Source organism: Aythya ferina (genome assembly GCF_964211825.1).
Source record: "Aythya ferina genome assembly, chromosome: 2".
In the NCBI taxonomy this organism is placed as follows: domain Eukaryota; kingdom Metazoa; phylum Chordata; class Aves; order Anseriformes; family Anatidae; genus Aythya; species Aythya ferina.
This window is the reverse complement of record NC_140297.1, coordinates 96,572,686-96,716,864: the sequence shown is the minus strand read 5'-3', so window position 1 is coordinate 96,716,864 and position 144,179 is coordinate 96,572,686. Positions and strand designations below refer to the sequence as shown.

The window sequence follows — 144,179 nt, the reverse complement described above, 5'->3', positions numbered from 1 at the left end:
ATCTAGTCTACTGGGCAGGTAAAACGTTTGGATTATCAGGCCATGGGGCCGGCACTGGTCTTGTGTTGTGAAGCTAGTACCTTGCTATGGTTGGAGCAAATGCCCCAAAAAGCCCTTTCCATAGACACAACTGGATCCATCTTGCCTTACACACAATATTTTACTGCACTTCTTGCTGGAGGGCTGCACCAAAACTGCCCCCAAGGAGTCAGAAAGCTCCTCCTAGCACCCAGCCTGAACACATTCAAGACCAGTTCATAACCATGTGTCCTTGTGCCATACAGTGCTGCAGTTTGGGCATTTCTCTGTCCCTTGCCTTATACCTGTAAAAGGGGTACAGGCAGCAACCACAGCCACTCTCGACTTGCCAAGCCTACCAGCAAGCTCCTTAGTCTCCCCCTGTAACTCAGACAGCTCGATACAGCTTGAATTCAGCTTTCTTCCCCACAGCTGACATGAAACATGTAAAATCTTTTCACAAAGTATTGCCGGTCTTTGCAGTGGATGAAGTCTCTCCCCAGATAACCATTTTTCATACAGGCAATTTGCTTTTTATACGACCAGATCACACTGATGGTTTGGGGTCACACTGTGAGTGACTAATACAGGCAACTCCTTCTCTTTGTCTGTCATTTACAGTCCATAATAAAAATGCTTTTTATAAATGTCTAAATGCATGACCTTATCTTTTCCATTATTGAATTTCGTCTCATTTCTGTTATTCCAGTTCTCAAGATTATGTAGTCATCTCTGTAAGATGTTCTGAACCTCCTTTGTATTGACAGTCCTGCCCAGCTCTTTGTGACCAGAGCGCACCAGCTTTCACGCTAATGAAAACACATGCACATATAAACTATGGGTCCCAGAACAAACTTTAAGAAACAGCAGGACTAACTTCTCCCACTTTACATGTTCCCTTCCAGGGCAGTCATTTGCAGCGAGTTCCCAACTGAATTTGCAGCGTCGTTTCAGTTCCCTAGTTCTTTCAGCTTAACTAGGCAATCCCTATGCGGCATCACATGAAAGCTTTTAGCAAGTCCAGACAGATTGTAAGTAAACCTAATGGGGTTTGGGGTTGCTTTTATTTTTTATTTTTTTTTCCTGGCTCCTGGAATAAAAGACATGCCTTTTTTTTTTTTTTTTTTTTTTTTTCTTTTTTTTTCTTTTTAAGCTAGAAAAGCCATGTCTCAGTGTCTGAGTTGTGCTATCTGTCTGCAGGCACCTCTAGCTAGTCTTAAGTGAGTGATACAGTCATGCTTGATTGGCAAATTCACACTGTGCCAGCTGGGTACTCATTCTTATCCTGTTCTCTGATATATATTAAAAAAGAAAAAAAAAAAAGAAAAAAGAAAAAAAAAAAAGAAACACTTTCCTGCCAGCCAAAGAAGCAAAAGAACTCTAGAAGAGTTTGAACAAGCTGCTCCTGCAATACAAATTGTTACAGGCTGAGGCAATGCCACACTGAAGAAGTGACAGATCTGATATCTATCTCTTTGAGATCATGCTAAATCCTGTCACATTTGGTACCTTCCATCTTTGGCAAGTGAATACGACTTTATTGCAATTATACAGTAATTTCACTTCTGCTCACCTCCAACTGTGAAAGTAGGAAGCTCCACAGATTGTCTAAAATTGTCATCCTCTGCAAGCTCTTGAACACAAACAGCAGTTTTTCAGCCTGCTGCTGGTGCACATACCATTTCTGCTCTCCCTTATTTTCCTCCAGTAATTGTAAGAAGGAAGATGCGCAACCAAAGGGAACCAGGGAATATGCAAGAGCAGGGAGAAGCTGCCAGACTGGCAAGGGAGATTTCATTTGCCAGAGATCTGGAAAAAAAAAATAATATATATATATATATATATATATATATAAAATTGTGAAAGCACTGTTTTATTTCATCTTAGATTACAAAACGGAGAACAGAGATCTCTAATTTAGTGAAATCATTAAACGGTTGTCTGGAGCCCCATGTACCCATATGCACGAGGTGTTAGAAATATATATTATTTTTTTTTTCCTAGAGAAGACATTAAAAATGTTAACAGAATGCAAACTGGAACAGTGTTCACAGCAGTCTCAGCAGGGCTGAGGCTGGTAGGGCCCTCTGGAGGCCGACTGGTCCCAGACCTGCTCCAGCAGGGACACTCAGAGCAGGCTGCCCAGGGCTAAGTCCAGATGGCTTCTGGAGACCTCCAAGGAGGAGACCCCACAGCCTCTCTGGGCAGCCTGTGCCAGTGCTCTGTCACCAACACAGGGAGAAAGTGTTTCCTGATGTTCAGTCTGCACCTTCTGTGTTTCAGTTTCTGTCCCTTGCCTCTGGTCCTGAACCAAAGACCTTGCTGTCCAACCAAATCTAGAGTCAGCCTCAACAAAAGCCTTAGAACCTCTCCTACAAACTATTTAATTTTTGTTCTTTTCATCAAAAATACTCAGTTTGTCCAATAGTTGAACTCATTTCTCTGTCCCCATTTTTTTCTGCTTCTCCTCACTGCCCCAAATCTCATCTGCCACCGAAATCTGCCACCTTCATCATTTACAACTTGAAAAATACAAATAAGGATCTTCAGAATATGATCCTACTGTATTCTGATAATATAAAATGAGTACACAATCAAAACAGTCAATAAAGGACCAGGTGGTAATGGTTATGTCATTTAGTTCCATATGTAGTTAATTAGCTATTAAATTTCGTATTTAATTGATTCACATTAAAATTATTTTTCAGCACAGCAGACTTTCTTCTGTGTTATTCCCACACACTTCAGCTCCCCAGTGCATAACCCAGGATTTAGGGCATGTCCAACTCTCGGTGCAGAAGCTTGATGAAGCAATTCAACACCTCGCAAAGCCACCCCCATAAACTGATCACGGCTCTGGGACAAGCAACACTGGCAGCGGGAAAGCAGCCACTTTGTGGCTCCCACAGCACCCTAATTTCCTTTCCCAACTCTCAAAGCTGCCCCAATGACTTTTTGAGGCAGCAACATATTCAGGGCAGTTTTTCAAATGTTTGCCTACATCTTCTTTCTTCCTTGATTTTCTGCTTTTCACTTTTCCATTCACTGTGGTGCTGTATCTGTTTCTCTTCTTGCAGTTGTTTTGCCATTCCTTTCCCAGAAAATCTTTCTTCAGCTGAAGGACTTGACCAAAAAAACATTTGGCTCAACAAGATGATTTTTAAGAACCAGGATAGAGATACACTTATCCTCATGTCTTGATAATCTTAGCTCATCTCCCCACTAATATAATAAATCCCTGTCCCCACTCTAGCTTGCTGGACCATACGTGTTCTTGAATTTGGTGTCACAACATCCACAGGAATCAAGAAATTAAGTCCACTGAGTCCATTTTGGAACTGAGAAAATGGAGGCATGAAAGGTTTGTTTGTTTGTTTGTTTGTTTGTATTTCAGTGATAGGACACATGGGAAACAAATGATACTGTAGCCATTTCAGAGCAAAACACTTCTCTTTTAAAACACAGTTTCAAATGCATGCTTCCTCCTTGCTTTTCAATTTCAGTTCCTTCCAACACTAAAACCTGTCTTGACTTTTATTCTGAGTGGTGGCAGAACAGTGGTGGAAGCTGCAAAAGGTTCTCAGGGCACAAGTATGTTTACCTGTTAGATTTGTCCATCTTGCATTGCCATTGCTTATGCATTCTTGGTTCTTACTAATTTATTCCAAACATTTTTTTCTCCTTCTTTTGTTTCTATAGTAAAATATGAGCTGTCATTTAGTGACTTCACATATTCAGGTCTTTTAATCTTTCCTCCTTAATCAATTCTTCAGCACATTAATCATTTTGTTACCGTTTTCTCATTTTCTTCTCATTTGTTGACATCTTTCTCTTACTAAGAAATACCGTCAGCCTCTAACGGCTGATCAGTAGAAGGGATTTCCAGATGTTGACAAATATTTTTGTCTCTTATTGATTGGACTGTTTCAATTCTTTGTTAACACTGGACACCAGTGAATTATATCTAGACTGCAGCTAATTCACAACGTAGTAACCTGTGTGCTCCAAGGGGTACCAGGAAGGTCACACATTATTCAGTTCTGCAGTTCTTTCACTAGCTCCATAAAAGAAAGCAGATTTTAAATTTTTCTTTTAGTTTTTGGCATCCTCAAAGGCAAAAATATAGTATATTTCACCGAACCTGAGCTGTATGGCCCCAACAGATTTCTGTCTTCTGAATCAGATGGGTATTTAGTTTAAGTATAATCTTCAGTTAATGACTACTAGGGATCTTGCCAATTATGCCCCTTGCTTTGAGAATACCCTTCACATTGCTATCTGCAATTCTTAATCAAAACATAAAAGCAGATTAAAGAATGACATGCTTTATGCCGCATTTAATTGTCCCCACTGACTGGTTTTAGTAGTACATTATATAGTAAAATATTCTCAAACATTTTTGTCAAGGGGCTCTGTAATTTCAATTTTATTTTGTTTTAATTTTTGTTACAGAAGCACACAAGTGAATGCAGCACACTGCTTGTCAGCCCACTAAAGACATACAGAAAGGGAATATTACCTCCCTGTGCTGTGACAGTGCGTAATTCAGAATTGCATAAGCTTTTCTTTATTGCTATATTGCATTACATTTCCCAGCCTAATTTTCTCCGGCCTTCTGCTCTTCTTGCACTCTAGTTTTGCATAACTTTTCAAAGTTTATTAACTATTTCCGTGGTGCTGCAAGTTGATTTCTATCATTATCCAGCTAGCTAGCCTTCTCAAGCATAGCCAGATGCGTTCGTATCAATGGCTATATTTCTTATGCTTGTATTATCACCAAACTGTCCAACCTTCATTTTCCTAGCTATTTTAATGATGTTTTACACAAAAGAGACAGATTACATTGTTCTTGCTCCACATTATACGTAATGCTTATAAGCACAAAAAGCAATTACATTATCTTTATGTTAATATGAAACTATACACTTAGAAAAAAAAATAACTGCCAAGGACAATGAGAAACAGAAAAGTTGTGTATTTTTTTAACATGCCCAGTGATTGCAGCATATAAAATAAGAATTAGGCAAGTTACCAACTCTAACTTAATGCATTCTCAGGTTAATGAGAGATTAGGGTCTGGAATAATGACATTCTTAAATGATAACATACTCTTATCTTGTTTCTCCACAAAAACTCACAAAGAACTTCCGAATCTCGTGGAAGCCCAGTGTGTGTCCATTAACATAGTAATATGCTTTTTCCAGTGGAGCACATCACTAAGTATTTGCAAGCCATGACTTATAAATGGAGGTTTATTGGATTTCCAGAACCTCGTGAAATCTCCTTTGGTGGATAATAAAGGCAAATGAATAAATTTCCATAGGAACTTGTCTAATATGATTACATTTGTATCCAGAAATATGAGACTATTAGGGACTTAAACTGGTCAGAGCATTGTTTCTCCTGCTCTATGCATTTCTGTCTGTCTGCTGGAAGTTTTCAAGATAAAAACAAGGCCCGTGGGGGGAAACATCATGCCATCTGATGAGAGGCAGCTGGTGCACCTTGGTGAGGGCACACCTGGAAAAACGGTGCTTTTGGCAGATGCCTAATGGAGGTGTTGTAGTGAATTAGGAAGATTTAACAATGGCTTGCCTGTTCAAAAAAAATAAAATAAATTAATAATAATAATAAAAGCTAGCTGAACCAAGCATTTCCTACCATTTGATTATGCAATGGTAATAAAAGTCTGAATTCAGCTTCAATCTTTTTGACAAAGTGATTTAATAAGTAGTCCCTTAATATCGATGGTGAAATTTCTGCTTGGCAAGATAGGAGATGAATATAGCTTTTTGCAGGTAGCACCGATCTCTTGACTTGCTGCAATCACATGATTTGATTGCATGCAACCATGCCTCCTGCCCCAGTTCCCCCTCGAGAAATTTTACTTCTTTTCCACTAGAAAGATATATTGCCCAAATTTCCTCAAAGATCACCTGCTTCTGACAGATTAAAAGTATGTTCTGCTTAAAGATTGAGTTCCTTTTGCAGGATACTCCCCAGGCAGTGGGGCCAGGTTTTGGTGGTGGGGCTCTGCAAACCAGGCTTCCCTGGCCACTAGCAGGCTGCAGAGCTTTCCTCCTCTTTTTGCCTGCTCTGCCACCCTCTGTGGGAACAGGCTTTGAGTCTTGGGGGCCCCCATTGCCTCCTAACATTTCACAATATCTCAAACACTTGCCTGGAGTGGGGGGGCCCACATCCTCCTTTTCAGAGGCATATGGCTGATGGAAACACATTAAACCTGCAGCGTTTGCGTATGCTCTTGAAGCAGCACCCTCTATATTTAATAGTCAGGGTTCCTTTGTAGATAATACAGGCAGCAGTAGGATGCATATTCAGTGAGTTTTGGAGGATAGTATCAATTACAGGCAATTTTCCCATTTGGAACTTTCCCCTGTATCACAAATGCTTCTGAAGTTGCAAGGTTCAAAGTACTTCTCCCTGCCCTGGGATATGGGTTTTGTGTTGGGAAGTGGCACTAATTGCTTTTGAGTGGAGAACAGGCTAAATTGGCTGATACATATCAATCAATATAAAAGCACTGACTAAAACTGTTAAGTGAGATGCACTACATCTCACATAGTGGGAAATGCAGATACTATATGATTATTGTGCAGTCCTAAGAGATGCAATTAAATGTTATTTTAATTGTATTATTTCTCCTGTCCCTGAGAGACCTGATTTTGTGGATACCAACATAAGTCATAGTTAATTTTCAGAGTATCATTAATCCCTTTGTTCTTCATCAGGTCATGGATGCTATTGATGCTTCTGAGGATGAAATGGGTATTTCTTCACAAGACCCTGAACTTGCTATGCTCCTTGCTTTTACAAAGGGAGAAATGGATTTGCATCAGAGTCTCAAAAACTGCAGATTGTGCTAAAACAACATATTCTACCAAAGCGCTTTCTATGCCTAGCTAGTAGCATAATATGTAGTGGACTTATTGTTGACACAGCTCTGGATATTTATATTCTTTCTGGAATAGCACAACGTGATTTTGAATGTCATGTGGAGACTGACAATGGGATTGCTACTGAAGGAAAGAGAACTGCTTCTGGACTGTGTTATGAATTTCAATTCTGCACAAAATGAACTTTCATATGAAGACTGAGGGAAAGCGAGAAAATCATTGCTGTAGTTAGGTTAAATTTTATGGAGCATTTTTAATCTCTCATTGATTAGTGACCGGTATCATTGAGATAACTAATTTTTAAAAGAACACTTGTATGAATCTGCAGTAATGATGATAAGATGTAATCCACTTTCAAGGCTCTATTATTGGGATGAGAAATGTTTTTGTTTATTCAGCATTATGCTTTAAATTGAGCTAGAGGTTATATCACACTTTTTAAATTCTATTTTTATCTCTCTTGTGGTGTTTGAAATGTGCAACATCTGTATTACTTACATACATTACTTTGAAATAAATTTTAGTGTGCAGGAAAATATGTTTTTCAGATAGATGTATTGGTTCCAGTATCCCAGATATGCATCTGGCTTGCACCGGCTGTGGGCAAGGAAGCTAATGCTTGAAAGTTTGCACAGAAGTGCCTTCATCCTCCTATACACACAGTCTTTTTTAGCAAGAGTCAGTTCCTGGGAATAAGTAGTGGAAGGGCTGTCCAAGTCTCTTTATGCTGTTCCTCTGGCATAGCTGCGATTGGGATGAGCTCAGAGCCACGTATGGTCACTGTAACCAAGGAGAAAATGCTTTAGTTGTTCTTATGCTAAGAAACAAGGTGCTTTTAATTTGACCTCCAGTGTGCATATGCACTCGTTTATAGCCTCCTCATACATGAGGCTTCCACCCCACCAGGATGTCCTCCCTTTTTTTCATCCCAGTTTGCACATCCTCTTCCAGGATAAGACCCATATGTTGAGGCCGTGCTGCTCCAAATGCTCGCAAATGTGAAGAGAATAGGCTTGCTACCCAGAGAACCAAAAAGAACAAATCAATGCATGTGTCTCAGAGGTGGATTCAGTGTTCCTTTCCTCTCACTGTGCACCACCAGGTGGGATGAAAACCCAACTTCTATTTGCCTTCTGGGAACCTGCAGTACTCAGAGGTGTCAAAGCTGGATCCTCCACTGCCTTTCTTAAAACCCCCTCTGCAAGGCAGATGGTGGGCTAGGAAGGAAGAGGAAACTTCATCTGCCACACAGGCCTTAATTTTTGGCGTCGGGCAGAGTTTGAAAGCTCCTTGATGGGTGGCTTGACAGACCTCCCCGCGTTGCTGAGATGCCGGCCACAGCAAGGCTGGCACAGCAAGATGCACTGCAGCTGGCGCTTGCCGGAGCCGCCGGTTCTGACAAATAAGGAGATAAATGGATTTGTCACGTCCCTGATTTATTTCAGTTTAAGATTGAAATGAAAGACACTGAACTGTGAGGAACTTTGTAGTCATAGTGATGATGAACAGTGCAAGTGCACGTGAGCATGTATTACTGTATATTTTGGTTATTTGCTGACTGATTCCTGTTGGTGATAAGCACTCTTGTAAAATATTGCTGTCTTGCTGGCAGGTCTTTTCCACATTATTTTATTTTTCTACATTTTTCTGAGTTTCAGAATCTGACCCTGACAAACAGTAATGTGGACTTAGCATTACGTTTCTCAAAAAGATGATACAACTCCCTACTTGAAAAAATCTCTTTTTCCCTTAAGTATTTAGAAGCTGAGTTGAAAAACAGCTTACAGATACCTGTGATACATAACCAACAGTCTTATCTAATTCTATCATATGCACTGGGACACCTGAGAAGAAAACAATGCAGTTGATTTGCTTCCATTGTTCTAAAGATTACTGTGAGAGAAATACGAAAAGGCTTTCACTGATTTGTGCTGTCTGGAATGAATGATGTGCAAGATATCTTCACAAGAAAGGATTAGAACTGAGATAAATTATTAATAAATTAATTTTTAATTTTGGTTCCAAAAGTTCTTATTTTTATGACTAGACAAATCTACATAAATTACTAATGTTGAAAAGGCATTTTTCCATTAGGGGAGAGAAATAAAATAGAGCACTACAATAGCACAATGTTGCTATTTCTAATGTCTTATTAACAATTTGAGCTACCTGACTAATGAGATACAGAGAGAGCATTGTTAGGGAATAGATAATCTTTCTTATATTACAAAAATGTAATTAGACAAAGGAAATTTAATATGAAATTAAGTGAAGGGTAATATGAAGATATAAAAATAGATGCTTGTTATTTGTAGACTCTAAGATGTATTTAAAATTTGTTAACTTGTAAGCTGCAAAAGGCTAGTATCATCTAGAAAATAAACTGATGCATTTAGAGATACCATGCTACCCCCATCAATGTCGTAGCTAGATCCAAACCAGAGAGGGTTTTAAGAAAGGCAGTGGCAGATCTGCCTTTGACAGCTCTGGGTACTAACTACTGCCTGAATAGGCAACCACTCTATACATTGTGCATACTAATACACAGACTGCTTCAGAAAAGCTGATCATAGAAGAGTAGGCACAAGAAAATGTAGAGGAGAATGACATCTGGGAGTTTAGTTAAGTCCTCAGGCTAGAACTATGTTTGGCAATATTTTATTAACGCTTCCAAAAGCTCAGAAACCCAGTGGACCTTCATGCTCCAAAGAGCTTGGTGCCCTGAAGTTTCCAGATCTGGGCTCGGTGGAAAACCTGTCCAGCTACTTTGATGTCTAAACGTTGATGGCTTGCTGAACTCTTCTGAAAAATCCAGTGCTTAGAGTCTGTTTCATTTATCATCTATTTAAAATAAAAGTTGTGACAAAGACTGTTCTAACTAGAAGAGAATTGCAACTTCTATTACAGCACCTTCCCACCACCTTTCAATTGTTCCTAACTCTGGTATATTAATTTATTCTGGGTAGTAATGTTCCAATTATGCTTTCAGCACAGCAGCATTTCTTTTGAAGTGAATCAGCAAGCTCTGTTGTATTATTTTTAAACTCTGCATGGTAAGGGAAGAAGTGGTGAGACCTGTATTTAAGATAACCAGAATTTTCCATTATAAAATGTCTTGCAGCAGTTTTTTAAAGAACTGTTGTTTCTCCATGATTTACAGTCTGGTGCCTTGAAACAAAAAGCCAGGTTCCTTTTTTTGGACTTCATAAAAATCAGAAAAGGGCAAGTTACTAACATCCAGGCCCTGGCATTTTCCATGTATTTGTTTTGTCCAATCTGAAACACTAGCAAAAACCCTTAAAATGCCAAAAAAACTACCCTTATGCAGCTTCAAAAGGAATCAAATTCCAGTGTTCAGGGACCCCTCTGTAATGTGAATGGTCATTAAGGATGACTGGGAAAAGCACTCCGGGACTGCACTCCCAATTCAAACTGAAGCAATAACATAGATGCACTCAAAAGAGCAAACGGCTGTGTTTTCTGTGTCTGAAAGGCATTCTTTCTCTCCAGGGAGCTTTGCTGTGCTTTCCTCCACGGGGAGCTGTTCTTCCAAGAGGAAGATGATGAAAATGCAGTGCTGGGTAAAGAACTATGGCAGCAGAATGTTGCTGCTATTCCCTAGTTGAACCAAAGAGCCCAGGAGCTGTGGAGGAAAAGAAGAGAACTGAAGAGAAGAGCTACTGGTGCTTACAAGGCAATGTTACATCACCGAGGATACCAGTCTGAACATTTGCTTTATTTATTGAGCATTTATTAGTAACACAGTGCATGAACCCACAGGAAGCAAATGGCATTGCTGCTGAGCTTTGCTTCATTTTTGAGGAAATAATAGGAAAGGGACAGAACACTGCTATGAGTTTACAAAGCACTGTTAAGCCACACACCCTTATTAACCATCTTATCATTTAGAATTGAGTAGCACAATCTTATTGATTTATCATCTAAAAAGATGTTTTATTAGGCCTGATCACCGTGTTTCTGTTAAAATCAAAGTCCAGTTGATGGAAGTGTCCAGTAGTTGGCAGCGGTAGCCAAATCTTTCTATGAATTTGAACCAACAATTCCAACATCTCTGAGCTTGAGCTCTGGCCTAAAAGAAGTCACGCAGACTCAATCCTGACAGAAAGTGAATTACTTTTGCTGCTAATTATGAAAAAGCCTATGTGTTTTATTTACAAGTAGATTACAGAAACATTAGTAGATAAGTTCTCAAAAGATTTGCTTGTACAGGGTCTTGACGACAGCAAAACAGCCACACACACTCAATATAAAAACATATTTTTCCATTTGCCTGCATAATTTCTTCTTGGATTACTGGTTCCTGTCCTTAATTGTTCCTCTCTCTGCATTTTAACTTTTTCAGTTGCCCTTGTTGGGCTCAGACGCTAGCATCTATCCTTTATTTACCTTATCTTCACACTTTTCAAAAGGAGGGAGACAGAGAACCACAGTCTTTCATTTCAGCACTTGAAAAATGATGGAAAACCATTTCAGGCAAAAATTGATGGCTTGTTTTTGTCACTTTTGGGGTGTTTTGCCTTTTCAGGGTTTCTGAAGAACATTGCCTGCAATAGCCATTATAGTGTAGCAGCTCTCCCTTCATGATGGCAGTATCATATTTGAGCCAGGTTTTTCTCTGCCTAATTTTTCAGGTAGTACAGTACCACACAGACACAAAAAAAATCTATTCTCAGTTTTGACAAAACACCTATAGGATGACAAAGCCCTGCTGATGTATGGAGCAATCCATCTTTTTTCCCCACGTATTGACTTTTTTTCGAACATGTGTAAAACTATTACATAAATGTAAACATTTATCTTCTACCAGCTTCACTCAAAGCTTTTGAGGTGTGACTTTTCTCTGCAGTTCTAAATTGAACTAGAATTGTATATAGGTGTTGTATATGTTATTTAACACCTATTTAAAGATAATTTATCTTGAGTTTTGTTTATCAGTTTCAGATAACTTTGAAGTTTGCTTATCAATCGTTGGATACCTGAACTATAATTGCTGAGTAAAAATAGAGCATGACCAAAACATTTGAAATTCCAGTGTGTGGGTGCAGGTGCCCAGGTGCTGTGGGGCTGCTCTAGGAGGTGAGGTCAAGGCTGCCTCACCTGGCTCCAAACAGCTCCTGTGGCCCCACCACTGGGCATGGCTGGGCCACACAACCAAGATAGCAATGTCACCATGGGGGAAAAAAAAGCAAAACGCTGCCTGGCAGCCATGAAAAAGGGTGAGAAACAGCCCTACAAGACACCAACCTGAGAGAAGAACAAGGGGAAATGTGCTGCAGGCACCAGGGCAGAGGTTCCTCTGTAGCTGCTGTAGGACACCATGGTGGAGCAGATACACAGACTGCAGCCCATGGAGGACCCCATTGACAGTGCAGGTCGTTATTTCCCCCAGGAACTGGAGCCCATGGAGAGCCCATGCTGGAGCAGGTATATCCTGATGGACTGTGGCCTTAGCTCGCACTGGGGTGGGGGAAAAGTACAAGGAGCATGACTTCAATGAGTTGAAGTTGGATGTTGCCTTGAGCATCCAACTTGGTGCCTTGAGCATTGACTGGAAATACAGGCACTCTATAATCAAGATCTGATAGCTGCAGAACATCTGATGTATTTAATTGTGAAATAAATAATGTTTTGTAGTTTACCAACTGAGGCTCAATCAAATGGTTTAGTGTTTGCTATTGATGACAGTATTAACAAAGGCTAAATAAACATTTTAAAAAATCTTAGAAAACCTAGGGGAAGAAAAGCTTGCCAAAGCTTTTGGTGGGATCAGTCACTCTCTAGACAAAATGAACTTTAGGCAGGCTATTTCCATTCATCTATGACACAAGAGCTCAATTGTGGTTGACAAGCTGTTTGTGACTTTGTGAAAAATTCAAGAGCAATTCCTATGCCAGGACTGCATGGATGTGACTGGCAGCTGGCTGAGCTGGAGCAGGGGTTGCTCGATAAATGCTCAACAGCATGAGGAAGCAAGCTGTCAAGCACCAACCACCTCCACCATCCAGCTGCACACCCAGCCCACCCCTATTTCTCAACTGATCAGTAGGACCCCAGGGAAGCCACTGATTGTCTTCTCTTTGTGAACTACATGTGGCTTTTCCACATCTCATGGTTCCCCAGGTAAGCAGGATGCAGCCTTCAGTTGCTGCCCTGGTTCCAACGCCTCATAAGACTCAGACTCTGATTTTGTTTACCACGTGCACAAAATGTGTTTGCATTTGTTTGCTTACTCTGTACTTGACAGTGTTGCAGCTATGCTGGAAATCCAACTTTTATGTTGGTTGGATACTTATGAATCTTCAATGCTGAGTGTGAAAAATTACAGTGCTTATGCATGAGTCATCATCAGTTTTACCACTTTAGATCAAAGAAAGCAAAACCATCTGGATTTTGTGTCTTATGTGACTTTCAAAATTATAATAAATCTGCAGTCAGTTCATGCATATACTTTAAGAAAGTTATATAGGCTTCTGAGGGCTTTAGGTCAAATAAGGTAAGATTTTCTATAGCTATTTCCATCCTCATCTTTCAGAAATTGATATTTGCGTATAATTCTACTTAGATTGGTATACCTTTTTCACTATATATGGAATGTCAATCATCTCTGCTTTCAGTGCAGGTAAACAGTTATGAATTTTTCTGAGGACTGACACATAAGACATTGTACAAACAATCTCTTGTCTAAAACAAGCCATTTATTCTGAAAGTATGGATATATATAGTACTTTCTGTGAACTGAGACATAACACTGCAAAAGTATTCCATATTCAGGAAGATAATAAAGTAGTCATAGCCACATTCAAGCAGTACATTATTGTGCAGCTACTGCTTACAGACTAAGATGCCATCCATCTTACTAAACAAGAATGCAGTCCAAAAGCAGCAAAAGGTATGAAACGATTATTGATATCTGAGGCTAAGTTTTGTATGTAGCCAGTTGTTCAACAGTAACAGAGGCCATTTCACATACTTCCTAAATGAAATCCTGTTAAGCAGGCAAGAACTAATGAAAAATATGAAAAATATCCAATTTCTATTGTTGAAATAAAAGTGATCAGCATCAATAGTTGGTGCCAGAATATAATGCTAGCAAGAATTGTTCTCTAATGGATTTCGCTCTTAAGAGAACTTTCATAAACATTTTTGGATTTTTTTTTTCTTTTTAGTTATGAAATTCAGAATTTAAATGCAGGAAATTTTATCACATAGGTGCGTAAGTTGTTACTGACTGCCATTTCAGCTGCATATGTCAAAAATCTAGTTTCTCAAGGCTCAGATGGTAATTAGCACCAGAGTTACATTTAGTGTACAGCTACACTGGTAATTTGGATCGATCCTGCAAACTGTTTCACACACTGTTAAGCTATTTCTTTTCCATGTCACTCCTTAGTGGTAATCCACATCATTCTTCTGGCTGTTGGACCAGAAAATTGTTTTCATTTCTGTGAATTGCTCTAGTTTCTCCTTTCAACCCCATCCTTGGTAATTGTCAAAAGAGAGGAAGTGGGGTGCTAAGATCAAGTGTGGTACCTGATTTTACCACTCATGTGATGCGTGATAATTTGGTTTGACAACAAAGCAAGCTGTGTGCACACATAAAGAAATCTTATCCTGGTAACTGCCCAGGGATACAATACCACCCCACAGTAAATGTGATACACTTCACTAAGAGATAAACCACCTCCTGTTTTCTGTGAGGTAATAGTGTGAACATGTGTCATTGTCACTGAGCTGTTGTTGCCTGATAGTTTCTTATTGTTGCCTGATAATTTCTTACTGTTGTCTGATAATTTCTTGTCCTTCAGTAAGTCATTTCTGAGTTTGTAATCTCCCTTCCTAAGTGCTGTAGCTTGTGTAGCAATTGCATCCATCCTGCCTCCAGCACTTCTGCATGAGTCAGTGGGGCAGAAGGCTTGAGAGGTGAAGAAAACAGGGTTAGTGGTACATGGAAAGAAGGTGGAAGGGATAAAGAAATAGGAGTTTGGGGTTGGTGGGGTAAGACAGAGGGTGTGGAAAATGGAAGAGGAGGCTAAGAAGGCAGGGGTATTCAGTAGAGAGAAATAAAGTGTACTTGAGGATTGGAAATGTTGAAGTGGTTGCATACAGTTGGAAAATAGGTTATGGAGGTTGGACAGCTGAGGGGCTTCCAATAGCCAGAGGGATTGGAAAGAGATATGAGAGCCTCAGATTTGGGATCAGAGCAGATGGTGTTGTCAAACACCTACGTAGGGGACTAGACAGCTGGACATAATAGTAACTCAAAATTAGTCTAGTGATCTCCACACACAGTGCTTTCAAAAAACAGATCCCACAACTCCAGACAAAAATGGAGCAAGGTGGATCTGTCATGGTAGCTGGACTTGCTATCTGATGCAGTGTAGTTGTGCCGCCCTGCTGTGAATTGCTCTGAGATGGGACTTTCTTGCTCCCATATATCTGTCCTTCTTGCTGTTTAACTTTTCATAGAACAGTCTGTTTTGCATAGACTATGTTTTATGCATATTGCATAGAACAGTCTATACATAGATGTCTACCGGGCCTAAGAGATTGTTCTCTTTGTGGAGAAATGGCTTACATGCTGTCAGCTAGAGAAGGGAACGTGACTCTGGCCTTCCAGCTCTCTTCTGCATACTATAAAATTTGTGGTGTTCTCTGAGGTTTTGAATAAAAGAGGATGAACAGCATCTTCCTTTTATAGCACTTTGAAGTAAAAGGGTGTTCTACACCTTTGCGTGGGGGATTTTTTGTGTGTGTGTGTACATAGAAAGGGCTTAGGCACTTTAAAAAGGTTTAAATGTATGTTTCAGACCAATGGATAAAATTCTACAGTCCAGAGTTAGGTGGTTAAATGCTAAGGTTGGTGATATTTAGGAGAATGCCATGTTTTGTATTAGCTGGAGGAAGTGACTCTCTGTAAGAGTGCAGGTTTTTGAGTGTCCTGGTCTCACATACCCATATCTCCTGAAGGAAAGAAAATACCATATGTGGAAGTGAGGATCTTGCAAATTTTTATATCTGGGAATGAAGTGTCTTTTTGTCTGGGACTGAATTACGTAATGAACATCAGCTAGTTCAATGGGTGGATGCTTAAGTCTTAAACTGAAGACACGTGATATGTGGATGTGATATGTGGATAAGGACACATCCTTATGATAGACATTGAGTTCTGGCCTCAGGTGTGTTCCAGAATGGACTGCCTCTTCTGCAGACGATGTTCCTTTTTAGCCTCCTTAACTGCAGTTGTATGAAAAATAGCACCAATATTTCAGATTTATGGATATGGTAATGGCAAATAGGAAATATCAGATCCTTTTCTTTAGTAATGAAAAAGAATACTGTTTTATTTATTTTGCAGGAGTTTTGTTTGTTTGTTCTTACCTTAACTTACATGCAAATCCATGGTCTTATGTAGTAATGTAGACTTCAGTCTGAGACCTAACACCAAATGTCTCATTTAGGATATGAAAAAAAAAAAATTAATCTAATTTCTAAGAAGAAGTCAATTAAATAGCACATTTATTTCTATGACTTTATGACTTGTAGCCCTTCTTTGAGCTTTCTTTTGTCTTTAAAAGTAACGCCAGACCTTGGTATATTTCCTCCCCAAGGATATTGTATATGAAGATTTAAAAGTGCCTTGTCTTGCACTTCATTTCAGTTAATATGACAATAAATGTAATAATCTTTTCTGGAGGCAACGGGATGGTGCTTTGTACAGTGGTGAGAAAATTCTGAGAGCATTGCTGAGCTCTCATTTGCCAGTAGTTTCACACAACTCTAATTTCTCTGAAACTTAAGTGCACAGTGTAGCAGTAGAATAAATCTAACGTAGGCAAGCAAGAAAACACAATGTTTTTTTCTCTAATGACACTATTAATCATTACACGGTCTGTGTTACATTGACAACTGCAGCATAAAGCTCATTTCTTGAAGAAACTTTTCGGTATTCCAGCTATCTCTTAGCACAAGCTAACATGTTCTTAGAGATTTTTTCTTGATAAGTCTGGTATTCTTGCAGGCTGCATGTTTTAAATTGGGGCCAAAGATTATCTTTGGCTCAAATGACACAGCATGCTTTGTCTCCAGATGACTCTTCCCTCTCCTCTCCAGCCCCCAAAATAAAGTGGCTTTGTCTGCACCAACTTAGGAGGAATGTTTCTTTTGGTAGTTTAGTTTCTTTTGCTTCAAGCTATTGCATTATACAGCAAGGAACCTGGGTTGAACACACATGACCCTCTTCATCTGCTGTCCATTCATACTCCAAAAATGTCAGCAGCAAGAAATCATGTAGGAACTTGAACCATTATATTACCCATTATATTTTCCATCACACTCTGTATATTGCCCAATACCTGAGCTTGGGCCCAAGTGTGTTTTCTAAGATCTGCATAGCAGTGAAGTATGGACTCAAATGCTAGCTATGTCTCAGGCTTAAGTATGTCCTTATGAAGATACGTGAGGACACTGAAGAGGAATTCATCTGAATGTCCTCATAGATTGCGAGAATTGTTTGGTTCATAGGTCCTTCAGTAGTAGCTGAGATCTAACTGCTTTTTACTCTCTCAGTAGTAAGTAACACAGGGTTGCATCCAGGTCTGGGTAAACCCAAACTGATGTTTCCACAGCAGTTGGCATTTTGGTTATCATGGGGTTGCTGCAACCACTTCTGAGAGGTCCTTTCAACCAAGCATTAATTAGAAAAGCTATTAGGGACAAGAGTAGCATAAGCATTCCCTTACGTCTGCACTAACTGATCCCAAGCATCCTGAAGTCACTGAAAATCTTTTTATTGATTTTCAGTGAACTTTGGATTAGACCTTGGGTATTGCTGTGTTACAGCAGACAGTAAGGATGTTACGTTCTTGTGATGTTCTCGTATTATTCATGAAGTATTGTAGACATGGTGTATTAGTAATGGATACTGTACTACACTTTCCTCCCGACCAAATGACATATATGACAAACATTGAATGTGATTCATCCTGCTTTTCCTCATTTCTGTAATATTTCTATTTCATAATAACAAAAATGTAATTCCCATTCAAAACCTGCTGGACTTTCTGACTCAATGACATTTATCAGTAACAGTGTTTGTGTTGGCTGCAATATATCATTTATCAATTTTAAATATTCTACTTTCACATTTTGCATTCTGTTTTGTTATTTTCTTAGTGTTTACCAAGTCTGCTTACTTTACAATATTCAATATATAGACCTTGCATGATTTTCCTTTTTTTAAAAAACAAAACAAAACAAAACAAAACAAAACTCTTATTATATATAGATTCTCGCCTCTCCCACATATAGGCTTTTGATTTTCATCACTACTGACAAACTTGTCAAGAAAAATAATCAAATATGAACCAAGGATTCAGGCTGCAGTTATGCTGTAGCAATAAAGCAAATCATGCTTTACATACATTTTTGTAGGTAGAGTCATGCCCACTGTTTATCCTGTAATGCCAAAGGGCTTTTGATCTGCTTAACCATTATCAGGCTTGACATTACATATGTACCACATGGTTATGGCAGAGCACTGCTATATGTTACTGCCATAGTAAGGGAGAACACAGATTACTGTTGAAAAAGCAGGTATGCTATGACCCCTAATATCCTGATGCTTAGTTTGCTCACCAGCTCCACTAAAGGAGCTGCTTCCGTTCCACTACCTCAACTGGGAATACCTCAAATTCTGTCTTTCCTATGCTTCTGCTCTCAGTGGAAGAGAGAAAAAAATGCAATTGACTTTTCCTGTTGCCTCTGCTGTTGCTCTTAGAGGGAAATGTCTGTACAAAGTGATGCAAGAGAAAGTGTGTAGGAAAGAAGACAGAATACATGTAAGGTTTAAGATGAGTTCATCTTTGGCTTAAACCTTTAACATCTTCTCCACTTCTGTTCTTTGAAAACAAGCTGCAGATGACTCCATGAAGAGTCCATTCCTGCACTGAACTTTTTCATCACTCTCTGTTCAGCTCTTCGGTGTGTGTGATATCCTTGAAGAAAAGAGGGCTAAAATGGGCAGATGTAGAAGACTGGATGCTGGGCATGTGAGTGATGGGAGAGAAGCAGATGGACAAAGGAGAGAGAAGACTAAAATACAACCACTGTTTCCTGTAATCATTGCCAAAAGCTCCAGAAGCAGTGGAGGAAGACTGCTTGGTTGTGAAACATGGAAGTGACAAGAAATTAATTTGCAAAAGGAAATCATCTGTTTCAAAACTTCATGAATATACAATTCATAGTTACTCAATGATGCATTAAATCCTTCCAGAATCTCAAATGCATCTATGTTCCAACTTCTGATAACAGAAAATGTGAGGTAGGAAACAACATACCCAACACAACCATCTCCTAACCCTGTGAACAATGCCAGAACAAGTCAAAAGCAGGAACTATCCTTTTTGCTTTTCTGTTAAACAGGGTGTGAGGAATGGAACATGTTTTGTCCCAGCTTTCCTTCATCTCAGGCACAGCTGAGGTGCTGCTCACAACTCAAAAGCTCAGACACTGACTATACTTGACTGTACTCAGATACTGAGGCTGCTCCCAATAAATCAAACTGTATTTCTAGAAGTTACCACTGTTAATATTGTCTTTAAAAAGTTTATTAAAACATCACCCTCATTAATTTCTTAGTGAACGCCCCTGGACATTTTCTAATAGAACATATATCTTCTTCTTCAGGAACTTATCTCTGACCCAGTATACAGTGAGGGGCAGTTACTATACCTCAGTTTTCTTCTGCCCTAAAAGTATTGTGCTCCACTTTACTTGAACTTTGCTTTACTTTACTTTTCTTACTTGCTTCATTCTGATACATTTTGATATATTTTTAAATGTGTGTTTTCAAAGAATAGAAATAACAGCTATATAATTCATATATTTTCAAGCTACATTTGTTTAGTCATCTTTCAGGGTCTACCTATTATTTCAGCAAGTCTGTGAATAAAAACTAAATTCCTCAAATTCCATTGTAGCTATTATATTGCATAAAATATTACAGAATAGCAGGCTCATTTCTGTAAAATGACTTAATTCAAGTTGTTGATTTTTTTTTCAGTTCACAGTGTTTTTTACAGAGCTGTGTTTGGAGGGTACAATTAGATACATAAATTTCCTTTTCTGTGCTACAAGAAGCTGAGATTATTCAATTTTTGCTCAACTACTTGAAATGCAAAACTCTCTTCAGTGAATACTCAGGAATTAGCTGGCACTTTCGTTGCACCCTCCCTGCATCTGCCATTCCTCACTTCAGATAATCTGTCAGAACAGACGGGGTAAAATCAGCTGTTCTTCAGCAACACCATTTTTTCCTGCTTAGAAACAGAGAATGTGGATATCTTCAAAGAATATAATGAACATGCAACTATTTTTTTTCTCAGTAATTGTGAGCCATGTATTTAAGTCAAATGCTTACCCATTATAACAGCAGCCCATTGACAGGTGCTAAAGGGCAGTATATTATCTTATGCATGGATAATTGTGTTTAACAATATTAATGGCTAAGCAATAATTAATATGAAGATTGGCATAATGTATACATTTTTAGCAATGCCAATCTTTAATCTGTCAGGAAAAGGAAAGAAAAATTTAAACTATAGCACTGGACTGTTTCCCTGAGGAAGCCATAAATTACTCCAGAAGGGAAATCAAGGAGACTTGGCTTCCATTGGGTCATGGAAAGAAATCAAACCACTTCACCCAGAGAAGGAAACACCATGTTCTGCAACATATTTCTTCTGTGGAGACAGAGAGGACAGAGACCAGTTACAAATGATCCCTGGTCAAGCTTCCAGGTGTGTTGGGAAAACTTTCTGCTTAACCATGTCAGTCTGTCTTAAGCTGACAGGTTTATTAGGCTCATAACTAGAGAAAACAAAAATGCTAATATACAAAGATAGTGAAAATTTCTGTTTTTCTGTTTCAGATTTTTTTTCTTCAGTAAAGGATAAAAAAATCTACCATATTCTTATCTGAAAAGACACTTGTCAATTTTCAGAAGTATAATGGGCTTGTTCACTTGCACATTGTGGATTATTTAACTGCTGTTTTGTTCTACATGGGCATATATATACATATTATACATAAATGTCTGTGCTATTTATATGGGCAGCATTCCAAGTGTAGCTGGAGAAGTTTTCTACAGAACAAAAAAGGGAACAAAGATTAGTCTGAGATTTCTTTGAAATAAAAGAAAGAAGGACATTAGGGCACTGAATATTCCAAATGTCTGGGTGAAAGTGTTATTTTTGTAGCAACTGTCCAAACACCTTATTAATGATATGTGCTAGGAGGTTTTTTAAATATTACTATGACTTAAATTTTTCAATGTCCTACTCTTTCAAACATATTACAACTGTGTGTAATATGACCTCCTAGTAATAACTACTGTTGTGATTGCTTTTCAAGCAGTGTTTGTGAAACTATGGTTACATTTCTGCCATTTTAACTTCCAAATTTTTGTGATATCAGTTCCAGAAAGCTGATAGAAAATATCCTTTTTATGGATATTTATGTACTGAATGCCCAACCTTATGCTAAATTGTCAGTGATTTGGTGAATAATTGTGATTAACATATCAACATTTTCAAATAAAGTGATGGCAATTTGTGAATTTATGTTTAAATTTATTGTACTTTGTTCAGCAGTCACTGATATAAGACAAGAACAAATTTCATACAGTCCTTGCAGAAAATTCAGTTGTAGTCATATTATATTAAATACAATTTAGAAAAAAAAGAAAAAAAGATTTTAAAGAAAACCTTTTAATGTTAAGGTACTCTACAGTAAATAATGAAAAATATGTCAGAACATCAAAAATATTCAGTGGTATACTCACAGGGAAAAAGAGAAAAAGAGAGATTATAATGTGTTTTAAATACAATTTTATATAGATATTTCCAATACCTGGCCAAATGGCTGGTATAGCTAAGATGCAGGACACTAAAAACAAAACAAAACACTATTTCTACTTTCATTTAATACCTCTCTTAGCCCAGATAAATACTTGAAGCTTTTAGACACATCATTTTAGGTTGCAACTGGACAATAATATGAAATGTGTCATTTAGTTTGTATTTCATTTGGTCATGCACTTCATCTATAAAAGAATAATCATTTTGACTATTGCTAAACAGGAATAGTCTAATAATGCTTTGCTTCTTTCCCAAGTATTTCAGCAAAAAGCTTTACTTTTTAAGGTATGGAATTACAAACATTGAGTTTATGGCTGAATCCAGTGTATTTGATGAGTTTACATGACCCATTATTGCTTTTTCGTGTCCTGAAAAATGTGGTGCTTTAGAACAAAGTGATCCACATTGCAATGAAAAAGAAATGCATACCTCAGACAAGTATTATTATTGAACAGCATCTGCTATCAGGACGATACAATGAATTTATAAATAATGCATGAAATCACCTCATTTGAACAATTTCCAGATCTCTCGTGGTGTCAGAGTCCAACAGTCTGACCAAGTTCCTTCAGATATTCTATACAAGGAGAGTTTAATGCTTTTGATTTAAAAGAGTGAGACAGCAAGATGCTGAAATCAAAAGACAAGCATAATACAGTAATTGCAATACTCAGTTAAACCACATTTCAGATGGCTTGACCATTGCCAGTCTCTGTGTGCTCTGCTGTCATGATGTTGGGAAGGAAATACGTGGCCAGCAGCCAGCTCAAGCCTCTTGCTCTCTTCACAGCTTACTTGGTTGGCTGCTCGCTTTTGATCCTCTGTCTTGGGCAGACATTAGCATACAGACATTACCCCTGTGCTGGTCTGGCTGGCTCAGGAAGAGATTTGCTCCTTTTTGATCATCTCAGGGATGGCCATTTACACACGCAGATGATCCACCCAACTGATACAACTGTGTCTCTAAACCAAAGGCCAACTTCTGTTCACCCTTGTGTTCAGAGAAGAGTAATTTTCTTTACAACATCTGTGGCCACTTGCTACATTCTTCCCTGAGCTTCATGAACACATCATCTGGGCCCATTTCCTCTGAGCCTTTGTCCACTTAGGGGGTATGTTGACTGGTCAATTAATTCAATATTTCATTCATTTGCATGGTTCAGCCACATGTGGGCAGCATCTGTTCTTCATGATCATTGCACATTTGAACAGTAGCTATCATCTTCCTAAATCTGCCTATCTTGACTGATAGACATCAGATTGTATAACTATTAATGTAATCCTGCTGTAACGTATTAAATCATGGCATGGTGTATTTTCTACAAAGATCTTATAAAGAAGCCACTCCCTACAAAATTATCCCTGCATTTCCCTTATTAACTACTAGTTCTTTAAAATAATGAATTATTCTGATCAGTCTTCATCATCCAAAAGTAGTTGTTTTGTGCCTATTAGCTGATCTAAAGCTAAATTATAGTACTACTAGCTAGTCTGCAATGGACTAAAATATCAGGAGTGTAACCCTAAACAGTCACTGAGAAATGCAGGCAAAATGGTACCACATAACAGAAGGTATAATGTTTTTAGTTTTTGTTTTGTTTTGTTTTGTTTTTTAACAATGAACCTCCTGTCAAAACCAAGTCCGCTGTAAGATAAAGCATGTGAGATTTATTGCCACAGGTTTGGAGATGCATCCCTTTTTGCTGTTCTCAGAGCTCTGTGAGGGTATCCAAAACCTGAAGACTATGTTGAGTTTAGGTTGGTGAGTTCACTGCTCACATGTTCTTTCCTGGCTTTGGGTGCGTAGGCTTGTGCTTTAGTTGTAAATTCTATAACCAAAAGCCTTCTAGCATTTGCTTAGATCCTTAAATTAGAACCTGCCAGTTCCCAAGCAGCTCCCCCAAAATCTCATCCAAAATACAAGCCCTCAAGGTGATGTGTTATTTAATTATGAGACAGCGTTAGATTTAGCACATGATACACCAAAGATCTTAAACATGACTTTGAAAAAAACATTGTTCTTAAAAGATAAACTACAAAAAAGTAGAGCTCATTTTCAATGCCATACATATCTCAAGCATTATCTAGACTCATACTTTGAGCTTGACTGGCGATTTCCGTGTTCCAGAAGGATGAGATTCTTCTGCTATCTTATCAAACTCTCTGCTGCTTCCCTCGCTTTGAGCTAGTAAAAATAGTCCCCTAAATAAAGCACCTCTAATCCTTTGAAGTGTTCAATGGCCTTTGTCATGAGACCTCTTGACCCTTCCTTACGGGTCATGGTAAACATTCTTCTTAAGCTATGACTCTGAACTCTACTACAAATGAAACAGTTTGACCATAATATGATATCTAAGACATATGAAATTGGTAGGATATTTTTTTCAGAGATGGTTTCTGTTTGTTTTTGTTTTGCTTTTTAAGCTCAGAGTCTCTGTCTTATACAATGGGCTCCGTGCAACTTGTAGCTTAGAGAGGAGTAGCATCAAGAGCACAAAGCAAGCAATAAACTGCAGACATTTAGGTGGAAGGCACAGGGCACAGAATGTCCTAGAAGTGATTGGTAAAGTTATTCTTTGGAGATTTGGTTATAAGAAGCACTTTCTAGCATAGAAGATTATATGAAATTGTTAGAAGTACTAGACTAAATGTACAAATACAAAAAGCATAGAAAGAATATTCATGAAGTTGAAACCAAGTAAAGCAAAACAGGGGCAAATAATAAAATCTCAATAGAAGAATGGTAGCATTTGTAATAATAAAAATAATAACAATAAATCTCATTTCACTAGACAACATCATTCCCGGCTCCAGGCATCAGGTGTGAAAAATCTATGCTAAAAAAAAAAAATCTATATCTAAGTATTAAAAGATCATCCTTTGTAGTCAACTTGATATAAGTGTTAAATGTCTCTGAATATTGAAAGAAATGTGGTAAGCACAAATAATGTAAAATGTAGGAAAAAAAGCACATTAGATTAACGACTTCAATGATTTTAAGTGTGAGGCTTTGGGAGAGCATGTGGTCCCCAGCCATTAGCTCAAGGGCTCACCTGTGCCCTGCAAGCCTTAGAAAGCAATCCAACATGCCAAACTGCATCATTTCTACAGAGATGGTAATTTATGTCAGGTTTTCTGGGAAATTTCACTCTGATTTCCACACAAACACCTGATCACATTAGTCTATATTTTTCTCTCCTCTGTCTCCTCAGTACCAGTGGGGTTTGCCCATTCAGGATGTCTACCTGACAAGGGAAGATAGTTGGAGAGAAAAAAAAAAAAAAATCTGTCTCAGAAAAGAGAAAGGTCCTTAACCTTTTTTTTTTTTTTTTTTTTTTTTTTTTTTTGTCCTTAGCAATTCCATGCAATGTCAATAAAATCTTCATTACTTTCTTACTTCCTTCTCAAAGTCCTGTACATTTCCATGAAACATTCACAGAAATGGCTGTTCTCCTCTGCCACTATGGCATGTCATAAACCCAAGACCAAAGCTGTACAAGATCCAGAAACAGGGCAATAACTGTTCCATAAATAGTCCACTAAGGCCTATGGATTCTGCACTGAAGATGTCTTCCATACTTAATGGCAGTACAGCCTCTAAGTAAAAACAAACAAACAAACAAACTACTTCTGATTTGTATCCTTGCAAAGCCAGTGATACAGGTGCTGTGACTGGGTTGATTCTTGTAAGTGGATACAGGACAGAAAAAAAGAGAGCCCCCCAAAAGAGCTTTTTTAGGGTTCTCTGTTTATACATGTCCCTCAACTTGAACCTACTTGTCTGGGGCAGGTTTCAAAGTTTGTTTGTATTCTTGCTGAATCTACGTTATAGCAGATATGCTGCAAACACAAAGAAGCATGCCTGCTTCAAAGAGTTTACACTCTAGTCTTTAGAAAATTTAATAACCCTCATAAACTCAAAGGAAGTTTAAATCAAATAGACTGCTGTGAAAATAATGTAGGACATCACTCTTTCTAAATAACAGACAGAAATGCACCTCATCTTTGCCCTTAAAGCATTCTCCATGAGTGTATCTTGCTGGTTCCTATACTGATCACAGCAGGTGAAGGGCATTCTGCCTCAGCCCTTCTCTCTGACCTGGGATAATCTTGCCTGAAATGTTTAGTTAAAGAAAATTGATGCATAGGTATTTTCTTCTAATTAATATTAATTAATTAATCAATTAATATTATTAATAAATTAATTTGAGATGTTAGTGCTGTTTTTTCCCTTTAATTAACAATGTATAATGCAACTTTAACTGCAAGTTAATTACATTATAAAGGCAGAAGGTATTTTCTGAAGGCTTTTGAAGGTTTTTTTTCTCTTGCTCTTGGGGAATTAATCCCATTAGTATTAATAGATTATCTGCTTAAATTCCTCATATATTATTATGAGAACTGAGCTCAAAGTTTAACTATTCTAAAAAATGTAATACTTGTAAATTAAACATGTTCTACTAGATCTTAGAGCCATTAAAAAGAAAAGACATGGATGGAATTTCAATGTGATTTTGGCTAAACATGTTAGAAAAACTGCTGCATTGATGAAGATGATCAAACTGAAAATAATTAGTGTGACATTCACAGGAAAGATTTTGACATTGACAGAGGACACCTCTTTCCTGCCCAAAAAGAAAGGTGTGAAAGCATTCCCATTCCCATTGTCATTCCTACACTTCTCAAGAGAAAAAGTTGACTCTTCTCCCCTTGTCTGCAACAAGAGACTTCTTTTCTCCTTGGTGTTTAGGTTTAGCTAGCCATCTGCACAGCATTCTCTTAAAGAACAGGCTTCAGAGAAGTGGATTTTGGTGCTGGCAACTCTATAGACATGAATGATGCAATCCACATTTCAAAACTGCTGGTTCAGGCTATCATCCAGTTCCAGCAGATAAATTTCTTTGGTTATACATAGGCCGTAGTTATAATTAGCCTATGGATTAGCAATCCATAGGCTAATTATAACTACGCAAAAGGTGAATTAGCAATTCACCTTTACAGAAAAGAGAAAAAAAAGGAAAAGAAGAGAGGGAGAAAAAGTCCTCTTCCCAGATCTTCATATTCTGATAGGTCCATCTAAATTTCAAAAACAGATAGAGAAAAACAGATCCCAAAATTCATTTTTTCCTAACTAGTCCTAAACCTAGACATCTATAACATGCCACAAGCAGGTCATATGAAAATCCATTATATCCCCTCAGAGGAGAAATCTTAGAATAACCACCAGAGGCAAAAGACTGGCAACAGACTGATCAGAGTTGCAAATGCCATGTTTCCTTTAAGTGTACCATGTGCAACTGGCTGTTTTTAATGTAGTATTATGTGTATTCGAATTGCCAAGTTTAAACACAAAGGTCGAGTTGTAGAAGCAGAGAAGTGGAGAAATAATATTTAAATTTTCTTGGACAACCACTGTGAAGTAAGCCTACGTCAGACTCCCTAGCTGAGATCAACTAATCTCAAGAGGAAACAGGTTGACCTGATCACACTCTCACCTTGACTACTGGAACTAGAATATCCTGATGCATTTTATTGAGGATATCAATGCAAATGAGTGGTTCATACAAGAGGTACTGAAAAGCACTTCCCATGGAAGAAGCTGAAAGAGCTCCATTATTTGTGTATGCAAAGGGAAAAGTATTTTTACAGAGGCAGTTATCCAGATAAACAAGATTTCCTTCAATTTCTCTAGACACATTTGAACACAACAATTGCAACAAATATGAAATTGTATTTGATGGAACAGTAGGCTCTGAGAGAGGTTCAGAAATAAGGACAGATCTTTTTCCACTGAGTCAGGATTCCCTCTAAATTCCTGATTCCACTTCTGAGGACCTTCTCTGAAAAATAATTCTGGAAGGTGAAGCAAGAGATCTCTGATGATGCTATGCCTACTGAGCTCCTCAGTAAAACTGAATCACTATGGGCTAGGTGGAAAGTATCCTCCATAGGAGAAGGAGGAGGCCAGCAAAGAGACATGTGGACAACTATGACTTTCTATATCCTTGCAGAGTTTCAGTCTCCTTATAAAATGGGAGTTCTTAATGATGTCAACCTTCCCCACATTTACTGGGTGGAGAAACCCATCCTGGGTATTTTTCAACAGAGTACTCAGACTAACTGATCTCTTGTGAATCTATAAGTGTGACACACACAAACAGATTGTGGTAATGTCAGGATGTCAAGTACTGTTGAACAGACAGCTCATTCAGAGTAGTCTGCGTGTTGTGTTTTCTGAGAGTCATTCTGAATAATGCTAGCTTCTGGATGCCTAGGGTAGACCCTAAGGAGATTTTACCTTTCTCTCTGTAATTTTTTTGAGACCACTGGGGAGACCCCACAAGGCAGTTTACAAATTTTCCTGTTACCTATGACTGCTTTGGAAATGCTGCCACAGACATCTAGGCAGACTGCTGGCTAAAATGGCTTTGAACAACTCACAGTTTGGTGATGTGCATTTTACTGATAAACTTCTTAAGCTAATTCAACTTTTTCAGCTTAGAATGTTTCTAATTTAACACCTACATGACTATCCTATGAGCAATAAGATGAAAAATGCTACATAGATGGAATTTATAAACTAAGGTATTACAGTAATTCCCATCAATAAATAGTGGAAAAAAACTTTACTGGGTGTATTCAAAGCTATAATGAAGGAAAAAGGCAAAGGATTACTTTTGTAGACATAAAGAGTTGATCCATTTACAATTTTTGTATAATTTGATTTATATATATTTCCTTGTTTTATCTTACATATTGTAGAAGATTTTTTATACTTATTATTCTGCCTGTGTCTGTACGTAATCAAGGCCATAACTATCCACAAGGGGTCTCTAAATAATTAGGGTGAATAGTTAAAGCTTCAGTGAATCCAATACAATTGAAACCTAGAGTAACTGATCTGCAATTTGATTGCTTTAAAAACGATACAATGTGTATATGAATGAGGTAGTTTACCAGATGAATCAATATATTCTAAATTATAGTAGCATAAAATTAAAATCTTGACTCTAAATATAATGCTGATGATTTATATATAGTTGTGATGGAAAGACAAAATGAGGAGCTAACTAAAATGTCAGTTGGGTACACTAATACAGATGATACTACAATCATAGTAAATATGCAGACATTTTATCTGGTCAGGGCAAAGACCAGAACAAAAGAAATTCTAGGAACATGAATGCAGTTTAAGATTATTGTCCTCATTTTAAATATCAGACGTATATCATCTGAGATTCAAAGGGTAAAACATGGAAAAAAACTATGATAGGCTAAAAAAAGCAAAAACAAAAACAGCAATGAAAACAATCAAGTGGACTTGATTTTAATTAAATACCAGCAGAAAAAAATAATGCAGTTTCTGTTCATTTGTGAGTGACACATACTCAGGTAATATTTCTGGATTCTATAATTATCTTGTTGAGCAAAATCCAGCCAAAAAAAAAAATAAATTAAATAAATATATGCTTGGATAAAGTGTCAGTGGCAATGATGGATTCAAGTGAGAAAAGTGGAAACTGACTTATGCACATTACTGAGCTGCATGAAAGAATTACTAAATTAACACCAGCTTTTACTTGGCTTTTCTGAATACTTCTTGGTATTTCTATTACAATAGCCTATTTATCACTTGCTTTCCCCACACTGCTTGTAAACTCTTATTTCTGCAGTTATCTGTGTTCCCAAGCTACATTCTCGTTTACTATTAAGGTTATTTGAAGATATCACTTCTTCTCTTTAATCTTTGAAAAAAACCTTCACCAGATCATCTCCATTCCTCAACAGGGATTCATAATCCCCTTGCCTTATTGAAATGAGATAAAGCGAAGGCAGACAATATTGATTTTCTAGATATTTGGATATTGAACGAAGTACAGAACCAGGTTCACAGGAGAACTAATGCTTCATTTTTTTTATTTAGAAGCTTTATTTCCTAAACAACCAAGGAGATTACAGTGTTAAACGAGAGGCAGGTATGTAAACACCCATGAGCATTGAGGACTATAAAGAATGTAGGTTATAAAATCTGGGCCACCTCCTCAGATCTGGGACTTTTACTGATTTTGCCCGTTTAATGCTGAAATGAATTACTCTAACTTTTGTCTTAAGAGTGTTTTGTGTACAATTAAGGTATAATTATGTCCTGTCTCTATTGTCACTTTACAAAAGCAATATGACTATGTAATCTGCTTCAGTGCCTATCTTTTCACCTTCCCAATCCAGGTTTAAGGAAAGCAGCATGTTTCTAAACACTTAGCATTTTCGTACTGAAAAGCACTACCAAACTTTTATCTTGTATTGACTAAAAGCAATGTTCCTATTTCATTCCTTGCCTGTCCCCTTTATTTACCAGAACCTCAAATACATGTGCAGTTTCCTTTCCAGTTTAACCTTTTGAGAATGTCGAAAGAGAGAATAATTTCTATTTCTCCTTGAGATATATTTCAGAAACTAGCTTTTGAAAACAGTTCACTGAAGCAACTAGTTCTTATGTTTCAGAGAGAAATAACACATCTTTTTCTGTCATCTAGGAAGTTCAGACTTCAGTGCTCTGAGGGCTCCCTTGGTCTCTTATTTTTCTAGCTTCAGTCAAAGCTAAACAGAGACAGTCAATCAAATCCCGGCTTAAGTTTTACAATAAAGGCAAAAATAAAAGATGAAAGGTCCCGAGTACTTCAAGTTCTGGATCCTGAGGCAACAAAAACACTGGGAAAATGTCAACTGGATTTTGAATGTAGTGAATGAGATAAAGTTAAGCACATTATAGTGAACAATGAATATCAAGAGACATTTCCAAATAACAAAATCTATGAAAATGTGTGTTTTCTTCTGGGCAGAAAGGAGAAGTTTTAACATTTTAATTAAACCTTGACTGAAGTAGGTAGAACGATCTCTGTAGATGCATAAGGATAATGCCACTTCCTCATTCTTCTATGTGAATTAATTTCTGTACTTCAAGAGTGTTTTTTAAAATACGAATACATACAGCCTGTAAAACCCATACATGAAAAAGTGTCAGGGAAAATAATATTAAGTCAATTATGGGTTTATATTTTTCTGGCTGTTATCTCTATCAAAACTACTGCAAAATCTGTGCTGATAAATGGTGGTAAATGAGTGGTAAAGATAAATTGATGATTATTTAAGTAAAATTGCTAAAAGTAAACTTAATCTTTGTAACATCATATAAAATTATTCAAGAAGATGAAGTGGGTAAAGAACAAGCTTTCAAAAAATGTCCAAGGAAATTCTGATTTTTGTATTTTAATATAGCTTTTAACAGCATCTGTTGTATAACCGTGAGAAAGGTAATAAAAATTAAGAATTACTAGCAATGAAAGTTGCTCTTCTATACAAAAAAACAGTTAGCACTGAGTTTCTGGAGAAGCATGAACATGTCACAGAATAGGATATCTGAAGACCTACTACTATCTCCCAAATAATTACAAAATGGCAAAGAGATGTATTGTTTCACCTAAGCTCATAAAATTTTTTGAAACTCAAACCCTAAAGAGGTAGGAAAAGGTTTATGTGGACTTTCAGATGCACTTCAGTGTGTTATATGCATCTCTTACATTGAAATCTACAAATTGTGTCCATAGTGAAAAATGACTTAGTGCACCTCTCTGAATCTTTCTGTTTCTAAATGTAACTGGTAATTTGTCCCTTATTAATTTTGCAGGCCAGAGCACATACTTACAAATGAGAATTATAATATTCAATTAAATAAAATTGAAACTGATTTGGTAACCTTAGATAGGACACTCCAGGGAAGAAAAACGTGTTAAACATATCAGACAATAAAGCAACAGTACAGAGACAAAACAACCCAGATGAAGAAACATCACAAGATATGTCTTTTCAGATGTCCCACTATAAATAACAAAATAATCAAAGAAAGGATTTCTCAATGAGCGATTTTTTCATCACAAGTTTAGAATTTTTATAATAGTCAACAGAAAACTATTTTTAGCTCGTATGTATTAGTTTCCAAGAATTTGCATGTCTTCCTCAATGATGAATCTACTTAAGTACGGCTTTAGACTAATTTAAAATTACTTTGGTTTGAAAATAGTGTGTTTATTTAGATATGAACGGTATTCTAAATATGCAGTAGGTATCATAAACAATATAATCTGAAACAAAAGATTTATTTATCTGTTCATGTTTCAGATAACTTCTTGTAATCATTTGCAGTTCTTTAGTGTACTTGCTACTTCTGGGACTCAAAACACTACACAAATTTAGCTTACATTTCAAATGATCTTAATCATGTTTTTAATACTCTTATCTCACAGAACTACATTTACTGCATTTATTGTGTTTATTTCTGTGTTATATTATTTCACAGGTGTTGGGTTAGTAACTAGCAGCTAGACATTTGATTGCTGTCCTATCACTGCCCTAGTACTAATGCTTTCTTTCCAAGTGTTCCATGAATCACTGATTTAACATAAAATATATGTAAAGCAGAACATGCATTGTGAGGTAAAACACCACAACAAATGTCCAGAGGATTTGTTAGGTAAAAAAAGTGTTTTCCTGAAGAATACCATGCCTTCCTCATGACAGTTGCCTATGGGCATGCCGAAAACAGGCAGTGGGGTCTGCCTACAAATCATCTCATCTCTTGTTGCAAGTCTGGGCTGATGTATTCACATCAGTCACATTTACAGAACTCCCCTGCCTACTTCATGCCAGTGAGTTTCAGTTATTTCTCAGTGATCCTCTCCATTATATGGATACGATATAAGAAGCTCTACAGCTTCTTGACACCTTCATGACAATTATGAAAATCAAATCCTGACATTCAGGAAATCCACTCTGTATTCAAGTTATTGTTATTGTGATTTTATTGACCAAAATTTTGTCATGCTATCAGACAGAAATTACTCATTGTGATGCATGGACTGACTAGCATAGCTTGGATTTGTCTAAATGTCAGATTGATTTATAACAGCCTGCTATCTCTTTAATCTTTTTTTTTTTTTTTTTTTTTTTTTTTTTTTTTTTTCCAGAACTTTTCCTGTCAGAAACTTTCCTATCAGTATCATCTTTCTGTTAGAAGTATTGATATTAGTGTAACATACATTGGGAAATTTGAAGAGGTTTTTGACAGGAGGTTTAGGATAGGAGATTAAATTGTTATTTGTTCCAATGGAGTTCTACAATTAGGTATTACAGAATCAGAGAATCAGAGAATGGCTCAGGTTGGAAAGGACCTTAAAGACCATCCAGTTCCAACCCCCCTGCCATGGGCACGGACACCTCCCAGCAGACCAGGTTGCCCAAAGCCCCATCGAGCCTGGCCTTGAGCACCTCCAGGGATGGGGCATCCACAGCTGCTCTGGGCAGCCTGTTCCAGTGTCTCACCACTCTCAGAGTGAAGAAATTCCCCCTAACATCTCATCTAAATTTGCCCTATTTACTTTAAAGCCGTTATTCTTTGTCCTATCACTACCGCCCTGACAACAAGACCCTTGTCAGCTTTCCTGTAGGCCCCCCTTAAGTACTGGAAGGCAGCTATGTATTTGTGCTTGGGATTGCCCCAGCCCAGATTCACAGACCTTGCACTTGGCCTTCTTGAACCTCACAAGGTTCACAGGGGCCCACCTGTCAAACTTGTCCAGGTCCCTCTAGATGGCATCCCTTCCCTCCAGTGTGTCAACCACACCACACAGTTGTTATATTCACAGGTACAAAGAGCCCTCCCTACATTATTTTTTTTCCCTTTATAAAGTCTTGTTTATGTATGACAAGCCTTGTTTTAATGGGCTAAACAAGGAAGAATCTTTAAGAATGCTTTCTTAGTATAAATTCATGGGTGACTTGTATATCCACCCTTTTCAGCCTGTGCATATCCTTTGTGAAGAAGCACTGAACAACATACAGTACATGGAGAAAATTATGATTCCTGACAGTTTACAATTCTGTCAATGACGTAGATTTTCTTCATAACGGCAGTAAAGGCACCTATCTAACCCAAAGACTGTCTTCTGCCAACCTTCCAAAATATGTAGCTAGTCATGAAGAACCTGGAGATAATAACCATTTTCTTTATTTCAGAAAGCAGTAATACTGGGTTAGAGGCTGCAATTCCTTCTATCAGAATGCCTATATAGTAATGAAGTAATTATGTCAGACAAACACTTTTCAAGACATATTCTTGCAAATTTTGAATATATGGTTCTAAATCTATCTTGAAGATTGGAAACATTCTGATTCACTTCCCCTCCACCACCACCCAAAGAAAAGAAAAGAAAGAGAAGAGAAGAGAAGAGAAGAGAAGAGAAGAGAAGAGAAGAGAAGAGAAGAGAAGAGAAGAGAAGAGAAGAGAAGAGAAGAGAAGAGAAGAGAAAAGAAAAGAAAAGAAAAGAAAAGAAAAGAAAAGAAAAGAAAAGAAAAGAAAAGAAAAGAAAAGAAAAGAAAAGAAAAGAAAAACTTTTTTTTTTTTTTCCTGACATAAAGTTCCCATTCACATCAGTTTACCAGAACATTTAATTTTAGCAAAATTTTCCACAGGAAATATTTCTCACAGACAAAACAAAAAACTAACAATAACAACAATGGATAGGTTTCAAATTAAACAGTAAATGGTGCCATGAGACACCAAAACTGCAATTTATATAAAAATATATGGAAAGAAAATGACAAAAGAATCGAGAATCACAGATTTGCATCAACACATACTGTATGACAGCAAAACTGTCTTGGTAGCAAACACCTCCTTTTTAGAGAACGCAGTCTGAAGTGTTATAAACATCAGACCTTCTAGATGGTAATGTCCAAAATAATATATTTGCCTGAGTACCAAAGGAAATTATGTCTTTAGGAGAAAGAATTGCTTGCTGTATTTTGTTTGTTTGTTTTTCTATGATAGTAGAGAAGAAACTTTCAGTTAAAATAACTATTTCAGAATTCTTTAAGGACACCACAGATCTTTTGGAAGATTTAAAGAAAGCTAAATTTTAGACATTAATAATGGAAAGATACTAAGGTTTCTGCAAGAAAACAGTATCCAAAATATTAAGGTTTCACAGCAGGTTTTTTTTCTTCTCTTTGGTAGGCAATATGTATCTATTTTTCTTATTTGCAAGCATATCTTCAGGTCTGAAGAATTCATTATCCTTTTACCATTTTTGAAGTTTTCAAACAAAGCAACTTTTTAAAGCTGCTCTTCTGTTTTTGCCTTTGATTACTTTTTATCTATCTTCAAGGAAGATGGTAGACTTGATAAACTCTCTGCTTCTCAGTTCATAACTATAAGCTTTTGCCTCGTTAAAATGTTTGTATACATGTTCTCATAAGCATTCATTTAATTCAAAATTATTACTTTTTTTTCCACCAGAGCCCCTAAATATAAAAATATTGGGTCCAGAAACTCTAAAATTTAGTTTTTGAAAATAATGCTGAAAACATTGTGTGGATAGACAAAAGGAATACAGAGAGCTTAAACTACTGTATTCTAAAAATAAAAAGACCTTGCCAGTAATGAATACTAACAGTATATACTGAATGATATGGCCACTTTGCAGCTGCATTCTCAGCTGCTCGTAATTAGAATGAACAGTACATATACATGTAGTGCAATAATTATTGAGAATCTGTCCCTGAATTGTGCCTCAGCTTCAAATGAACAATATCCTATGTGGATTCAGCTGTAGCACATGCATCCAACCACAAAGCTATCATCAGAGAAAAAAAGGTGAAATGTAGTATGTTAAAGTGTGAATTACTTCATGATTTGCAATGTTTACAGTAAAATTTGGGAAGCTAAGGTATTACCTAAATAGCACTGTATTCTAAATTTGGTTTTCTTTATTCCATTGGCAAGAGTCTTCTGCCTGCCTCTTCCACTTGTAACACCGTTGTATGTCACTTCACTTTAGTAAGTACAAGAAAGACTGATGTCCACAGCTGCTGGTATGCAGGTAGGCAACCAAAGAACTGAGTTAACTAAGTAGCTACCATGGAGAAAAAAAAAAAAAAAAAAGAAAAAAAAAAAAAAAAAAAGAAGAAAAGAAAAGTGCACCTATTTACAAAAGGCTTGGTCAAAAACCTGCTGGACAAAGCTGTGTAGTGCCCAGGGATGCTGTCAGACTTCAGTAGCCAGGTTAATATCAGTTTATCCACCTAATTCTTTGATGTGTGTTCTGAGTTAATGGTCTGATTCATCTCTATGGCTACTTTGCCAACATAGCATTAGTGCTACTTCACAAGCAACAAGCTGTTGGCTAGTTTTGTGAAATTGTTACAATCACCCTTCCCTACCACTCAATTTGATTCTTGGCTAAGGCACAAGATGAATTTCAGTTGCTAGAAAGCACAAAATCAAACACTGGGGCTTCCATTATTTTGGTGCTGCAGCAGATTTCCAGTAACATGTACTTTATGGTTAACCCCTCTCTTGCAGCTGGTAGTAAGGTATGACCTGTAATCAAGAGGGTACAGTCAACTTAAATCATACCTTTACATCTTCAACAAATTATTCGAAGCCTTTCAGGAACACATTTTATATGTATGTAAATTTATGTATGTATTTATATATGCTTATACTTGTGTACATGTGCTTACTTATTCCAGTTTCAGCTCCTCAAAAAACTACCTGCAAATAATTAAGTGGTTCTAACATGCCTTTTGGTACCTCTCTTCTCGCCTGCCCAAAGGAAAGAAGGCAGTTGCATGTACACTGGAATATTTTAAGTATTTTTAAGTATGTAAAGCCTGTTCTTTCCTTTTCTCCTCCCAAAGAGAAAAAAATGGCAGTTGCATATGCAAGGAGCATTTTTGTTGTGTTCAGGCATGTTAACTGCATTAAAAAAACTCAGGTGAAGAAATGCCTTTCTTAAGGAACAGAAAGTAGTTAGAAAAGATCAGCATATGCAGGTCATGAGACAAAGTTATAAGAGAAGCATTTTCAGGAAATCATACAGCAACCATTACCTTAAATGCAGTGTTAGATTCTTCTGCCCTTTGTTTCTTTCTATAGGATCCTCCTCTGGCTTAGGACTATAGCACTAGCAATTGTGGAGGTTTTATCACGAGCCCAGAAATACATGACAAAGTGTGAAATACAGTCCAGAAATACCCAGTGTTCAGCTTTTTGAGTTATTTGAAAAAGTCTATTTTGAGTTTCTGGGACCACGGTTGTAAAAGAAACCGAAAACAGAGATGGTTGTATCTCTGACATTAGAAGATAACTTTTATTATTATTTTCTTCTTAAAAGACTATAGACTTTCAGCCATACAGACTTGCTTTCAGCATTTGGCTCGTTGTTTTTTAATACTTACAATTAGTGAATTAGTGATCCTTGGCCTTCTCTTTTCTTTGCTCATTTCGGAAATAATAAGGTGCATGTGGATCAAATTTTCTTTCTTTTTTTTTTTTTTTTTTTTCCTCATTTTTTTTTCCACTGCAACTGCAAGAGCTAGAAATGTATTTTAAAGACACAAACACTGAAATTCTCTTTCAAAGACATGATTAAATAAACTGTACTTTAGGGCTTTAAAATAACCTTTAGAAAGCAAAATTAAATATGGAGTCATGAATACACAACGGGTATTTATTAAGTCCCCTCTACCAAATACATTTCATGAAAATTCTTACATCTCTCCACTCTCCTCTTTATGATCTAATCTGAAACTGCTCAGGAGACAGAGCACAGAGAATACCTGAAGGCTTTTCTGAATCCACAAAATTTGAGTTAGTGGTGTGAGACACAAGATGATGAAAAAATACCTTTATCCTTTTCCCACAGCTATATTTTTAGTTAAAACACTATCCCTGGAGGACAGGACTTCTCTCACTTCAGTTTTCACAGGACTTCTCTCACTTCGGGTTTCACTTTTTGTTCTGTCCTTTCACCAGCTTGCAATAATGAGTCAAAGTTAATCCTTGGGCACTGGGTCAATGGCTTCAAGTAGAACTTTAAGGATATATGCCCGTGGAAAGCCAGACTTACTAGAGCTTTGCTACACTGTGTTAGCACATTGTCCTCAAGTCAGGACATTTTCCTGGGGTTGGTCGGAGCAGACGGTATAGGCAATAGTTTTATGCACCTGTAGATCTCTGAACCTGGGGGACTGGAGGTGCCACCTTTTCTCAGGGCACTGCTTACAAAAGGAGCTGCTTATCAGCAAGAGGCTCAGAGACTACAACTGACTGGTGTAACCTCTACATCATTTTTTCTTCCCTGTTAAAAATATTCCGGTGACCCTCTGAGGAAAATAAACTCTTCTAAGTTTTGGAGGGTGGGGAAGAGATGTGGCAATCAGGTCAATGATCTTTGGGTAGTTGGACCAGATGATCTTGGAGGCTTTTTCCAACCTTATTGATTCTACAATTCTATGTAATGCTCATTTTCTGGATACTCTTGTGTAACCTGACTTACAGATATGCTGAGAACCTGTCATGGGACCATTTAGCATAAATGCAAGTTTTATTTTCTAACAAGCAATCGGAAATCATAGTCTGATATATATATATATATATATATATATATATATATATATATATAAGCAACAACAAAACACAAACTGGGTGCCTGAACTTGACTATTACACATTTCATTTATTTACTTATTTATTCTGATTGCTATCCATGCAGCAACTGCAACAGTTCTCAGTGGAGCAATGCCACACAGGAAAAATAAATAAATAAATAAATAAATTTGACCCGAAATACATATATAATAGGAGAGTTCTTTTGCTGTGTTCTTTTGTTCTTTTTTACTCATGCGCTCTACTTCCAGTTCTGTTTCTCTCTTTTACTTCTGTACAGACATCTTGACAGCATAAATGGTTGGGTAAACAGCATTTGTTATCCGTATGGAGAGTTTAGCATTTTTTGGATGCAAAAGCATTAATGTGTTCTTAGTAACTTTGTGCCGATTGGCCTAAATTTGTGAGTGGCAACTTCCAGTTTTACTGTAGCAATTGGGTTACTCTGGACTTTTGCAAAGTAGTTTGCTCTCTGAGTAAAGAAAGGAAGCCAGATTACTGTCATACAAGCAGAAAGTTCAAAACTGAATAAGGTGAGGAATAAGAGAATTTCTACATTTCTACAGTTAGAATCAGAAAATTTTCTGGTGTCCAGAATAGAGGAAAGCATTGAACTTGTGATTGACATCAGAATGAGAAGTGAAAGACTGAAGAGAATCCAGATGACTAAGCCCAGGAAAATGACAACATGTTAAGCAATTCACCAGCACTCATTTTCACGGGGTTAGAGAACAATCATTCAGTTTACTAAAGGACAGATTGCTGTTTCTTCTGGAAGGGACTGTTAAGAACTAAAACCACAAGCGACAGCTGAAAGAAAAGAAAGAACTACAGAATTTGACAGTTATGACATTAAAAGTACCTGTGTACTCATGTGCCTGAGGCAAATAATATTGCACCTTAAAAGGTTAAGTTAGAAGAGCAAGTTTTAGCTATAGCTCTCAGGCCTTCAGATCACCTGAAACAAGTCAGAATGGAAAAAAATCGGTGCAGCCCAGCACTTAGTGTGCTGTCAGTGCCCAATAGCAGATATGCTACCTAGTGAGCTGTGGTTTTGTTGTCACTGTCTGGCAGCGAGATCATTTGTTTTAATGACCTTCTGCCATCATGTGAAAGCAATAGCTCTTTTGATTGGGCATGCGGTAAAATTAAAGGCTAATTGGTATTCCACTGACAATATACAGTAGGTACCTCATTGTGCTGCTGACAAGATCTGATTGATGCTGCCTCTAGAACATACAGGTTTAAAGGAAATTAGTTTGATAGGAAAAAAATTGCAGTGCCAAATTTTCAAGTTATCTACTAGTGTTCCATTTCACAAGAGATATTATACCATCCAAATTTAATACATACCAGGCAGAAGAAACCACAATGACAATAATCCTAAACGTTATTGTGGCATCTGTCATAGGCTGTATGAGGTTATCACATATTTGAAACAAGTGTACCTGAACACAGCAATAGTTTAACAAGAGTGAAGACTTCTGAGCGCCAATTTATCAAAACAGGCAAGTCCTGAGGCCAACAACAGGTCCCCTACCCACATATGCTTTTTTCCTACTAGTAATGTTACAGGAGTTCCTGAACATTAGCGCTGGGCTGACAGACATCTAGAAACCTTGCATATGCCAAGTAGTTCTATGTTGTATTTGCAGTAGCGTAGTGTATCTGTAGTGTTAGAAGTGGTATATACAGCTTTAGAGTTCATCTAATTAAGCACAATTAATATAACACAGTTAGGACACTGTCTATCCTGCAGAACACAAACAGGTAGTTGGGGCATGCCTCCACACCTACCTTACATATGCACTCCTGTTTCATTCCAGAAAGCTCCAGAGAGAAACGTGGCAACTGTTTTAATGCACAGAATACATGGTAAACACTTGTTTCTGTGATCCAGCCCTCATGTCAGAACAAGTTTGCTTTGAGTATTAGTCATAAGAGCTTAATTCATTAAAATTTAAACTTACATTATTAATTAACGACAGCATTTTAAAATGCAGAATTTGTCAAAGGGAAAGGTGGTCAGCCATAAATCCAATACTATCTTCAGCACAAATGGAAGAACCACAACAGAGGTCACCCTGGTGCAACATCCCTTTCACAGGACCCTGCACCTAAAACTGGAAAGAATATGCTCCTGTCACAAACTTCATTCTTCACTGTGAATTTTCTCACCGTGGGTGAATCTCGTGTTATTAGCTCAGGTAAAGAAGTGAAGGCAATGGGTGTCATAAAGCCCAACACTATCCCAGCAAGATTTGCAGCCCCCATCCATGCCAACTGGGCCAGGCTATTTGAGATTCAGGTTTCTGTTTACACAATCAAGTGAGCAAAGCGTAGGAAAAAAAAAAAAACTTTTTTTTTTTTTTTCTCATTACCTGATGAAAGAATTGCTGCCTCCATGTCTTTTAGGCACATATAAAAAGTACATGTTCTGTGATGCAGAATTTCTTTGGCAGCTTTCAGAAGTAAATAAAAGCTTTAGGCTCCAGATGATAAACTATACTCAGACACTTTAACTAGTATAGTCCTAAGGCACAAAGGAATAGACTCTCCATCCTGGAATACCTTGTAATTATGTTGTAGATTCCCCTGTGAAGATATATAATAACTTATGCTACTTAAAAGCATGACATGCATGAATAAATGCTCTTATTCTCTATAAATGCTCTTATTCTCTTGATTCAGCATCTTCCAGTCAATAGCATTTACAATAATTTATAAAATTATTGCACATCGTTGTATGCTATATAGCAAGTCTTTACATATACAATATATATAAAAGTGAATATTCTACATTTCTGGATAGATCTTTCTGAAGTCTTTATTTTTTTCCTTATTCATTTCCTCCATATTCTTTTCTGATATACTTTTCTGGTGCTTATACTCTTTTCCTTCTTGAAAAAAACAGCCTCTCTTTCTAGATCTGCTACCACCAGAATGCCCAAACAACAATAATTACTGGGGCTTACTGAATCTTGTTGGCCAGTAAAGGTGAGGCTGCCACTTTCCTGGGTCCAGCGAGTAGCAAGGCTGAGCGTATATTGTCAGTAGGTGCACAGTACACGTGGCTGGCCATGCAGATCAACCCAGACAGAAAACACAGCACTCACAATCACAAACAGCACCAACAGCCGCATCCTGTCTGGCTGATTAGGATGAAAGCCTGTTAGCAGGAACATATACATCTATACAACACAGATCCTTCCAGCTGCTGCTCCCATGGACTCAATCTATCCAGTAAGCTGGACTCTGGCTCCTCTGGTCCCTCCAGTTGCTGGCACTTGGATGTGTAAGCCCCCAGGGCCACAGCCCCACACCAGCTGCTGGTTCTCAGACCCTTTAAGCATGTGTGCACACACCCTGTGAATCTCTCTGGTAACTGGCCTTAGGTGGTCTCTCTAGTCTTGAATCCCATGTCTTCTAGTTGCCTCATGTACAAACACATGCAGACAGGTTCTCTTAGAGCCCTGATCCCATGGGTCATTCTAGATGCCTTGGACCTCTTGGTTCCTTCCATAGCCAACACTCAGTGTGCTCTGGTCTCTCTAGTATCTAGGCCAGACTGATGTCTATTCCAGTAGTTGGCTCCCAAGCCTCATATCCTACTGTCCTGCTAGTAGAGCTTGATGTTAATTAACAATTGCACATGCTGACGTACACATCAACACAGTATTCATGTACTCCAGTCTCTCCAGTTGCTTCAGACACAAGGGCACCTACAGCCTTTGTCCCTGTTTCCAGTTGCTGGCCTGTAAATCTCTCCCTCCTGTCATTTCAGCTGTTGGCATCACAGAAGCATGGGCCCCTGTGACTCATGGTCCCCTCTTCAGCCACTGAGACTTAGATGCCCATGCACAAAGAACAGAGAGACCCTTACCCAAGAAAATAATTAGAAATGAAGTTTAGTAAGAAGACAGGACAGGCTGCAGTGATCACATACAGGGCGTGAAAAGTGCACTGAACGGCAGCCTTGCAACTGTCTCCTTTTGTTCCTTTTCCCCCATCTTTTCACATTTGTTACTCCTTACATCACCTTGATCTTCCTTTTCCCCAGCTTTCCTCATCCTTCCTCTAAACATTTCATAATAAGCCTTGCATAATCTCAAGTTCCTTTTCCCCTGCATTCCATAACGATTCCAATGTCCCTGACAGCGTGACCCAAAGCCCCACTAACTCATCTGCTGAGTTTCATACCTGGACAAGGGGTTGATCCTCCTCCTTTTATAGACCCAGGTCCAGGTCAGGGTGTTTTCCCTGACTAGGTGACTAGAGTTTCACCACCTGTCACTGCTCCTCTCTGTTCACGGAGAGGAGTCTCTAATCACATAACTCGTCACATACACCTTACACTACAGTGCTTTTTGGTTAGTGTCATATTATCAAGTAAAATTTAACAATTTAGAATTTTCTATCTCTCTCTCTGCCTGTTGGTGTTACTTTAGTACAGCAAATCATTTGCATTTTTCCTGTGACTGACTCACACAAAAATTTGGGCTTTTCTGCTGTGAAATCCAGGAGTTTTCATCTGGATTCTAGATACATCATAAGCATTGAAGAACACAGAAGCAAAACTACTGAAAACAAGAATTGCTCCAAACCCAAACTGTGAACTTCTTGGTTTATAAATACCTGGTGATCACATGCTCAAATCACTACGTGCTTTTCCCATGACTTCAATAGCTGATGGATCAAGCTAAAGGTAAAAGATGTTCTGTGGTAAAAAATAGCATAACTTCAACATTTTATTTCCATTCTTTAATATTTTAATCATTTCAAGGCTTACCCTTTCAAAGTGATCCGTAAACAGGTCTAAAATGAAATGCAGTGACTGTAACCAAAGATTTGCAAGAAAATGGTAGAAGTCAAAGCCCTACCCTGGCAGTTAGTTCTTCCCCAGGCTTTTGTACATCTACGCACAACACAAAATGATTTAATGCTCTTGCTGTGCAACATCCAAATAATTGTTTCTTTTGTTAAAATCTCACTTTTTATGAGAGGAAAAAGGAAAAGAATTTGTTGGAATGAGAATGAGCCATTACAGAGAGACAGGAGCACAGCAGAAGGTCCTTGCAATTCTTACATACGGAAACCACTTGTGTGCTGCTTGTTTCCGTCTCTACTGAAGGACGTATGCTTATTTATGTTTTATTATTGCTGTGCACATATGTTAATAAAAATCACCAAAACTCAACTTGCAGGTTGCTGAACATTTGCAGCCATATGGCAGCCATAACTAGTAATACCATTTTTTTCCAGATATAATTCTAAGTGTTTTGAAAAACAACACAGATCACACATGAATAAAACTAAGGATAATGCTACATTAAAATGTACCTTTGGGACTTAACAGGTCTGTAGTTTAAAATAGTATGTTTTGTAACTTTCAGAGTTTTCATTTCTTTTATACATTTAATATTTCTATTTGCATAGCTGTTCTCGTTGAAAGATTAAGAGGCAAGGAAGCTGTAATATATTTTCTTAGAGAAACAGCATCATTCACAGAAGCACTTCCCTGCCCACTTACTTATCATCACCTCCATTACGTGTGTAAAACTGGGCTCGTAAAACACATTTCTGATGAAGCCTTGCAATAGCTAGAAATGGCAAGAAAGAAAGAGATGTGGCTTCCAGCCAGCTCACACGGAACTGGTCTTCAGTGCTAAAATGTCATCTTTTTATTTATTATTTTATTAAAAATACATCAGCTAGGGAAAAAAAAAAAAAGTATAAACAATCCTTTTAAAAATCTTATTTGCAGTAAAACTTGAGATCAGATCTGTTTCACCATATCTGAACTAATTTCAGTAAGTTTACCTCATGGCAAATTTAAAACTGCCAAGTTTTAAAGCATTTGCCCTGACGCACACTTGGCAGAGCAATCAAGAGATTTTGGGTGACATTAGTGTCAACAGTGCAGCAGGTGATATTATTTCATAAACCTATCCACTCTAAATTCAGACTGGCTGGGAAACCAGTTGCAATATTTGCTAGACTGGCTGGGAACAAAACTCAGGGGGGCAGTGCAGTGCAACCCTGGGGGGCTGAGGATTTAGGTCCCCTGATTCACTACAGGTCCATGGAGCATTCATTAGCACTTCCTTGGATCCATCTCACACATTCCTGCCCCCACTTAACACACCCTGTTAGTGCCTCTCACTACAACTAATTAGTTTGTTACACTGTCTCTGAGTCGATTAACATTTTTGCTCATATTGACTTTGAAACTCCCAACTGTGTGAAGTTAAACCTAAGTTAAGAGACTAAAGACCAGGTGAGGCCTGACAAGTCCCAAGGTCTAATATGGCCAGTGTAGTTTGTGTAACTCAAGGCCTGTTGTATAAAACCACCATATGCTATCACAATTATAGGCAGTTAATGACTGTCCCAACTTTGTCCAGAACAACATTTTAGGTCTCTGACTACTACAGCTTAATTATAAAGGACATAATTATTCATGGAAGGTAAGGTTGCTTTAAGCCTGCTGCACTGTCAGTTAGTGGCCCTAGTGCTTTCGAGAGTAAATCGTTGCTCCTTTCACGTGCTCCACAGCAATTACTGTACACATCCATCAGATCCCTCCTCATTCGCCTCTTTTCCAAGCTGAAAAGGCCATCACCTCCTGAAAGCCTTTCTGAACAGAGCAACAAACAAAAATCGCAGTGAGGATGGGCCCTGCAAGTGCCATTACGCCGTCCTGGAAAGAGGCCTGGAGCTGAAGGCTGCGGTTAAGGTGCAGCTACAAGATGGATCCAGACAGCAGCTGAGCCGCCTCCTGCCTCACTCTCTGCTCTCTACATAACGCTGCCTGTTTGCCCATGCTTTGTATAGTCATTGAACTATCCACTAGGGACACCAGGACCCCTGTTTTATGTGGTCACAGCACTGATTTACAGAGCTACATGTATGTGTGGTCCAGAGCTCACGGCTGGGCAGGTATTCAGAGCAAGGCACTGGGTAACAGAAAGAGCAAAGACAACTGCAGCACTTTAATTTTACCATGAGGCAAACTTACTGAGATTAGTTCAGGTATGGTAAAACAGGTCTGCCCTCAAGTTTTACTGCAAATAAGTTTTTTTAAAAGGATTGTATTTACTAGCTTATTTATTTGTTTATTTAGGGCCTAGCCAATGTGTATTCACTACTCAAATGAAAGGAATAATAAAAAAGAAAAAGATAGCATTTTAGCACTGAAGATCAGTTCTCTGTAACCTAAACTCTGACACTTAAATCTGTAAATGACCTTGACGGGATGTGAGAAGAGAGGGCAGATTTGACACAATAAAACTGCAGGAGACAGCAGATAAATTCAAGGGGCTAGAAAAACAGTCTCTGCCATTTGGCATCTGTATTAGGAAGTACTAAAATTAAATATATATATATATAACAATCAAAAGCCTAACATTAGCAGCTTAGGCATAAATGTTGTGTTACTGAAACATAATAAAGGCACCTGGTCAACAGTATTCATGCAAAATGAATTAGCATTTAAGAAAAAAAAATGCACAGCCCTCCTGCATTTTACATCCTCATGCTCATCCTCTAGGGGAAAAGAAATGAATAAGGTTGAGGGACACAGCATTTTCTCAATGCTTCAAAAGCTAGTACGTGGAATAAATCCATAAATGGCTATCTATTGCTCTCTGTTTCCTGAACTGTTCAAAAACCCCTATCTCTGTCCTGTCCTCCAGTCATCCGACCCCCTGAACAAACAGGTTTAATTCAGCTGGAGACTTGGCAGTGTTGTGTACAAAGAAGCTCTGTGACCTCTGCATCATCTCTCTACAGGTATCTTAAAGGAGGCTGTAGCGAGGTGGGGGTTGGTCTATTCTCCCACGTGCCTGGCAATGGGATGAGGGGGAATGGGCTAAAGTTGCGCCAGGAGAGGTTGAAGTTGGATATCAGGAAAAACTTTACCGAAAGGGTTGTTAGGCATTGGAATGGGCTGCCCAGGGAAGTGGTTGAGTCACCATCCCTGGAGGTCTTCAAAAGACGTTTAGATGTAGAGCTTAGGGATATGGTTTAGTGGAGGACTTGTTAGTGCTAGGTCAGAGGTTGGACTAGGTGATCTTGGAGGTCTCTTCCAACCTAGTCGATTCTGTGATTCTGTGATCTCCTGGCAAGCAAGGTGGCTCTGCTTGTAGCAGCAGGCAACAGGAGGAGACCAAGGACTGAGCACGGAGCAGATGTCAGGTTCGAGGAGCTGGCAGCTAATGAGTAGCAATGGGGAAAGCCATATTCTGGGACAGGATCCTGCGGCGCCTTCATGCTCCAACAAGCCTAAGACCTTGGCACGGGTCACAGGGGAGAGGCCGAATTCCAGAGCCAGCAAGGGTGCGTGAGCAGTGTGGGGTAGCAGCAACATGAAGTGGCATGGCAGCAGCAGGCAAAATGCTGGGAGCCGTGAAAGGAGGAATAGGGAGTATATAATGGAGCCTGGGCTGGGGTCTGTGAAAGGATGAGAAACACCACGAAGTTAAAAAAAGATAGTATTTTTAAATAGTATATTTATTTAGTTTATAAATAATAGTTTATATTTATTTATAAATAGTATATTTATTTAGCTTTCAGCGACCTCTAAGCCATCTCGCCCCTCCCTGCTTTCCCTCAGCCCACCCCCGCCCTCGCAGCACCGCTCGCAGCACCGCCCACAGCACCGCCCACAGCGCCGGCCCCCGCGCCAAATCCCGCCCCAGGGCCCCGCCGCGGAGGCGCCGCGACTTTTCTCGCGCGGCTCCTTCCGCCCCGCCGCGCGTCCCCATTGGCTGCCGCGCACCGGAAGAGGAGGGGGGAAAGGGTTGGGGGGAGCGCTTGGAGCGCGTGCGTGCGCTGAGGGGAGACGGGCGGCCGGGCTCGGCGGCGGCCCAACGGCCGTAACGGCTCCAACGGTCGGAGCGGCCCCAACGGTTTTAACGGCCCTCACGGCGGCCGCAGCAGCCTGCTTCTCCTCAGCTTCCTCCGGTGGTGGCCGGGCTGCCGGGTAGGCATGTGCTCGACGTGCGGCGGGGGCGGCCGGGGCGCTATGGGGGGGGGCCGAGGCGTGGCGTGGCTGGGTCTGTGCTACCCCCTTTATTTGGGGCTTTGGGGGCTGAATTTATAACAGGTATTCCTTGGTAATACGTGCCCGAAGATTGAAATTAATGATAAGGCTTATTTCAAGCATGAGAAGAGGCTAACGTAGAGCTCAAGTGGCGCAGCTGCGAGGATGCTTATCAGCGTTATGTCGTGCGTTAGGAAACTGAGTCAGGCCAAGGGAAACAACGGTAAGGCCACGCCTGGGCGAGAGCTTCAGGCCGGTGACTGTGCTGTGGTATGCAGCTTCATCCTGCGTTGCCTGAGGCTGCACATCTGGGAAAAATGCTGTGTGCGTAAGAAATCTAATTGGCTTTTCTCATACTGTGTAGATAGCTTGAGCAGGGCATTTTCAGCTAACTGTGGGAATACATTGCAGAGGAAGATCACTGTTTGCACAGTTTAAAAATAGTAAAACTTTTATTATTTTTTTCTTTTTCCCAGAGTCTTTAATTCCTAATAGGAAATTGGAATGGAGATTACAGTATCAGTCACATTCCTTGTGTTGTTTTCCATACTATTGTGTGAAAGTTATCATCATGGAGTGGAGACGGGCACAGTTGTGCAGACATTGGAGAGAACTTTTCCGGAAAAGGCAGCCAGCGTTAACGTTGACTTGGCAGGACTAATACAGAAACTTCACCTTCAAGAACTTTTTCGTCGTTATGGTGAAAACAACTCTCTGACGATTGAAGGATTTAGAAAACTGCTCCAGAACATAGGCATAGATAAGATGAAAAGGGTTAAAATAGACCATGATCACGACCACGATCATCATCTTCATCATAACCACGCCTCACCGAGTAAAAACTCGGAGAAGACTGTTTGTCCAAACCACGAATCTGATGCTGGCAAAGACTCCCGGAACAGTCACTCGAAAGAACCTCATAAAGCAGAGAACGCAGATCATCAGCAGAACTTGGTACGCAGCAAGAACGCTGTTAATGAAATAGTGGCGTCTATCAACACCACCCCCACAGATGGCAACCCCGAGCTGCAGAGTCTGGATCCTGGAGAAGGCAAGTCGGTTGCTCGGTTAGGTCTGACTAGCTCTAACGCCATTAACATCACAGATGGCAGCAATACCAGTTGGCTTGCTAACAGCAAAGCAAATGAATCTCTTGCTTCTCCGAAGGAATCAGAAAGAGGAAGTTACCTGTATTCTAAACTTAAAAACCAAAATACCCAAGAGGTGAGACTGACTCTTTTGTGTTCTGGGAATCCAGGTCCCCTGGCAGTATTATTATGGCTTTATTTGCTGGTTGCTTTATGCTTAGCTTGGTCCAAGCTTTGTAGTTTAACAGCGTTTGTAGCAAAATGCATGCAAGCAGCTTTCCTTAAATCTTAGCCCTTTGCTTTGGAGGAATGTTATGGTCATACGCCCTGGAAAATATCTATGCTATCTTGTTAATATTTTTTTTCTTTAAAGGCAATATATATTTATATTAACAATACACTTCTTTTTATATACTGACATGTTCTTAAATATATGCTAAAAATGAAGAACAAAGAACTCATTCTTAGGTAAGTATGTAAAAAGTTACTGATGCTCCACAGTAAAACTCCACTTTCTTCATGTAAAAACAGCAAGGAAAGATCAGAAGTTCGAGGTACTTTGAAAATGAATGGTACCTTTTCTTTTTTTTTCCCAAAATGAATTTCTTGCTTTGTAAGTGCAGCCAAACAGTCATGCAACTATATGGTGGTTGTTCAGCTTGTTTTTAGAGCTTGTCTTTTTCTACTTGTGGGCAGGAAATGAGTAATATACTCCCCCGAGTTAAAAATAAGTGAGGGTTGATGGAATTTTAGACTAACCATATTACCTATTTGCTTCTCATTTTAGATACGTGTAAATCAACATTAAATTCTTAGTACAATGTAGTGAATGGAATGGTAAACTCTGTTAAATCTTACTGACTTCTTCTTGGTTCAGCTTGTTTTTTCTGCCATAAGGTCAGAATCTGTATTGTTTTCCAAGTAACGTGGTGAAAGATGGAAAAAAAAATACAACTAAAATAGTGTTATTCTTATGAGAGCTGCCTCACAGGCATAAGATAATCCCATGGTAGGCAGGGTGGAATTGTAGGGAATTAACAGGTACACACATTCTCTTTTTTTCCACTTATCTTCACTTTTTTTTTTTTTAAGATTGCGTCTAAGGACCAACTATAAAATCATAATAAGAAAAAATATTGCTGCAAAATAATATCTATTACTTTAAGATAGTAAAAATGAGTGCTGATAAAGCCTATAATTTTGCTGTAGACAGTTCTGTTACACAATCGTATCTTTCTCCATGAAAGGTTTTTAAAACTAAGTGTCTCTCTGGAGTCTTAATGGATGCAGTCGTCCTAGATAATTCCGAGTGGGTATGTGCAGCGTGTGATTTGTGGGTGCTGGTTACGAGTTACTCTGCTTTCTGCACAACCAGCCCAGGAGTGCTGTGGGGGGAGTCAGGGAGGCTACTGAACCCCGTGTGACTGTAGGTCATGTAGTGGAGGATGTGTGGGGTAGAACATGTTCTGTCTGAGACTTCCCATAGTACAGACCCATACAACAAGGTCTTTAACCTTGTTGCTACTTTCTTGCATGGCCTCCATAACAGACTCAAAACTGTTAGGCTTTTTTCTAACCTCAAAACAAAGCATCTGGCACCCACCTTTGAGCTGAGACCATGTACTGATTGTGCGTCATCTATCAGTGCTACCCAGCCAGCCTCTGGGCCCAAAGAGGGGATAAAGGTATGGTTCTTACAGAATTGGCTCGCTCCCGGTTTTTAGTTACTGTTGTTACACCGGTTTTCATGCAGCATCAATGTATTAATTTAAATTAAAATGGGATGTGCCATCATTTCAAGTATTTTGGCTCTGCTTCACCTTTAACAAATGTGTCTTTCCACAGTGCTCCAGTGCATCCAAGCTGATGCAGTCCCATGGCATAGGCACTCAAGCTCTGTTGACTGCTACGGAATTTAGCTATCTTTGTCCAGCTCTTATTAATCAGATCGATGGCAAGTGCTGCATAGTCCATGCAAGTAGTGAAAAAACTGAAACTCCTCCAAAAGGTTACTCGTTGCAAATAGGTAGGTTCCCTTTTTTAATATGGAGTAAAAGCCTACTGGAAACTCGTTTATGTTCGTTATACGTTTCAGAAACATATTTTAGAGTTGAAAGAAGCCTGTGATTTTCTTCTGGCACTTCTCCTTACCATGTGTACGCAGAAATGTTTGTGGCCTACCATTTGTTAGCATCTAATTAACCGGATGATCAGGAGTATTTGACAACAGGAATGTTAAGCAAACAAGATCTCACACAGCAGTTGTTTATTCTAATTGCTTTTTCTCTTTTTTTTTTGTTTACCAGCTTGGATTGGTGGCTTCATATCCATCTCTGTCATCAGTTTCCTTTCCTTATTGGGTGTTATATTGGTACCTCTGATGAATCGTGTGTTTTTCAAATTTCTTCTAAGTTTCCTTGTGGCATTGGCTGTGGGGACTTTAAGTGGAGATGCCTTCTTACATCTCCTTCCGCATGTAAGTATTAATTATCATTCTGTTAATTATCCCAAAACAGAAACACTGACAGCTGCCAGTACCTATTAGTGGTAGTTTTGAGATATATTAATACCTACATGGTGGATAATTTCTCAACCTTGTAGGGTAGATTATTTGATAGAAATAATTTTGCTTCTACTAATAAGCACCTATCTGGAGTTGTTTGTACTACACCTCTCAGTCTCTGTGTAAGAACTTCACACTGTGTTCCCTCAATCTATTTCCTGTTTTCAGTCATGTGTGCTGCCAAATCACTCAGAGTTCCTTGCACCAGGAACTTCGGGTAAATATTTTTTTAGTCTCTTACTGCAGTGCCACATCTCATCCTAAAGCTGAAAAACAGCACCATACCAGGAAGAAGATTAACTCTCCCAGCCAAAACCACAACAAATGTGGAATAGAAAATCTTCTATTTTCTATTACCAGTCACTTGTGTTGATTGCTTATCCATTGTAATGTTTTTGTCAGAATCAAGCATTTCTGAAGTCCTAGGAAAATATTACTCAATAGGCTTTGAATTGAACTACTGTTACATTATCTAGACAAAGAAATTGGAATATGATTGAAAAATTTCTGCATTTCTTGAAACTCTTAAAAGTATTTATGGATCCAGCATTCAGGTAAGATGCACTAAACCACAGATACTATGCTGGTTTCAGTGCCTTGTCCTTAGGGTTTTTCCTTTTCCTTTCAGTTAGTCTTGAACTCGTCATGTGAGGTCATTGCAAATCTAAACATGTGTGTGAATTTGTGTGCATCTGTGGATTATATCCAAAAGTTTTTTCAAGAATGCAAGTTTTTTTGTTTTTTTTTTTTTGCTTGAAAGAGGAAAATTGCTGTTAAGTGCTTTGTAGAAAAAAAGTGTTTGATGTCAGGTAGCTGTCTTAGGTGGGAAAGTAATTGTTGTTCTGGCTTTGATTACTACTTTAAAATGCGGTTTCCTTGCTAGCATCAAGGGTATTTGTAGGGGCAATCGTGTGTCTTGTATTCAGCAGTACACAATTAACTTCAGCGAGGGAATGCATACCAGTCCTCAGTGTTTTTCTATCAACAATTTGTCCTTGTAATTGCTTGAGTTTGTATCCAGAGCGTTTATGCTATTACAAGTGCTAAGTCTGGACTCTAGATTTTTTGAGGAAAAGAATGTGAAGAAAGCTTTGTATGTTTCTCTTGTTATCAATTCTTGTGAATATAACGACTTTGCCTGTTTGGTTCTCCCCTTAGTCTCATGGAAACCACCACCATCACCACGAAAAGCCTCCCCTTGAACAAAACAAAGATCCTCTGTTCAAACATCTTGTTTTTCAAAGTACAGAGGAGAGTGCTTACCTGGATTCTACGTGGAAGGGCCTTACAGCACTTGGCGGCTTGTATTTCATGTTTCTAGTGGAGCATTTGATCACTTTAATAAAGCAGTTCAAAGACAAGAAGAAAAAGGTATAACTACTGTTTTGAGGTTGTATTGTATTGCATGAGGATTTTTGAACACATTTCCATGAAAACATAAGTATCATGTATATTCTGTTGGTAGGATTTGCTAGCAATTGCTGACTTGGTTAGTGCTTTAATTTATATTAGCAACATCTACGCTTACAAACTAGGCGGTAACTCTTTTTTGTGGTCATCTTCAGGAAAACCTCAGAGCTGTTTAGTTAGCCAGACAGGTAGCGCAGGGTTGATGTGGTGATTTTTTTTTTTTTTTTAATAGGCAAACACCTGATTACAGCCTTAATTTTAAGATATTTAAGGTCATTGCTTATTAGTGACTTCTTTCTGACCTCTCCAGGAGATTATGCAACTGATTTTTTTTGTTGTTGTTTTAAATCTTGTGCTGAGTGAAGTAAGATGACCTCTTGTAGCTATTGCAGTACTGCTGAGGGGGCACTTCCCCAAAACAGGTGAGGATGGCAGTCACTCCTTAGACAAGTAAGCATCTGACTGCTGCAGAAGGTGACCTCGTTAGATAGTATTCAGTTTGAAAATACCAGCTCCCAAGTTCCTCTTCTTTCCCTTCTGTCCCCACGAAGAGGAGAGCAATACAGCCTATGCGTTATGATGCTGTGTTTTCTGTGGAAGGTGTAAATAATTGATTTAGGTGAGTTGTAAACATTGGTTCAGCAGACTTGGTGCTGTGTGCTCTTTGAATTGGGTAAGAGCAGGTTGTGTTGGTGTGGTTGATGCTGGAGGAAGCTAAATTCACTGAGTGACAGGATCACTTTCCCAATCTATTAAGTGTATTCATCAAGAGGTGACTTGAGTTCCAAGCAAAGCAAGTATTTTCTGTGTCCTTATCTCTTAGCCACTGAGAATGGATTTTCTGTTAGGCTAATTGTGCCTTTCCAGATACTGAGTCACTGATCATAAATTTTTGTGATGCTGGCACTAGTGAGCGATTATTTTATTTGACTTTCTTTCAATACATTAGGAAAAAGCATCACACTGACGTTACACTGGAAAAGAACTAGTGGAGTAGCTCTTGGTCAGCATTTGCTGCATTTTACTTACCAAATGACCCCCTCTTTGTAGTCCTTTCACAGAAGTACATGGTATTTATGCAAGTTCATTTTCCCCCCCCCTCTTTTGGAGCCTGAGGAACTTCTGTCTCTTTATTGTACTTAGGGGTTTCTAATGTTCCTCTTCTGCATTCTTCATATGGCTTCCATGTTGTCCTCTTTCTGTGCAGGCTGCATAAATGTTGTGAATATTATGTTGCTCATGTATATCCTGAAAAATAAGTAAAATATTCATAACTACAGTATTTTCTTTTGGAATAAGAAAAAAAATGAAGATGATGGAGAAAGTAAGAAGTTTTCAGCGAATGAAGAAAAGTTAGATACAGATGATCGTAAGTCTCAGTAATATTATTGAACAGTTGTTGTTGTGCAAAAGCACAGCAGCACAGTTAAACAAAAATACAACCAACTGATTGATGGCAGCTTATAGGTTTGATTCTTACTGTAGGTTGGATCACTGCCTACTTAAATTCTCTCTGAAACAAACCCGAATGTGCGCTGATCTATAGAGTAGTAGCTTTGTTTACTACTTCCCTTTAAAAAGGATTGATTGGAAGTGGTGGATTCAGTTTAGAAATAAATGTGTTAATTCTGGATTGACCAGTAGAAGTAATTTTGAGAAGCTCTTCTGGCTATGCCTTTTGCATATGTAGCCATACCTAATGGCTTCTGTGCTTTTTGTATCTTCTTGCATCTGTTAGATGCCATTTACATAAATCTAAATAATAGACCATATGTATCTTAAATCCAGACTTGAGTATTTATTTATTTTTAAGGTCAATAATCTAAAATCCAAAGTGTAGAAGCATTTGGACTGCAAATACTCAGGTGTCCTCAGTACTGTGTTGTGAGCAAAGCCACACCTAACTAGATACTTGTTAGCTCTTGTAGCTAAGAGAGGCTTCCAGTTTTTTCAGAAAATAGTTGTCAGCCGTGCAGGGAAAAAAAAACGCATTTGTTCATTTAACAGAAGGGAAAGAACTTAAGAAGTTTGGAGTTTGTCACTTAAAATCACTAACGTTATTGTGCTCTTAATGTTTTTGTGAGGGCACTTCAGTCTGTGATTATTTTTGAGTATATTTTTCAGGTGTTCAAGTTAAAGAACTTGTGTATAATAAATTACTTCCAAATGAAACACAGGAAGTTTGCCAAAATTATCTGTAATGTAGTCCTGCTCTTTTGCATTCCTACTCTGTAGCCCTAAGATGAATAAATGGCATGTGCATGTCAGGCTTTTCCCTTCAGAAGCAGCTGAACTAACAGCCTTTGTGCTGTGAAATTGAGATGCAGAGCCTTATGCTCTTGTACTTACATTGTAGTGAGTTTTAGATGAAAAGCTTTCTTTTTTTTTTTTTTGATTCTTTTTTCTTTTAAGAAAGCATTTGTGGCCATATTGTATGGGGCTGCTTTAGTGTTAGGGGACAAAATAAAATGTTTTTATTGTTTTGGAATAACAGGAATTTTCCCAGAAATATGATTGAAGAAAAATAGCTTGTGGAGGCATTTGGTCCAAGGAGCTGGGTTATCAACCTCAACTTCCAGACTCGCTAGTTGTTTCTTTAGTTTCTTTACTGTATTGTTTATTCAGCTTATTTGTTGTATCTTTGCTTCCTGAGTGACTCTAAAAATATATAATATTATACTCTGGGTTTTTGTAACAGGGTCTGAGGGCTATCTAGGGACAGACTCACAAGATCCATCGCCCTTCATTTCTCAGCAGCCAGCCGTGCAAGAAGAAGAAGAAGTCATGATAGCTCACTCTCATCAAGAGGAGGTTGACAATGAATATGTGTCCAGGGGCTGTAGAAACAAATGTCATTCTCACTTACACGATACTCTGGGACAGACGGATCATCTCAGCCACCACCACCACGATTACCACCACATCCTGCATCATCATCATCACCAGAACCATCATCCCCACAGTCACAGCCAGCGCTACTCGCGGGAGGAGCTGAAGGATGCTGGAATAGCAACTCTGGCCTGGATGGTGATCATGGGAGACGGACTGCACAACTTCAGTGATGGCCTAGCAATTGGTAAGTATTGGTGTAAACGCCACAGCTTTGTCATCTGTGATTATAGCAAGGTTTTGCTGTCGTTTATCTTTTTGTTAGGAATATAACCAATTAGTTGTTCAAAAACCCACACTGCTAAACTTCTATCTTACAGCGTCTCTAAATGAGTGATAAGGTCTCCAGTTTAACAACCTGCAGGCAGTGACGAGTAGAGCAGAATTTTTGTGCTCACAGATGCATTTCTTTAGGAAATCTGTAAATTTTGCTCTAATTCCTACTTCTAGGATAAAAGTAGGACAAAAAGGAACAGATTGAAGGTTTGTGTTTTGGACTTTAGGATTTGATGTCAGAGCTGGGGGTCACCTTTCTAGAAGGACAGCTAGATGGTGAAAGTAAGTTGTAAAATGAAGTTAAATCAGTGATCCTTAATTTTTCTGCTAGTCTTTCATGATCTTGACTTCAGTAATTAAGACTAATCTCTGGTTTTATCGCTATTGGCTTCATTTCCAGCTTGTTTAGCATACTGGGGGCAGTTCAGCGGTAACAGTCTGTAAATTTTCTTGTACAAACAAGTTCAATCTTGTTTGCGGAGGAAGCTCTATAGTAACTATTTTCTCACAGCAGTCTTTGCAGTTGTTCAGGTTCAGTCAATTCAAAGAATAATGTGAAAAGAGACCTTCTGATTTAATCTCTTTTTTATGAAAGTAGAAGTGTGGAATGTAAATTTCCTAGCAGATCAGTACTGAAAATGTGGTAGAAGGAGGATTTGCATACAAATTACATGCAGAATCAATTATCTGTTAGCATTAGGGAGATTTGGGAAGGAGCTGTGATTTGATAGTTATGAAAGGAAAAATATGAGAGGTTAATAAAAGCTTATTGAGCAAGTGAGAGTAATAGCTTTTAGAAGTCCTGCTGTGTGGCTTGTTCAGACTAATGGAAACGTGGCTTTCCGTCAGTTCTAGGTATGCTTGAAAATGTTATGGAAAACAGTGGTGCTGTGGAAATGCCAATACTACTTGTATTATATTTATACATATTTAAATGAAGGCGTGAATGTTTCTGTGAAGATAGGGGTAGCCAGAATAACCCTTCACTTCAGTTTGTCTATTTCTTGAGATTGCTATTGATAACCTCCATCAGATAAACTCCCTCAAAACTGTTGTGGTAAGTATGTAGGAATTAGATTTAAATGCTTATATTTCTATTACAGAGTGCAATGGTTGCATCTGACTAACCTGTATAAAAAGATCTGTGATCTGAACTTCCTGTAGCTTCAACTAAATAACTAAAATGCAGTAAACTGTTTCCATACTAATCTTATCTATATCTTTTATTTCTTGGGGGGGGGAGAAGTGATGTCTTAAGCATATTTTAGAATATCATAGCACTATCAAGTCAACTTGAGAGAGCATGCTGTAAATTGTGTATGTTAATGTTGTCTTCAGTTTGAGTATTAACATTTTAAGAGCTATTTTGAGCAGTCAAAAATAAAAACAGACATTCCTGTTCATATTTAAGGTCCTGCTTTAGTGAATCTGGACGGTATTCAGCCATATCAGCCACCTAGGAACTCTGTGACACTGTCAGATTTTGTTTGGCTTGCCTTCATGGTCCCAAAATCAGACTTACTTTCTGTGATTTAGCTGGATTCTTGTGTTTTCCCTTTTATTCTAATAAGCTCTAAGACTGAAAAAACATTGTATAAAGGCAACAATTTAGAAGAACTGGTAGATTATTGAGGATGCGGGCATGGGAGAAGGTAATTACCTTCTGCATTCCTTTCCTTATCTAGTCTCTTCAGGAACTGAAGCCCAATTTAATGCTGTTGAGTTCTCCTGTCTTAGGAGATAACTGCAGCTGTTTTCTCTCAGAAATCTGACTCAAAAACTCTAAAGCGATGTTTGGAAGAAAACAGACTGCCTAGGAAAGATTGATAGCGTTCACTAATAACTGCTCTTGCTAGTCAAGTAGCATTAACTCGTCGCTTACATATTAATTGCTGTGTGGACTGCTATGACAAAGTGTTCTGGAGTGCAGTGTGAAATACTCCTGTTGAGGTCTTAAATCAAAATACCTTTAGTCTTGCATGCTGTACCTCCCTGAATTGCACTTGGTAACTAGAACCATAGAAATGGATGTTTCCTAGAGGTCATCTGCTCAAACCTTCTGCACCACAAAGTGGGTTCTCTTATCCTGGGAACAGCCTCCCCAATGTGAGGAGTGCCATGTGAGTCTTTTCCAGGCCCTGGGGACTTTGATAGCTGTGACTTTGTCAGCACCTTCGGGTGAATCTTATCCCATGCATCTGAGTGCTTCTGTTTTTTCTAAATAATCTCTACACTGTTGCTGCTTTGCCTTGGGCTGTCCCTTTCTTTCTGGAATGGTGCTGGTACCTGCTGGCAGATAGTCCTAATTTTACTGCTTCCCTTCCCAGCTTTCTTCTCTATCCTCAGCTCAGTTACCACGTGCTCACTGGAGTGCAAACTGACCATTTTGTTCTATTTTCCATCAAGTCCTCATGTTCTTGGTGTTACTCTGATCTTGATCAAGGCACTGTCAATACGCACAAAGAATTGCATTCATACTCAGTTTTGTACTGGAGCTCTGTACAGCCAAGAAAACCCTTTCATGTAAACCCTTTCAGGCAAAAAAATAAGAGGGATAGTGATTGCATTCTGTCCTCAGGCAGTCTGTACTTGTTTGTGGCGGGGCAGATGTGCTTCGGTGGTGTCTCCACACCATCACTGAGGTGCAGTGGACTTCCCTGTGCAATAGCTCTCATCAGCAGGCCTGCCTCTGTCATCTGCCTCGCATGTGAGGGAGTTGCCTAACACTAAAATTAATTCTCTTTATGATGCTAGCCCTAATCAGATCATATGAAGTGTTGGGTGAATATTCTGGGCTGGGCAGAACTCACTTCTGTAACTGCTGCCAAGATCACAACCATGTTCTTCAGATCAGCTGCTGCACATGGAGGTGGGAGAGTTCCTCCTGTTGCAAGGCTGCTTTCAAATTTTACTTACCTGGGAGTTCACGTTGGCTTCCTGGTCCTGTGCTCCTTTGGTCCTACCTTCCTCTTCACCCTGAGGAGGCTTGGGCTCTTCCCTCTGTAGAATCTCTTCTGAAGACCTTCTCCATCTCCTCCTCATTAAACCAGGTCCAGAGATGCCTGCATATGCATGGCCTCATGTGTCATTGAACTTGCCTCTTTTTTCGTGCCTGACTTGGAAAAGCAGTTGAGATGAAATCTTCCCTTCATACCTTTTGAAAACCAGTGTCCTTTCTAATAGTATCTGTGTATGTTGCTTTTTTTTTTTTTTGTGAGTTGTGTTGTTGAACAGTATTGGGCTTAGTTCAGAAATTAGATGGTGAAACTTGGTTTGCTGCAGAGGATTAGAGGATTTTATCTTGCTTTGGATTGACATGCCTGAATCTTAAACAAAAACTGTTCAGTGACACTTTAAATGCCTGAGGAAGCATAACAAAATTTGAGTGAGATTAATCATATGTCCTGATCTAATACGAGCATATGCACCAATGCTTCAGCTCTTGATGACTGAATGTGAAGTAATGCCTTTCCTTTTTTCCTTTTCATAGGAGCAGCCTTTACTGAAGGGTTATCAAGTGGTTTAAGCACTTCTGTGGCTGTATTTTGCCATGAATTACCTCATGAACTAGGTAAGACCCAAATAATTTGCTATGCTGCAGCTACCTAGGTACTTATAAGTGCACTCTGGAGAATTAAAGGTTATTTTATTATGTAGCACAGTAAAATCTCTTAATTAGAAAGCTGCAGCCATATCAGACTGTCTATTCAATAATACCATTCACATATTTAAAAGAACATTTTGTTTATGAACCAATTTTCCTTTTAAAACCCCAAACACCTCTGCTACTAATTTTAAAACTCGTTGTCTTTTGCAGTTATTTGTGACTTGTTCCGTGTGGTTCATCTCCAGTTCTTATTCTTCGTAACCTAGATTCAGGAGAAAGCATGTCAGAATTTGTTTAGTCACATCTCTGCCTAATTTTCTTGTGTTTGTGCTGTTGAAATGAAGGTCACAATTAGTCAGACTCCTTTGTGCATAGCATGTGCTACTTTTCCTGTTAAGTCTCACAAAGAATTGCAGTAGCTCTAAATTAAGCTTGGCACTATTTAGAAATCTTTCCTGGAAATGCTTTCTCTTTGAAGCTCGAGTGATTTAAATTCATGATGGTAATTTTTTAAAGGAATGCATGTGTTGTAAGTTCAGTATCGTGCCCTTTTGCAGTGAAGCTCCTGAGAACAGGACTTGGCTGTTTGATTGAACTCAGAATGATTTTCTTTCCAGTTGTTGAAGCGTTTTGAGCATGTAACTGCTATGTCTTTCTCGCAGCCGTGGTCACATCTGGTATACAGGATGAGGAAGACAGTTTGCTTACACTTTTTTAAGGTTTAATCTGCTAGAAAGTGCACTGTTCAATTTCATTTAGCAGAGCTTGTAAAGCAGTGTGTGTATATATGAAAGCATTTATTAAACAATTAGATGTACTTGGCTGTCTGTACAATCATGTTGTACAGAAATAAATTACTTTCTCTAGAGAATGTACCTGGTTTTACAACACGAGGGGAATTGAGCCTTGTTCATCTCAATATAAATTCTGTGGAAGTCGTGGAACTTGTATTAACTACATGTACTAAATGTCATTAGTACAAGTAGACAAGATAAATTCATGTTACAAGTCCGACACTTTGGATTCAAGTGTCCTGTTTACCTTCAAGCGAGAAAAATCTGAAGTTTAAATCATGCTTTTTTTTTTTTTTAACCAATACAGAAAACTTGATGCAAATATTTTCTTTAACAGAGAACATGAAATGGCATAGGAACACTAAGACAAAATGGACTAAAGTTAACTAGGGAAGAAATTGGATTGTTCTGTTGTTAGTGCTAAGCAACACTGATAAGATTATACCAGTTCATCTTAATTGTATCCTCTCGTGGGATAAGCTGTTGTAACAAATTTCTCAACTCGACTTTGAAGACTGCTTTTATTTAAACTGGAGAGAAGTTTATGTTTTCCTGTAGGAATCAATTTTATGTCCGAATAATAAGCTTCTACTACCTTACTCTTTGTTTAAATATGTTATACTGATCTTAAAACAGATTTCTACTCTGAATAATGGAAAAAAAAAATTGGTAGTCTACCATTCTTTCAATTAAAATTAAGACATTATGATTGCTTATAGAAATTAATGGTGACCTTCTAAATTTAAGCAAGCTAGACTTAAAGTACAAAGAAAAGTTACAGGTTAATAAATGAATTCATCTTGGTACCATTGTTCTATGCAGTTAGGCAGGAATACCTGGTTAGAAACTGACTTGGAGTGTTCATACATGTCAAGGACTACAATGTGTTGGTTTAAATGTGAGCTACACTGGAAGCTGCTTTGTCCAAAAATCAGGAAACTTTAAGACTGTCAACTTACCACAGCAGTGTTGTTCATGTATGCTTTTTAATTTTTTGTCCCACCGTTTTCTAATTTTGTGAAGAAAACCATAAGGCAGATAACAGCGTAAAAATTGCCTAGTAATCTTTAAGAAAGAACAGAGATCGTGAATACTGCAGGAGTTACCTGAGGGTGTAAACACCTGCTTTGTTTCTCCCTGCTGTAGGAGATTTTGCCGTGCTTCTGAAGGCTGGTATGACTGTCAAGCAAGCCGTGCTTTACAACGCACTGTCAGCAATGTTGGCCTATCTTGGAATGGCAACCGGGATCCTTATCGGTCATTACGCCGACAACGTTTCCATGTGGATATTTGCACTTACTGCTGGCTTGTTCATGTACGTGGCTCTTGTGGATATGGTAAGTGGCTATTTTTTATGCAATGTAGTTCAAAAATTAATGCCAATTGTATTTTGATCATAAATTCTTCCACCTTTTCTCCCTTGATATGTTTTGGTACCCAAAAGCATGGAGGAGTGTTCAGTTAAATGTCCAGGTGCAAGATTACTTTTAGGTTACTGTTGGTGCAGAGATTGTTTCAGCCTTGGTTTTTAAATCAGATGCTTAACAGCAGAAGTAGAATAAAACACTTGCTCTGGCAGTGGCTACTGTGGCAACTTGCAGTTTTAGGGGCTCTCTGCACCACCAAATGTGCTTCAGCTTTTGCAGCAAATCGTTAGTGCTTCTTGTGGTGAAGCCCAAATTGTGTTAAAATCCACACTGTACCTCAGAGATATGACAAAGTACTTAGTGGGTGTTTGTGGAAGTTTAACCATCGTCTTATAATGAAATTCTTGGTGTGGCTTGATTAGATCAATTGGTAAATAAGCCAGCCATTTACTCGGAGTATAATTAAGACATCAGCATAATTATCATGCAAACAGTAATTATACCATTACAGACTCTGTCTCTAGCTTATGTGAAAGTAGCCTGATAATGTTATTCACCTTGAGTGACACCTAACTCAAGGAGTAGTGTGAATGCAGTGTACTTTAAAGGTGTTTAACCCTTTCTTGTTTGTTTAGGTGCCCGAAATGCTTCACAACGATGCTAGTGACCATGGATGTAGCCGCTGGGGATACTTCCTCTTACAGAACGCTGGGATTCTGCTGGGTTTTGGGATCATGTTGCTTATCTCTGTGTTTGAGCATAAAATTGTATTCAGCATAAACCTGTAACCTTTGCTGCTGGGAACAGAGCTTGGCGTTACGTTGAAAAACAACAGGTAGCTGTTTTTCTATTCCGTAACGGAGGGGTACGCATGATAGAAGCTAGGTATTTTTATTGGTGTATGTATGGCGTCACTTTTCCACCCCCATGCAAACCTTTTTCCCTCCTGTAGAAATGCAACTGGTTTTCACTCCAAATTTAGTTCTGCATACGGTACTATGGGGAGGCATACTTAAGAAGTCATCGTGGAAGTGCCAAATCTATGAACGCATTATCACCTGTGGTGGTGGTAGGGATCTAGTCCTTTTTTTCTTGAGTTTATTTACTGTAAGTAATTATGTGTAATGTTGGTGTTTTGTTTTTTTTACTTTGGTATTTTTTACATTTATTTCTTTGTACTAATAAAACAAATGTCAGTGGTTCGTATTTTAGCACAATCAAAACCTGTGAGTAGAAAGCACCACGAGCAGTGTAATACAAAGGCTGGCAGTGGGCAGCGTGTGCTTATATTGGTAGAAACTAGTCTCTTCTGCGTCCACCTGGTTTACACAGTGTGGCAGATGAGTCCACTCCATCCTTTTCGCAATGGTTCTGCTTTTGGATTCTGTGTTTCCTATTGCAGCTGCTTTCTACTCTAAGCAATTTCATGAGAAATCCTGTTGCAGTTGTTTGCAACAAGTATGTTTTACCTGCTTCATCCCTTCTGATGTGTGTTACTCTTCCCTGATTACTCAAATCAGGAAGAACAGTACAGCTATTATGTTGTAAAAGCATAGCTGTGTCTATAATACACTTGAATTCCATTAAAAAGACTTAAAGCAGTGCTTTATCACATTTACGCTGCCTGGAGCGGCAAAGTTGTATTACAGTGTTTGATATCAAGGGGAGTAACGTTACAGGCTGGGACAAACAGCCATTTATTATGACAGCTTTCCTAAGTCTTGATTTATTTTGGGAAATGAGCTAGTCAGCTTTCCCACTCAGCTCTCGTTCTCTGATAACTCACAATAAACCTGTGCTTGCTCAACAGTTACATTCTTTGCAATAACTACATTTGAAAGATCTAAAAAGCAAAAATTCTTTGATAGCATGTGTAGGGAAACAGCATATTAAGAATAATAACCAGTGTAGATATAACTATGTAGTTTGAGCTTACTGTCCTATGGTCTTAATATTTTAACAGCCCTCAAAGTAAGCAGGAAGGAAAGATGAAAAAGACAACTGTCCCAAAAAAGAACAAGACATACCCAACAACCACAGTCCTGCATCTGCAGGAAATGAGAACATTAAATTGTCGTGTGTCTCAACTTCTATGTAAGAATAAGAAGAACATTAGAACTTTTTTTCTGATTCAACTTGACCGCTCCTTCAAATCATCATCTGAATAGGAATCTTGAACAAAGAGGAACCTATTTGATCATACCGTGTCTGACAAGTCCAAACAGCCCAGCATATGTTGGCCTGTCATAGAGTAGCATTGGCTTTCATTTTATCACATCAGAAGTAGATGTTTGGGAGGAGTTGAAAGATTTTTGTTTTAACTAGTTGAGAAACGGGGCCCGCAGGAGTTTCTGCAGGCAGTAGACTATTAGCTTTTCTTCCTCCGTAAGTCTTTACTCTGGTTAACAAGACAAATTCATTTAAACTTCTTTCCACAGTGATGAAATACTGTTTTATCAGTGTTCTCTGAGCAAGCTGAAATAATCAGCATAAATCTGTTAAGGTTTTAATGCCAGTGTCAGAGCTCATATTAAGAATTTACATAAGAATAGATTTTTTTCTGAGTTCTCTCTGGTGAATTGTTACCAATTCTTCTTAATATAGAATAAGCAGTGTCTTGAACTTCATTTCTGTGCTTTCTTTAAAGGTCAAATTATATCAGTCTCTCCACAATAGTAGAAAATTATGGAAGGAAAAAAAAAGTGTGCTCCAGTAAAACATCTATGGCATCTAAACTGTGAGCAAGAAAAAAGGAGCAAATAAAGCTTACTTCGGTCCTGCAAGAGATTATGTCTTAAGGCTGGGAGATGTCTGCTGGCAGCTCCCTTGGAGTGGAGTAGAAGCCAGCAGAGCTCCTTGTCGTTCTTTAGGCTGCCTGACCTCAGCCTCAAAGGAAACTCACCCCTTGCATCCTCCTGTATGTAGGACTTGGGTAATGCATTTGAGACGGGGTTTGTCTTGTTTCCTTTTGAGTCAGCAGGTAGAGAAAGGCAGCCTTTCTTCAGCTTTTTCTCAAGCTGAGGCATCTTGAGGGGAGTGCTCAGGTGTGGTGGGGGTCTTACCAATTCCCCCAAGTATTCATGTGCATGAACCTGTTTTTTTTTTTTTTTTTTTTGTGTTTTGTTTTTTTAGTTTGGTCAGCAGTTGTTTGGAGAGCATAGACTTGTCTTTTAGAGCTCTCCATTGCATCTCTGACAAGAATGCTAACAAAATACAGGTACATTCTTTCCTTTCATCAAGTGCTCTGCATTTTGTTTTTCTTTTCCACTGTTTTCTATTCTACGCTTTTGTGTTCTGGTTAGGCCTCTGTACTTTCCTCAGAAGCACACCTCTAAAGAAACAGCAGAAGCAGTCTGCCAGAAGGAATGCTGCAGCTCGTGGTGCAGAGGAGTCATGCCACGGTACAATAGCCATCTGCTATGTCTTTGTAGCATCTCCTTGGTCTGCTGCTCTGTGCTACCTCTGTCTTTTATAGCAGTCCTATTCCAGTGTTTCTAGGATTGAATTAGGAGTAACAATCTAAATTTTAGGCTTTGTTGTAGCTGAATCCTAAAGGCCAGCTGCTGGTCTTCTTTCCTCCAGTACCCCTAGTGCATCAGTGCCATCAGCTCTGGCTCATGGAGAGCTGCTCAGTTTCTGGCATGTGCATATTGCTGCTTTCTTCTTCAGAAAAACAAATGTATGAGTCTAAAACAACACTCCTATGCACCTCCTCATGCCTAAACTGAAGCTTTTCATACCTTGACTAGTGTTTGCTCCTCTAGTGCCCTTCTGTCTACAGTCCCAGTCATGGGACAGAGGTCTCAGAGCATGGAAGCTTTTTCTCCTCTGGAAGTTTTTCTGGTCTTTATTGCAGCTAGACATGTCCCATTTGGAGCTGCTTCCCGGGAGTTCTTGGCTGGCTTGCAATGTAATAAATTAACATTAAAATACCTGCATATCAAATATGCTGCTGATGTAGCAACATGAAAGGTAAACTCCCCTGTGGACCGCGGGGAAAGAAGAGCCAGGTAAGCTGGCCACGGGCATTTCGGACTGGATCACTGCTCCAGTACTTTTGTCTTTGGTGTGATGTTGAGCAAACCAAGGGCTGAAACAGGTTTGTGCCAGCGAGATAATAAGAAGTGGCTTAGATTTCTGTCATCAGCCTCTAGTGGAAGCAGACCTTCTACTTCTTAACTGTACTGGCACTGAAATTTCTCACCGTTTGGCAAATGAATGGGGCTGAGCCTCTAAGAGCATTTTGTTGTTACACATGTATGTTTCTGCAACACCTGATCAATGGTAGCACCTTTCTGTCTGTCCCCTTGTGTGCTGCCCATGGTACGGACCTTAATTTTGTGTGCAGCCAGAGCGCCTGTGCTAGGCTGGCACATACAGAATCAGCAAATAAGGATGGATTCAGAGTGATTTTCTTTGTAATGTATTTATTCTTCTCATGTTTTTGGCCTGGGTTTGTATATAAGAGCTATCACGTGCAGTTGCTATGTGCAGGGAGAGTTAAAATCAGCCCGTGGCAGTGCTTGTCCAGTGCAAGGCTGGGGGGCTCAGAGCCATGTTGCAGGTCTTACAGGGACACAAGGATTTATTTAAAATAAATTCAAGGCTAAAATGCGGGAGTGGCTCTCCTGCTGCCTGAAGGTAGGGTCATGTGTAGTTAAAACTCCTGTGAAAAGCTGGCTCGCTCTGCTTGCCACAGGGGGGCGGCTGAAAAGCTGTTTCCATGAAGTGTATTTTTACTTAAAGTACGGTTTTAGTGCATATGATGGTCATTACACACTCTATTGTATCGCTGTGTGCTAAAAAAAGAATAAACCACTGAACGAAGTGCTGTTTTCTCAGTTTTTTTCACAGAGAACGGCGTGGGTTGGAAGGGAGCTTAAAGATCATCTATTTCCACCCCCCTGCCGTGGGCAGGGACACCTCCCACTAGATCAGGCTGCCCAAAGCCCCATCCAGCCTGGCCTTCAGCACCTCCAGGGCTGGGGCTCCCCAAGCCGCTCCGTGCCGGGACCTCGCCCCCTCCTCCCGCTGCGGGCTTTGTGGCAGCGGGGCGGGGCCGCCCCACGCCTGCGCCCGGCGGGCGGCGAGATGGCGGCGGGGCGGGAGGGCGGCGGCGGGGCGGCGCGGTACTTCACCCGCTGGTACAAGCCAGGTGCGCGGGGACGGAGGGAGGGAAGGAAGGGGCCGGGGCAGCGGGCCCGCCGCCTCACCCCCTCTTTGTGGCCTCTTGCAGACGTGAAGGGGCGGCCGTGCGAGGACTTCTGCGTGCTGCAGCACTCCAACAGGCGAGTGGCGCCGGGCTCCGGGCTCCCCCTCAGCAGCAGCAGCAGCAGGCGGCTGTGGGAGCTCGGCTTTCTGGGTGTGGGTGCTCGGTAAAACATCCTCTTGGCCCTTATAATGGCAAACCGTGGCTCGGTTTGGTGCCTCTTAGCATCGCAACAGCCCTTTCTGAATTGCGCTGCGAGGTCTCAGCGCTAATGGCGAGGTGCCAGCTCGCACATCCTCCTCCTCCTCCTCCTCCTCTTCGCAGGAAGCCGCCAGGGTCAAGAGGAAGCGGCGTTTCTGGTTCCTCTGCGCTGCTGCGGAGCTTCCCGGGACCGCCGTGCCCCTGTTCACCGGGATCCGGCTCCCCCTTGTGGGAGCTGCTCGCCCGGACCCTGCGGAGCTCCGGCGCTGCAGCTGTGGGCTTCGTGCATTAAGAGCGGCCCTAAAATAGGGGGGGAGTTAGGGCTCAGCTCTGCAGCTGGGTTTGTCTTAAGCGCCCCAGTTTTGTGACAAGAAATTCTCTGCCTTTAGAAAAAGCCACGAGGCGAGCAGCAGGTTTAGCTAAAGCCCAGCTCACAGGTGGACCACTGATAGCCCCTAGCTTCACCTTTGGCTATTCCCAGAACTGTTGCCTTCTGCTACATTATCGTCCTTCAAAAGCAAACCGAGCTTTACTTCAGCTTCTTGAAGTGTCTACTTCAACAGTCCCCATAGAAGTGAATCAAGTGTGTTCGCGTGGGGTGCAACGCTGGATAAAAGCTCTGGTTCTGTGTAATTACCAAGTTTTCTGGTTTTTGATGACAGCCTAGTGGCTCATAATGAAGCATCTTCTCTGTGGGTTGCTTTAGGTCAGAGTTCAGTTCTCATTCAGTTTGGTACAGCTCACTTCAGGTAAGATGCCCTGAAGAAAGCTTGTTCAATGTGGTCCAGTAGCTGACATTTTTCTGAGTAGGAAACTAAATCTGTCTTATCCACAGGCAATAATTACTGTAAGTTCGTCATCATTAGCCCAGGTAAATAGCTTTGTACGTTACCTTGAGCAACCCCCATGCTGTTGTTGGGTCCACTGGGTGCCTGCTCAGTGACCCAACTGCAGTAAGCTGAACTATCACCTGAACTTCCGCTACTAAACTACAGCAAGAACTAAACTTCTACTATATACCGTGGAAGATCAAGTATCCAGCAGCGAAAGTCTTGCTAGTATTTCCGACTAGAAGCTCAAGTGAAGTCCCAGTCTTGGTTTTAAATCCCACCAATACTGGCAGAGAAAGTTTTGAAGCTTGCTTTGAGTACATAAGGGCATGGCTTTTCACAACTACAGCATAATAATTATAACTCTTCTTGCAGAATCTGTGTCATCACCTTGGCAGAAGCCCACCCTCTTCTTCAAAATGGAAAAACAATTAAAAGTATTAATTACCAAATCAGCCCCAACTGTAGCAGACTTCAGAATAAGGTCTCTGGGAAGTCAAAAAGGGTAGGTCTTTTTGATTTGGTTATCTTTCATTTTAGTCTCTCAAACTGCCTGAAACTTTCTGTCTTTTCTAGAATTGAAATTTAAATAAAACACAAAGGTAACTTGCTAAGCCCCTCCCTAGTTAAATAATTATGATGAGAGAGAGAGAGCATCCTGACCAGGGTCATACAGTTTTGGTGGTTTCCAGTGTTGCTCAAACCAATGTTAATAGTCTATTAAGTCATTTTGTTTAGGTATATAGAGGGACTTAAACATCCCTTAATAGATTAAAAAAAAAAAAAGTTTTCACCAAAATGCCAAGCCATTTGGAAACTACTGTTTTTGTCAAATACACCTAGACAGCAGATGGCCTAGTTCAGTTTTTCCTGGTGGGTTTTCAAATGTGTAGTTAAAACTGCTTATGCTAAAGTTAACTGAGCTATATTTTTCTCCTCTTTTTGCTTATTCTAATTTCTTTAAACTACAAATCTGTTATTCCACAAGAACCAGTTATAAGTAAACTTGTAAGCTTTTACAAGCTTCTATTTGTGCACACAGTTGTCATCTCTTCAGTAGGAAATCATAAATACATAACTTGCAATGACCTGTAACTATCCCACTTCCTTGCTTTGTTCTGAGCAAGTTACAAACTTGTTACGTTGCTGATGGTATCTTAGAAGGCCTGTGTAATTAAGTGTGTATTATATAAATGTATACATTATTTTTCTCTTTTCAAATGCAGGGAGCTCAGTTTTTAACAGAACTTGCCCCACTGTGCAGGATATCCTCAACAGATGGAGAAGAGTACACCATTTATAGGTAAGGATGTTTTCCTCTGCCCCCCAGCCTGACATACCATGCACGTTTACTGAATCTACTGAATTTACTGAAAACTACTTTTACAGTTGTATACGAGGGCGACTGATAGAAGTAAATGAAAACATTCTTAGCAATCCAGCTATTTTGCAAGAAAAGGTAAGAACCTTTCTTACTTCTTATTTTCTAACCTTTATTTTACTACTAACTTCATTCTTGCTTTTTAGCCATCAACTGAGGGATACATTGCAGTGGTTCTACCCAAATTTGAGGAGAGCAAGAGCATAACTCAGGGACTTCTGACGCAGGAGGAATACGAGGAAGTTTTGTTGAAACGTCATAATAATTCTGCATGAAGTTAATTATACAGGCATCATCTGTACTTGATATTTAATAAGTTTCTTGGACACTGTAACTTTCATAGGATTAAAAGGCCTGTGTGTCTGTTTTTAAACATGGAACTTAAAACACTGGTTTCACACAAAAATAAAACAGTCCGTTTTGTATATGAAAATTTTCTTTTTTTCCCCTCAATTCTAGTACTACAACAAGCTTTTAAATAAGCACAGATTGATATTTTGGAGAATATTTGTGTTCCACAGGCTTCTTTACTTCTGCTTAGTGCAAGCATAATACAGAAGAATCACGTAATTTAGTTGTCATGTAATTTAGCTAAGCTGATACAACATGGAGTTTGACAAAGGTGAACTGAAAATAAAATGCAACAGGAGCCTGTATACAAAGAGCAGATGCACTTGAAAACAAGTATTTCACACCAGGTTATGCGGTCCTAGCGTTCTAAAGTCAAATAATGCCCTTTCTACAGAAGTTTGTCATAATCGGTATCTATTTACTTCAATTTTAAATGCTATAAAGTCTACATAATACTTCAGTGGTTCCACATGCAATTCAAATTCTGCTCAGTAAGTTTTAATCAAAAAGGAAGCAACAACAGCTATCTACAAATAAAGATAGTAAAAGAAGAAGGTACTGAGACAGGGGTACTAATGAGTTAGAAGTATACTTTGGGAAAAATGAATCATGCCAACAAAATTAAGATCATTGTTGAGCTATTGCAGGAGTGTTTTTTCCTAGGGCTATACTTCATTACAGGTACAACTCAAAACTAAGGTAACATTTCAGTGCTTTAGGCCACAGCCTTTCAGACTATATTCCTGATTGGGCTTTACAAATTCATAGACTGAAGCAGGCCAGAGATGAGCTTACAGACTTCAGCAGTAGTGTTACATACATGTATAGCATATTGAGCACAAGGTTCTTTACGTGAACTGTCTATTAGCAGCATCTTTGGGTTGGAACATCCATTAAGACATTCAGAAGCATTAACTACAAAACCAGTATTGATAGCGAGCGTAGGAAATTCATTCACATTATAAAAATATATAACGATTACACTAGTTGGTGCTGTAATTGTTAGGGACATCTATTAGATGTGACAAAGGTCAACGGTTTTAATTCAGATTAACCTGGTTTGACTTTCCACAAATGAAAGCAAAATTGAAACTTCAGCAAGTGTTATTTTCTGATGGAGTTCCTGCATTTCTAAGTGCTATAATTACTTGCTCTCTAAAAACGTCATGTTTGTTACATGATTTTCCAAAGATTTGATGCCAAATGTCTCAGCTCTCCTTTCTGGAGCATGTGCATTTGTGCCGGTTCTTATTCTGTCTTCTCTCCATGGTGGAGCAGGTTTAAGATAGCCGTTTCCTGCTTTATTCTGTATAAAAAGAAGATTTATTTTTAAAAACATGAACGAACAAAAAGCAAACAAGAAAAAACTAAAATACTGCAGATGAATCAAGTACCTTTCTCATTAATTTGCTGCAAAGTGGAAGAAGTTGACATAACAGAGTCATCACGTTCCTTGTTTTCTGAATGCATGCATCAACCTAAACAAGGTAAGTACAGTAGAATAAGACCAATGATTACTTTTTTCAGGCAACTATTTAGTACATATGATGATAATCTATTTTGAGCTTGAAGGGATAACATTTGTCCTTTGTAAATATCTCTTCTAATCAGAAAGTTTTGCCTAGCCATTTTGAATTTTTCTACTGCTCATAAAGCAACAGCATCCCTTCTGTTAAAGGGAGACTTGGGCTGGGAAACAAGAGAATGATACACAGCTCAGGAGAAGGAACTAAAAATAATACAGTATTAGAGAGCAAAATTTCACAATTTTATTTATTTTTTTTGGTCAACGTCCTGTCAGCAAGATTTAGAAAGCAGCGTGACATGTAAGCCTTACCTTGACCATGATACGAGTTACACTAAAGGTCAACTAAATCTTGAAGCATTTGAATTTAAACTTTATGAGTAACGCTCAGCACAGCTCACAAGTTTGGGCTGTTCAGAAACATAGCCTTTCAGCACTATGGAGCTATAAAGAGACTGGAGTTCCTGATTAGTTTAGCTAGTGAGTGTAAAACAAACCAACCAGTAGATCTCAGGTGCTGACTTCGTTTTTGGTTAGCTTGCATGGTCCAGCCCCTTTCAGAACTCAGCTGTCCCTCCCACGAAATTGAAACATCTCCTACATGGCTAATTTGAAACAAACACCCAGCTGCACAGAAAAACAGATCCCACTGCTGCTCCTTAACAAGCCTGACCTCTAATCACTACTCAGATTTGTAGATTTACTTATGGTAGCAATGCAGAAATTTTTATGGCAGCTATGTATAAGTTTACATATATATATAAAAAAAAAAAAAAAAAAAAGAGTAATAGCAGAAAAAACTGGGCAGTCTAGAACAGGCTCTCTACCTTCTGAGAAGCAAGCGTGTACTTCATGAGTAGAGTCTTTGGGTTTTGGAATTTATGTTTATGTAAAACATCCATAACACGAGAATAACAATAATTATTAGTGGTGGTAATACAAATTGCCTTTGTTAATGCTTTGTGCACTTCTTAGTGAGCTACACTTAACTATAATTCATATAAATAAAGTTATGTGGCTTACAGTAAGATAAATACCATCTCATATTATTCAGCTGAGAATTCTCGGTTTCACCATGATAAAATTCCAGAACCTCTATTTATGTAGTGGGTAAAAGAGAGAGATGTGGACAAGTTCCTTGAAAATTGTTCTCAGCAGTAAAAAGCAGTGTAGTGGAAGTCTGTGGACAACTTTCCTTTTTTATTTTTTTGTGTAAACTTTTTACTAAATGAAATCCAAAGTGAAATCCAGATCTTTTACTGAGTGAAATGCAAAACCCAAATGGTAGTTTCACTATTTTTAACAATAACAAAGAAAAAACTGTTTTATTATATTGATTCTTATACTCTATAAGTTGGTAAGTTACTGGTAACGAAACCATTCCATAGAACATTAATATTAATGATAAATCTGGGCCAGTTAGACAAAATTTGGGTATCCATGCTCCCTTTAGAAAATAGTCACATAAGCCTGGGAGTACTGTTCAAACTATCCACCTGCAGGCTTCCATATATGCTGGATGCCAATGTATCATATTTTGCCTTCTTTCAAACTCTCGGTGTGAGGTCAGGATAAACTTCACTGAAGCCCTGCTCTACTAGCGGGTGAAAAAAAGAGTCCATAAAGCAGTTGCCCCTGTTCTGAAAAACATCCTTTCCTAACACAGGATACTGCAGTAAATGGCTTCGGTTACAGTGACCAGTGAGACAGTAAACAAAATATTTTCATCAAGAGGAACAGTTCTTACTGTTCTTCCTCTTTACTTTGCACATCAGCTTCTCAAACCATGCTAAGTGCAAAATAGTTCACTTCAAGTTGAAGTAAATTCCTCTTCTACATAAGGAACAGCAACAAGGATATACTGCATTGCAGAAAAATGCTTCTGCAATGTAAAATTTTGTACTTGTTAATTTTTACGGACCTGTCAGTTGAAGAAACTCAGTTATCATTAACTGTTTCATGTTTTATCAGGAGCATAAATTACTAAGATACTGTATTTCAAAACAAGTTAAGTTCTCAGAAATGTATATAATTTTTACTTTACCTTTGTAAATATGGCACTTTTACCCTGAACAGAAGCTTTTGCTGTTATTTGGAGCTGCTTGCACATAGGGATCAGTTTTTCAGCTTCCAGCAGAAGCAAAGGTTTGTCGTCATCATGTATCTGAAGTATGTTTTAAGAAGACAAAACCACTCTGTGTTAGACTCCAATATTAAGTTAATGGAGAAGACAAAACAACCAGCCTTTAAGTTCTATCACTAAAATCATAATCTGAAGGGCTTTTCAGTTGTCATACGTCACCTGATCAGAAAAGGCTTGAAAAGCTGAAGCAAGCTTCATGCCTTCTGTTGCAAAAATCTGAAAGTGTAAAAAAAACATGTTAAAAAAAAAAAAAGTGAAGCAAATGAACCACCAGTCTTTTTCCCTTTTGTTTTAATAAATAGTGTACTCTAAAAGGGTAACAAGTTTGAAGTGATTTCTGAAGTAAAAACCTACACTAACACATTGCCATTCTCCCACATAAGCAAAGTTTTAAAAGTTTTTCCCTTTACATATGGAAAACATTTTTTGAATTGGAGCAGCTCACAAAAATTTTGTATTTAGATGATACCCTGCCATATTTGCTTACTGTCCTAACACAGGAAACTGGTCTCCTGTTAAACATCCATACCTTGGAAACATCACACTACACTCCCTCATTTGGTCCCTTGTCTTTTTGTTTGTATCATTCATATTTTTGCATCTTCTTCCTTTCCCAATACTGCTGCTCAGATTAGGATGAGTATCTGTTAGCACTGTCAGGGACTAAACTAAGTAACACAATGAAGAATACTATTGCACTGAAGGCCACTATTTCCCATTCCTAACTGGAATCTCAATTAAGTCATGTCTTAGATAAGGTCCCACCAGAACACTGGAATGTTAGCTTTCAGAAAGTGCCAGAGTTATGCTGTTGCATACAGCATAAGTTGTACAGTTGCCAGTCAATTTTTGATACTCTGTACTCATGTATAAGGAATCAAAGAGTTAAAGTTGCATTTTGTTCTTCATTCAGATTCCCTAACTCCCAGTTCATTATAAATGTATTACCTCTGCTTGATGAAATAAATCTTGAGTGGTTTTCAGAAGTCCTTCTCCTCTGTGGAAACAATGAAAACAGAATATATGCCATGTATAGACTACAGAATATTTTGCTGGCTGCCTGTACAATTTATATTCTCTGTCTATCACACAAACACACCAGGTGTGGGGGAAATGGGGACACATCTGTAATACCACAAGGCAGGATGTGATCCCTAAATCTTTGTCGGATGGTTTGTACTCGTCCTCTTGATACATCTCTTAATGCCTACTCTCTTAACATGCTCCACGTAACTATTATAAATAAATAAATACTTGGCATCATAAATGTAACAAAGCATCTCTGCCTAGGTATTTAAAAAGCAAGTCAGAGCTCTTTTATTAATAGAAACCTGCACGCCGCAGTAGCAATATATTTTCAGTAGCTAGTGTTCTAAATTTTTCCTTCCATTTTATTTGAAAAGAAGTGTACACTGATACACTCTTTGAAGTGTAGACTCTAGAATGGAGTCTTATTTATCGGCTAGAAAAGAGGTGGTGTGCTCCCCTCCCCCTGTGCCAGTAACTAAGCCTCTGTTCTTTTCTAGAGTGAAGTATTTCTGCGAAACACAGAAGGACCTGAAAATTACAAGAATGAAAAAGGGCATGCTAAAATCTTATCAAACACAGAATATATTTAACTACTGAAAGTAGAAAATCTACCAGTAAAGATAGTGAAGTACTAATACACAGTGTCTCCTAGCTAAGAAAAGGGACTAAGTTGTATTTGAATGGTAACAGCATGACGCTTAAAAATGAACACACGAGGGCGCAGAATGAATAGCGGGCCACAGGCAATTAAGCCATAAAGCTAGGTAACAACCAAGGAGCTTTTGCAAAGAGAAAAAAAAATCAGTTACTGCTAAAATGTTTCACCTATCTATTAAAGCACTCTATCCCAGAACGTCTTAGGTCTTCCACTTACGTAAGCATTAACACCACTGAACTGTAAAATTCCACTCTTTTGGAAGATGCTTCACAGAACTTATTACAGGAGCCCCATTTCACAGTATTATATAAATACTTCAGTGACTGGGGCACTGTTGGGAAATTAGACAGAAGTTGTTCAGTCCTCATCAGCTGAGCAAGGACAGAAATCTGGGTCTCTGGCATACTGAATATTATTGGACTACTAGGTGAGATTAACCTCTAATTTTTCATCAAAAAATCCTAAATTATTCAAAGAGGCTGACATTGTGCAGGCAATTTTAAAAATTCCCTTCAGTATAGCAAAGATCAGTAAGGATAGAAATTAAAGCTGCTTTCCAACTGTCCCCTGATACTTATACTCTGAAATTAAATTTGTCTTTTTTCTTATAAATGCTTCTAATTCTTTTCAGCCCATTGAAATGTACTGCATGCAGCATAATTACCTGGTAAATAAATACATGGAATAAGCCATACTTGACATGCCTTGCCCATGTTGTACAATCTCATTCTCCTGATCCTCCCATTTCTCTGTCTCAGAGTCCACTTCAGATGTGAGCAGGTGCAGTTCTAATCCAAGTTTTGCAATTTTTGCTTGTTCCTATAAAGGGCGACAATATTCATAACATATGAGAATACATTCTTTAGACATGATGATTTTTTTTTTTTTTAACATTTTTTAAAAATGATGGTGTCTTACCTCAGTATCTAGTTTGACTGGCTTTAGTGCTTTCAGATTTGCATTATGCTTCTGTTTCAAACAAAAAAAAATATTTTTAAATAAAAAGAATTGGTAGTATTTTTTACAAACAAATCAAAAAGAGATGGGTATGTATACTCAGACTGTGCAGGAAAGTTCCAGCAGTTCAGACAACCTTCTCAACAGAAGCTGGGAATCTGTTCCAATTTGACTGTTTTTCTGAAATGGCAAGTGCAGACAGGGTCTGTGCCTGCAGACACGGTAACATTTCAAGGAGAAGACCTTGAAATGTCTGAGACCACAGTTCTCAGACTCATGTCGCTTCTCTACTTCCTTGCACCATACCATCTTTTCCCCTTATCCTCAAAATCCCGAGTAATAGGTACTGCTAAATAGTCATAATCCAGTACAACTGTGCTGATTTTCCCTACAAATGTAACACTGCTGTGACAGTGACTTGGTACTAGCTGAACCAACTTCCAAGCTGATCTAGGGTACCAGCACGTAAATGCTGGCATGACAACATGGCTGATCATTCTGTGTCAGTTTGCTGAAGCAGATGGATACAAATATTGAAATTCTGAACTTTTTTTTCTTCCCTTCTCCTATTTAAGCCACAAACTATCTAAAATATGTTTAACTGCAAGCCAAATATTGGCTCAAATTAAACAATAATTAGTGGTACTGATGTGAGTGGAATACTTGATAAGATGAGCTTGCAAACTTGCACACTGTACAGATGTACGCAGTAATACATGATTTGTTGCAAATTAATTTGCATGTAGAAGAGCAGTAGTTTCAGGCTTTAACTTCACGTGCTAATAATATCTGTCACTGTGCAAAGAGAGCAGAAACTAAAAAATAAGGGAGCAAGAGTCCACACTGAGAAACTGCACTGGAGTGCAGGGAAATGAAAAGAACAAAGTTGGTGTTGTAGCTTGGAGAGGTAAATGTCAGCCACTAGAGGAGGTTGGATGACAAAGAGTGCAGGATTGAGAACCTTGCCTGAGGAACTAAAAAGAGCTGCTATTAATTACTGGGAATACTCAGGCAAATTAAGCTAAGGAATCCCTGCTGGAGGGTGAAGAGCAGGAGCACTACTCATTATGAATAGCATCATAAATAAGCTCCAGGTGTGGTCTCCATCTCTGACGTGAGGAATCTGAGTAAAAATAAAACACTACTGTTAACTTCCTACTGCAATTCGCTGCTCTGAGTTTAGCTGTCATGTCATTTCTCTTTCCCATCCCCAAGTTTTTAAACATTTTGAATCTTATCAATGTCTACCCAGACTACACACTGTAATTCTGCCAATGTATTAGAGATAGGACAAGCTGATCTCACAGCAAAAGATTTAGAAAAAAAAAAAGTATGAATTGATGCTCCTTGTCATTTAAGTTTTACTACACTGTGTATATTGCCTTAAAACTAATATTTCTTGAACAGCAGTCTTAAAAGAAGAAACAAATACAAAGCCAAACTAGATTCCTATTTACGTACAAACTTTGGGCTACAAGATACGGCAAAAATTTAAGCTGCTGAGTGAAAGGTATTCAAGAAAACCAGCACGTATTTCTCTATCCACAAATAACTAAAGAAACCTCAAAATGTTTGTCAACTTTGTAGTTTTCTCCACACTCACACTATTTGAATAAAAAAATTGGTAAAAAAATAAGTAAAATAAAATCACATGAGCAGTTACCACTCAACTTTTAAACCATGATTTGACATCTAATGCTACAGAGGAAAACATAGCTGTGCATTAAGCACACATATGAATTGTCACCACTGCTCTGTCCTCAGCTAGGACACCTAGGATGCCATTCATACCAACAAGCAGCTCTGTTGCAATTAAAGGAACAAAAAGGTAAACTAATTAGATCTACAGGAACAGTGTGGTTTTGTGGAAGGAACAGCTTTGGCATTAGCCATGGACAGCAGACCAGCTCCCCCAAACCTATGCAACCTGCAAAATTCAAAAGACAAAATTCCAGAAGAGAGCAAAGGAGAACTGTTTAAATCTTGGGAAGAAAAATAAAAATAAAAATCAGTATTTTTAAAACACATTGGTTTGTATGCCTTAAAATGTTTAGTCAGATGTTGGCTGAAGCTCAGAAGCTATGTAGCTTAGTCAAACCAGAACAAACTGACAGGGACAAAAACCCTACCAGATCACCAACCCAGTCTGTTTTCCAGTGCCAGTCTTTTATGCCACAGCTGTGAAATTCACCTGTGGCAAGTGGGCTCTGCTCCTGTGCTTGGCATAAGTCTTGCTGAGGCTTGTGAGTGACAGCAGGCCTCAATGTGATCAGTCCTTGAACTGGGCAGGTTGGTAGCAGTGGGGCCCCAGGCAGAGCCCATCCCCATGAAATCTCTCGTGGGCAGTAATGAAGGAACCTCAGCTTGACTACAAATCTGTCACTTTATCTAATAAATACTGAGCCTCATGTCTTTCTTCTCCATAACCAAAGGAGAGGTCATCTTGACACAATTCCTCTTATCTATGGAGTGTGGTGAAGCCTGACTTCTTGCCTCACCCCTTTAATGCCTGTTTATATGATTGAGGCCTTGGATTGTCAGGGCTCCCTCTGATTGCACTGGGGCCCTGCGGTGTGACTAACAGACAGGGACACGACTAAGCATTAAGAGGAGGGGGGCTGCACAACCTGATTCCTATATAAATTGTCTGATCTGAATTCTGGAAAATTACTGACCAAATGACAGTGGCCTCGCAATCCTACAAATAGTGATCCCAAACAAGAACTCTTAGAGATCTCCAGGGTCCATAGCAGGCTGCACCCTCAGTGTCCCCCAGCGCTGGGATGCCTCTCAGGGTACCCTGAGGAGAAGTGCGCCTCAGGGCTGACTCCTCAAGGAACAAACTCATCCACGGATAAATGCTGACAAGGGAGAAGGGCGAGTAATTCACTCTAGGGAGGTTATTTTGAAAGCACACAACTGGATTTAGAAACACCGCTCCCCCTCAGGACCCTGCAAGTAAGCCTCGAGTGAATCTTGCCATTCACAAATCTTTAACTATGCCACTGTTCCTATTGTAGCAAATTTCTTTAGATCATTATTAATTGACTAATATGTAGATAGCGATCAAGTGCTAATAAAAATCACATAATATAACTTTATCTGCTCTAAAAGTATATAACAAATCCTTAATCGTTGCTACATTACAGTTGCATAAATCTAACTCCACGACATCACCCATGCTCACCCAGCCTACAATTATATTCTATTTAAATTGCAGGTTGGATTTAAAATGGATGACCTTTTCTCTTACCCCTTTTTCATTAAGGGTCAGAAGTATAATACTGTGTTTCAAGTCAAAGAATTGCACAACAGAAGACATGGGGACTATTTCACACTTAAATTCCTCAACATTACAGGTTAAGGAGAGAAAGCAAGGAGAGAAAGAAACAACCCAGAACTTACTGTACACCTTCTGAGATTGTTCTTCCCCTTCCTCATCCCAGTGGAAAAAATTTGTATGTAACAAGCAAGTTAAATGACTTATTACAAGGTTTAGGTGGTTTCCTAATGTAGAAATGCTCTTAGAAACAAAGTAATTAATATCAGTTAGTCAGCTAAGAGTATCAATTACCTCACAGCTAAGTGTGGACATTTGGTGTCACTACATTATAAATTGTTAAGATCAAATAGGGAAATGAGAACCCATTACTTGAAGAGCCTAGGATATGCCTAAGCATGTCCAATTCCTCAAAATAGGCCAACTCAGAAATCAACACCAAAAAAAGTCAGAGTACCAAGACTTATTTTACAGTACATTGAGTGTATTCTTACTATTTTAATAGTGACCAGGCATTTAGTATTACACAGCATAAGAGTCAAGTATGTCGTACAAAATGTCACATTAAAAAAACAGGAATTAAAGGTCACCTACAACTTTAGTTATTAAAACATACTCAAAACTAGGGTAACTAGTCATGTAATATGTTTATTATTCAGTTAGTAAATGTACAAAGTTTGGTATTTTACTGACAGTCATCCAGTCAAGATGCATGTTAGAGCTTAGTGATATGGTTTAGTGGAGGACTTGTTAGTGTTAGGTCAGAGGTTGGACTAGGTGATCTTGGAGGTCTCTTCCAAAATAGGTGATTCTGTGTTACTAAGACATTGCCATATCCTCATTAAATGCAATACAGAAAGAAGTCAATTAGTTAACAGAATGTATAACATATATAAAACAGTCCCAAGAGCAACTTACCCCTGGTCTGGGCAGTGACAGGTAGACACGCTTCTCTCCTAGGAAGAACACACATTTACACCAAAATTTGTATGCAGATCTTAATAATCAGACCACATGCCTTACTTTGTCCTTCCTCAAGTTGCATTACTACATATAAAAGTGAATTACTTACCTGTAATTTGAATATTGAAGAGGAACAGCACTCTATCTTGTGTTTTCAGAAAGAGACAAGCTAAGAACTTCTGTTTAGATTGTAGCTCTCAGTAACTGGCACTTAAGTATCTGAACAGCTTTACTCCTTAAGATTTCTAGTCCCCAGCATGCATTCCCAAGTAAGAAACTCTCTCTGGTGACTAGTAGCTATCCACTACATGCACTTGTGTTGTTGCCAAATACAGAACATACTGTGGTAGTTACATGTAAGGCTTTTCTTGGCCTTGGATGGTATAAAATTTGAAGTAGGCAAAGTCAATAGTGAGAGAGATATAAGAAAGCTGTGGAGTTTCTGCTGATTTTTTTTTTTAAGTAACAATAATAAAACCCCTATGTTGTAGTGTACTATATGTATCCCATGCGCTCTATATTTTATGAAGTATTATGTATCATTTTACACACTTACTGAATTGAATTATTTCTTATATCCCCAGGATTCTCAGTTATTCCAAGTCCAAGCAAAATAAATTGAGGGGAAAAAAAAAAAATCTTTTCAGGTATTAACTGAAAGTGGTTAAGAAGAATTTATTGGCAGGTGGAAACAAAGCCAGGACTAATAGCCTACTATTAGAGCTCCAGTTACCAGACAATCTAAATATCAATAAAGACTCACATTTATTACAACAGATTCAGGAGAGGAAAGTCTGCTAAATAAAAACGAGTAAATAAATAAAATCCTCAGAGTTAGTGAAAAATACATGCATCCTGAAGAAACAAAGGACTGAGATAATGAATATCGGTAACATGTTTGCCTGGAGATAATGCACTGGACAAACAATGAGCAACAGTAAAACAGGAATAAAATGTTATTTCAGCCTCTTGTATCAACTCCTAAAGAAATTCCAGTTAGAATGCTCAGAGGACGACCCTGTTACGCATTTATGATTTTTTTGAAAGGATGCTCTTTATCTCCTGACACCATAGAAAGATCATGAGCTCCACGTTTAGGCAACGGACTTTTAAAAAATAAATTGCAGCAAATTGACAAGTATCCCACAACCCACTTGATAAGTATGGGAAATTGAACTCTTCCATGATCACCTCTCAGTTTTACAAAAGGGTGAGCTATCAGGGCATAAGTTGCCTATTTGTCTAAGAATGCAGTTATTTAGATATTAGTTGCCTACACATACATACAAGCACACCAGATTTCTGAGTAAAGACTGACAAAAATTATGTGAACCACTTTACCACATCCCCTGTGTCAAAACATCAGCTAAACAGGATGCAAGAAATCATGTAAGAAGTACCAAGAACAAAAGCTAAATGCTATAGCATAAAAAAATCTCCTTAACGCTATGTAAAAACATGCGCCCTGTTAAAATGAAAGAGTTCAAAAGCCCAGAAAGCTTTGACACAGATGGAAAAGAAATACATACTGAGAAGACAAATGCAAAAGAGGTGAGCGTTCAGAATTATGTCAACTGCACTGGAAGAAGTGGTAAACAGATATAATAATAATCAAAAAAATGCTTTTGCTTGTCTACCAATTCCCATTATTTGGCTTTGGAAGGCTGAATTACTTACCATATTCAGAAAGAGGAAGGATCTGCCTATTTCTTGGAATGTTAATTAAAACCCACCCCCACTCTGAGTGGACCCACAGATATCATTCCTTTTAGAAGCACAGATCTACTCAAGCCAGAGATAATCCTCCTTCATCAGAAAAATCAGAAAATACATCTACAACAGTACAAGCACAAAATTTATGTTTGATTTCATAAGCAGAATACATGTTTTTTTCAGGTGTTTAATTTTCATATTTTGGAAGTTGGATCTAGGCTAAAATACTAAATGGCTTTCTGCTGTATTATGATCTTCCTTTCACTTATTCCAGTCTGCCTTTGTTTTCCCTAATGGGCTCATCCACCTCCACTGGATGAGCCGAATCACTCGTTTTTTGTGATCCTCCCTGTAGAGGTGCCCATCACTCAGGCTGCCCTTAGCTCAGATAAGGTAAGGCCAACGCTATGCAGAACGGGTCTCCTCACTGATTATATGAAGTTTTAGGATTAGCAAAGTAGGTCCAGCTCTACCTTACTCGACAGTTCCACACAGCACAAAGAGATTTTCAAAATGTACTTGAAAGTGCAGCGCTCCTCCCTCCCTACCCCTCAAAACGTGCCCGCTTCTATTTAGGCATTTTTGGTGTGATTCCATGTCAACTGAATGAAAACATGGCTTCATTTCCAACCTAAACTTTGGTCTCAATCCATATGAATTCTGAACCTTGTTATCAGAAATACCTAGCTTTCAGGTATGAAAGAAACACCGGATAAGGAGTTACGCAATTGCTTGATAAAAAACAAAAGTTTAAACAATGAGAACATCCCGTAATCATAAAAATGCTTATTTTATTAGATGTGTCCAGCACATTTAGTCACCATTCAGTTTCTTGCCTCTTATGCGGTATTCTGTACTCTCTTACAGAGCCAAACATTTACATTAGTGGTACAAAAATACAAGTTTTTAAACGGAGGAGAAAAAAATATATTTATACACCTTCTTACTGTAGTTCTATCTTTTGTTAACACACAATCACAATTCTACTAGGAATAAAGCACTTGTTACATTGTAGTGTAAAATAAAGGTACTTTTTTACCAACCTCAACATTAAGACAAGTAGCATGAGTTACAAGAAGAGTAAGTCAAATCTTATAAAATATTGTGAAACTCCATTGTGTTTGGAGCAAGAATGGCATTCACAAAACTTCTATAATCTCTTAGCAAACAAATATTTTAGTCTAATTTATTAATTGGGTTATCTGTAGTGTTTTCTCGAAGAAAAAAATGTTGAAAGTGGTGAGGTAACTTTAGGGTATTTTTTGAAAGCAAAGAGGTGAGAGTAATTTGGGTGGGATTTTTGTTTCTTTCAAGAGTCACCCTGAAGTCCAACAACAGAAAACAAGCAAAGAAAAAAAAAATGGGCACAACACGGAGGAAAATTTTGTAGAAAACCAGTGGATATAGAAGACCAAAATTAATTCCAGGGAGATAACTGATAGTTCATATAAAACCATCCAGATTCACTGAGAGAAATCCCTTACTAGGCTGGGCCATGCAACAAGCAAAATGGAGACAAGATTTCTTAAACATCTTTTTGGCAATACAAGACACAATGCACCTAAGGAAATGTAAAGTATAGAAGATATGCTCATTATCTTACCAAAGGTAGTATCAGAACACTTTATACTGAAGGAAAGACTGGGGAAACAAGAAACACAAACTGACACAGACTCATCTGCCTAACCAACCAGAAAAAAACGTCTTTGCTGCACTCAGGCCCACATAACCCTATACACTTTTCCATGCTCAGCAACCTACCCATCCTCTTCTTTTTCCTTCAAGCAACAATGTTAGGGAAGCTTTGTGAAATGATGCTTTAACAAAATTGGAAAACATCCATTTAAGGAAAATGCCTGTTATCTGCTGACAACATGCACAAGAGAAGAGAAAGTTATTAACTAAAGGAGATGCTGGTAATATGCCATAACGCTTCAAGAACTATTTGTTTTGAGAGCCAAGTGTATGCTTTGCTGTGGCTGCATGGTTCTTGTCTTAATATCTTTAACTACATTAATATTTATACAAATAGACACACACACATACAGATATGGAAAAGTTATCACTTAACTCTGCTAGACCATTGCAAGAATATGAAAAAAAATAAAATCAACTGAAAATCAGCTCTGCAAATTTCAAATTTATTGCCATACATCAATATTAGAGTAATACTGTGTTTCTAATTGTATTATGTAAAATGTAATGCTATGTTTAGAGAAAGTTAATACGTCCTTGGCTCTCAAAACAAAAGAAAAAAAGACACTGAAGGTTAAAAGGCCCACAAATAGGATCTCTGATCTAATAGATTGCTACACATCTTTATATAGCATTCCAGACTAAGGTGGAAGAACAAGTAAGATAACAATCACATATTTCTCACATTCCTAATAATGTGTGCTACCCACAATTATTGTAAACCCACTCAGAATTTCACTGTATGTTTTCCTTTTACAAATCTTCAGGCAGAGACACACATTCATCTAACAACCAGCAGCAACAATTTAAGCTATCGCTGTCCTGTGGTTGCTTGTTTACTGCCCTCACAACAAAATTGGCAGAAAAGAAGTACTTGCATGAAAACTCAATCAAGTAAGGAAAATTAAACTCCCAAAATAAGCTCTAATAATGAAAAAATAGTCTCATGTTAACAGCAAGATGAAGGACTTTATCATTGATAAAGTGTCATCTAACCTGAATAAAGAGTTACTTTTTTCTGTATCTTAGGTACAAAAAGTTGAAGTCCCTGTATCTGTCCCTAAATCTGAACTTTTTAACCTGAGCAATATTCTTAGAAATACAAGACATTCAGTATTATTATATATTACATTCTATCTGTATGCAATTATACTTTAAAGACTGAAACACACAGCCGCAAGAAGTATAACATCAGGCTACAATAAACACATAATTTGAAAAAAACAACACTGAATAAAAACAAAAAATAAAATATTTTTTTTTGTTTTGTTTTTAAAGTAAACACAGATCTGTCTGGTAAAATTCCAGCGTTCTCGTCTACATGTTGTACAAATACCAATAAACTTACCAACCAAAGAAAATATCCCAAGATTGTGCAGATCCATCAGAGATTCCATCCAGGAGAAAGGACAGCAGTTTAAAAATCAAACAACTACATTCACTACATTATGAAGTAAATACAATGCAAGAATGCAAGCTGACATTACAGAATATATTTGTATATATATTATCCAGAATATAGGAAATGAATTAAACATGCCACACAATCAAGTTATATCTTGATTGTCATGAATTATCATGTCCTATTCAAATCAAAAGGTAGGATGAAAGCCTTAAATCACTAATATTTGGGCACCACTGGCAAAGAGTGGTGTCGAATACTTCTGAGTACTTTGAAAATTTCCATTCAATTTTGCTGAAAGTAATCACCATGCAGGAAGTTAAACATTCTTAATATTACACAAACAAGGCCTTTAAATTTCCAGCTATGTTTTTCCTTGAAAAACATACCCTAATTCAACATCTTTACAAAGTGAAGAAGATATTTGCGTATTACCACCCGGATTTCACATTGCTGTATGGGATATGGGACAGTGTATTGTGCTCTTGTCTTAAGAAAGCAGTATTTCTTAAATCACAGCTAAAATTCTTAGACTACATTTGTTTTAGAAACTTAATTTTTCTATTTGTACATAGCATTCTTACCTCTTCTTCCTTCAAACACGTCATTGATTTCTCTCAACAGCATAGACATGTCACTCAGCTGAGACTCCCAGGCCTCACAGAACACCTCCAGATTTTCTTTTGCAATCTTGCTAGATGGATGCAATGCCAATGTTTCTACAGCAGAAATTATCTGGACAGAGAACAAAATATTTGCTATTGTAAGATGTCCTGGTAAATAGTGTTGCACATGAATTCACAAATGCCTCCACAGGCAAACCACAAAATTTAAACCATTACTATTTTATGTTTATAGTATATTCATCTGACACTTGCAGGTTTGATTATCTTCCTTGTGCATTATTTTAGCCAACACCCAACACTGAACTGTAACTCTTTCTCGGAGCTGCTTTGAACAGTTCAATGTGAGGTTTCCAAAGAACTCATGCAAGTAAGTTTTATTTATGTCCAGTTGAAGTGGCTAGATAAAAGCTAAGCATACCTGTGGGCCAGTGACCTGAAAGGTATCTTCTGCATGTATGCACGTAATCTCAAGGGGCTCTGTTCCAGAAACATGCCTCAACAAGCGACACATCTAAATATATACATATATATATATTAAAGAGAAAAGAATGATAAAAATATGGTTTCATTAGTAATGAGAAAAGGCACACACATACACAAAATTACTGACAGTCCTGTCAGAAACTTACTGGGGACTGCACAACTTGGTGTTTCTCAGGGAGTATTTACAATAAAGAAAAAAATTCCTGGCTTGAAAGGTGTAGAAGAATCACCAGGAGAAATAAAATTATTAAAAAAAAAAAAAAATCATTCCAACAACAACAATTTCACACATAAATATACCTATGACTTAATAAATCTGAAAGTAATCAGACATCTACAGAACCTGGAGAAATTTTGTAGCATAAAAGACATCAGAACAGGCTTATTCAGCAATCATCAGCCATGTGGAAAACTTAGGCTTTCATCATCCAGAGGACTGAATTATCTTTGAGCAAAACAATGCCATTTTCACATAGGGAAGAAGTATTGTTTACTTCCACAGTAAGCAAAAGGTAGGCACCCATGTTTTTGTAGTAAGATTAAAAGTGAACTTTGGGCTGAAGATGAACACTGAAGGTTTCAGATTGGAAAATTCAGAATTTATAAGACACAGATAACACACTAAACTACACCTTGTCCATTACCAGAAAGCATTTAAGGCCTAGCTACAAATACTCTTTTACCTCACAATAATGCCTGGAAAAAAAAAATCAGTGTCTCCCTAAAAGAGGAACATTAATTAGTCACAGAAAAAAGGGACATTAAAACTGAAATTATAAACATCCAGAGTTGATTTGTTAGTCCCTGAAGTTCGAGCACGTTGCTTCTGCATAGTCACAATACTGGGATGAATTCTCAAGCTTCATATTAAATCAGAATTTTTTAGAAATTGAGTACTAGATATCACACAGGTATAGCTACCAGTGTCACCACATTCCAGATCAAAATGATACATATCTTTTTGTATCTCCTGCTGGTGCAGTTACTTCTGCTCCACCTTAAGACCATAGTATATTACAGAATTTGTAGAAGTGAAGCAAAACCACGTATGCACACTCTTATTTTATTTTTAAACAGTTGGAATTATGCAAAAGGTTTTCTGGCTTACTATAGAGAAAGATAAGGGAATTGGGAAGTTCAATTTAAATAGATACCACAATTTGCATTCTGACAAATTCACACTAAAATTGCATAAATGCTAGAATTCCAGAAACAGTCCTAAATATTCCTGGTATAAGAAGCTCAAGTCTTCCTCAGTCCATCTACTTCAGTGCTCCAACACTATCTTAGCAAGCCTTGCTCTCAAACCACTTGCTTCTTCATGCAACTCACTACATCTACTTAACACCACACATCACAAATATGGTAGGCAGAAAGGCAATCTTTCTGACCTTTGAAAGGAACAACGACAAAAAAATAGGTCTTACTCTCCTGTTCACATGTATGAGTAATGAAATACAAAACTTTGGATGCAATAATATCTGCAGTATGTAAACATTGTTGTTCACAAAGAATAAAAGATTTTCTGTGATCCTCTAACTGACCAAAAAAAAAATCAAAAAAATCTTCAAAACAGTGAAATTCATTGGATTGAGAAACTTAACCTTAGGTTCTCAGCATTCTTAAAATAAGTCTTTGGGTTCAGCTGTTGCTGGATTCCCACTGTTTGAAGAAAAGGCTATAATCTCTACTTGGATCTAGAAGCCTACATTTTCATGAATACTTTAGCCCCAAAACATGCATACAGATAACACCAAGTCAAACAATGAATTTAAGTGCAGACCCAGGAGAATTGGTAAGACCGTACAATGTACACCCCATTTACAACAGCCATATGCCACAATTATACACCTGGCTCAGACCATACCAAGAACACCACAAAATTCAACAGTATGCTAGGAAAATAATAATAATAAACAACAATGAAAAGAAAACAGACCATAGCCTTCCTAAAAAAATAGATTAAGACAAATCCAGCCACACATTTGCTATGTGCCTTATAAAATCAAAGCAACCATGAACTCACCTCGACAAGTTGTTCTTTCTGCTCTGATAGCTTGCAAGTATATTCTGCTACAGCTTCGAGATTTCCTTCTACTCCTGTGATTTTTAATGCTTTGAGAACCATATGATCTGTATGGTATTTTAGAAGATCTGCCGCCAGAGATGTTGCTGCACCGTGGACCTTGAATAGCATTAAAAAAAGGAGAGATAAACCTTGGAAGGAAATAAATGCACCCAGTATCAAACTGAATCAACTTAATAATCAAGTGATTTTTTCAAGAAGCAAAAAATTTACTGCTATGAAAGCTCATAGACAGCCTGGGGCTTTAATTCTTCAGTTATTATTCAAAGTACAAAGATATATAATCCACTACTCTCAAAAATAACCCAACCAAACATGAAGAGAAACAAAAGAGCAGCTGGGTAGAGTCAGGACATGAGATTATAACACAGCTGCTTTCTGATGATGTTACAGCTGGAAAAAAAACAGGTGCCTAAATTCACAGGGCACCAAGTTCAGCATAAGCATGGCACAGTGACCAATCTACTTCTCATGAAGAACACACATTAACAGAACAAAGCTGCAACATCTGAATCTATAATGCATTAGAAATTAAATTTCCAACAATGAATTGCCAGAGATGCAAAGAAAAGCTTGAAAATAATCAATTGGCTTGTGACACAGCTTTAGAAAAGTAAAAACCTCCTTTTCTGCAAGGAGCTTGAGGCCAGAGATAGATCTTTGAGCAGTCTCAAAAATTCTCACCCTACATTCCCAACAAGTAAGGAAAAGATCCCCTTTGAAATGCATCCTTAAATCCGAACACTTTCAGACTCATGGATCTGCTCAAAATGTGTTGTTAAGGACTCTGCTTGGCAAGAGCTATCAGCAACAGCTGCTGCTGGTTCTAGTGACTAGTCATACTGGCTTTACCTATGCCCTGTAACCAGCCCCATCTTAAAAACATGAGTAAAACAAACACAGCATCCTGTTTTAGAAATAGCAGAGCATTCTTGTGATTGTTGAGTCTTGTAATATTCACTTTACTGGATTGAATTGAATATACAACACACTTGGCTGTTCAATAAGGTTATTTTTCAAGTTCTTATGAATTCAAAGACCTTGATAATGTGATGCCGGTGAGCCTTGGCTGTGGAAAGAATAGGATGTTTTCTAGAATATGTATTTTTTCTCCTTGGAGTCTACCTGTTTTCCTCCCTTCCCCTATGTAGTACTATGCAGCATCATAGAATCATTTAGGTTGGAAAAGACCTCTAAGAAAATCTAGTCCAACCCTTAACATAGCACTGTCATTAAACCATATCCCTAAGCTCTATGTCTACAAGTTTTTTGAATATCTCCAGGAATGGTGACTCAGCTTCTTCCCTGGGCAGTCCATTCCAATGCTTTACAACCCTTTCAGTGGAGGAATTTCTCCTAATATATAACCTAAACCTGCCCTGACACGACTTAAGGCCATTTCTTCTTGTCTTACCACTTGGTGCTTCAGAGAAGAGACCAATCCCCACCTTGCTATAGCCTCCTTTAAGGTAATTGTAGTGTGTGACAGGTCTCCCCTGAGTACTTCCTATGCAGTCCAAAATTAAGAGGTTATGTTTGATTCTCTCCTTTCCTTTTTTTTTTTTTTTTTTTTTTTTTTTTTTTAATTTAATGCAAGAAACCCGGATTGTTTCCTTAAAACCTTCTACTACTTTTTAACAGGAAGAAATAATGCTATGACAATGTATTATGAACTGTTTATATGGTGTTGCTTACATGTCATTAAAAATTAGCACAAACTGCTAATCTCTGATACGAAGTGAGCTCTGAAGAAAGGATATCTGCAACTTATAATGCTGAAGTAGGAGCTAGCAATTCTCATTTATATATAGACTACACTGTGATTACCTTTTCATTAGAGATTCTTTTCATCATGATCTAAAAAAGAAATTTTCAGAGCATTAAGCAGGAAAATGATCTCAGGGAAGGAATGTACCTCTAGTTTCTTTCATAAAGTGACAAGAGGTGGGGAAATGCTATTATAACAAAGTTGTATTGTGTTCTCAGCAACCCAGGCTATTAGAACGTTTAAATTAGTGTCACAGTATTTAATTTCATCAATAGAGAGCCTGTTTACTGACTGATACATGGTGGCACCAGAAGTCAAAGACTGGCAGGACAGTCCTCAACCAAACACTCTGGCTACTCTGGGATCAGATACAAATCCAATCACTGCACATAATACTCTAAATTTTTTTCTACTGATTAGCATTAATCTTGCACATTTTAAAAAGCTCTCACTAAGAAAGCTTTTGTACTTTACAGGTCACAAAATCAAGGCATACAAAACTAAGGGTTGTTAGTTTAAAAATTCAAACCCACTCAGATTGTTCCACAATTTCTAGAATAGCTTCATACACTTTTACTTGCATAATGTGGGACTAAATCACAGGGCATAGGTAACCCACTATTTTATATTTTATGCCACCTCTTAGCTAGTTTACAGAGGTAATTTTCTTTTATTGGCATCTGAAAAAGTTCTTTAACATAAGTGTAATGAGTATGTACTATTTGTTGCATGGTGTTTTCACAAATAGAAGTCTGTGGGCAAGACAGTATGGTAAGAACTACATTTATGGAGCTAAAAAAAATCCACAATATTTGTAATTTCTTCTACATACTACATGCCAGCTGCTTTAGCTTTATGATCTCTTTAATTACATAGTTTCATACTATTTTGACTAGGAATCCTTTCTTCTCATTCAGTACACAGGAACGATGTCACCCAGAAAGGACAGTCTTACAGGGGAATGTCACTCTGGAAATGCTCTGCTACTGATTTACTACATAACAATGACCAAAGCAAAAAATAATTAGTCAAAGAGCACAGATTATGTATACTCCATTTCCTGGGGGCCCAACACACTGCCTAGCAGCAAAAGTGCAAGGAGCTTAACAGTACCTGAAATAGATTTGAAACACTGTTCAAATCTTCAGGACAGCTGCAGGAATTATTATAATCCACAGGTTCAAATTTCTCATTTTGCCTCTATTAAAAAATACACAGCATGATTTTTAAGCAGCCATAGTTAGCATGTGAGAGGTAACGAAACCAGCTGAAAGCGGTTTGTTAGCCAAGTATTTCCATTTAAAGCAGCTCGGAACACAGTCTGAGCAAGTTCGCTGAGTCTCTCTAACATCATTGTACTGCTCTGTAGGCTTGTATATAAACCTTTCTTATCCTTAATGTTCATTTTGCCATCTGTTTAATGGAATAATAGTAGGGAGGACTTTAAAAAGATATTTGAATGCTTTTCAAATATTTCAGAAGCTGCCAACAGCCGGTAATTCTTTATTTGGCTCAAATCTGTGGAACAGACAAGGCACCAATGCTATCCATAAAGAGAAAGGGAGGGAGGGGTAAGGTGGGACCCTGATCAATAAGTGCAATCCATCCCACGTGCCAAATGAGGCAGCTATCTCATATTGTATGTAAAGATTGGTATCATTTGGCACGCTTGCATTTAGGAAAAGAATGATTACAACGAGCACATACACAGCTGCCAACTATCCAGAAAAATACCTCACTATAATGCATAGTCATAATATACTTCTGCTTTAGAAGTCAATAAAGGAGGTCATATACAACTAATATGTTATTTATTTAAGAATATACCATATATGTGTACTTTGCAGGCATACACAAGCAAAATTTAGCCGTTACATTCAAAGTAACAATTACACACATGGTACTTACTACCAAGCACCTTTTTATTTGATTCTTGTCAGAGCCAGCAAACCAACAGATTTCTAATCAGTTATAAGAAATTAAATAGAAGGTGATTGCATATTAGCTCGCTTATGTAATTCTGATTTGGCTATTCTTATCTATAAATAGATACTAGTGTTTTCGGATCCAGGATCCTATTTTACAGCTTTGTATCTGAAAAGTAAAAAATGCAAGGCTTTCTTCAGTTTTTGTTTGTTTAAACTGGACTTACCTCTCTTTTAAGTTCATTCATGCACTGGCATGTTTTTAAAATGGCTACTTCCAAGTCTTCCATAAGATCCTTGGTCTTCTGGTTTTGCTACAAGCCAAAGAAAGCAAGTAGACAATAAATTATGTGCACATACACACACACAAAAAAAAAAAAAAAAAAACCCACACAGTAAATACCACCTTCACATATTACTTCAAGTTTCTTTAGAAGACAGTTATTTAGTTCTAGATGTAATGTTTTCATTTGCATATACTGTGTAGATTTTACTTGAAGAATTCCTTTATAGAGATATTTATCACTGATTCAAATCTAAAATTAATAGTGATGAAAGCTAATTGACTGTTTTGGTTCAAAAGAAATTTTATTTCTGAATCTCACTGACCTCTTTTCAGCAAAGCATTTCATTAAAATTTAAAGCTTCCCAAAACCTACTTTAGGATGTTTATACAGAAAAGTAACATTATTTTTTTTTCCTATTTAATATCAACAAACACCTTTCACAAATAAAGTGTGACCTAAAAAGTTATATTAAATATATATTGAATTTAAAAAAGGCAGCATCCTTGTAAGACTTTAGATCATTGTCTAATTTAAAAAACTATGGTAGCTACATTTTGTTGAGTTAGCTTCAAGACAGAGCTCCAACTTCTGCAAAAAAATACCCATCTGTGAACAAAACAAATGTCAAAACACATACAATGGGAAAAGTAGCAGTGAGTTTGCATCCACATCCATAAGATATTGGAAACAATTATCCAAGGTGGGGACCTTCAACAAGGCCACAGCTGCAAAAGCGCTAACCCCTCAGAGTATAATTTACATAAACACAGACACAAAATGTCTCAATTATTTTAAAGGAAAAAAAAAAAAATCCTCCAAACTAGTATCATCATTTCCTCAGGTATTCTTATCTGTTCCAAGTCTCAAAGCTACCTGCCCCTCAAATATAACACAGTTTTACAGAAATTACTTAAAGAAAAGTAACATCACAAAATCATTTAACACAAGGATCATAATATTTTATATTCACTACAGTGTCCTTTTTTATTCTTTTATGTATTAATTTAGTTTAGTTTCTTTCTTGTGCAACTTTTTTTTTTTTTTTTTCAATAAACACGTCTGAAAGAATTTTCCAGTTCAAATAAGCTTACGGGAAAACCTAAACCAGGACACTACCTTCCAATTTTACAAGCTCAAACATAAACAGCAAGGATTTCAGAAACACTTAACTTTCAGTCAATAGCATTAGATTCTCTGGTGTGTCCCAGCTAGTTTGCATTCACACAGAAGAATACAAACAAGCAGGCCAGTGATGCCAGTCTATAATTTAAAATTGATCTACATTACAAAACACTTCTGTTTTAAAATCCTGAAGACTCACAGTTACTCTGCCTGCTGAAAGGAAGTACGATGAGTGAAAATGGAGATAAGAGCTCTGCATATCCCCCAGTTCATGTATCCCAAGGCATGAAAGTATTTTGATTATCAACAATTCCATGTGAATTCCATTAAGTCCCTCAGAAAATGTTCCCCCTCTGACAAAGCTGCTGAGCTAAAAATGAAAAGCCGCTTCAGTGAGCTGATACTGTTTTAACTGCAGAGTCCTCATTCATAGCTAGGCTGGATTATTAATTAATGTAAATATTTAATGCATAAGCACACATGCACACTCAAATATTTTCACGGATCATATATATGCATAGTTTTGTACTAGGCTCTCATTTCTATCACCTGAAATGTAGCATGTAAATCATCTAGAGGTGATGAGTTTCCACCAGTAATACAGCTTAGAACTACCCAAGCTAAACGGTTTTAGTTTCTTATTGTAATCTATGCAATAAGCATTCTAGATGTGTCTTCTTTTTAATAACAACATTCTGTATTATCAATAAGATTTATATGCTCTTCAAACTGCACTACTGCATTAAGAACAGCTGATGACTACATCTGATTCAAAGAGGAGAAAAGGAAGAAAAATGCCTTCGCAGAAGTAATACATTCAGTATTAAATGTATCCTATACTAGTACACATCTGCCATATTTCAGACTATTAAGATTTTGTGTTACACATTTCCTTAGGAACAAGATTGAAAGGAAGTCAGTACCAGGAACAGAAACTGCATTTTCCGTCTCTGCTTTTCCTCGCCCTTTTGCATGTATTTTCTACTGTCTTCAAGGAACAACGTATGACAAACGACAGAGAGAAGCCTAACGTGCTTCTTCTCTAAAAAGCAAAATTACCATCACTGAACCTTTTTGAAAAGGATGAACAAAAATACTGTGTAGTCATAGCATCTTTTCTCTCTCATCACCCTTTCTCTCCACAGGGAAAAATAAACAAACAAATAAATAAATAAATAAAGTCAAGTTTTAGAATATTTCACTTTTCAATAGTTTAAATATTTCCAATATTCTGTTGAAGAACAGAAATATAAATGGTGGTCACTGCCATGGGATTAAGACAATTGAAGTCTCTGAAGAACCTCATCAAAAGACCTAGTTGTTTAAGACTGTGAATTGACATTTCTATTAGCCTTCTTGTTTCCACTTACAGCTTCATGAAAATTAGGCTATCATCAGGGTAGCCTAATTTAGGTGTTAATGAATCAGTAAAGCAATATCACTGGGACAGAGGGAAGACAGTATTGAACTTGCAGAAACATAGAACCTGACTTCCTTGATTAGCTAACTTACTCTGAGGGATGCAATCAATAATCTCTTCCTAAACCAGAGGAAGCATGGCATTAAAAAGTTCTTTCAAAAGTAGAGGTGAAAAGATTTACTTTGCTAAAAAGCTCTTACAGCTTGCATCCATACTGAAACCAGCTGCTCTAGTTCCATTTTAGCCTGCTTAGACAGCTCCAGAATGTGTTCTCTGTGCTCATGACTGGTATAGGCAGAATCCGTGAAGTCCTCCGTATGTTCCAGGATAACCTCCAGCATTGTTGAAAGGTTCTCTTTTGAGAGAAAATAAAGATTCTCACGAAGACCTTCCACCTTATTCTGAAAAAAAGAAAAGAAAAGAGAATTTATGTGGTTATACTGTTGTGATGGAAAGCAGATGCATCAATTTACATTTTATTTTTCTCCTCAGTGCTTTTTAGTATTCACATATTTTCAATATAATCCAATAACTGTGTTGTATCAGACCTCCAGTTTAGGGTGGGTATTTTGTTTGTTTGTTTGTTTTTAAACAAAATTCCCAAACACTCATCAGATCTAACAGCATTGTTGTCCTGCAGTCAATATGATGCTTTTCAGTTCAGTAAGTTTTAAAAATTAGTTGTGTGTTCTGTTTGTTTAATCTTTAGAAGATTTTCTACATGCATATCATCAGTTTTGAGTATTTTTCTAAATATTTACATATAGTATATTGAATACTTTGAGGGTACTTCTCAAAAATTCCAACCAAATTCTGAAGAGGGGAGGGGAAAAAATAATCAAAGTGCTTTATAGACCCTGAAGAAATAAGACACAGTTGTTTGTTAACTCTTCTTAACTGAATATGAAATTTAGATAAGCCTTTATCAGAAAAAATACACAGAGCTACAAGATACAACTTCAATTCATAACATTTCCTTTGAATGATAGTATGCTCTTCTAAATATTTGGATGAGTATCCGTGGGCATAGTTTTCAAAGTATTACCAATTATGGAGAAAAGATTCTTCAACAACAACAATTTTAATGAAGTTCTGATATCCTGATACTTAGGTTTATTCAACATTAAAAGCATCACCTCAAAACAAACAAACAAACAACAACAACAACAAAAATTTGAATTCTGAATGTATTCTAACCCAGGAGGAAATGGCAAATATCAAAAGGTATATTTTGGCCACATCAGTGAACTTATCATCACCTTTTGTCAGGTTCTTACATTTTGAGACATTTATTTAAGTTACGTTGCTAAAAAGATGTAACTCCGCCACTTGTAACTGAAGAAAATAAAATTAAAAAAAAATCAAGATTCTAGTTTTGGGTTAATTTTTAAGCTGTATAAAACAATACTTTTTCTATTCTTACCTTGAATTCTTTGATGCCAGAATATATACTGATGGGTGCCATTTCATTTTCTCCATTTGGTCTAGAGTCAGTTACAATTTCTATTACCTGTTCCAAAGCAAGTCTCATCCGATGAAAAACACCATCTTTGTTTATACGAGCAGATTCACAGTCTGGATGCCTAAGACAAGTCTTTTAAAAAAAGCAAAGTTAATGATTTCTGCTAAAACAAGTCTAAAGAATGTGTTAGAATACAACAAATTCTTTCTGTTAAAGTGCTATTGTGTTAAGCAGAATTCATAGAATTATTCAGAATATAAAGATATTCTTTTACATGTTTTTTACTCTTATACTTTTGAGTATGAAGTTTAAAGTATACCTGAGAAAGAACAGTCAGCTCTCCTGCCAGATGCGATACTCAGTGATTTATCTAAACTTTGTGAGACTGTGAATACTCACTCACCTTTGAAGCAGTTAGGAGCATCATGGTGCACTTCTCAAGAACAGCCCTAGAGGCTGCCATTCTAGCCTTTTTCTTCTCATCCTTCAAATCCTAAACACCAAAAGAAAAATGATTTGTATATTGCATATTTTGTTTACTGGTTATGAGACTGGAAAATAGAAACTCTCTTGAAGATGGACGTGTTGTGAAGAAGCGTCTTTATGACGTCTGACGACAGCTATTTTGAGCCTAGTTTATGATCTAGAACTTGCCTTTTAGACGGATTTTAATTTATGCATTTATTCTTGGTTCTTTTCAGTTCAGATTTCAAAGAAGAAAGATTGCAGAGATAGAGAATACTACATAAACTGTCACTAATTTCTTTATCCTTATCATAGAGCATTATTTATAAAACAGGAAAGGAAGCAATAAAAAAAAAAGACTAAAAATATTGTCTGAAATGGAAGAGAGGGAAAGACAGAGACAGAAAACACCATATTTTTGTTATAATGAGAGAAGGAAATAGAAAATGTATCTTTTATCTGCTTGAATATTATATTTACCATAAACCAATCAATAAAAATGTTTAAAAATTTAACAGGCTTAAAAAACAATTGCTGTATAGAAAGTACTGAGTAAAAGAACTTTCCAAGAACTCTCCTGGGAGAGGGATATAGCAGCAAAACTAAAATATACCTCCAGAAAGGTTCAGAAAAGGGAAAAAATTAGAGTCCAAACTGGTTTGAGGATGGGAGGGAGATAAAGAGGACAAAATTTAGTTCCTCAACATGTTAGAGGGCCTAACAAGAGGAAGAACTTGCGAAGCTTAGGATCTTTCCAACAGCAAAGATGGCCAACTGTTTTTTGAGTGTTAATAAATGGGCATCTGAATGCAACTTTCAATGAAACCATGCCTAGTTCTTTCCTATGCCAGCTACCCATGTGTTGTATAATACTTTTTATAAGCTGATTACATTTTTTCTTAGAACTAGCAACTTTTTAGATCTCCTTTCTACTAGGAAGTCTAAGCTCCTCATCACAACAAAGTTTAGAAAACTTAATTCCTAACCTAAGTGCATTCATTTGCTGTTTATAATTCTGTTTCTACAAAAAATAATGATTTGCATTTTACATTAAGACTCTTATTAATCATCTCAAAATACATAATGTAGAATGGGCAAAGTTGTTACTAGCTGAAAAGGGACCAGTCTACAGAATGGAATCAATCCTAGATTTACTCTAAATTAACAACAACAAAACTTTTTTCTTTGTTTGTTTTTTAAAGCTAATTTCAGAAATTCTAGCATTACATGCTGATAAATCTGACCAGACTCAAGAATTTCTGGCATACTAACTATAATTATATTAAATAAAAATACCTTGAGGGATGTTTCCTACCAGTAAAACTAACAGCACCACACAGCAGCCTACACACTGTAAAGTGAGCATATCAAGCATATTCAACAGCATTTAAAAAAAAAATAAAAAAATATAAGCAGATGCTTTAATATAATGTAAAGATTTCAGTTCTTCTGTTTTCAAAGCCTCTTATTATGTGCAAACATCAATTGTTTCTGTCAAGTAACAGCAGACAGATTCTTTACCACAGTAACAAGCCAGAAATGCTAGAGCCAAGGACAACAAATGAAGCTAAAGCACATCTCAGATGACATGCATCTAGGCTTCTGGAAGATAGACACAGCAAACACCCCAGGCTAAGCTTTAAAACCAAAGGAGGTACTTTGGGTGGGGCAAGGAGAAAAATTTGGGTTTCAGAGACAGAACATCAGCATTGTTTTGCTTTTTCATAGTTAGTAATCACAGAAGAACATGAATCTTCTAGTGAAGCAGGTGAAAAGTGATATTCATAACATTTCTCATACATTTTTATTAATACTTACATTTTGCCGGTCTCCAGTTAAATGGGCAAACTCAACCATTTCATTTCCAAACTGGCTGAATATTTGTACAAATTCTTGAAAGCTACTGACTTTTTCTAGCTGTTCCATTGTTGCAAGAACCTGAAAGACAAGGGAAAAATACTGCGGATTATCAAGATACTAAACAAAAAAACATTAGTACTAAATTAGGAATTTTATTATTTATTTCTAAATTGTGCTACTTAAAATGTACATATTTTGTTACAATTGAAGTATTAATAACCCAAAAGCTGGAAATCAAAGCCTAAATTAATAATCACGCTTCAGTCAAATGAGTCACTTATTCTGAACCCTCAAAAACATTTTCTTCAATCTTCCCAATATCAAGAGAAACATTATTACAGGGTTCAGTTTCCATATTTAGCAAAAATGCTATTGTCATGTTAAATGTTAAAGTGAGGATGTAGAAAATAATGTGGGGAAAGGAGAAAACATACAAGTTAAGATCCAACTTTCTTTTCCAAGAATGGAAAAAAACAAACAAACAAACAAACAAACAAAAAAACGAGTAACTATGCTTAATCATTTTTGGTTTAAGCAAATAGAGTACTTTATGAGAATGGTCTTGATTGCAAGAAACCTCTGTTGCAGTTACCCTAGAGCAAGTGTTTCTGTCATGACAAATCTCATCAAGTTAAAATTTCAGTGAGAGCACACACATTTCTATTACAGCTAGTGATTCTGGATATTCCAGCATAACTGGCATTCTAAGGAACTACTTACAGAAACAGTATAAACAACCCTAAATCATCTAAAGTTTATTCATTAAGCTTCTAAAATGCAAAGTATCTGTGGTGTCTCCATTTTTTTTTTTTTAATTTTAAGCTTTCAACATGAAACACACAGACACTAATTAAAATGTACATTTTTAAAATTCAAGGTTAAAATATATATAGAAAAGACTAAGTTTCTATTAATACCTAATTTAGAACTTAGTGTTACACAGCTACTGCTGCACTATGAATGTCACTTTTCAGACTGCCGTTTTAGGCTGACATCACTTCAGGGCACGTCCATATTTTGGTTCAGTCTGCACAGGATAGCAACACCCCCGCTATCTGTCAGTTCCCTATTCATTGTTCTGGTCTCCTAACCAGACAACAGTAAGTGGAGCAAGATGTAAACCTACTAAGTATGATAGAGAATGAAACAAATTTTGAAAGGTAAGAAAGATGTGGGCATGGACTTAGGAAACGTACAAAATCTAAAAATACAGGGGTGCTGAGGATACAGAGGCAGGAACAGAATCATTAGGATCATCAAACAGAGATTACTTTTCTGCAGTAGATCACAAATCCAGGAGATCTCAATCACTTCATCAGTCTATGAAGTTGGATAACCTACCACTATGGCCTTTTTCTATCTTTCACCCTTGGTTGAGTCACTACTCTTGATTCATATGTGGAAGATGATCATTACAATGAAAATGAAACTATTCGTAAAGAGGCTGCAAGAAAAGTGGCACTAAAAGTTTAACATTGGGCATTCGGTCTCTAAGATGAAAATACAGGTGAGATGTTCTGAAAAAGTAACATGATCCATAAAGTCAGCATCTTTTACACTTGATATAAATGATGATCTCACTTCTGCCTTTCTATCCTCTATGCCATATTATACTACACTGTCCCTGAGTATGCACTGCTCAAGTCCCTGCCTACATCATCCCTCTATCACAGTATTTCTTAAAGGGAGAACTGCTTTGCCATCCATCATACCACTACCTGACACACTTTTCAGTGTACTCTCGCAGAGTGTGCCTATATTAGACACTATCATTTGCTTGACTTGGTCCTAGATACATGAATTGCTTTACAGGTTCCATAAACAGAAGCAGACATTCTCAAACACATGTAATATGTGTAGAAAGGAGAATGCAGTGAAATCCAAAAGGCCACAAAGACTACAACAATCACAGTAAGACACACTTTGGAATATAAGACTTCATTTTATATATTGTAATACTTTCCAAATTAAAATCCATTTCTGTACCTATGGTTATTGCACTTGTAACACCATAATACTCAGACATTAATTGTCTGAATGGCTGCAAACAAAGAAGAAAAGCTCAAGAAAGGCAGCAGAAGTTGTCAAATGCACCACTCTGGTTTCTGCTGCAAGAGTAGACCATTTTTTTGAAATAAATATGATGAAACTAATGCCACCTTCCCCAACCACTGGGAGAAGAAAAGAGCACTAAGACAGCAAATCAGTGTTGTTAAGCCTCTGAGCCAGATTGAAGCAGGTAATACATGCAACATGGTTTCTAAATCTTGGGACTCAGTTAAGTGCCTTGAATCTAAAAGCTGCTTAATAAAGAACAGCCTGTCTGGAAAGCAAACTGGGAGAAAATAAGAGAGATATGAAGCATGAGGAGTCAAAAGAAGAAAGAGAGGCTCTGGATTACAAATTGAAAACTAATGGAAGAAAAAAAAAAAAAAAAAGCTGCCTTCTGAAGCTCTAATTTTTCAAACTTTTTTTTTTTTCTATTTTTATCTTAGTACATTTTGAGGGGGGAGGGAGATATTCTGCAGTCAAGACAGTGCAGTACTTGAAATAGATTACACTTGAAGTTAAATGGTCTTCATGCACTATTTAAATCAACTAAGTTTCAAGCCATAAGCTAAACTGCACAAAAACCTTTTAATCTGTAAGGCTCACTGCACTAGCACATACTTTCATCAGCATTCCTCACAGCTTTTTGCCTTAGATACATGCTGAATGGTCTCCTTGTCTTGTTCCTGACAGTAGAAAGATCCTGTCTTTTAGTGGCTTTTATTGGCCTTTATACTACAGCCACTCTTCCCACCTCACAAAAAACTTACACATTTCTTCTCCAGCATGCTAAGTCAATAGTGCAATATGGATCATATAAAATGTAACAAGTCACTGAAAATTTTATTCCTCTTGACTTTATAGTCATTCCATTTCAGATATTTGGTAGGTGGAAATAATGTAAGACATTCATTTTTACCTCTTTATTTTGTACCTCTCCTAGAGATAACAACGAAAATACCACTTCATGTAGCACCACTCTTTTGCATTGGCTGCTGGTATCAGGTAAATAAAACAAAAAAGAAGCTCCAAATACCTTGTTTCTGGAAGTTATTATTTGCTTAATAACAATTCTGTCTGCTAACACCAGCACTTTTGTGACTGAAGAAAGCAACAGCCTTGCAGCTTTTACCACTCCTGTTTTGTCTGTAAAGATTGTTATGTGGCTATCAGATTCCGGATGATCCAAGCTTGCTACATCCGTAAGTTGTGCAATTGTTTCACCTATAAGGAAAAATATAAACAGTTACCATTTCATACTAAGAAAAAAGACCCTGGGGTATATAACTTTTACTTTTGAGGTATTTCAGAGCAATCCACAACTACTCTTTACTTCATTTCACTTCCTTTGGCTGACTGTTGGTGGCACCCTCTCCAAATTTAAATTTAGATGATTCAGTACTGTCTCTTACATCCATCTGTAAGCAACACTAATTTTCTTGCAGGAGTCTATTGATATTTAAGTGGAAGGTATTTCTCCAATTTTAATAGCAAAAATCAAATCAATATCAACTCTTGCAGCACCATCACACTGAAGGAGTAGGATGCAGCAAGTAAATAAATATATATTCCCCTCCATCTTCCAAATTCCAGCTAGTATTCCCATAATTTACGGATTTCATATTCCCATGGAAGTTTTCTGGCATTAGGTATAAAGAGATTCCAAAAAATAATATCCTAATTTATAGGACTGCAGCATGACAGTGAGGCTACTGCACTTTTTATATAAAAGACTATCAAACACTACATTGTCAGAAACAAAAGAGAAAAACAACAATGAAGCACTGATTTTTGGTCCATGAACATCTTTTAGTCAACTAGTATTTAATATAGTAACAGTTAAATAGGGCTATTTGACAACTTTTATTTTTAATGTGGTTAGGAAGTTCACGGTCCAGTGCACTCAATGAATCTTCTTCTTGTCTGAGAAAAATCACAGGACCCTGACCTGTTAAATAATAGATAGTCCTAGATAATAGTCCAATACAGGAAAGGCACAGAGCAGTTTCCTTATTCCACAACTGCAGAAGGACTGCTGAGAGACCAAACACAAGCAAGCTCTGAAATAAGGCATACTTTTTATTAGTGCCCAAGACAAAATGACCAAACCACAGCTAACCTGCAGATCATCCTTGAAGATCATGTCTAGGACATTTGATTGAGTCCCCTAGGATGCATTTCCAAAACCACAACTGAGATAATTCACCTAATCATACGTGATAATCACTTCAAAAATCTGATAAAGCCAGGGCTCTCATATGAAGAACCTGAGGGTGCATTATTAATCTGGAAATGACACATACAAACTCCACGGAACAAGGAAGGCCTGACAGTCCTTCAAAACACAGCTCCACGATTTATACCATTTACGCATAGTTTTTCATAAGTGTCAGGTGATAGGACAAGGAACAATGGACAAGGAATAAAAGGCTTTAACAAATTTAAGAGTGCTCAAACACTGTAAGAGGTGTACAAGTGAAACTGTAGTGTCTCCATTCTTGAAGATACACATCCGTACCAACCTAAGTTATTTTGCGATTCTACGTATCCATTTTAAATCGCTGCTTGTCAGACTTTTTAGTTTATTCCTTCTCTGTACTAAAAGACAAGACAAAAGTAGGAGAGAGCTGTCGCTCCCATTTTACTCCATTTCTTCCTTTAGGGCTATGTAGTCAACTGGCAGAGAATACTGAAAATGTTATGACACTAACTCATTCCTGACATGTGTTTTTTCTTTTAAATTAACCAGTCTTTCCTTAGTTTGGGAAAAAAAATATCACAGATGGGCATCTAAAAATGTGGTTCTTTGAGTTACATTCCACTACTCTACTGTCACTGTAAACACTGACACAGTGCAAGAAAAATGTTAGGCAAAATCTGCTACATGACCCTTTGCAGTGTTTGATGATTCTTTTCCGAGTCAATCAAATTACAAGGTTTATTGCAAGGAAATAGTCATAACAAGTCTGAAACACTTTGGATCACTGATTATACCCTTCACAAGAGTCAGATACTACATCTGTCATCCTTCAAAGCCTCTGCAGGGTGTGCAATTGATCTGAAGACTCACTACTTTCCTCAGCAATTCAGACTCTGAACGTTCTAAATCTTTTAGGCTTGAGATCTATTTTCTATGGCTAACAAAGCTTCCCTTTAATTTTTGAAGCCTCATATAATTTATTGGCTTACAAGGAAGTATAAACAGCTCCACAACATCCTGTCCTAATCACTGAGGACTTTCTGCTGCCCATGCCATATGAACATGGGATGTCAACGTTTCAAAATCCAGCACACAGACATGAAAAATGTGTGCTTTAGCTGCACACGAATCTGCATTACATAAATTTTGTTTCTATTACAGTAAAAATGTTCAGAAGTCCAGAGCTAAGCTATTACTTCACAAGTGACATCACAAACTTCACACTGTTGCTACGCCTTAACGCTTCATTAATGTACATATAATTTGACAACATAGAACATTTTCTTAAGTGATGGAAAGCTCATTCAGGTCAAATTCTTAATTTTTTTTGCTTCCTTTATGTGCATGTGCAACTAGAAACACAGGAAACTTGGAGACCAGTATGATCTCAGTCAACAAGAAGCAGTTATGACTTACAGTGAGAATCCCCTAAAGGCTTCTTCTCCCACTTTTCCCTTCATTTTACCCTCACAAAAATAAAACAAAAGAATTTCACACCTTCCCCACAGAACTCAATAACTGAGGCAAACTACAGCTTCCCATGAGAAGAGCTGATGCATGGTTGGCTGAATTTGTTGTGGGAACTCCACTCCATATAAAGCTTATGCTTGTCATGCATACTGTAATGTGAAAATCCAATATTTAACGGTGACATCTCCAGTGTTGAAGAATGGTTGACACAAAAGCAGAACAATAAGCTGTCAGTTTGGGCTTTTCAAACTAGTCACATTAGCTGACATCTCTCAGGGACGAACAATGTTTCCATGCTGATTCTTTTCTACAATTCAATGTCCTTGGATATAATTCGCCAGGAGATTTTATTGGCTTGCTTGGGAACACCAGAGCTGTTCAAAATGGCACTTGGGCGACTGTGTTCTGAGACTGAATTCGGAGGACAGCTATCCTTAAAAATGTCTCTGCACAAATGGCTCTCTTGCCTTGTCCAACACTTAGCCGTCCACAGAGATAATACAAACACAAAAACAAATAACAAAACAAATAATGGCATCAAACACATATGATATACGGAATTTTCCATGCAAGTCTTCAGTTAGATGTGAAATACATGTACATAGGTCTGAGAGAATAACTGACCCGTGCCAAGGTAAATCTAAGGCTTGACAGAAAAGTAAACAACCTATATCCTCCCTCTTCTATATTGAGGAAATAAAACTTAGAACGTAGAGGAAGTATAACCATTTGGTGAGAGAAAATAGGGCAGCCAGACTATTTTTAGATTCTGAGCTCCTCCTGGATACACTGATGGAGAGCAGGAGGAGAAGCACTTGGCCACAAAAACACTGCCAAGTCAAGAAACAGAGATTCACACTACACTGGTCTTTTAGTAGCTGAGATTATCAATGGGAGCTTTTGGCTTGTCAGCATTTTACTTGGATCTCTGGAGAGAAAAGGAATGCTTTACATAACAAATGGAATGTTTTCAAATTAGGACATTTCTGTTTGCAGCCAAGCTTAGTGGAGCAGCCATGAATCTTCAGTCTGAAGTTTATCTAGAAGAGTTTTTCAAGTAACAAAAACAGTCCTTCATCACCAGTGTGCTTTGTTGCTACTCATTGATGAGGAGTTTTCAGAGGATTTCTTACATTACCATGCCTAATCTGTAAACTTTTTTTTTTTTCTTTTAAGCACAAAACTGGTATTAACTGCACACGCTGAGTGGAGTGTACTAAACATGCATCCCCAAAGTTTGAGGCCAGCACAGGATTTAACAACAAATACACCAGTTAGGACACCAATAGGCAAGTTTCTCAAGGCTTCTGCAGTTACTAAAAAGGTAACAAACAAAATAATAAATAAACAAAAATAAATCACACAAACACCCACAAGTCCACTAACAGATCAATTACAGTAATCCTTGTCTAAGAGTGGAGAATGGCTCCTTCCTGCAGACAAGGCATTAGTGTTGAAGGAAGGGTCATTTATTTGCCATCACATCTGGAAACTCAAGACAGACTTAATGCTTCCTGTGGCTTCAGGGAGACAATCTGTCATGCCAGGAGGTACTTCTGCCTGCTTAAAAGGAAGAACTTCAAGCAGAACTTCCCATTATCTGAAAGTATTTGAAAGAAAACAAACAAACCCCACACCCAAATACCACAAACAACAAAAGGAGCATTATTCAAGATCTGATCTTTTTGAGAGCTGCACTGCAGTTGTAAGAATATTCATTTATGAATAGTCACTAAAACATCATTCAAGGGACATATCCGGGAAGGTGGTTTCTAACATGACACTGACATTCTCTTACAGGATCAGAGGATGCAACCTACTGTTTGCCTAGAGAGGGCCTTCTGAAGGGAGAAGGGTGACAAAGTCAACTCAATCAATTTTACATACTTCAAATTCAATCCATACACCCAGCAAGTCTGCAACAAAAACTGAATCCAGCAAAAAGACAAGCATGGTATGATTTTCATTTTACTGAGGGAAGTCATAGGATGACTGATGTGAGTCATCTTATTGACTCTTGATGAAATATGGGTTGACACTGACCTTCATTCACACATTCAGATTTAAAATGAAGTGATCTCAAATTACTTTATATACTCCACTGTTTTAGCTTGAGAGCAACTCTACGCTTATTTTCTCAACATTCTGCTCTTTGTCTCTAGTAACACCTTACTATAAACAGCAGTCAGGTAATTCCTTGCGGCAAAAGATCAAAGCCAACACACAACTCCATCCACTGGATAAATAAAATGACACAGTGGCTCATAAAATGACAGCATTTTAAGCAAGCAACAAAAATGAGTGACAGATCAGGCCTTGAATGAACCAGAGAGGTTTAAACAATTAAATAACACATTAAAGATCTTACATTATTCCTGGCACTAAAAATGCTGTGCCAAAACTGGCACATGCACAAAAGGTTACAAATTTCATGAGTAACTACATACCTGCTCTCCTTGCCTCGATGCAAGCAACACTCATTTCTTCTTTCAATTCATGGTTTTCGTTGGCTATAGCTTCACCCACTGTAACAAATCTTCCAACTGCCAGGTTAACTGCTTGGCCCACTCGCTGAATTGCTTGCAGAGTCTTGTCTGAACGCTTTGGTTTATCTTTATGATTAATAAGAGTAGTTATCTGTGAACAAGTAAGAGTTAACTTTTAGAACTGTATACAAAATGAGTTTTTGATATTATAGACAAGTTTTGAGCTGTTACTGAACTCAGTAACATACAACTTAGCATACTAATAAAATAAGTGTGGGGTCATGAGTTATCATTTAACTTCTTAGAGAAGAAAAAAAAAAGGAACATAAGTTTGCTCATCTGCTGTGATCTCAGCTTATCTCTGATCTGAAATGAATTGATTTTTTTTTTTCCTCCTACTCACAATATTAAAATAAACTGCCCTAGGTCTCAACAGGCTTTCACATTAAGGACAGACTAGAAGTTGAGGAGTCCAGCTGTAGGCATATCAACACTGTTTGGGGTTTACTAGTATTGGAAATCCTATAAAGTATTTATGCTGCCAGGTGACTAAACACACTCGTCTACTAGGATTTAGGATCTTTGGCTTCTTTAACTGAAATAAGCCTTTCTAAAAGATGTTTTATCCAATTCAATAAGGCAGGCTTTAAGAAAGAACAAGCAGTAACACAGTCTTTACACAAAAAGAAAGACCATTTACCTTTTAGAAACCATCTGAAGCATCCTGTTCTGGCCTATCAAAAAATCCTAAACTCCTAAACCAGAATAAAAGCCATTATTGTTGCCAAAAAAGTTAGTCCTGCTTATCCTTGCCTCATCCCTTCCCCTCCCTTCCCCCCATTTTTGCAATGAATTTATTTGATGTGGGTTAAAATTGAGCTGTGGAGAAGGTGATGTTTATTAGTTTAGTTTTATTCATAATCTGTTGCCCATAATCAGTATTTGGCAGCAAAAGAGAAAATATACAGACTAGAGGTGCTTCTTTCAGTAGCAGTGCAGATTAAAATGCACTGTAGTACTAGCCACATCCTTAGAAGCTTAAAGAAGTCTACTAAGAGAATCACAGAATTATATGAATTAAGTGCTTAAACACCTCGGCTGTATCAGCTTGATCACAGATGTCTGTTCCTCAGAAAAATATGAATCACGATTCATTCATACATTCTCCTAGAAGCTGTATCCGTAATGCTCACATCACATCCAAGGAAAGAGCAGGAAGCAGCGTAAGAACTGTTCTGCTTTGTAATTTAATCAATGCCCAAGGCTTCTGTGTTCTCCTTTCTCCATCTTGTTCCCAAGCCAGGAGCTCCAAAGGAATGCCACTTTCTACAGTTCATACAACAAATTTGTCCCTATATTAGACCCACACCACAGTTCACCAACCTCCATTCCCAAAGCCCAAAAACCCTTGATGTCTCTCCAGCATAAAGACCAGTTTAGGATGAAAACAGTCCTATTAAAGAGTATATCCAAGCATATACGTCAACACTTCCAAGTTCTTTCTAGAGATGGAATGATATTCCCCAAATGGATACCACTCCCAATTACCATCACTTCCGTGGAAATTCAGATGCATGTCAAACAGATGTTAAAAACGCCTGCAATGTGCAGCTCTCCAAATTCCAGCATTGTAGATGCTTTGGGTACCCCAAATACCTGAAGCTAACCTAAGAAGCCCAACTGGCTAACTCCTGACTAGCCATGGACAGTAAATGTCGTAAGAGCATCAGCCCAAATGCTGCAGAAAACCAATTTGACAGAGGGGCACAACTTTCTTTCCTCAACTGATATTAAAGCAAACAGGAACCCAATGTTATGCAAACAAAGGACTAATACAAACCCGTTGAGTTACTGACTTTTCAAAAGTATATAGAATAACAAATAGAATATAAGTTGGATGCACATCCTGGCTATGAGTTTGCCTCCCACAGCATTTTATAATAGCAGAAGTTTAAACACGTTCAGTGCAACCCTGAAAAAATGCATACAGAACTAACACTGCAGAATGAAAGGAATCCCACGGTCTGTTGCAAATCATCGAGGGCATTTTAATCCCATATGTTACTGTAAAGGTACACAAATGACAAAAATCGCTAAGATGTCAGTTACGTTAAGTTGCTTTCATGAAGTGCTACAAAACATTTTTAGAAACACATTCATCTGAGACATGGGTGAACTTCACGATTCTACCACTTCAGCACTCTCTTTATAGGGGTCTTCAGGATTGCACGATTTCAGAAAGAGACACCTCCTATTCCCCACCACGTAAGGTGAAGCAAGCAGCAGCAACTGTTTTGGCAGGTGCCACCGCCAGTGTCATCTAGTCTGTAAACCCACTGAAGGAGTTTCTAAATGCAGATTAAGTTTAGGTTGGACACCTATGGTTACACATGGCAGATGATGCTTTGCAAATATTTCCTGGAATAATGAAGTCCCAACTGGGTAATATAATTTCTTTGGGACTAGCTGCATTAGGGCCACTAGAGGAACTATTTCAACATTAGAAAAGAAGGAAGCTAGTTGACCAACAGAAGCTGGTCAAGAAGTTTGAAACGTACCAAGACATAAACAGCTTCACACCTATTCAAGTGTGATCAACATTATAACATTAGATGTGGCACATGCAGCCTGTGCTGATACAGTAAACTTTGTGTAGGATGCTTTTGATTAAAATATATATATATATATATATAAAGTAGCAAGCAGCTCCTGAAATAGGAGTAGGTAATTCCTAATAAAAGAACAAGGTAGAGAAATGCATGAAATACAGATCAGCTAAGGGAATAAAGGCTCTTTTGTTCTAGAATCCCATGGGAATGGTGTCAAGCTGAGGCAGGGGAGGTTCAGGCTGGACATCAGGAAAAGCTTCTTCACCGAGAGGGTTGTCGCACACTGGAACAGGCTCCCCATGGGCATAGTCATGGCACCAAGCCTGTCGGAGTTTAAAAGTCTTTGGACTGTGCTCTCAGTCATATGGTCTGAATTTTTGGGTAGACCCATGTGGTCCCAGGAGCTGAACTCAATGATCGTTATGGGTCCCTTCCAACTCGGGATATTCTATGATTCTATGACTCTAGTGTTTACGGATGTTTTAGATTATAAAAAATTACTTTTTCCCTCTATAGGGCTGTGACTCACAGCCTATCCAGTGGCAATCAGGCCAGAACCATTACTGCTGTGTTTCTTGCTTGTTTTTTTATTTTTAAATAAAATCCCCTATGACTCCAAGAACATTATCTAAGCTCTGCTTTAAGCTTAAGACCTCCCAGATATTTAACTTGCTGTATACGGACCACGCATCACGCAGTCACTAACACTTGTGGTGTTTGGGCAGGAGTTAAGAACTGAAGAGATTACCTGCAAGCCTCTTTGAACAACAGCAATACACTGCATGTTGTTTACCTAATAATTCACCAGTCAGGTGCTAGAAAGGAAGCAGTCCTTTTGATAATACTTATATTCTGTTGAATAAGGACTCATAATTTATCCATGGCATGCTTGGATGAGACTTAGATGATCAGCTGAAGGATTGTGCTTTCTCAAAAAATTGTCTTTTACAATCTTCAGTCACTCGTTATGAGCAGCCCCCGGAAAACTGTCTTTTCCCACAACTTTATTGAAACTAACATACAGTCATAATAGATCAAGATGTACTTGATATTTAAGGAAACAAGTTCAACGGTGGCACTTTTCAAGCAGCTGTTTTCAAAGCTTTTGGAGAGCCTTCAGATAGTGATATTTAAGTTGTTCTATGCCTCATGCACAGGAAGCATCATGACAGCATGCTTAGCTAAAAATATTCTGATGTCTATTTATTATCAGTGTAATTAAGTCTTGCATGACAGAATAAAGTGATACTTCAGAGATTGGGTTTCAGGAAGTATTTATAGGCTACTATATATAACACCAGCGGAAATGTAGCTATTTCACAGCCACTCCCACAAACAGAAGTTAAATTGGGAAATCAAGTTGGAAGGTACCCTACACACCTCCTTACACACAGTGTACGTAGGATGATTTAGACTTGCGTGAGTAATATTTGTTATTGCCTCACACTAATCAGTTTTCCTGCTGGAGCAAATATTTAAGGTGTTTTCTCTATGCAGTTGAGATCAGCTATTACCCCCTAGCATCCTTAGGATAACAGCTCCTCTTACATTTTGTGTATTTTCACATCTGTATCTTCCATTAAGCTCACTTAGGTTAGAAATCTCTTTTTGACAGAAGTGTAATAGCAACAACGGGTCAACAATTTTTTATTGCAATAATTTTGCAATAGCAAAATGGGTCAGCCACACACATTGCTCTAACACCCACATCTGCTACAGAACGCAACCTCACTTGAGAGTGCACCAAAGCAGCAGCTGGCATTTGACATTCAGCCCATCTGGGCTACCAGCAAAACTGCCAGGGAGGCTTCTGTCACAAAGGACAAGCCTTAGGGAACTTGAGAAGTTGACAAGAACTACATGCTTATTCACCCTAAAAATCAAAAGTGTTAAAATTAAATGCACGTCCAGACATTACTGAAAGCCTTACTAACCATTTTAAGCACTTGTGTATGTGATATATATATATATATGTATAAGAAGTCTAGCTAACGTGCAGATTTTTTTTTATTATTTATTTAAGAATTGGAAGGCCTTATCTTCCTACTCAATTTTTCTTTGTAGGAATTCATCTTTGAAAGTTTTCAGAGGCTGGAAAAGATTAACCAAAATAAAATTCTGTATGCAATTAGAAAGCATCCAAAGGAGGCATTACAAAGATGGTGAAGGGTCGAGAGGGCAAGACGTATGAGGAACAGCTGAGGTCCCTTGGTTTGTTCAGCCCAGAGCAGAGCAGGCTGAGGGGAGGCCTCATGGCGGCCTGCAGCTCCCTCACGAGGGGAGCGGAGGGGCAGGCGCTGAGCTCTGCTCTCTGGGGACAGCGACAGGACCCGAGGGAACGGCATGGAGCTGGGACAGGGGAGGGTCAGGCTGGGGGTTAAGGGAAGGTTCTTCACCCAGAGGGTGATTGGGCACTGGGACAGGCTCCCCAGGGCAGTGGTCACAGCACCAAGCTGCCAGAGTTCAAGAAACATTTGGACAACGCTCTCAGACATTGTGTTTATTTTTTGGGTGAACCTGTGTGGACCTAGGATCTGGAATTAGTGATCCTTGTGTGGGTCCCTTCTGACTCAGGATATTCTGTGATCCTATGAAATGCAACTGCATTAACTCCTAGTGAGCTAATTGACTGTATACACCCATATTCAGTTTACCCTGAAAACAGTATTTGAGACCACTGCCTCTGCTTTATGAACACTTGAAACAGAAGTTTCTTCCACACATTACTAAGGGGCAACCAACATCACCTTGCAGAAGTTGCACAGAGCTCAACACATGATTCAGGACCTCAAGTCACAGCTTCTGTAAGAAAACAGCTTCCAAGAAGTGGTATGATCCCACTATCCATATTAATGTATTTTCCTCATACTGCCTGCAGGCAGTATGCAAAGGGCAGTAAAAATATGCTGCATGTCCAAGACTGCTGAGTTCTGTTAAACTTGTAGTACTGCGACTGTTGCAGTCGCATCTTTACCTGAAGGCTTTCCAAAAGCATCTTCTCACTGCTTTGGTACACGCCTTTCATAAAAGCCTTCAGGGAAGCTAATGAATTAAACCACTTTAACAACCTAAGCTGGTTCACTTATCTACAGGGAAATGCTTGGAGCAGCCTCTGGCAGTCTTTCACACCTAGTGCCTAACAAGCTGATAAGCTACCTCTGGAGAGGAAGAAGGAAAAACAAAGAGCAGGCAGTGACAAGCAAAAACTGACAAGCAACAAAAGAGCCCTCCCAACTCAGATTATTGATCTACCTAACCGATTACCTCCAACGAGGGCTAAGCAAGGGTGCCTAGAAGGAAGAAAAAAAAAAAAAGAGAGAAAAAGAGGTAAATGAGGTACTAGCTAATTACACTCATATCCAGAGTTTTGGTTAACTGCAAATCATACTTTTAATTTAAAATGTTTGTGTACTTCTCATGCATAACAGCTTCAACACACAGAAAACATCATTTGGAAGGGGTCGGAACAGCCCTCTTCAGCTCGTTCAGATCTGGGCTTCAAAACCTCCTTCAGACCTCTCTTTGTAAAGTTTGCCAAGAAAGGCAAGAGTACACAATTTCTAATTTGAATACACACCTCGGATTATTAGCATCATTACTATTCACTTGTTACACATTCTTGGAATTGTTTAGAGAACAAAAGAAAGGACTGAATTCATAGCATGGCCGTACTATAGCAGTGAATGCACTTTCTTTGTGCCAAACGCATTCCTAGAAATCCAAGGGTCCTTTAAACTTCAAGATCTAAACCAAATGCCAACAAAATGATTATCCAAAAAGTGAAGATACAGGTGACATTGTTAAATTGACTTTTATGACACTCATTTATTTCCTCCAGCCTGTTTTTTTTTTTTTTGGCAGTTGCAGGAGCTCTAGGGAAAGAATAAATACAACTCACACTACTATAAGACATTATGTGGAATTTATAATACTTTAATAATACTACTAAAATGACAGTTATAAAGGAGAATTATAAAGGAGAAATAGACTTGCTTTTTTAACATTCACTTTCCAGACTCCTTTAAAATCAGGGAACACCAGTGATCCACAGATACAAGGCAGAAAAGTAAAGCAAAACTGATGTGCACTCCTGCCGTTCCCCAACCACCTCCCTCCCCCCAGAACAGCAGCAGCAAAGAATCCCTGAAGAACGTTCAGCAATGCTTGACCACTGATCAAACAAAGCTAACTTTTTCACTCTCACGTGCCTTACAAGTCAGAGGACTGCCTTATCTTCCCCCCAACAAAAAGCGTCTTCAGAATTTCTATAGAAATGAGTGACAGCGGCAAAGATCTTCATTTTCAAACAATCCAAGTTCCAGTTTCCTACACATCTTTTCGAAAAGAGAAGTTTACAGACTGAAATTTGCACTTTTGAGCAACTTGACACCTATAAGTTAGCAAAAAAAAAAAAAAAAAAGAAAATCCAATCTAACCTCTTCAAATTATATATGTGCATCAAGTACATTGATCACAGAATGAGTTTACCTATCCTGAAACACATCCAAGGATAAAACAGCCTTTAATGCCCTTTCCTTTGTAAACTGGCCTTCTAACAAGCACCATCTTGAAGCTTTGCTGAAGTGCACAACTGCCTCATTAGAAAAGTGAACTTGAACTAACAAACAATTGGTCTTAGGGATGTGCAAGCCAGCAAAAGTGCATTTTCCTCCCCTCCTGTTGTTCAATATCTTCTAACCTAAATGGGTAGATTTCATAAACAAAACTATTACCTTTTTTTTTTTCTTTTCTTTTCTCATTTTGCACCTAGAAATCCTGGGCACAAACAAGTCTAAGAAAACAAAACCAACTCAGATGGAAGCTCGTTGTTTAAAGCATACTTTCAGATGTGGTCAAAACAGATGTAGACATGCTTTCAGCACCAGAGAGATGTAAGTCTCAAAAAGAAATCAATTTACTAATACTATCAGGTAAACCTAAAACCAGAGACTGAACGTCAAATAATTATTTAATTATTGTGGCTTTCCTGTCAAACTTTAACTTGCCTTTGTTAGCGTACTTAAACTTCTATTGCTTGTGCAAACAATGCCCAAGACAACTTGGAACTTCTTATTTAGAAAAAGTCACTGTTGTGGAACTAAAAATTCAGGTACTGTAATGTTGGATATATCAGGAACAACATTGATACTGCCTGCAGTTGAGAACTCTTTCATTTCAAGTTGGGACTGGCTCCTGGAGATGTAGAAAAAGTTGTTAGCCCCATAGGCAGCTTCACTGGTATGAATACCAGCCATTCACTGCGGGCTGCAGACAGGATGGTTCTTCGGGCCTTTTTTTGAGAAAGCTTCTTTAGCAGCTTTTGGCATACCACTTCAATTCAGAGAAACACCTGGCATTTCTTCTTGAAAAGCACATACTTGCCTAGGGATTAACAGAGAAGTACAGTGTACACTGGAAAATGCTTTGCATATGCAACTATTATCCACTTAGAGGAGTGTAAAAAAAAAAATAAAATACCAACAACAAAACAGAACTTGCATATAATTCAGGAACCATTATGTTAAGGGCAACAAAAATTCATTCCATTGTGAAATTTAAGAAAATTTAAATGCAACTCCAAAATTCAATAACAAACTTTGAGAATAAAAGGAAACATTCTATACACCGGTTAACTTCTATGTTTAATTATGTGTAATTTTGGACAATATTTCCTTTCTAAACAATTTTGACACCTGTGCTTTGAATAAACCCCCCCCCCACTTACGACATTATTTTTCTAGAACTCATTTTTAACTTCATTCTTATTTGAAAATATGTAATAACTTATATGTTTAAAGTGTTTTATGTGTTTATAAGTGATTCTGCTTAGTACAAAAAGTCAATACAAAAGTCTTCTTCTAGAACAAAGGCAACTGTGTAATACTTTATTTTTCTGTATACCTCTGAAAGAACTGTAGTATTTGCTCATAAATGGTGTTTGATTATTCATTTTATGTATAAAAACAAAGAAATCATCCCATTCACTGTTTAGAGCAAATTAACAGTTACAGTTCGGTCCAGACTCTGCATTACTACTCAGTTACCCCACTAGCTTTAAGCGAGGCTATTGATGAAACACTGTACAACTCAGTGAGTAGAAATGATTGTTAAAGGCTCTGGCTAGTAAGGATTATGTTTTGCCAATTAATTCATAAACAGAAAATAATCCATGCTAAAAGCAATAGGCTCATGCTACCATACAGCAATTTTATTAAACTATAATCAGAGTTGTTTGCAATCATTAATTCATAATTCATCCTTTGGGGATTTCCGTACCTAATCTGTCTAAAACCATCTGTTAACAATGCTGAATAGCAAGAAAGCTGCTCTCATTCTTTTTGTGCAGGATCATTGTGTGTCAGCTTTGATTTAAAATTCATTCTGCTGGAGAACTCCAAAAAAAAATTTGTTTAATCTATAGGAGAGCCATTAATCTGATCTCAAAAGTGTAAGAGAGAAGCTTCCACTGAAAAAGAGCAGTTGATTTTCAGCTATGTCAGTATGAAGAACCTTACTTCAGCTGCTTGAAGTGCTACTCTTATTCAGTTCTACCAGAGCTTAAGGTACTGAAGGTCATACCAGAGGTATCGAGTTTAACTCAAAGCCAGTTTCACCATTCAAGGGTTCATCGAATGGAACAAAAATCACAGTTTTTTCCACGGCTGTGGTGTTGTTGTTGTAAGCATTCAAATGTAAGTTTTTCCTGTAAAGTAGATTATCATTAGTGATACTAATTATCACCAGTAATTAGCATAATATAAAAAAGAACATTCTGGACAGGTAAACAAAATTATAATGTATTCCTGTGTTCCTCAGCATAGTTTAACAACCACAACCGTAACTGACCAGCTATGTCCCTTTCACTGTTTCCTAATAACCTAGCTTCAATCACTAAACAGCTGTCAATTAAAACTAGCCTCTGTAAAGAGAAACCTGCAACTACATCAGCCCAGAGACGCAATTGCGGGTGGACTGTGACTGAAGGAATCACAGGATCTACAGTCAGATGACAAACTCGTATGTTTAACTTTCCTACAGAAATCTGAGACAAAGAAGCAGGCTCCTTAAGGGACATAGGGAACCTCATGTAGACTGAGGAACAGCAGAACTGCTGCAAGCTTTGTTGTTTGCATAAAGTAGAAGAGTTGTAACACAGAATACACACAAACTTAATCCACAACACCTGTGGAGCCAAAGGGAAGAGAAGAGTCAATGAGTTAGTCACTAATTGAAACTAATGAGGTACAACCCTGTAAACAAGCAGCATACCACATGCTTCCAGACTCAGCAGCAGAGTTAACACGTACGACTTCTTCCACAGCACAGTTTCTCTGCAGCGCTAAAACAGGAGGTTTTCTTCACTCGGTACAAGTTACAACGCAAGCCTCTACACAGCAATTCATAATTTCATTAGACTTGGCACTACTGTTAAGTACAGTCCCTACCAAATTAATTTACACAGAAGAAAATCCTGGAAAAATGGAGAAGCAGCTGCGCAAAGCTAGCAAGTTAGTGGAAATTTTAAAGTACTGAAGGAGAAAGACTAATACACAAGAAGCATTTAAGAGGAGCACTCTTGTTTTCTTTCCTCAAATATGCTGAAGAAAGCAGTGGGTTTAAGACAAATATGGATTACCCTACTTTTTTCCCAAAAGGAAATTTCCAAAAAGTGCCGTGAGGAACAAATCCCAAGCCTTGGCACCATCTTGGAACAAGATCAGCCAGCAACATAAAAAACCTTTAGAACACTGCAGGTGGCCTAGAGGTACCAAAAATGCCTAGTGAAACAAGACAGGCACAGGACTTGCTGGAACAAATCTTAGTGCATCTGCTACATGGGAAATGCAAATACGTTGAAATGGGTAAGAGCTTGGACTGAATACTGAAGTTCAGGAATGAGAGTACACATTCTTAAGTTTAAGACTGTTGTCCAGAGAATGTATGAGACATGAGTGTATGAAAGATGCTTCAACAGTCTCTAAACGAAGAAGAGATAATTATTTGGTTTGCAAAAAGCTCAGACATAGGTCTGTAAATGAGCCTGTAGTTCAATACAATGGTACAGTTACAGGACATACACAAGACTAACGCATGATGCAGATGAAAAGCAAGAAAAACTTTTCCAGTTTTTGCAGGCTTTTAAGAATAAAAAGCTAGCGATAGCAAGTTGGAAGTATGAGTGCTCTTAAAATATGCCTCTGTGTTTTAAAGTTGTCAGTGAAAGCCCATTAAGGCAAATCCATGACTGAATAACCTCCAAGATAACCAGTTTCACAGCTGTCAAATTTAGAAGAAACAAACACTTGTAGGAAGATATTATATGTATCTTTTCACCTATGTGATGCAACAATCTTTCACAGATGTTTTGGCCAGTGTTGGCACCATACATGCATACATTTGCAGAACTGTCATGAAGCTCCTTAAACAAATCCAGAAAAAAAATGTCCCTCTTTAAAGACACATACTAACATCCATATCCACAAGCATTGTGGATCTACCTGAAGGTGAGCTGCTGTTCCAAGTTTTGCAGCTACTGCTGCAACAGGAACAACCTAGCAGTTTCCAGGCACTTGAGGACTTTTAAGCCAATGAAACCACAAAACAGCTTTCTCAAACACAGAGTTAGTCCACAGATAGCATTCAAAGTGTCATGGAATGGTGGCATACTGAACTCAATGTCTACAGTTTAACATAGCTCTGTTAGAAGTCTTCAATAGACTGTTTAGTTGCATGAAGAGTAACAGCAGTACCACTAAAAGTAACTCACCAGCTCTTGCCATCCATTTCTTCAGGAGGTTAAGTCTCATATACTTGGTTACTTCCTTAACACAGCTTTGCCTCAACCCTTTGACAATAAGAACAGTGGAGCAGCTACTCTTGTGCTCAGCTATGAAAGAAAGTGAAGAAATCCCTACACCAGAAGGCATCTTTGTGATCTGCTCAGAGAACCTCTGTGGAATCAAAGTGACAGTAGAAAAGGCTGTTACAAATTTTGTGTCAATTCAGCTTTATAAATTGAAAATATGAAAACATGAAAAATATTAGATACAATGAACTGGTACAACTTGCCAACATTAGATGTCATTCACTAATATTTCAAGGAACTCAAAGATGCCACAGATGATACCAACTTTCTCATGTCACTTAAAACTAGATGGATAGTTGAGGTATGGATCTTGCCTGACACATTGACAAAGAAAATGAGGAAGAGCAGAAGTAGTGGAAACCTGAATAAATATGATGTGCTGGGAAAAACTCATGGTGTTTGTTAAGGGAAATCCTGCCTCGCAAAACAACCAGAGCTCTCTGTAGAGATCAGGGATTTTATGGATAAGGATGGACTCTGCTGAAAGAGAACTAGGAATCGTTTGGTATGAACAAGTTCATACCAAAGGTTTCAAAGAAAACCAAGAGAGTCTCTGAACAAAAGATACTCTGCACGAATATTTAACTAATTAAGAGACAGAATGAGAAGAAGGAAGATGGAGTAGGAAGGCAGAAAGTAAATGATTGCTTATTGTAATAGAGGGAGAACACTGATGGAGTTTCACAGAAACCTGTGCCGGGACAGGGCTTATTCTGTGTTATCACAAGGAGGGGAGATAAGCTGGTAATAAAACAATTCACAGTTCACATCCTTGCTGAACAAGCTGGCCCATCATCCCAACTTCCAGATCATTAGTAAAAACATTAAAGCTTAAGAACAAAACAAAAATGTCAAATGGGCCCTGTAACAGTGTTGGATGCCACTGGTAACAGACTGCCAGCTGTTGTTTTTTTTTGTTTATTTGTTTTTTTTACCACTGGTCACCACTCTTTGAGCCCGACACTCCAACCAAGTTTGACCTACTCTATCACATTACCTTTTCAGTATATAGTATATAGTTCATTGATTTATTTGCAAGGCTACTAGGATGATAAGGATTCTACTGACATTATTATGAAAGAAACAGACTGCTATGCTTCAGTTTATCGACTTCATCCACACTGTAATACTGTGTGAGTTCTACTTCCTGCTCTCCACCTTGACCATGGAAAACAAAAGATATAGCAGAAACTTTTTTTTTTTTTTTAAAAGGCTAAAGAACTACGATTAAGTATTAAACAAATGTAATGAACAGTTTACATAAGGAACATCTCCAAGTAACTTTAGACTAACCTTTAAAAACGTATTTGAAAGTGGGATGATAGAAATTTAGGAAAACTTTATACCACTGAAGAAAAATGATAAAGATCAAGTGGGCAATGTCTCTTCCAATGAAGAAGTAGAGAGCAAATAAATATAGGTGGTAGGAGCAAGATCCAAAAGGAGAAGAAAGTGGTTCATCATACAAACAGGTACTTGACAGCTCTAAACTCCTATCCTCAGGTTGCTGCAAATACTAGAGGTTTACGTGGGCCCAAGAAAATACTGGGCAAGACCACAAAAGAGAAATCTACTGATGATCCTAAAAAACAGAAGCTACATACAGTTTGAGAAGTCCTTACTAACTGGGAGAACGTCCAAAGACATAATCGCATTTGCTTGCCCTGTTCTCAAACTCCCCTATGCATCTGACAGGGACAACAAGATAAAGAAAAGATCACTGATTCTATGCTGACCTGTAGCTTGATCCAGTGTGGTCACTCCAAAGTCATGCCTTCAATCTGAAAACTACATCAGTGAGCTTTTCACATACATGGGAAAGCATCAGTTGGTGGTTCTTCCTGGGGCTCTAACACATAACTCCAGATACTTCTGGAAAAAAACAGGACTCTGGCAGAACACTATGTACATTATATAATATTTACTGAAATGGGAACTATTTTAGCTTGCTTCAGAGAAACAATGCCATAATAAAGAACAGGCTTGTTTTTCTCATTCTCAAGGCACATACCACTAATTTATTCAGAATCCAAGACTGACGGGAACAGAAGTCAGCAACATGGACTTGTTGTTGTTGATGTTTTGTTTGTTTGTTTCTTAAGTTATTTAGGCATTGAATGCATTGGTCAAACAAATTCCAAAACCTCTAGTGATATCTTCCATAACTATGAAGTTGGAAAAACATGTTCAGTAACATGGGGGCACACAAACATTTTCCAAAGTGTCTGTAACAAATGGGCTTTCTGAATATAACGTAGCTAGCTGTGATCCCAGAGGCCTACACACAGGCAGATAGGTTACCTTCGACTCTGAAAAGTGACTTTCTTCTTTCAGGAATGCAGGCAGAGCTCAAAGTTTCATCTCTGAACTTTTTCAAGTGCCTTACCATGAAGGCTTATAGAAAGCTATTCTGCCTTTTATCAGAATGCCTCCCTGGAACAGATCCACCCAGACAGGCTCCTCTCCAGCTGTGAGGATACCTGATAACCGCTAGACAAGCGAGCAGGTACATAATGGCAGCTGAGGAAGTCACTGGTGGAGCCACATCCTGGAAAGTGCTTTTTCCCTCATCTTTGCCTTTCCTCAACTGTTTAAATGACTTGTTATTAAGTGAGTCAGTGCAGACCATGTTAAACACCCTTCCTGACTTGTGTTGCCAAAAACTTTCCATAAAAAAAAAAAATAACATAATTAAACTGGAAATGGTAGCAGCAGTGAAGAGCAAAGGAGATGTAAACGGTAGTGTTCATGTGAAACACAGAATTAAAGGCACCTACCCAGAGTAAGAGTTTTTGCTTTTTTTTTTTTTAAACAAAGTGGATTTTGACCCATAAAACCGTATTTTCTGAGCTGCATGCCAAATAGTTTGCACAACACTGTAGAATAATTCTCTCCACAGTACAGCTAAGTGGATAGCTAAAAAGAAGTGTTAGCAAATATGCTTACTACTGTGGCTTAAGTCTGCAGTTTTCTTTTGTCAGTTGTGGCACAATCAAAAAAAGGGAAGCATGAAGCTATGAATAGATCTACATAAAATGAAGATCTGGTTCAACAATGTAAATACTAAATTAAAAAAAAAAAAAACTTACTAATAAACATATCCAGTAGTGATTCTAAGGGCAGTTTCCCCTACCAGGAAACAAGAATCTCTTACCGCTGCTGGTAGTAAATATACTCTGATACCGAATAGTCTATAAGTAAAGCAAGCTAGAAAGTGCAATTTTTTCTTTAGTTGCAAAGTAGAAACAAGTAAACAAACATACATTTGCAGTATTGCATGAATTAAAAACAATCAATGCAGCTTTTTTCAGTTTGCTTAAAAAAAAAAAAAAAAAGGAAAGAAAAGATTTAGCTAAACAAGGGAGGTTGAAAGCCAGTTTCTTAGAATAGCCTGTAATTTCTTCTTTGCTCAAAAGCAGTAGTGAAAAGCAGTAGCAACATTCTACTTTTTTTTTCAGTGGTAAACAAGTATCACATGGCACTTCCCAGCTTTTTACCAAATGGTCAACTATGAAGTTAACTTCACAGCAAGAACAAAAGTTCCCTTTGCAACTGTACTTCGTACAGGCACACGTAAAAGAAGTCCTGCAGTTACTGTGGATACACAGCTTATGAAGAACATAAGAAACACATTTTAAGAAACAGAGTAACCTACAAACATCATTTCTGCAAAAATATTCAAAGAAAGCAAGCTAGTGAGATCCCTACTTTAAAAAATCTCCATATCTCTACTAAGAAATCTCCATGAAACAGTGAAGGAGGAGCAGGTAAATCTGTACAGCCAGTAAGTAGGGCATTCTATCTGGCAAGTTTAGTGAACTGCTGCTGACACCATCAGCAAACAGAGCTCAGCACTCACACTTCAAGGGAACAAGCTTGTTTGAAGTTTGGAGCACTTTAGCAGGAAAAGAGTAAGCTCCGAGCATTCAGAAACGCTCAGACACTTTATACGGCACGTAGTGGAAGTGAAAGATTTACTTCTGGAAAATGCAGTCATGGGTTTTGTGGTCATTAACAAAATCACACATGGCATATTCCACTTGCAGGGAATCCACAGAGGAACAAGACAGCCTTTCTCAAGTTGTATTGCTGGAAAATAAGGATGCAGAAGTCTGTTAACAGTAAGGCTTTAACATAAGCAATTAAGTCCATCCAGCCTTTGCAATTGGAAAGGTTTTTGTTTGCTCCTAAGCTTCCTGAAAGGGGTCACCTTATTTTACCTCTCTCCATTGTTTCAGGGGTAGAAAGCTGACTGAGCTCTGTCATTAATTTCACTTTGCCTTGGAACAAGGGACTGAATCCCTGAGATGGGGTTCTCTGAACTGACTGGGTTTTCTTTGGAGGAAGGCGAATTACCATGGCAAGTGCAGAACCCCAAAAGCCCATCACAAGCCTCTCCTGCAGCCCGGCTGCACGAACACAGGACAAGGCTTATGCCAGTTTGTTTCCAGCCGTGCAGGACAGTAGGAAGACAACTCGGCATCACCAGGACCAGCGCTTTTTGGGTCGCTGCTACACATCCCTTAAGGGTTCTGTGCAGATTGTGTAGACAGGTTTCGACTTACTTTTTACCATCAGCTTTCACAAACGCTACAAAGTAAACGCTGCATGTTAATTTCACTCATTGTTTTTCAAGGCAGAGCGGCTGCACCGGGCACCTCAAACTCCAGTTTTGTAAGCAGAGAGCGAGGAGAACTAACAAACAAACAGACCCCGCTTCCACACAGCCACCCGCCAGACCGCCGAAAAGCCAAACTTTTCCCTTTTCAACCTCGCTCAGGGCAGCGTGGGACCCTCTGCGAGGCCCCTGAGGCTGCTTTTAGACATTATTTAACTTTTAAAATCCACCTATTTCCTTGGGGGGGAAGCGAGCCCCCCGCACCCCACAGCCCCATCCCGGGGCTCCAACCGCCCCCCGGCGGCCGTTACGCAACGGCCCCGCGACCTTGCGGGGTAACTTCGGCGCCCCGGAGTTTTCATTTTAATTTTTAATTTTTATTTTTCCCCCTTTGTCGGGCGGCAGAAGCATCCCCTCGGACACACGGACAGACAGCCCGCAGCGAGCGGGGGGCTCTACCTGCGACACCAGCGGCACCAGCGTCTGCTCCACCGAGCGCGTGCGGATCTCCAGCCCCGCGTCCGCCCCCAGCCCCGACGAGGACGACGAGGAGACGCCGCTGCTGCTGCACGGGGACGTGGCCATGGCGGGCAGCACGACCACACGACAACGACAACGACGACCACCGCCTTCCTCCTCCTCCTCCTCCTCCTCTTCGCCCCTCCAACTCCGCTGCCGCCCCGCCCCCCGCTGCCTTGCGCGGGCTCAGCCCTCAGCTCCCCCCCTGCCCGCCCCTCGGGACGGGATTTAAAGCGGCAGCGCCGCTCCTCATGGCCCCGGCCCCGTCCCCGTCCCCTCACGCCGCCCCCGTGCCCGCATCGCCCCCACACGGATCAAGGGTCTTGTCCCGGGGGTCCCCGCCCGGCTGTGGGGACCTCCCGGGGAACGGGAGCCGGCCTGCTGTGGGACTCGGGTTGGGCCCGGCCTCGGTGCCGAGTCGCGTAGTCTGTGGTTGAATAAATAAATAAAAAGTACTCGAAGAGGAATAAAAGTTGTTCTCCGTGTGTTTGTTTCGTGTTCTGGTTTTGGAATGGGCTGAACTCGCTCCCCAGCACCAGAGCGCATCGTCCCGTGAAGGTCTCCCCATCCAATTCGTCTCCGTTTGGTCCCACCAAGGCACGTCCACACCAACCTGTGGTATCGGGACCGAGCTCCTGGGGCTGTGGGCCACTGAGGTGCAAAGCAGCTCCCACCCACAAATGAGGGAACCGAGCTCAGCACCATATGCATGCCCACACGCACTGCCCAGCGTGCATGCACCACCCTACTGCCCTACCGCCACACCACAGCCCCCCAGTCAGAGCCTGGGACCACTGTCGGGCTGCTCAGAGTTCAGACAGTGCAACCCCAAAGACACATATCTGGCTTTCTTACCTTGTATCATTCTGTGTCTTCGGAAAGATTTCTGACCTGTCCTGCACAAAATATCCTTTTCCTGGTTTCGAAACCTGGATATAAGATGAAGGCCAGCGTTTGTTGTCCCACGGAGTTATCTATATTTATTGAAAAAAGAAAATTGCCAGGACTGCAAGTATAACCCTAGATAAAGATATGACCCTATTCCTAGCTCTTCAGGAAATTGGTTTCCAGCACCATCTCATATTTTCTAAAATGACATCTTATATAACATCGAGTGCTACATGAGAGAGATGAAGACGTAAATCTACCATGGTACAAAAACATCTAAATGATGGCATAGGCTTGAAATAAATGCTAGTCATGTTTGATCAAAGTGGTTTAAAGCACACTCGAGATTTTTTTTTTCTCCTAATTTTTATGCATTTTCTTACAAGCCATTTTCTTCTTTTCTAGGTCATTTGATTTCCCTTTACGTCTTTCTCAATACCTAGATTCTAAGCCTTGGAAAACAATTGTTATTTTCTGATACGTTTTGGTAGAGTGCTTGGGACAGCTGTGGCTGCAGCCTCCCTAAGCCTGCATACTGACCAGTACAGGAGACTAAAGGATCATATGAGCAAAGGCATACACCACACAAAGTGTCAGTAACACAAGGGAGAAGTACCTTCCTTTGTCCTCCTCCCTCCCTACGCCCTTCTATTTCGTCCTTCAGAATTGTTAATTCCCATTCATTGACTGTTTTCTAAATATTATCATAACATAAATCACATTGACATCTACAGATATGAATCTGTGATTCATATTAGAAATGAACCAGAAGCACACGCACACTTGGGTGCATAATTTGGTGTGGTCAGCTAAGTTCGTGTCACTTAATTTCAAAGACTGCCGTCTGTCTTCTTCAATACTGTAAAGAGATCAGACATCAAGGGTCTGATAAATATTTTTTTATTCAAAGCCGAGTTATTAGCAGAGGTTAACAGCAAATTTTACAGATTTTGACTTTACATTGAAAAGGAAAACAAGCTGGGTATGAAAAAAATGGTAGCAGTTCAAAAGTAATTTTCTGCACAGTGGATGAATGATAGAAACATTACAATGACTTTCAGCAGACAGAAGTCCTATTCCCAATCTGCCGCTCTCTATTCCTGCTTCCAATTTATTTTCACTAGAAAAGCAGTATCAGTGGGCCATGCTAGTGACAAGAATGTCTCATTCTCCCACTTCTCTTCAGGTACTTCCAGTTCAAACATGGAAACCACACGCTCTGCTTCTGGGTCCTGTGTTGGGCAAGCAGAGTGTGTGCTGTGATGGTTTAATTTAACACATTTGAAAAGCTCTAGCATGCTGCAGACTAACATGTTTGAAGACTTCTCGAGGAGATCTTCAAAAATGATAGCCCGGAGCCTAATTGTGTTTTTTTTTTTTTTTAATTATGTTGAGACAGTTTGAATAAGCCAGTGTGATAGATTACAACCACACCTTTGGCATGCCAACGCATACTTCTGAGGGAGCACTCTGAATTTGCAATGCACAGCACTGGAATGCTTTGCATACGAACATTTTCATGTGATGGATTCAGGAAAGCAGCAGTCCCTCATCCCCAGAAGAATGCCCCTCGCTCCTGTAATGCAGGAGGGGTATTATTGGCCAGTTTCTAGACAGCTATTACTGTTTAGCTCTGCTTTTCGTATGAAAGGCATTTGAAGTATAAGGACAGAGGACAAAAGTAACACCTACTAGACTATACTTCTAACTTCAAAACTTTGTCAGTGATCAAAGGGAAGGAAGTGATTCATACCTTCATAGCATTATGATCATGGCAATCTGTTCCTCCTCATTCTGTTTCCAGACTTCACTCAGGGATGTGTGACACCTTCTGCTCCTCTATCCATGATCTCCCACAAGCTTGGGTTCCCACACAACAGGTAAAATAGCTTTCCCTAGTCTAGCTCTTCACTTTTTTTTTTTTTTTTTTTTTTTTCCCATCTGAAGCAAGTTTTTTAAGAGGAAAGATTAATATCCAGCACAGTGTTGAGCCAAAACACTGTCTTTTCTCTGATTTAATATCCCCCACACCTTGACAGTGACAATACTCCTGAGAAGGAAGGCTGTTTTGAGTTTTTATTCATAGCTAGGCTTCTGAACATGAATGCTTGTGCCTTAGCTTTAGTGGGAATTATATGAAATATACTAATGAGTGGGCTTCTCTTGTTCTGTCTGAACCATGGCTTGTCTACAGAGGCTGTCAGTCAGCCTCACTTTGGTAATTAGCACCTTCTTTTACCTTCCAGCTAAAACATGTATTCCCTGGTCTCTTTATAGGAAAATGAGAAAAAAAAACACTGAAAGTGTTTTTGCTAATGTGGCCATTTTGACTGGCTTAAGGTCAGTGGCCAGGTTAGAAATCCTTTCCAGTGGGAGAAACCTTGTGTCTAACCCTTAGGAAACAGATTGTTATACTTGTGGCATGCGTGCTGTCAAGGCAGGGGCAGTAATACAGATGCCATTAAACCAGTCAAGACAGGTTTGAACTTGTGTTTTGTGAAGAGGAGCCGTAAAGTTTCTGGCCACAGAGAGCAGTTGGTCTAGGAAACACAAACTGCAGGGAAAACAAGGAAATACTGGTAAAGACCAGCTGATGGGATCAAAGGACTTTTCAGTAGGTTTTGATAATGAGCATTTTTCCATGCATACTTATAAGTAATCAGATAAGATGTATAAATTATCTAAATTAGTAACACTTTGAGGGTGAATTCCAAAAGCAGGTAATTGTTCTTTATCCTCCCATGGAGAACATCCCAAATATCCAGGGGTGAGAGGAAGTAGTGCCACCGTTGCTTCCTTATCTCACAGCTGCAGTCTGGAAAGCAGAGCTGTGTGGGCTAAGTGTCAGATTGCTCACCTTCAGCTCCTTTTCTCTTTCCTCCAGGTGAGAATAAAGCAAGAGCAGTGTGGGAGGGGAAATCACTTCAATCATCTTTCCAGATGAAATTTAGAAATCGACTCTAAAATTAAACTTTTCCCATGATTACCTCCAGTTGCCTCTATCACTTGGCAAAGTCATATTTCTTTTCTGTTTCAGTGTGGATGCTTGAGAGCGAACTCATGAAATCAGTCATTTTAAAGATGACTCAAACTTTTAGACTTTTGAGAAATGTCAAAAGATGGGAGACAAGCATTGCTTGAAATGTCTAATCCTGATTATTAATGGTTATTAACTCCAAAGTACATTGCTTTTCTTTATAAAGCCAAAAACTCTCTTACATTTACTTCTTACCCTGTAGTAAAACACTTCACAAATAAATAAATAGATAAATAGCATTTATTAAAAAAAAAAAAAAAAAAGAGTATTTTATGTGACTATATATTTACTATACATGTTTGTCATTTTGTGAATTACTAGTTCTGCTACAAGACTGTAACAGTTATTACAGGGACTATTAAGAAGAAGAGGATGTAAAAATAATGCATAGAAATATTCCAAGGGAATGTCAAGCTAGTGTCAATTTTTATTCTGAATGTTTATTCAGAATAAATGTTTATGCCTCTGTGCCTATACAGCCAGAGGATGGCTTCAGACCATTCTCTGACTTTACAAGGTTGTAGCTGCCAAAATCTTCAGCAAGCAGCAGCTATTTGGCCATGCTACCAAATGTAGTACTCCTCCGAAACACTTCTGTTTGCTATGGCTATCAAAAACAAAATGAGGAACCTTGTTTGAATGGTCAGATATTGATAAACCATCATGGATTGACTGCCTCTTTCACAGAGCACCCAAAAATACAGTTACCCCTGCTAGTTTTCAGAGGAGTTTAAGGACTCAACGTGGTTCATAACTCTTAACACCATCTAAAGACTTCTGCAAACAGTAGCTCATTTTGGGGGATAGGTTTACAGGGTAAATTACCTGTCACATGCTGACTGTGAGAAGTGCAAAATTTTCAGTTAACTGATCAAAATTAAAGAAAAATAAAGTCAGGGCCTGAAGAATATATCCCACCTTCTCACTGAAGTTTCTTATCCAAAGTACTTAAAGTCATAGTAGAATTGTGTCTGAGGTAAGAAAAAGCAAAGGAACAATTTTCAATCCTGTAACATGTTTTTTGTTTAAAGTTAGTATGAGACATTATTGGCAAGGAAAGATCGACACTAATGGGGACTGATAGAGTTGCCCAAGACTTTCCCCTGTAAATCCCATGCTTTTATTTTTTTTATGAATACACTAAAATTCAAACCTTGGGTGTGGTTATCTGACAGGTGTTTGTCTCCAACATGGTTTGTTCATTTAATTTTCAGAAGAAATGGCATAGTTTGTTTTTGTTTTTTTTTAAAGTGAGGTTAGGGGGAAAAATGCATTTGCCAAAACTGAATGATTCTTATCCTTGTTTTGTGAAGAAGATCCAGGCTGACTCAAGAAGGTAAAATTTAGTGAGATGGATGTAAACAGGATGGAACAGTCAGAGAAATGCCTTTTGTCATCTCTTAATGAACAGTTTGCCTAGATGAAAAATAGTTTTCTGAAAACTCTTTTTCTGGAGACATTTTTTAGAATTTAGTTGAAGGCTGACAACTAAATTTTCTGAAACCTCCACATACACTAAGCAAGGCTATTTTTTGAGAGCTCTAGTATACAGGACAAATGTGATGAGTAGGAATAAGAATATGGCAAGCTAAAGGAGAGCACAACAAACGATGTGACAACAAGGGCCAGAGTGTGAGAGGGCTGTGTAGGAGGACCTAACTCTGTGCTGGTTTTCATCATTCTCCAGCTGCAGGAATTACCTTCAAAAGTCTCCTCCGTGTGACAATCAGGGACTTCCATCTTTTCCACAGGTACGAGATATTGCAGAAGTTCAGACTGTTCTGTAGTCAAGTCTGGTATCTTTTTTTTTTTCTTTTTTCTTTTTTTTTTTTTTTTCCTTTATTTTTAGTTTCCCTGCATTGTCCTTTAAAATTATTAGTGATGTATGGACATGAGTCTAGCATTTACTGAGAGTGGTGTGACAGCTTCTAGAGGTGAAATGCCTCTTCCGTTTAGTGTCACCTGTGAATTTGGTCTTTTTTCAAAAGGACATCTGAAAAGTACAGTTTCATCTTGAAACTTGAGTAGAAATTACAGTGCATTTTTATAAAATCATTATCCTAGGAATGGTGGAGTATGGGACCTTTTTGAAACTAACACTATTTAGCAGTGAGTTAATGTACTCTTCAAAACTCTCAATGCTGCTGTAACGTATCAGTTAAAATCAGTTCTTGGACGGTCTGTTCCTGGATGATAAGCAATAATTTGGGCTTGTTTTCTTTGCAGTCTATGACATTCTTCTTTCATACATTTTTATTTTTCACAGGACTGTGGCTGTGGCTTGTTACTTCTACGATCCTGTTCTAAACAATAGCTAAGACACTAGTTTTAGGAAAAGGTATGAGCAGCCTCACAATGCAGGATGATCATCCCTTTGGAAAGTCTTAAACAGGCCTGTAGTTAGGGATTAGATTAATCTTTGATGCAAAATGTTTTCTTTCTTTCAAATCTTTTATCATCCTAGTACTGAGTGTTTTTTTTTTTTTTTAACCATTCCTGTAGGCTATAAAATATATATGGAGGATTAAAGGTTTGAAGAAATCTCTAGCCTGCAAAATCTCTAAGAGCATTTGCCACCTAGCAACAGCCAGGACCATGTGTGTGCTTAGAACAATCAGGAATTGGGTGATTCACAAGAAACCTCCACGCTGCTTATAAGCAGGACTGTAACTTCTGGAGGAAGGAAAAACACAGCAAAAGATTCGGGTTACATCACTGACAAAGGGGTTTCATTACCATAAGAAGTCCCTAACAGGGTGACAAATAATCAAGATGAAAAAGAATGTGTGAGAGCAGCAGAAAGGGAAACAATGACTTTCCTATTACAGCAGTGGCCTTTACAATAAATGATATGTCAGCTTTTTCATTTTGAATTGTGCTGAATAAGTTGGTCATTTTAATTCATCAGCAAATGAATACTTAGATTAGAAGCTATTTTCTTTTCAAATTTGCATTTACCAGCTTAGTCATGCAATAAATACCACATTCCTTGAGAAGCTGGAATTATCTGCATATTATTTTTAAACGTACTGTTTGCAAACGTTAGCGATTCAAAAATACAGGTACTCTGTTAGTTTGCATGGGGATATGCAGGGAAAGTATGGGAATATTATGAGAGGGAGTGTAACTACAACATGCATGAGCTGGCTATCCAAATCCCATTGGTCCACATTTTTGTGATGCTAATGAATACGTAGGAAAAATTACACAGCTGCTAAGGCACAGGAATTCTTCTTAGCCTACTCTTCTGCATAAGCTTTTGCAACATCTATGAATGTGTTTCTTTGTATATCAGTTATCCCATTCACTCTATTTTCCTACTTTTTTTTTTTTTTTTTTTTTTTTTTTTTTTTTTTTTTTTCCCCTTCTTAGAGGAAAGAAACAAGGGATATTCAAGGACACTGTGTCTTTCATACCTCCCAGACCTCTGAACTGTTGATACTTGTTAAGGAATTTTACCCATGTGACATTCTTAAATTAACCTGGATCTGTTGTAAAAAAAAAAAAAAAAAAAAAAAAAAAAAAAAAAAAAGCAGCTTCTAGACTTGTGACTGTATTGTTTAAACTTCCCTATTATCAGGGTACTAAAAAATACTTTCTTTCAATATATGGTATTTTTAGAACACAGGCTATAGTGTCTCAGTTAACAAACCAACAAATACATGATTAATATGCATTGGTAAAAAACTACTTTTAATGCTTGAAGATGGTGCTTTGTTCCTAAATTAGACTACTTTACTATTTGGAGAAATCATTAGCCTAGCCCCTTACAGGCAGCTGGTAGGATTCAATTCTCTTTCTGGCAGCAGGAGAGTACATGCTGGAGTATCAGAATTGGAGCAGAAAATTGTAAGTGCAGCTGAAATGGAAAGGGAAGCAGCAAGCTATTGCCAAGGGAACACAGGGATTTTTGTAATAAGTGCGTTCGCTGAGTTTATACCAAATACAAAAAGTTCTGGAAAAGATCATGTAAATAATGGCAAATTTAGTGCTAAAAGTATTTCACAGAGCTTGACATTTGCACTGAATTGCCAGTGCTGTATGAACCACTGTAATATAGACAGGCCCTAAAAGGCAAAAGTTTTCAAAGCTAAACAAGGTGTTTAAGTGTAAGGAGCATGTTGACAGATTGTTTTTGTGTTGTACTCACTAGCAGTAGCCCCTACTCGGCAACATGCCTACTGATGTAGGTTGGTGCATTGCCAGACAAGAACTGCATGTTCAGATGTGCTCAGGACGCTGTAGAAGTTCCTCTGAAAAAAGCAAGTTTGCAAAACACAGAAGGAAGTAGTTTCAGAGTCCAAGCCTTCCTGCTTCACACTTAGTCTCTTCCAGTAAATAATCAGGATATGAAATCTAGTTGTGTTTTGGTTAAGAAGAAAATAACTTTATAGTCATATGTTTCTTTGATCCTGTTTATTAATGAGGAATGATAAAAGTCCTGCTTCTCTGAAGACAACAGAAACCAAGCAATAGGAAACAGTTTGTGCTTTCAGAGCTTCAGGCTTCTTGTCAACTGCTGTTTAGCCCACAAATGGCTTCGGGACCTCATTCAGTGTTTTAGCCTAAGTCTGTATCCATTTTAATTTCTTATAATACCTAGTGTCATAGTAGAGCAGCATAATTAGAAAAATATCATTCTTCTTAAAATGGCACATTTTTTTAAATGTAAGATGTTACAGGGCAATACATACTGATGGTTACACAGTGATGGAGCTGACATCTGACATGCTCAAATACTGATCTGCATTTAGGCAGGGAATCTCAGCCCTTTCAGCAGGAACTGTGCAACAGCTGTGTTTTATCTGCTTCTCTGGCCTTCTCAAAAGTGAGGATTGAGGGAATACAGCAAACAAGATAATGTTTCTATTAGCTCTAGCAGAGCTTGTCCTTGACGTTAAAAGAGAACGGGTTAGGATTCGTATTTTTTAAAGGAATGGGCAAAGCAGAAACAAGAAGGAAAGTAAAAGAAATCCGCATTGGCCAGTGTAGCCTTATGTCCAGGTCACATATGTAGCCTACAGAACCAGATTAAAATTCCTGCTCATCCAGTTTCAGACCATACTCTTGAAACCAGATTCTCTCTTCCCATGTGAGTGCTCAGCTGTGGATGTTTCAGGGTGGTGGCCTTTTTTTAAAGAAGTCTGAGACAGGTTTTGACTCCATCCTGGTATAAAACATGGCTTTGTTCCCTTACAAATCTTACCTAACCCTAGAAAAAAAATAAGAGATTCAATAACAATTTGGATAATAACAATAATAATAATAGACAATAATAAAATGTCAGTATTGACATTTTACTGGTATGCTTATGATTTATGCTCTTTTCACATGAAAATAGAATTGGAATTAAAACATGTGATATGAAACAGTTCATAATATGTTGAGCAATGTTTCATCCTAAATAACTGGTGCTACATTCCACATATGGATTTAAGCATAAATGCTCATTTTTTTCATTCCTAATATTCTTTTCAAAGTCTGATGATACTTTAAGATACCTCTTCTCCTTTAAACACCTTCTTAGTGAAAATTGAATGTATACTCTTGACTTCTAAATCATATAACATTTTGATTCCTTCTCTTAAAACTTTCCCCCAGGTAAGTCATATTTGAAATATGAGTTTCAGAAAAAGTTCAGCATTCCATGAGTACCTTAAAAAACGCATGAGCGCCGTTCTTCTGCCAGGGATTTTGTGTATCTGGGCAGATTACAATGGACTTAATGTGCATGATGAAATTGTATTATAGCCATGCAGTTTGTATTATATTATTACTTATATATCTCCCATCACTTCTTCTTCCCAGTTAACATTCTCCTCATTTACATCTTGAGACTGTTATCCCTCAGGAGAATTTTTTCCAGTTTTTACGGAGCAACATGTTCAAATAATTAGAATCACCAGTTTTTCATACTCCTCATTTTTAATAGAGCAAACCCCAGAGCTGGTTCTGTTATACTTGGCTGCAGCCCTCTAGTAAAAAAAGAGTAAAAACCAATTAACTCTTTCAGTACCTTACACTTACTCCATTAGGATTCCACTGAATGAAAGTCTTTGGCAAGAGCCAAAGGCTTGGAAGTCAGCTCTCACCTCCTCAGTGCTCTGGGAACAGGCAAAGGCCAACAAAAGGCACTTTTGTTAATCCCTGCATCCTATCGCTCATCTTCTTGTAATCTCAGACTCTCCTGCAAAGACTTGGCTGTATTCTGGCTTCCTACCGTCTGATAACTTTTCACGTTTATCAAGGAATTATCTGTTTAGCACTATTGAGACCCTTGGTTTTTTTTGGCAGGTTAGTGTGAAGGAATTGTTAGAAGGAATTAAGTGCAGGGAACCTTCCAAACCTTACAATATGTGGAGTTGTTCTGACTTTACTTTTGTCCTGTGCTGCTACAGTTGATAAGGAGAGACATTTCATTCCTATTTCCTCAGCTTTCTACATTTATTTTCCTTCTAATGAGATGGATGCACACTGGGGTCATGGGACAGGGGAGGTGAGGGATCCTTGCCCTGCTACCTGCTGGCTGTGTGCTGCAGCTGCTCACCCTGGGTAGGGCTGAGCTCCCAGTACCCCAGTGATGGACTTCACCTTCTAACAATGAGTACCACTGATGGAGCTGCTTTGCAGAGGCACAGACTCTTCAAGTCAAACATCAGTAGCATATATACCCTGATAGAGGGGAAGTAGATTTGTTTCCGATAAGGAGACAACTTCTTCTTGTCCTGTCTTGGCAGTTTTGCTTCAGAAGAATTGGTTGCAGATTTTCTGGGAAAGGTTTTATTTTATTTTGTTTTGTTCTGTTCTGTTTTGTTTTGTTAAGAGTTTTTTCCTTGTTCCTAAGAATGCACTGATAGATCATCCAACCAAAGCTACATGTATTGTTCCTTTCTCTGGATTATTTACGTGAGGCTGCTGGGAGAATTGATGTTAAAAGCTGGAATTAAATTCTCTGGCTTTTGCTTTCTGTAGATCCCAGCCTTAGAGAACATCCTAGGACAGAATAGGTCACACGTAACCCTATACTATTCCAAGAAAGAAAGGAAATGCATGATTCAGATGAGTAAGTGCTTTAATGATTTCTGGTTGAGACATGCTGCTGTGCATAGTTTTTTCATCTTACAAGGGATGATAAACAAATTTTTGAAACTGGCAATTGAAGGGAAACTTAGCAGAGCTTTTAGCTGAGAAGGTAAGACTGCATTAAGTACAACCTTGGTAGAAGACAATACAGGGAACTATGATCAAGGATAGAAAAGCTAAATTTAGCCCATTCCCTTCAAATTTTTATCTGAGATCAAGGTCTTATTGTTAATAGTTGCCTTTCTTTGTCATGCAGTTTAGGTTATGTTCTTCCATTCAGAAAGAAGGAACGGAAGAAGAAAGATGGAAATGTTCAGTGCATTTATAGACACATACAAAATATGAGCAAAGAGAGATAGTCAAGTCTCCTCTGTTCCACAGCACTAAAGCAAAGAGAACATACAAGACAGGCATTCTGAGCAGGTTTTTAACACACAAATCTTTCTTTTTAGAAAGATTTCTCTAACATGTTTTTTTTTTTTTTTTTAAGTTATAGATTGAATATATATATGGAGCTTATTGCTCCAGTATAACACATTGAAAGGAAACTTCAGCTACCACCACATCTGGCCTAGGAGCTAAATACTTGGAGAGGGCTGTGAATCACTACATTTGATTCCAACAGGAATCCTATGACAAGCTGTGTCCCCATATAGTACACAAATATGGATCTTAATGTTTATATCTATGCAATACCTTAGTCCAGCATAGTAAAGAGATATTGGGTTAAGTTTCAGCATCTAGTACTAAATTACAAAGCTGGTGTTTCCTGAAAATGCCTCGGCATCCAAAGACTCAGGAACTATGTAACAGTTGTGGTAAGGAAAACCTGAACTAGCCAGTTACATAAAATGAGAAGTGCCTTCGTGCAGCTGCATCTACTTATGTAGCAGTAACACAGTAAAGAAACCCGTGATAATTTAGGGAAGACTATGAAGAACGTTAGCTTTGTTTGCTGAAAAGGTATCAAATAACTGATAAAGGCCAGATACAAAGAATATCACTTCTTTCATTTTTTTTTTTATTTTTTTATTTTATTTTTTTATTTTTTTATTTCCAGCGTAGCCTTTACTGGAAAATGTTAAACAAGGCTTCCTCGAATTCCTTGTCCTCTGCTATTTGGAAGCTCAGAATCAACCTGACTTCATTGCTTATAGATTCCCTGCTCATCTCTTTTCCTTGGTTGAATGTAGAGCTTTTATCACAGTTCTACAGTGAGTATTTTCCAAAGTAAATTCAGGGTTGCTTTCAACAAATATTTAATGTGTGACTGAAATTCATTTTATGCAAACATCACAGATGATACTATTCAAATGAATAGATATAGAATATAATGTAAAAACTGATGCATTAAATTAACTTAAATTTAAATATCTATGGGGAAAAATGTATTATCCATACAATGTTCTTTTCAATAGATTTGGTGTTCTCTGATAAAAATTAGCAAATCCCACTATGTTTTCTGACAAGGGATTGGAGTGATTTTCTTAAAGAAATATGTCTTTACATCATAAAGTCTAGACCCACGACTCCTAAGCTTGCCCTTCCCTATTAATTTCTCCCCACAAATATTTTTGAAAGCTGAGTTTCTTCTCTGCAATTATTTTCTATATGCGAAAACTTCATCTCAAGTGAATTTGAATAATTCAGATCTGTAGACTTTATTTTGTTATAATTTTAATGCCACCAATTTGATAATTGCTTTATTACTTACAATAGAGCTGTATGGATCCAGTTATTTGATAATGCAGTCTGAAATCACTGAAAGCTTGCTGAAGTTAGGGAACTGGAAGAAACTTACCTGAAAAGGGCTACTGCACACCCATTGAGTCGAACTGATCCCAGTGCTCACTCTCTTCCAGGCATGGCTTTCAACTTCCAGGTCTGTTTTTAATAAAAGCATTTCCCAAGTTCTACACACTTCCAGCTGATGTTAATTCTAACTGTTTAAGAACAGGTTTATGGTTTTTATGTCTACTTATTATTGTGGCCAATTTGCAAAAGATGTTTGTTTACTTACTGTAAGAAAATTGAGATGGCTTTTGTATACTTTAAGTAGGTAAAAGTCAAACACCACTTGATAGCATTTCCGTCTTTACACAGTTCAACTTTTCAGTTACCTTTCATGTCCTGATTCTGCCAAAGTAATGCCTTTTTTAATTCGCATGTGAGAAAAACGTATAACTTTCAGTTTTAGCCAGATTTTTTTAAAACCAAAATAACACAGTCTGCCATTCCTTCCAAATGAATTTCTCAGGCTGCAAGGTGATCTGCAGAGTTAAAATGTGGAAATAAAACAGACTTATAAATTCATGTACAAGATGTTCCAAGAATACAGTCAGAGCTCAGAAGAGAAGGAGACAAAGAGGACTGGTGAAGGATAAAACACTGTGCAGACTCATTTGCAGTTCTACAGTGAGCGTCTTTATGTGCCTGGTGCCCTTCCACTCCTTCTCAAAAGCATAAGACTTCCAGCAGAGAGTGAACTTTAAATTATTTTTGGCGTTTCTTACAAGAAGAAAGTTACTAGTAACTACAGCAAAAAAAAGAACTAGTGATTTAAGACTAATTTCAAAATACTTGCTTTTCCTTTAACTCCTTAAAAGCAAGACTTTGTTTTACAAAATAACTAGATATTTATTTCTGTCTCTGGTTTGCAGACCAGATTACAGGAACATAAAGAATTCAATTTGCTAAGACTTCCACAACAAATCTGTAGCCAAGGCAGGAACAGAAGCCTGGGTTCTTCAGGGCACTGCTCTAAAAATTAAATTTGCTGTGTGATTTTGCTGATATAAATATATGCGATAGCTCATAGTTTTTGAATAGATAACATTCTGGATAGTCAGAAAGCAGCCCAAGTAGAAGCTGAGTCATTGCTAGGTTATATTTTTAATTGAAGTCATCATCTCACCATTCACTCTACCCAGCATCAGTTTGGCTGTACATTTCTCTTGCAGCCCATCTATTTTCTTCTACTCTTATTATTGTCAGAAAGGATTTCTAAGCTGGTCTGCAGTACGCTCCTCTACTGAATGAAAATCTCTCATGATATTCTAACACACCACTTAGGAGAAACTGGCAACCTAAGAGCAACATAAGAGGCAGCTAGAAATCATTTATAACTAAAATACAATTCTGGCTGTAGAGGCAAAATAATTGCCAAAGATAGTATATGTATAGTAGATGGCTCCTTAATAGGCATGTTGATGGTATGGTCCAAAGATGCTTCAGGCTTACTTCCATGCTGACTGTTATTATCATTAATGCAGTGGGAAACTATACCAGCCATAAAAATGGGGAGGTTATCAGTTCCAAAACATGTTATGAAATTTCATAATTAAAGAATACAAGGATCACAACAGAGACAGATAATGCCATTGAAAACACAGAGACTGAGCAGAATGGCAGAGTTTTCTAGTTGTGAAGCAAATATGAATGTTGACTAATCTAACTGCATGTTGTAGCACAGTGCTAATGGAAAAACACCCTTCAGACAGTTGCATTGTTGAATCTCATAGGGGACCACTCTAATCCTTGCATAATAAAATGAAGAAAGTCTACTGCACTAAACCAAGAACAGATACTTTTAGCAAAATCATTCAATGGTTTGAAAAAAAAACAAACAAGCCAACCAACCAATGAACCAAACAAACAAACAAACCAAAAAAAAAAAAAAAAAAAAAAAAAAAAAAAGAAAGAAAAATAGCCAGAGCACTGGCTTTTCACCAAGCAATTCAACCTACAAAAAGGGGAATTGTAGCTACACCGCCCTAGGAGCTCTGACTCACAGTGTCACACGTCCTCCTTGTTCCAGAGGGGAAACAGTTTGCACCACCCTTTTTCCTGGCACAGCCTGCTTCCTCCTCTCCAGCTCTGGATGCAGCCCAACCCACTGACCTGTGAGACCACGGCTCTCTACTTTCTTTGCCCACTTCAGAAAGAGGATGGATACGTCCACTGACATCTCTTTGCTGTCTCATACAGAACAGCAGGTAGTCCATACCCTTCTGTGCAGGCATTCAAAAGGGCTCACAAAAGGATTTCAAATATTTGTGCAAATGTTGACATTCTGGATTATGTTTTAGCTTCTTAAAATAAATTAAAAAGTTACTAATTCGACCAGTTCTTTAGTGAGTTTACTGTTACCTCTTGGCACATTTTCAGCAACTTCAACACAGTGAAAACTTCTATTGTTCATCTTATCTCAAAAATACTGTTAAGGTTGCCAGAAAAGGTGTACTTACCACTTAAATGCATCAAGTATGGTTGATGACTCTGAATGCATAGACAAGGCTTTATACTAGCCCTCCCAAACCTGACCATTAGTTCTAGTTTACTATTTTTTTTCTCCTTTCCATTCATGGAATGGATTAAATTGAAGGGTGCACTCTGATGGGCTGATGGATTGCAAGGAGAACTATGAAAGACTTGGGAATAGACTAAGATGTAACGTTCTTTTGGTTAGGAGTACACACAGCAGAAGAGTTAGGACAGTAGTTGTATCCATCACCCGAAATAGCATGTGGGATAAAAGAGATATCAAAGAAAGTTAGAAGACACTATCATCACTAACACTAAGGGAGAGGAACATATATCATGGTAATTTTACTAGTAGTTTTACTGCTCCTTTTACCATCTTAAGAAAGCTCACAACTGGCTAAATGGCAGAGCCTTCTTGAGATCCTAAAGAATTCTGTATCTGTGAAGTGTGAGTTAAATGCTTTTGGGGAAAAAAAAGTGCAGGAAGTAAACTTGACAGGCAAACATGCTTTAAGAGTGGAAAGAAGCTGTGATTGAGAAGGGATAGGTTCTCTGTATGTGACAAGAGAGAGACTTGTTTCTGTTTCAAATTCAGGCAACTGAATTTGTTGGAGGAAGTAATGTATATAGAAAAAAAAAAGATTTAAAAAAAATTATTTTATTTATTTTTTAAAGGTAAAGAAAATGTGCTACTTATATATGCAAGTCCAGTAAAAAATAAAATAATAAAATAAAATAAAATAAAATAAAATAAAATAAAATAAAATAAAATAAAATAAAATAAAATAAAATAAATCTTCTGAATCTTGAAAATGTTATTTGGAAAATTCCCTCTCCATTGTGGTATTCCATCCCTCACCTTAATGCCCCCTTCACTTCTCTCTAGTCACCTAACAGAGCACGATCCAGGTCCGTAACAGATCTCTTCATCCAGTTCCTAATTCCATAAGTTGGATCTCAACCTCTGCAAAGTTTATTCCTCTCTTCTTGTTCTCCTCATACTTGAAAGACTGGAAAAAGTACTGCAATTAGAGCCAGATCCCATGGTTCTCTGAAATAGCACTCCCTGTCCAAAGCTAGTTTCAAGCAGCATGTAACTGTCCTTCACTTTCCTAGAGGAAAGAACTCACTCCACAGCCTTTCCACTTCACTTTCCTAGAGGAAGGAATTCACTCCTACCCTACTCCTTCGTGAGTCCTCCTGAGATATCTCTTCCTCCCTCCAATCTGCTGGTTTATGTAGTGAATCAAACTGGGGACAGATCAAATGCGTATGGTGCTCCCCTCCAGCAAATATACAGTCATTGCCTCTGTACCTCAGAGCTAGACTGCTGCAACAACGCAGTTGTAACTGAGTTCCCAGTCCACTCGGAGGCTGAGGTTGTTACAAGATGTACCACTTCATTAAGCGGGATATTTTACTGTGAAGCGAGAGAGCTAGTACTTTCCGTTCTGCAAAAGCTGGTTGAGGATTACGGCTGGAGATTCAGAAGTATTGCTTTAAATACATGAATCTCTAGCTGGCCCATGACTTATTTTCATGAGGCTGTATTTTCTCCTGTATTGTGCTGCCTCGCAGCTGTCAATTTCAGGTTAGAGACTTTTAGCTGAAATACTTTGATACATCATGAAGTATCAGAAGAGACAATGAAAAAATGAATTAATTCACAGAATGGTTTGGATTAGAAGGGGCCTTAAAGATCATTTGTTTCCACCCCTTCTGCCATGGGCAGGGACACCTCCCACCAGACCAGGTTGCCCAAGGCCCCATCCAACCTGGACTTGAAGACCTCCAGGGATGGGGCATCCACAGCTTCTCTGGCAAACCTGTGCCAGTGCCTCACCACCTTCTGAGTGAAGAATTTCTTCCTTATATTTAATCTAAACCTACCCTCTTTTCATTTAAAAGTGTTACCCCTTGTTCTGTCAAACCATTATCATTTGTCCACTCAATGCTGATGGTGTGCTTTACTTATGAAGCGCTAAAGCTATCACATAGCACAACTGTAATTCAAAAGTTAAGAAACATGATTTATCCTGATACATATTTATCCCTATATATAATTCCTTTATCAATGTAATGTTAAAGGGGACTTATCAAATATTTGCATGTTTCAGAGCCCTGCTAAGGGCTTTCACTGACAACTTCATGAAGTTGATAAAGTTGAAAGTATTTAATGGGATGACAGATATAACAGATTTGGAATTGCCACTGATAAATACACTTACAGCAATAGCATTAATATATGATAATAGTGCTAGAAAAATGCTGTCTCACCAAAGGGTGTAGGCACAGAGCTTACCAAGGTGTCCCTGCCACGGTGGAGGAGCACAGCCCATCAACTGCCTCTTCTAGGTTTCCAACCTCTTCTTTCTCCCCCTCCACTTTCTTTTTTCCTCCTTTTTTTTTTTTTTCTTTTTCTTTTTCTTTTTCTTTTTCTTTTTCCTTTTCTTTTTCTTTTTCTTTTTCTTTTTCTTTTTCTTTTTCTTTTTCTTTTTCTTTTTCTTTTTCTTTTTCTTTTTCTTTTTCTTTTTCTTTTTCTTTTTCTTTTTCTTTTTCTTTTTCCCCCTAACACTAACTTTTAACACTCCCTTCTAATACTCTTTTATATCCTAACCTTATTTATCCTTCCCCGGCCACCCCACAAAAGATTTGCTTGATTTGGGTGGGTGAAGAGTCAAGTACTACAGTCATATACGTTTAGCATGTATTTCATTAAGTTCTTTACCACATCCGGGGGTGTTAACTTTAATATTGATTTTATTAATCTAATATTCATTTAATATGTATTTAATATTCATTTTACACATAATGCAGCAAAAGGTTTCACTCTGAGCATGGTGGCCTTCAAGATTCTGTTCTGCTGCCAAAACAGGGCCATCTCTGCACCACAAGACTTTCTCCTTTGGCAGCCTCTCATACCAAGCTTGCAGATCCCTACCCACAAAGTTTGTTTAAGAGATAAGGAGGAGCACACTGCTCAGCTCCCCTTTGCCCAAGGCTGGTGCTTATCAGTGACACTAAGCCTGCCTATGCTCCACAAGCAATAGCCCATTGCTGTTATCTTTGCAGGGAGTTGATATCAGTGACACTCTCCAAATCTCAGAATCTTATTTCTGTTTTTTCCTCGGAAGGGGAAAATCTCCTAAATTTTTAAAAAACCTTTTCCTTCCAGCTTATATATCCTGTTGGATGATCACTAAAATATACCATGGGTACGGCAATGACTTCATAGTTACTGCTTCCCAGGTTAAACTGTAAAATTTTTGACATGCTCCATAAAAATATCTTGTAAGGTTTTTTTGTACTGCCTATTTTCATAATAAATTGCTTCGTAATTTCATCATGAACATAAAAGGAAAAATCAAAGGAAAAACTGTGCACAATATAAGCTGTACTTGGCAGCTGCACTGGGTAATATACATGACAGAAAAATGGAAACAGAAAAATTAATAGGCAGTGGATATGAACATGAACTGTGTCAGAGTTGTTCTAAATCAGTAACATTTGACAGAAGATTTCTTCTCCAAATATAACTTTCAAATTATTGGGTATCCATCATGATAGTATAAATTATCATTCTTTTGAATATCTTTTTGAAAGAGAATGTAGAGATTAAAGGAAAATTATCAGATTTTACTTATTCACAGACCAAATTACTTCCTAGTTAAAATCCAACAGTAAAATATGTCTAGAAAAACATTTCTTTCTCAATGTAGGTCAGGCTAGTCCAAAAATTCACTTGATTTATTTTATTAATAAAAATTATCCAGGCAAAAAAATCGCTTATTTCATTAGGAGGTTTAACGTGTGGTTGACTTGAATTGAGACTTCTTGTCTTGAAATGTTTTCATTTCTTAGTTCAAATTAGTCTCAGTTAGGCAGTCTCTCTTCTCATTAAGCTGATATAATGCACTGCAGGAGCCATGGGCAACTGCAAAGGCAATCTGAGTGGGAAGCTCAGGCCGTTGAGAAGAACAGGAATACCACTCACACCTCAGGTACCAAAGTAAGGCCAAGGGACAAATTAATTTCAAGCAAGACAGATTTATGTGTTTTTACATTACTAAACCAAAAATGTCTAATTGAAAATGAATAAATCAGTATTTTGGCTTTGGGGTATTCAAGATGAAATCATCCATTTTTCAAGAGTGGAATTCCCAGGAACTACAAATTCTCATTTATAACATACTAGAAACTAAAATATGCAGCGGACCTCTTAAATACCTTTTACACGAACAGTTAACTAAGAACAACCTCCCATTTAGACTTCAGCTCTACAGGTCACAGGGGCACAAGTGTAATAGGTTTACAAATTACTCAAATGCTAGTGCTGATTCAGAGGATTTATTTCAGATCTGTGAAAGTTCTGGGTCATGAGCAGCTGGGCTGTCATACCAGTACTCTGTCAGTACCGTAGAGATCAGGGTGACATGAGAACTTGGGCCGAGATAAAACAACAGGTCATGGTGTAAAGCAGTGGGCTAGGACACAGGGAGTCAGGATTCCAGTTTTTCCTTCCCAGGCTTGTCTGTTTGCTGGATTCCAAAGCCTGTATTTTATTTATAGAAATATCAATTTCATATCCAAGACAGTGACAGTCAGCATGCCTTGTTTGTTGGAAGAAGCTAGCAGTACTCCATGTACAGCAGATCCCAGGGGGTCCCAGAGTATTTAGGAACAGTGCATCAGCAAAGAATTTCTGTCATTGCTACAAACAAAAGAATCCCATCAAAATAATTTTCACATTTTAGAGCATATTCCTTCATAATTTAGCCCTACAAATTGCTTCATTTTCTTGGAAAGGAGAGGAGAGGAGAGGAGAGGAGAGGAGAGGAGAGGAGAGGAGAGGAGAGGAGAGGAGAGGAGAGGAGAGGAGAGGAGAGGAGAGGAGAGGAGAGGAGAGGAGAGGAGAGGAGAGGAGAGGAGAGGAGAGGAGAGGAGAGGAGAGGAGAGGAGAGGAGAGGAGAGGAGAGGCACTGAAATGGGTTGAGGGAAAAAATATTCAGATATAAATATAAACACCTTTTAGTGCTCTTCAGAAATATTAAAACCTCAGGGTCACTGAATGAGCAGTGAGGTTTTTGAGACATATCTGTGGGTAGGTGTGACTGTTCACTCAACTCTTGCTCAGATTTTGGCCTAAAACACAGCTCATATTAAAACCTGGTATATGCTGGGAGCAGTGCCATCACCAGAGACCAACACAAGGGGCGGGAAGAGATAAGGGCCATCCTGCAGTCAGACCCAGTATAAGCCATTAACACCTGCTGCCATCATCTCCTGAATTTTTGCAGCAGTCCCCATGGGCAGTTTCTCCCAGCTCCACTGACTTACGGCAGCACTACATACCCCAAGCCCAATCTGCAAGGTATGTCAGCTCACCCGAAAAGACGCTGGAGCTGAGCCAAGAGCAGCAGGACTGCTGAGGCTGTCACATTCCCCAGTGTGACACAGGGGATACCAGCACCACGAGGGAGGAGGAGGATGGATCAGCACTCTTGCCTGGGGAATGTCTTGCCCCCAAGCACAGGAATGTGAATTTGTGGATTAGTGAGATAATGAATTAGATATGTAACAAGTTAGGCTATCCATTAAAAGTGGATTTGTCCTTGTTTGAATTTCACCTAATGAGCTCATGAACTCAAATTTGATTCACGGAATATGTTGTTCTGGAAATGTGAGAGATCCAAACAAAATGTGTCATTAGGAACTGGCACAGTGTGGTAGAAGGACACAGGCTGCCTTTGTTTTCCTGTTGGGGGTGTTGTTTTTGGTTGACTGGTTTGACTTTGCATTGATTATTCTTGCCATTTTTATTTATTTTTATTATTATTATTAT

The 144,179-nt window shown here is 38.2% G+C and overlaps 3 protein-coding genes across 8 annotated transcripts; 2 read left to right on the top strand and 1 right to left on the bottom strand.

Annotated features, from left to right (window-relative positions):
- The first annotated feature begins 47,174 nt into the window (after window positions 1-47,174).
- Window positions 47,175-62,619, top strand: SLC39A6 (solute carrier family 39 member 6). Of its 5 annotated transcripts, XM_084507610.1 has the most exons (11): window positions 47,210-47,354; window positions 47,891-48,368; window positions 48,447-48,638; window positions 50,348-50,528; window positions 50,809-50,978; window positions 52,224-52,436; window positions 53,775-53,844; window positions 55,174-55,551; window positions 59,131-59,211; window positions 61,188-61,378; window positions 62,044-62,619. In XM_084507610.1, the coding sequence occupies exons 2-11, from the start codon at window positions 47,919-47,921 to the stop codon at window positions 62,194-62,196; spliced, it is 2,079 nt and encodes a 692-aa protein (XP_084363736.1). In that variant the 5' UTR covers window positions 47,210-47,354; window positions 47,891-47,918; the 3' UTR covers window positions 62,197-62,619. The 5 variants fall into 5 exon arrangements, with proteins under 5 accessions (XP_084363737.1, XP_084363735.1, XP_084363738.1 ...); XM_084507609.1 differs by having other exon boundaries at window positions 47,180-47,354; window positions 47,891-48,638; XM_084507611.1 differs by lacking the exon at window positions 53,775-53,844 and having other exon boundaries at window positions 47,175-47,354; window positions 47,891-48,638; window positions 55,230-55,551.
- A 3,758-nt stretch (window positions 62,620-66,377) lies between these two features.
- ABITRAM (actin binding transcription modulator) lies at window positions 66,378-69,462 on the top strand. 2 transcript variants are annotated; one of them, XM_084507614.1, is made up of 6 exons: window positions 66,378-66,563; window positions 66,645-66,783; window positions 68,024-68,153; window positions 68,875-68,951; window positions 69,038-69,107; window positions 69,176-69,462. In XM_084507614.1, the coding sequence occupies exons 1-6, from the start codon at window positions 66,500-66,502 to the stop codon at window positions 69,302-69,304; spliced, it is 609 nt and encodes a 202-aa protein (XP_084363740.1). In that variant the 5' UTR covers window positions 66,378-66,499; the 3' UTR covers window positions 69,305-69,462. The 2 variants fall into 2 exon arrangements, with proteins under 2 accessions (XP_084363740.1, XP_084363741.1); XM_084507615.1 differs by having other exon boundaries at window positions 66,386-66,563; window positions 66,645-66,696.
- Window positions 69,463-69,536: 74 nt separating this feature from the next.
- On the bottom strand, window positions 69,537-123,187 carry CTNNAL1 (catenin alpha like 1). The gene is made up of 19 exons (XM_084507608.1): window positions 123,007-123,187; window positions 106,416-106,605; window positions 101,335-101,522; window positions 98,208-98,327; window positions 96,328-96,417; window positions 95,886-96,056; window positions 94,663-94,863; window positions 91,861-91,947; window positions 87,881-88,039; window positions 85,790-85,882; window positions 85,330-85,480; window positions 79,891-79,928; window positions 75,654-75,704; window positions 75,400-75,554; window positions 73,997-74,045; window positions 73,208-73,264; window positions 72,950-73,069; window positions 70,775-70,858; window positions 69,537-70,686 (listed from the first exon to the last, which is right to left on the bottom strand). Exons 1-19 carry the CDS (start codon window positions 123,130-123,132, stop codon window positions 70,525-70,527), a joined length of 2,292 nt encoding a protein of 763 aa, XP_084363734.1. The 5' UTR covers window positions 123,133-123,187; the 3' UTR covers window positions 69,537-70,524.
- Window positions 123,188-144,179: the final 20,992 nt, after the last annotated feature.

Bases quoted from the DNA above. Each gene is read 5' to 3' on its own strand.
- ABITRAM (XM_084507614.1), top strand. From the start codon at position 66,500: ATGGCGGCGGGGCGGGAGGGCGGCGGCGGGGCGGCGCGGTACTTCACC. The intron at 66,784-68,023 runs GTAAAACATCCT...CTCTTCTTGCAG, and splicing joins TTTCTGGGTGTGGGTGCTCG to AATCTGTGTCATCACCTTGG. The intron at 68,154-68,874 runs GTAGGTCTTTTT...TTTCAAATGCAG, and splicing joins TCTCTGGGAAGTCAAAAAGG to GGAGCTCAGTTTTTAACAGA.
- CTNNAL1 (XM_084507608.1), bottom strand. From the start codon at position 123,132: ATGGCCACGTCCCCGTGCAGCAGCAGCGGCGTCTCCTCGTCGTCCTCG. The intron at 106,606-123,006 runs GTAGAGCCCCCC...ACTTGTTCACAG, and splicing joins TGGTGCCGCTGGTGTCGCAG to ATAACTACTCTTATTAATCA. The intron at 94,864-95,885 runs GTAAGAATAGAA...TCTTTTTTTCAG, and splicing joins CTGGCATCAAAGAATTCAAG to AATAAGGTGGAAGGTCTTCG.
- SLC39A6 (XM_084507609.1), top strand. From the start codon at position 47,919: ATGGAGATTACAGTATCAGTCACATTCCTTGTGTTGTTTTCCATACTA. The intron at 50,979-52,223 runs GTAAGTATTAAT...TTCTCCCCTTAG, and splicing joins TCTTACATCTCCTTCCGCAT to TCTCATGGAAACCACCACCA. The intron at 55,552-59,130 runs GTAAGTATTGGT...TCCTTTTCATAG, and splicing joins CAGTGATGGCCTAGCAATTG to GAGCAGCCTTTACTGAAGGG.